Source organism: Oryza sativa, chromosome 11 (genome assembly GCF_034140825.1).
Source record: "Oryza sativa Japonica Group chromosome 11, ASM3414082v1".
Lineage (NCBI taxonomy): Eukaryota > Viridiplantae > Streptophyta > Magnoliopsida > Poales > Poaceae > Oryza > Oryza sativa.
The window spans coordinates 8351945-8490000 of NC_089045.1; the positions used below are offsets into that span (position 1 = coordinate 8351945).

General features: G+C 40.0%; 9 protein-coding genes and 2 long non-coding RNA genes across 11 annotated transcripts; 5 read left to right on the forward strand and 6 right to left on the reverse strand.

Annotated features, from left to right (window-relative positions):
- Nucleotides 1-12587: 12587 nt before the first annotated feature.
- Nucleotides 12588-16669, forward strand: LOC4350194 (ankyrin repeat protein SKIP35). Its single transcript, XM_015761845.3, has 4 exons — nucleotides 12588-12925; nucleotides 13177-13779; nucleotides 13928-14360; nucleotides 15440-16669. Exons 2-4 carry the CDS (start codon nucleotides 13178-13180, stop codon nucleotides 16232-16234), a joined length of 1830 nt encoding a protein of 609 aa, XP_015617331.1. The 5' UTR covers nucleotides 12588-12925; nucleotide 13177; the 3' UTR covers nucleotides 16235-16669.
- A 2740-nt stretch (nucleotides 16670-19409) lies between these two features.
- LOC4350195 (uncharacterized) lies at nucleotides 19410-20631 on the reverse strand. The gene is made up of 2 exons (XR_001541035.3): nucleotides 20235-20631; nucleotides 19410-20037 (listed from the first exon to the last, which is right to left on the reverse strand). It is a non-coding gene; the product is annotated as an uncharacterized lncRNA (long non-coding RNA).
- Nucleotides 20632-41492: 20861 nt separating this feature from the next.
- LOC4350197 (tubulin alpha-2 chain-like) lies at nucleotides 41493-44353 on the forward strand. The gene is made up of 4 exons (NM_001404459.1): nucleotides 41493-41689; nucleotides 42582-42816; nucleotides 42903-43273; nucleotides 43386-44353. Exons 1-4 carry the CDS (start codon nucleotides 41597-41599, stop codon nucleotides 44040-44042), a joined length of 1356 nt encoding a protein of 451 aa, NP_001391388.1. The 5' UTR covers nucleotides 41493-41596; the 3' UTR covers nucleotides 44043-44353.
- A 1130-nt stretch (nucleotides 44354-45483) lies between these two features.
- On the reverse strand, nucleotides 45484-50078 carry LOC4350198 (uncharacterized). The gene is made up of 9 exons (XM_015760016.3): nucleotides 49810-50078; nucleotides 49356-49443; nucleotides 48762-48841; nucleotides 47986-48088; nucleotides 47733-47889; nucleotides 47484-47612; nucleotides 46367-46453; nucleotides 46161-46205; nucleotides 45484-45879 (listed from the first exon to the last, which is right to left on the reverse strand). Exons 1-9 carry the CDS (start codon nucleotides 49844-49846, stop codon nucleotides 45718-45720), a joined length of 888 nt encoding a protein of 295 aa, XP_015615502.1. The 5' UTR covers nucleotides 49847-50078; the 3' UTR covers nucleotides 45484-45717.
- Nucleotides 50079-51494: 1416 nt separating this feature from the next.
- LOC4350199 (uncharacterized) lies at nucleotides 51495-53754 on the reverse strand. Its single transcript, XM_015760690.3, has one exon. The coding sequence runs from the start codon at nucleotides 53588-53590 to the stop codon at nucleotides 51782-51784; it is 1809 nt and encodes a 602-aa protein (XP_015616176.1). The 5' UTR covers nucleotides 53591-53754; the 3' UTR covers nucleotides 51495-51781.
- Nucleotides 53755-65830: 12076 nt separating this feature from the next.
- Nucleotides 65831-68490, forward strand: LOC112936113 (ankyrin repeat-containing protein At5g02620). The gene is made up of 3 exons (XM_066305222.1): nucleotides 65831-66564; nucleotides 66675-67210; nucleotides 67328-68490. The coding sequence occupies exons 1-3, from the start codon at nucleotides 66000-66002 to the stop codon at nucleotides 67400-67402; spliced, it is 1176 nt and encodes a 391-aa protein (XP_066161319.1). The 5' UTR covers nucleotides 65831-65999; the 3' UTR covers nucleotides 67403-68490.
- Nucleotides 68491-70788: 2298 nt separating this feature from the next.
- Nucleotides 70789-73888, reverse strand: LOC4350200 (uncharacterized). The gene is made up of 2 exons (XM_066305221.1): nucleotides 71249-73888; nucleotides 70789-71153 (listed from the first exon to the last, which is right to left on the reverse strand). The coding sequence occupies exons 1-2, from the start codon at nucleotides 72741-72743 to the stop codon at nucleotides 71083-71085; spliced, it is 1566 nt and encodes a 521-aa protein (XP_066161318.1). The 5' UTR covers nucleotides 72744-73888; the 3' UTR covers nucleotides 70789-71082.
- A 1479-nt stretch (nucleotides 73889-75367) lies between these two features.
- LOC107276958 (uncharacterized) lies at nucleotides 75368-84309 on the forward strand. Its single transcript, XM_066305220.1, has 5 exons — nucleotides 75368-77639; nucleotides 77777-78875; nucleotides 78965-80430; nucleotides 80526-80600; nucleotides 83548-84309. Exons 2-4 carry the CDS (start codon nucleotides 77821-77823, stop codon nucleotides 80594-80596), a joined length of 2592 nt encoding a protein of 863 aa, XP_066161317.1. The 5' UTR covers nucleotides 75368-77639; nucleotides 77777-77820; the 3' UTR covers nucleotides 80597-80600; nucleotides 83548-84309.
- Nucleotides 84310-86207: 1898 nt separating this feature from the next.
- LOC112936840 (uncharacterized) lies at nucleotides 86208-89237 on the forward strand. Its single transcript, XR_003239245.2, has 5 exons — nucleotides 86208-86571; nucleotides 87153-87206; nucleotides 87680-88570; nucleotides 88702-88763; nucleotides 88842-89237. It is a non-coding gene; the product is annotated as an uncharacterized lncRNA (long non-coding RNA).
- A 10149-nt stretch (nucleotides 89238-99386) lies between these two features.
- Nucleotides 99387-107964, reverse strand: LOC4350201 (la-related protein 6B). The gene is made up of 10 exons (XM_015762236.3): nucleotides 107397-107964; nucleotides 105643-105724; nucleotides 103996-104090; nucleotides 103581-103652; nucleotides 103428-103507; nucleotides 103228-103324; nucleotides 102502-102549; nucleotides 102337-102405; nucleotides 101032-101175; nucleotides 99387-100133 (listed from the first exon to the last, which is right to left on the reverse strand). The coding sequence occupies exons 1-10, from the start codon at nucleotides 107796-107798 to the stop codon at nucleotides 99747-99749; spliced, it is 1476 nt and encodes a 491-aa protein (XP_015617722.1). The 5' UTR covers nucleotides 107799-107964; the 3' UTR covers nucleotides 99387-99746.
- Nucleotides 107965-121038: 13074 nt separating this feature from the next.
- Nucleotides 121039-126781, reverse strand: LOC136354136 (uncharacterized). The gene is made up of 9 exons (XM_066305817.1): nucleotides 126700-126781; nucleotides 124557-124863; nucleotides 123355-124418; nucleotides 123163-123252; nucleotides 122975-123084; nucleotides 122598-122810; nucleotides 121689-122096; nucleotides 121171-121274; nucleotides 121039-121072 (listed from the first exon to the last, which is right to left on the reverse strand). Exons 1-9 carry the CDS (start codon nucleotides 126779-126781, stop codon nucleotides 121039-121041), a joined length of 2412 nt encoding a protein of 803 aa, XP_066161914.1.
- Between the last annotated feature and the right edge of the window lie 11275 nt (nucleotides 126782-138056).

The following is a 138056-nucleotide window of genomic DNA, read 5'->3' on the forward strand; positions in this document are numbered from 1 at the left end:
GAGCTGTTCAAAACAATAGTTCTTTTGGAACGCAGCAATTTTACAAAAACTTGTTTAATTTCTGCAAAATTCCTTGTTCCAAACTCCAAAGGAGACGGTCGATACATCATGGGACTATTACATTCTATTGCGCAAGCCAAAAGAAAAATGGGCATGTAGGATCAAATGTAATCATTCGAATCAAATAGCTCATATATCTTCTGTTTGTTAATCATATTGATCCAAAAAAATTCCTGGATCGATCACCAAAACTTCACCCTGATCTGATCTGGAATAACAGGGATTAGGTGTGCAGCATGCATAACTACAGGAATGGTAAAAACCTTCAGGCCCCTTTTGATTCAAAGGAAATTCATAGGAATTTTAGAAGATTTCATTTCTATAGGAATTTTTCCTACAAATCCCTTTGAATCAAAGGAATGAACCCTATGGAATCCTATGAAATTCCTATAGAATGCCTCTTCATATATAAGTTTTGGAGGAATTTTAACAAGAGGTAGAACCTCGTGGAAGAAATCCTTTAAGTCTTTATCTCTCCTCAAATTCTTGTGTTTTTCCTGTGGTCCAATCAAACGGTCATTCCTATGTTTTTCCTGTGTTTTGTAATCCTCTATTTTACATTTACATTCCTGTCAGAATCCTATATTTTTCCTATTCCTCCGTTTTCTTATTCCTGTGATTCAAAGGGACCCTCAGATTTAATTGTAAAGCTGAAAGGGGGCATGCGGTTAACTTGAGCTGTCACGATCTCTGCTGCTGTTATGATGCACAACAAGGTTGCACACATGTACTTGTGACATCTATTAAAGGCCCAATAATTCCAAATTATGTCAAGGTCAACGACAAGTACCACCCTAGCTACCCTGGATTTTTCACATTTTGGTTCTTTTGAAAAACTTATTTCGTAACTAGACCCCTAGAAAAACTTATCCCAAAAATTATCCTTTTTAGGGCGCCAGAGTGGCTGGCGCCGTCGTTCAACAGGACAGCGCCAGCCTCTTTGGCGCCGTCCCCCTGCCGACGTGGCGGGGCGATGCTGAGGTGGCTAGGGGGAGTGCGCCAGAGTGGCTGGCGCCCCCCCCCCCCCCAAAATTTTTTATTTTTGTTTTATTTGTTTGATATTTTTTTCACGCTTAGGGACACACAAGAACCAACCATAGAAAAATTGAACTCAAATAGACGTAACATGTGACATGTAGAATTTTTCCTCTCCTCTCCTCTCTCCGAACTAGTGCAGAGGAGAGAGATGTGCAACTTTTTTATTTTTATTTTATTTTTTTGATACTTTTTCACACTTAGGAACTCATAGGAACCAACCATGTAAAAAATAAACTCAAACGGACGAAATATGTGGCATATGGAATTTTCCAAAGCTCCACCGAAAAACTTCTCTCCTCGAAAACACAATCTTGCAAGCGGAATTTGGAGGTTTTAATATCGCCGAACCCAGCAAAGCTGGGGAGAATCGGATGTAACTTTTTCTGTAGATGTCCATGCATATATTATTTGCCTAATTCCGAGTCCGTATGAGAAAGTTACGCCTATTTTAATAGATGACATATTTTGTCCATTTCGGTAGAGTTTTGGAAAATTCTACATGTCACATATTTTGTCCGTTTGAGTTTATTTTTTATACGGTTGGTTCCTATGTTCTCCTAAGTGTGAAAAAAATATCAAAAAAATGAAATAAAAATAAAAAAATTGCATCTCTATGTACTGTTTAACTTATATATGTCATTTCATGTGGTTATATTTTGAATTAGATTAAGTAATTTCATATAGTGGTAGAGTGCATTATGTTTAACATGCTGATCAAAGAGTTTTACTAAAGGAGTTATGGTCTAATTTTAGTGAAGGTGCAAAGTAGACTAAGTGGTATACTAGATATTTTCAGACTTAGCTAAGTGGTAGTTCGAGTTTAAATTTTTTTTATGGTTGGTTGTATCGTGATCCTGAGTGTGTAAAAACATCAAAAAAATAAAATAAAAATGACACCGTTGCAACTCCACACAGAGAAACAGGAATAGAGGCGGCGGCGCCAGCCATGCTGGCGCCCTCCTCCCTGGGGCGGCGCCAGCCACTGGCGCCGCCCTCCTCCTGCCACGTCGGTTCGCGTGCGCCACGGTGGCAGGAGGACGGCGCCAGAGAGGCTGGCGCCGTCCCGTTGGATGACGGCGCCAGCCACTCTGGCGCCCCAAAAAGGACCATTTCTGGGATAAGTTTTTTCAGGGGTCTATTTGCGAAATAAGTTTTTCAAAAGGACCAAAATGTGAAAAATCCAGCCTAGCTACCTGCTGCGAGATTGTTGTCAAGGCTCACCAAGTGACATGTTGTTGCACCATTCTCTCTTGACGAAGTCTAAAATAAAATTGTAGAAAATCATTTTTTTTTCTAGTGACAACAATCGCTCATCATAGGTCTCACAAGGCATGAATGAATTTAATAGGGCGTAAATGAGAAGTTTGGAGTCCAATGACTTGAGTAACCAAATTTCATAAGTAATCATGAGTGTGGAATGTTGTTACTTGAATGATCACTGGATCTAACCAAGCCTACCTTCAGCTTAAAACAAAGCTATGCATATCAGAAATTAAACCACCTTTTACACATATATCTAGTACCGTGATATATATTTCTCATACCCCATATATATATATATATATATATATATATATATATATATATATATATATATATATATATATATAGACACACACTATATATATATACACACACACCGCTCGTTGTCTTACTTATCTTACATCCTGTAAGTAACGCTGTGTTTGTCTGTGCGATTGGAAAGAGTTATTCTCTCGTTTATCGTCAGGGGCGGTACCACCCATTAGGCGGGGTTAGGCGGCCGGCCCAGCTACGGCCCGTGCCGCCCCGACCCTCCATATCCTTCTTGGACCGTCTACCACCACATCCAATTCACAATTGGCCCATAAATAAGCAGCCCAAGTGTCCAATTTTAATCCTGCGTATGTGATGGTTTCCTCGGTCAATTCCTCAACATCGTTCACCCCCGTCCCTTACTATAGTAAGTGCCTACTGTTTTTCTTTCTCTCCCTTCTAAGCAAAATAATAATCATTTTATTCTGGTATGCGATATCTTCTTATATATTTATTTTTTAAAAGATATCTATCAACCATGCTTTATGAATGGACTCATATTTGTAAATTGATATGTTTACTGGTATCTTTTTATGTATGACGAATTATGTACGGCGCAAAAATTATTACTTTATTTTAATATCATTTTTGTTTTTTGTTTGCCTTAATTTATTGATTATACTATATGTTAATATGATTACAACATAAATATGGTATTTTTTGCGTTTAGTTGTTCTTATTGAGACGAGCATCTTCGCCTCATCTTTATTTTAATCCTGCGTCCGCCACTGTTTATCGTGATCATGCTTTTCAAGCTACTAAACGATTTTTTTTCAAAAAACTGTTTTGCAAAAATAAAAATATATATATTTCAAGTTTATAATAGTTAATACTTAATTAACCATGTGCTAATCAGCCAATCAACAGCATCGAATTTAGCCTATGTTACAGTCTATTAAACCATGGTGTTCTCCAAAACTTTGAATCATATACTAATATATTTTTTAAGCAATCCTGTTACCTGGGCCGGTATTTTACATTCGAGAAATTGATCAGCTGAGCAGATTAAGAGAAACAAAGATCAAGAACAAGAGAATAAACATTTGGCACACGCGTGCGCCACACAAGAACAAAAGGCCGGCAATCGTTTTGCCGTTGGAGAGGCAGCCAAGTGCACGGTTTCATGACAAACCAACGCAGACGCAGCACAAAAGGCATAGAATGGGATCGGAAGGAACAAACAGCAACAACGAAAAGGAGGAGAAAAAAGAAGAAGAAACGGGAGGGGGTGACATCAGTGACGCCGACGCGTGCTGAAACTGCGTTGCAGCAACCCACAGAGAAGAGAAGAGGAGAAGAGCAGAGAAAATAAAATTTTGCAGGAGCAGAATCTAATCTCACATCACACGCACCACCTGCAGCAACCTCCCCTCTCTCTTTCTTTTCTTTTCTTTTCTTTTGTTTTCCTTTTTGTTCTTTTCTCTCCTCTCAACCTTTCTCTTTTCTTTCCTTGTAGTTGTCAACCTTATTCTATATGTGAATTGCGTAATGTTTTTCAGTTGAGGAAAGAACGGTAGAGGAGTCTTTGCGCGGAGTCATGGGTGCCAACAAAAAAAAACATTGAAATATCTCGTCGGCGCACTAGCGAGTTAGGCTGAATTGTTTTGTTAGCTTTCCCAACTTATCTCCCTCAATTTTTGCACGCACACTTCTTAAACTACTAGATTGTGTGTTTTTTCACATAAAATTCTATATGAAAGTTGATTTAAAAAAAATCATATCGATCTATTTTTCAAAAAAAAATGCTAATACTTAATTAATCATACCCTAATGGATCGTTCTGTTTTGCATGTTTGGCGGAGAGTTCCTAACTCCCACTAATGTGTGGTTCGAGCTGCATGATTGAAACAAGAGAGCCTGCGAAGCTTGTACCATGGATTATTAATGTTACATCATTTTTTTCTTTTTTTACTTTTATTTGGGAACACGCAGGAGATCCGTGCATCATTTTATTAAGCAATTTCTCTTTTTATTTGTTGTCATTTAGTATGAATAAGATGTGCAACATATATAGTTATGTTTATTTTTGTTCATCTGTTACTCAGCTTACACCAATGCCTTTTATGACAAATCCACAAATGCTATTTCTCCGCAACGAAGTATTATGTTGCAAAGCGTAATTAAAGGAGTGCACTTAGAACATCAGTTTTGAAAAGATGTGGCTATACATTAAGCTCCAACATCATACATGAATATGTGTACATGAAGATCATAGGACCAGACACTTTCTCTAGAAGAATTGAATCTATATCTCACATCACACAACCTGTACGCAACCTGCACAGCTAGCTAGCCCCCATCTCGCTCTCTTCCCTTCTTTTTGTTCTTTTCTCATTTATCTCATTCTATTATCTTTAGTTTTCTTTTACCAGTTGTCGACCTTGTTTTTTAAACTGCATAGCATTTCCAGATGAGGAAAGAACGGTACAGAAGTTTTTGGGCATTTTAGGCCCAAACTAATGAGAAACATTGAGGTATATCTAAGCTTTGTTTGGGGGCTCGAGATTCCGAAAAATAGAGAAACTGGAAAAGCTGGTCTTCATGAACTATATCTGACCTATATCTTCTAATTAATTTTTTATTCTATAACTACACGAATTCTTATATTTTAGTTTTTTATTTAAATTCTCATAATTTAGTTGAGAATCTGAATTGTTTATGAAAGTTAGAGCATTCGACAAAAACTTAGCTGATAGAAACTCCACCAAACAAAGATGCTACTGGTAACAATATAACAGTACCACAATGCTATTTTTAGAATCTGATTGGCTGACATTTTTTTTTCTGCGGTTTATAAGTGTTTGAAGTAACAGAAAATAATTTTAGGACAATACTTTACTCATCTACAATTTAACGGTTTAAAATCCAAAGTTATGTTGGAAAAAAAACAATTACAAACATATAGATTAATTTTCAAATTAAGATTTTGTTAGTGATATACCCTAGAGGCAATCATAGAGATGATTGTATCACATACTATGTTTACATATTTATCCGACTTTGTTCCTTGAAATAGATAATTAATGAATATGTGATTCTTTCATGAGACTCTTTATGTTGTGTGTTGCTATTTCTAAAGGATCCCTGATCAAATATCATATGTAGAACAAATATATTTAGATGATCAGCACATGTATTAATTGATGATCATGTCTCATGGATCATGGTATAGAGATACCAAATTAATAATGTGGACACATGTTAGTGAACATGTTATTGGATAGACCCAACATAATGAGACACTGCAAGAGCCATATGTGTTGTGTCATCAGTGATCTCATTTAGTATTGGTGTTGAATCCTTAGACCTGAGATTATCATGGTTCCTAACATGTGTAGTAGCTTACTTAGGGACTGCTAAACGCTACTCCGTAGTTGAGTAGTTATAAAAGTAGTTTTCGGGTATGCTATGAAACATGTAGTGGGATATGAATAATCAAGATGGGATTTGCCCCTCCTATGGAGATATATCTCTGGGCCCCTCGATGTTGTAGATTATGGAAGTGCATAGCCATGCCAAAGGTGATTGAGGAGTCAATCACAAGTTATATAATCTATTAACAGGTTCGAGTGAACGGTTGAGCTGTTAGAGGATGGCACATATCTAGCCTTGAGCTTAATCGATATCGTGAGGCAAAGGGGTTCATACAAGTATACACTAAAGGTTCAGCCGATATGATCTTTATGTATGCCCCGTGGGTCAATACACTCTGCTAGGGGCCGCTGTTGACGCGTGAACCGAAAAGGAGTTTTTGGGTTACAGCCGAGTGTACATGAACCTACAGAGTCGCACGCTTAATGGGCTAGAATAAGGGGATTGGATGGAGATCCAATATGAGCTTGATTCGGATAAGGATCCGAATAGGAGTCCTACGGGCCTTGGAGGCCCAAGTGATGGATCCTATATATTCGTGAGAGGTGTGACCGGCGGAGGTATTGCATCATGTGAGAAACCCTAGCCGTCACTATCCTCCCTAAGCAAAACCCTAGCCGCGCGCGAGTGCTAGCACATTTACGCGTGGCGTTCCGTCCCTATACGTGTGGATACCGGTAGAGGCGCCGCTGGTTTGCGGTACTGATCAGCATGTGAATACGGCGAGGAGAACGCACGAGGAGAAGAAGATCGAGCTGGTGCGATCGACTACTTCCTCTACATCGACCCGCTACTTCGCGAGAATTCCTTCGACTTCTTAGCGCCTTCTTTCGCTGCGCAGCGCGTCGAGTGGTAACGATCTATGATCTAATACTTGTATGGTTCCTGGTTTACGCGATAGAAAATTTTAATTTATACTATCGTAGCCTACGTGTATCCTAACAGATTTAGCCTATTACTGAGAAGGTCATCACCGATGGTTCCTATATAGTAATGCCTTAACGGGGTTTACCTAGATGGTTTTGAATTATCTGATAAAATATATGCTACTTATGGTTGAAACAAGACTCATTTGTTTACATCACGCTACTATTAGAAGGTCACCAATTAGAGAAGTTTCGTGAACCGTCTATGGAAAAAGAATAAACTATAATATAGGATTTTCTTAAATGGTATTTGAATGATTGGGAATCAGAAAGCTTTTGTGATTAAGAGGGATTCAGATGTGGGTAGTTTTGTGAAACCTTACCACCAAAATTCCAATTATATATGATATGTCATATATATATAGAAGTGTTCTTCTAAAACAACGGGCAAATTTTATAAACACTTTTCATTGGCAAATTTTACTACATAACACTTTAAGTAATTTGATGTTGGACAATAAAAGTGTACGATGAAGAAAGGACACATTCAAATATGTAATTTATTGGATAGTACAGGCACCGTAGCTATTATTTTATTTAGGTTCAATTGGAGAGAGAGTTTTTTTTTCAAAAATACAAGAATGACTTTTGAGCCACAAGTTTCTAACCTGATGCAAAGAAGAAATTTGATATATGGCAGCAATATACTTGGGGCGATAGTAGATTGCAAATTGCATAATGTGTAGTTTGAAAATTTGGAAAAATAAGAAAAGAATAAACAATTGATTTTTTCTAAACATTTGAAAAAGTAAACAAATTGGAAAGTTGTAAAATGTACTCGTGGAGTCGTGGTCGCCATTCTAGATTTTTGAAGGGGGTCGGGCGGAAAAGATGGCATTGTTCGGTTCGATCAAACCAAAGCCGAGTAACATACATGTGCTAGCTCGAGGGACAAATTCATCATTTCATTACGGTTTCTCTCTCGAATTAGATAAAAATAATAAAGCAATAGTTTTGGTGTCCCCTCAAATATTTTTATGATGTTTGTAATGTTTATTGTTTTTCATTTCCCATCCATCTAGAGTAAGCTTGTATACCTTGTAAAGGACACGTGTGTCATGCAATACTAACGAGTTTTTAATACCGGCAGAAAACTAAAAAGAGCTGAAAAAAATTCATGTCATGTCCCTACACAAAAGGTGGTCCCACATGATTAACCGCTTTGTCAGAGACGCTTAATAATAATGTGTTGGCATCAAGTGGTGCTGGCCCACCCACGCACACAGAGAATCAGGGGAGGGAGAGCAGTGAGCGCGAGGGTTTCTGGGCTCAGGAATCTAAATAAAAAAACCAATAATAAATATACTAGTGGAGTAGTAGTACAATAATAAATACATGTAAATTTATATTTACAGCTAATTGTATTTAAATTTACAGTTAAACTTTTTAGCAGGTGATATACTCATCGATAAGGAATGGTCCGTTAATCTTAAGATATATCAGTATATTCTAGAGGTGATTATAGAAATAGGGTACGTGCGTATACGTTTATATGGGTGAGTGAAACGTACATTACGAGCTCTTAGTTTCTCAAAATAAATAAATGAATAATATAAATAACTTTTCTTTTGATTTGGCTGTAGCAATTGCTTAGTAATTTGCAACCTGCAGATCCGTGGTGCAGACCAAAAGCTGGAATTCTCTGTGGCGCCCGTGTGCTGCTGCCCCCCATCTCCTGCCTGCATTCTCCTTCTCTCTCTGTGGTCCCTTGTGTGGCCCAACTTGCTGCATATATTATACAAAATTATTTATGTACAAGAGAAAATATTAGTACAATAGTAAGTTGTTGTGTATAATGGAAAATGGCATGTGTAAATTGTTAATATGGTAGTAACATTTCATGGGTTCCTATGTCTACCCATTACTGAAGGCTAAACACAAGGTGACTAATATTATCTTCCGTCATAAAAATGTTTCATTTTTTCTGAAAAAATCTATACATATTAATGTTAGTACCGTCTTCTAGACGCAACTTCGATTACTAATTTGTATTGTAGGTACTATAATATTATGAACCATTTTTTTTGGACTAGCCTGCAGATATGGTTTTTATGCATCCGATCTAAATATTCAAAAGATATTGATATCGATGCACAAAGGTTTTAAAGTTAGACTTAGAACATGACTAGAGTAACATGCTTCCATGACTTGGGGGAGTGTAACAAGTACATGCACAGTGTATACCTGTGTTGTTTTGTACATGAGGAGACGTATATGTATTCTCTCCCCAACATATTAGCAAACATCCAACGTGTCACTCACCAGACTGTATAATTATTGTTGTTGTACATGTCGGAAGGTCTAACCCAATTATTGCTTTCAGGGTATTTTGTGAGACAAGTTTCTAAATAACATTATTTAGAATTAGATCTTGTGTAAACATAATGCAAATTATTTGCACGGAACGATGCATGAGACCACAATTATAAAAAGGATCAATGAGACCTTGACAAATTGTATTTATAACTCATGTGCATGAATTTCACATTAAATTATTTACTCATGGATTATTTTCCAGTTACAATTTCATCACTATAAATCACAATGCATACTATGGCGCCCTTATTTCAAAACTCGGGACTCTAAGAAGCATCTATTGAATAAAAAGGAAGTCATCTGATAATAATTAAAAAAACTAGGTTATTTCTAGTTCATTTTTCTGAATTGCATGGGTCTGTTTGGCTGCTATATGCAGCTGCTGGGCTATCACAGCTACAAATACAAAACAATGTTCCTATTGGCTGCAGTACAGTAATAAAAATTGCAGCCGAACAGAGCCCATAGCTATAGATTCTTATACATAATTTGAATAAAAATCTATAGATTGGAAACTGGAGATGCTGAAAGAAACTACTGAGTGCTAGTAATATTTTTCCTTAAAGCCACATGAGATGCCACCCTATGCTTGAGCACAGAAGATGAGAGCTGTGAAGGGCATTGTAATTATTGGGGTGGGCCCGCAGGGAACCTAAATAAAGGAGGGCCCCACATGGGAGAGGGACGTGTGTTTGGTGGTGGCCTGTGATGGGAGGCGACTCTCACTTTCATGAGCTGACGAGAGTGAAATAAAGCATGAAAACGCCATCTTTATTTATTTACTTATTTATTTTTGCACCGTATTTATTTATTTGCCACCTCCAAAGTCCTTCCATTGCACACTTAATTGCCAAAGAAAACCAAACACAAATTGATGGGAACATCAGATCACATGATCACCACAACATTTTATGCCATACGATGGATTGGTCGATGATACTTTATGAGATTCGTATATTTAACCACAATATCAAAGTAGTGCACAATAGATTTGTTGATTTGATGTCCCTACTTTCCAGAGAAAATGTTGTGTGCTGCTGTGATTTTGAGCAAGCTTGAAGTAAAATAACTATAATTTTTAATGTTAATGGTTCATGGCAACCAAAATATCTTTATTTTACATTTTTGGCATACAAAATATGATGTTTTTTTATTTATGAAACACATATAATCATAATTCCTTTTGAAATTAGTTACAGTATAGTTGAAGCTTGAGCATTATATCACCAAGCTTAAGAATCAATTGACATAGTTTAAAATTTTAAATACCTTTTTTTTTGCATGCTTCTGCAAAAACATATTTTCAGCATGACATGCCTAACAATCAACTTAAAACATTGATCGTGTTAGTTCTATAATAAACGATGTAAGCATAAAACTTAACCAAAATGCATGTAAAAGTAATATCTATTGTATGGTTTAAATTGGATAATATCATATAGTATTAACAAAATAATATATATGGAATACATAAATAAAATCATGCATATACTTTATTGCAAAGCGATATTATAGTAAATAGGAATATAGCTTAGATGACATTCTCTTATCATATAGCATGCAGCAACGAAAAGCACGCATCAAGAAATTTAAAAAAAAACTGATATGTGTATAGCAAACTTGATGAAGCAAGATGAAAGTGCATATAGGACCCCTAATTATTTTGGTGTTAATGACAATAAAAAAGAGGGTTACTAATGAAGTTTGTTGAGATGTTGCAAGGTTCAAAGTGATCAGTTGTTGATTCAAATGAAACATATAGTCTCCATTTAGCATCGGCATTTTATTTTAAATTGCCTTTTCAATCCCCTCTAGTCTCTGAAGACCCTTTCACAATAAAAGGAAAAAAAAACTATTTAAACCCTCCCTCCACCCCCCCCCCCCCCCCAAAAAAAACCATTACATATGAGTTCCAAAGTAACAAGTCAATTTTAAATGGAAAAAAACAAATTACCTCTTGAACTATTGCCATAAAAGTGCCACGTGGCAGCTTAGGAGCGATTTTAGGAGGCTCACGTGGCGGCTTGAGAGTGTTTATAGGGAGTTTAATGGACTTTTAATATATAATAGATTTCGGAGTCTCTGTATCATCGGATACTCTGATCACATCGGATAGTCTGATCTGAAAATCACTCAAGAGAAATAAAAAGCAATTCAAGACAGAGAGTGAAGTTCTGAGAAAGTTCAGACAATCCGATGTATCGGACAATCCAACCTTATATCGGATAGTCCGATATTTTTTAGCCAATACTCAGACCAAAGACACAGAGCAAAGTTCTGTGAAATATCGGATAGTCTGATCAAGATCGGATAGTCCGACAGGAGAAAAAAGGAACACTTCAAATACAGGATTTTGAGCACTAGTGTTCTACCAATTATATGCATGTGGTATCCCTCTTAATAGTACGGCATCCTAATACTCAAGAACACAATATATACATGGATTAGAAGACAATTACCACAAAAGATGCCGCAATGCTTTTAAACTCAAGTTCCACTCCTTTTTATCCTTGCATCCATCTCAACAAAGAGCATTAGTGAACCTCTAATTGTGTTGATATTAACACCAAAATAAATGAGGGGTCCTAGATGCACTTTCAGGTTTTATGTTTTTAATTGGATTCATTTAATTCTTTTTTGATTCATTGTGTAATTCCCCTTAGTTGAATTTGTTTATGTGATTGGTTTTCTCTTAGGTTAGATCGAAAGAGGCTAGAGATAAGAGGGTGAATGGAAGAATTTAGAGGTGAGTACTGATTTAGCCTATAAAAAGTCTAGGCTTTTTCTCTTTTCTTTTCTTAATAAACTCTCTCTTCACCATTAATTTGGCTAAAATTTACACCGTTACAATTACTTCATCTTAGGTAGATATTTCACTAAATAAACTACTACAACAACGTGCAATTCTATAAAAAAAACTCAAATATTATCCGTCTCTCCCGTCATATACTTATATTGATTTAGAATCCACGGATGGAAGCACGTATTTCACAAGCTCAGTTACCGATAAAGTTATAGCCAAGAGAATCATCATGTAATATATTATATAAATCTTTCTAAAACATCTACTTCAATGCTAAATCAAAAACCATAGTTTTCACCAAAACATATAAAACATCTTCCCAAAAATTTACTTACATTTTAATTCGAAAACCAAAATTTTAAAAATGAAGGGAAAAAAATAGAATAGAAATGACTTGAAATTGCTGGCACATGTCCCCCTCCTCCTTCCCTCCATCCTTCTCTCTCCTCCTCTCCACCTCTCCTCTTTTTACCTACACACCCTCTTCTCTCCACCCCCTCTCTCTCTCTCCTCTCCTCTCCCCTCCCCTCTCTCTCCTCGCGCTGCGCTCCCCGGCCGAGGCGCGGCGAGCCAGCGAGCCAGCCAGCCACCTCCTCCGCGCGCGCGCGCCTCGCCGGCGTGCAAGGCCCGAGCTCGAGCGCCCCCTCTCCCGCGGCCTGGCCCTCCTCGTCGCGCGACACGCGCGCGCGCGCTCTCTCACGGCCGGCGAGCAGTGTCGGAGCCAGCGCCATCCAGCCAGCGCGTGGGTGGGTTGGGGGCGCGTCGCGGTGTGCTCGCCGGCCGGCCTCGTTCCCGCCGCCCGTCCATCCGTCTCGGGGTCGAATCGAATTTGAAGGTGACTCTCGCTTCTTTCTTCCGGTTCTTGATTTCTTTCTTTCTTGGTTTCTTTGATTTCTTGAATTGGAGGGAGATCCATTGGGGGTCTCGGGTTGATTCCTTCTCCCGCACCGATTAACGGAGATTAGCCCATCCGGGTTTGATTTGATGCGTGTGGGGGTGGTGCTGTTCTAATCGGAGTTTGTTGGCGAACCAAAAATGATTTCTCCCTTTTTTTTTTCTTCTTTTAATTTTTTTTGGGGGGTTCAGGATGCCCCACGTTAGGTCCGCCGCCGTGAAGCTGATGGAGGAGCAGCTGGATTCATCGGAGATGGACATGGACGAGCCCGGCGGCGCCGCGGCGGCGGCGGCGGATGCCAATAATGGCGCCGGGTCCAAGGACTGCCCCTTGCCGCCGCCGCCGCCCAAGACCGCCAAGGCTTGCGCCGCCGCCAAGAAGCCGAGATCGGTGAGCTCCGACTTCGGCGAGGAGCTGGACCTGGAGCAGCTCGGTGCCAAGCAGCAGCAGCAGCAGCAGGAGAGGAAGCTGTCGAGGCAGGACCGCGTCGAGCTGAGCCGCTCGTTCCAGCACGCGGTGAGCTCCCACGACTGGGATGGCGCGGAGGCGCTGGTGCGGAGGGCCGACGCGCAGGGGCTCAACGACGTGCTCTGCGTCGCCGTCGACGCCATCTGGTTCCTCAGCGACAAGGAGGAGCTCGCCGCCGTCGTGGCCCTGATCCGGAGGATCGTGTCGGAGGGCGCCAACGACTTCACCCGCGCCGCGCTCCGGACGTCGTTCCTCGCGTCGTGCGTGTCGGCGTGCAGGGGGAGAACGACCAGCCTCGCCGACGCTGTGAGCTTCATGGGGCAAAAGTAAGCCTGTCCAAAACATGAATTGCATGTTTTGCGACCGCGAAACTTCGAATCGAATTCGGGAATTCGATTCGCCTTTATGCTTTGTATTTGAAACTAGCCTGATACAATTGTGGTGATTGTAATGATTTGTTTATGTATTTATCAGGTTGAACGAGCGCCTTCAAGAATCCCATGGCGACGAGGTATTGAAGGCAGAAGCAAGCGCAAAGGTGCACAAGTTCACAGAGTGGGCTCTAAAGTGTATCGGGCTGCATTCGCGTGTGCGGGAGAACAAGGGCAGAGGAAACCATGGCACGATCATTGAGGTCCAACTTCAGCTGTCTGCTTTCAAGACATTTCTGGATCTTGCCGATAATGATCTTACTGGGAAGGATTTCACGGAGGCCTTTGACGCGGCATGTTTTCCTCTTACACTCTTCTCAAACACCTTTGACCAAGGTTGGGCATCAGGTATCTCGGCAGCTGCAATACAAGGACTCTTAGAGTTGTTAGTAGAGGGTGGTGCCGATAATGTGAACCAGTGCTTTCTTGAGGCTGCTCGCTATGGAAGCACTGAACTCGTGCGCATCTTACTTCAGGTAATAATAAAAACAATAATTCACATGTGAATCTTATTTCAGTTAATAATAAATATTAGTTGTACTATTTAGGTTAATGACTCCTACTGAGCAAACAATATAAATGCAGCACAACTAAGTGGTTCTTAATAGCCTGCACCACACATTGGTCCCCATGATAACCAGGTCATGAATATATGAATATGGAAACTATGTAGAGCTACCACCTTTGCTATTAATTCAGAACTTTGTTCCTTTTGACTGGAAATTGATCTTTTTTTTTTCTCTATGGAGCTTTACTGCTCATGTTTGAATTATACTTGGTGTAACCGTCTTCAACCTTCATGCCTTCGAACCTACCTTAACCTATTACTATACTTTCCAAATTTCTGGAGATCCATATAATCTGTTACATAGAGTAGCTGGGGGACTGTTTTCTGCTGACTTGCTTCATCCAGATTCATTACGACATAACTATAGTATACATGAAAAATCTGGTGAATTGTATAATTCTCCCCTTAGAGAAGCTCATAAATTTTGGGGTGGTCATTAATCTCACTGGAGATACATAGAGAATCCCCAATCAAAGGGAAAAAATGGTGTGATCAATCTATTCGTGATGGAAGACTTTCCTGAACTGCGCTGATTGATCAGGTCCTAAAATAGGTTAATATATTGGAGTTGTTTTGACTTTAGACAGCTGGTGCACAGATGGGTTTCCTTTGTAATTCATCTCTACTTTGGGCAGCAATTGGACCAATTCCATTGTAGGTGCACTATGCATGTATTTAGTCATGCAAAAAAAAAAAGAACAATGTTTTGCCATGCACCTTTTCATGGTTAGACCATCACTCAAATATGGCAGTTCTCGAATTTAATTGAGTTAGATAACAATTGATTATTTGATATATTTACAAATGTTTTCCTGTCTGAAAAATGTACAGGCATTATAGGTCTTGTGAAATAGAAGCTACTCAGGCTGTTTGAGGAATTTTTTTCCTTTTTATTTCATACTTTCTGATATTTTGTCTGTTGGTGCAAATATATCATGAAACATTAGCAGCGTTCTAACATATCTGTTGTTTGTATCTTTTTTTTAGATTGCTCGAAGGAATAGCTTGGACATCGATGTGGATCTAGCCCTTGGCTTTGCTGCTCACTATGGGAAACTGGATACCATGGGGTGCTTAGTTGAGGAGGGTAATGCGGTTGCCTTTCTTGGCCCTTTAATGCGGGCAGCTGAACGGGGATGCCTTCAAGTTGTTGAATGGTTCGTCAACCTTGGTTGTCGGGATATGGAGCTTTGCTTAGCCCTTACTGCTGCAACCTCTAGTAGCCAGGTTGCAGTTGCAGCCTATCTTCTCCCTCTAGTCCCAAAGCATGTTCTTGCACCCCTCAGCGTCGAAATTCTCAAGGCTGCTGGTGAGAGGAGCACCGGTTCCCTGCATGGTGTGGACTTCCTTCTCCGCTCAAACTTCCTCAATGACCCAGCTGCCACATATGCTGTAGCAGACAACATTGCAAAATCTGCCGATGAGGCAGTGGATGCAAAGCTTAGATCTTTCATGCTCGAGCATTGGTCAGAGGCAGCTTTTTCTGAGGGATTCGCGTCTGCGCAAGAGCACTTCGTTAACTTCATGAGGATAATGGAAAAGGGTGAGTCGCCGATCTGCCTGAGGGACCTCCCACTTGAGCTGGTGATTGCCATGGCCTACCTACCACTGTACAGGGAATGCGTGGAGTCAGGTGGGCGGCTATTGCCGCAGAAGCTGAGAGGGCAGCTTGTTGAGGCGGCTGGTAGACTCGAGGGCCGGCAACTCGACAGGGCTAGCCAAGGCACAGAGCTCCTGGCCATCTTGGAGCACCACCTCCCGTGTTTCATGATCCAGACTTGAAAGGTCAGCTTCCACATGATCTGCATTGGTCGCTGCAAGAAGCAAAGTAACAAGGGCAATGCACCATCTTCAGTGTTTTCCAGTGCTGTCATGTTCCTGCTTGGGGACAATCATCTGAAACGATGGCACCTTGAGGTCTCTGAGAGCATAGTGACTGAAGAACTCTCCTGCTGGCGCTGTTCGGAGAGTATATAATTTTGGGGAGAAAATGGTGTGTACCTTCTTGTCGAGCCAAGTGTTGAGTAGATCTTATTGGGATCATAATCTTGATGAAAATGATATAAGCATTGAGCAAAGTGTTCTCCAGTTTTTTCTGAGTGCTAGCCATGGGCGTCATGTTTTTGTTTTGGACTAATGAGTTTTTGAACATGGACTAGTCTCATCTTTCTTGGCTTCACAAACATAAAAATGAATGGACAGTAAGTATATGCTTTATATGCGTTGATGATGCCTTGATTGAGACGCGAGACAGGAAGTATAGTTTTATACTAGTATATTGATCTTGCTGCTGTTTCTTGTCAATTGATTTTTCCTTTTGTTTGAATGCTTCCAAACATCGGATTATCAAGCATCATCCATGGCTACGCGGCCATACCATGAGCTGTGACATGCCAGCTCAAAATGTTCAATCTGCCAAATGTCACCCCTGGTGATCTCTGATTGAAAAAAACCCTGAAAATTGTTTATTTTCCAACTAGAAAATTCTCTGGTGATTCCTAAATTGTTCTGCATGAACATGATTGCAGCCTGTTTGTGTCTGGTGATTTACCACAGGGCAGGCACTGTGTCGTTCTGATGGTTTCAGGGCATCATCAATTTGGATGTTGCAACCATGAAAACCAGCAAGTTAATACTCCTATGTCAGGCATCAGACCTGGACCCTAGATTGGTCAGGCATAAATGTTCTTGTTTAGTACTAGTAACTACTCCTATGTCAGGTATCATAATTCCAAGGGCCAATTGAACAAAAAATAATAGACTTGATGAATTTACATTTGAGTAGCAAAGTCCAACTTTTGCCATAGGGGAAAGCAAGCAGTGCATCTCATCATTTTTTTAGTGTATTGAATGAATATGAATGGTGTTCTAGAGGAATATCCCTTAAAAATGAGAAATGAAGTTAACAAATACTTAGAAAAGCAGGGAAGAAAATGGTGGTTCTTGTCAAACTTCAGAGATTTTTTTTCTTTATATTGGTTCAAGCCTTTTAGTTCACAAACAAAAGGAGAAAAAATATTTTTGAAGGTGCATATGATGTGACATGATATTCCTTTTTCAGTGCACAAGGGGGTGCGCACACCACTAATCATGGTGTTATTCTGTAGTTCTACTGCTAACGAATCAAGCATGTGCCACATGTCCCATGATCTGGCAATTTTTTAGTGTCAAGGGGGATAAGAATATGTTCTCTGGTTCTATTTCACAGAGAGATATTATAATTTAATAAGAATAATGAGTGTAAAGGAAAACATAAAGTTATATAAGTTCTCCTAATTGACCTTAATAATAGTGGATTGGCGAAAGCTCATTTTAGGTCTCTGATCTATGGTTAAGTTTAAATCGCTTACCAGGTTTTGCAGTTGAGGGACGTGGTTTAAACTCGATCCTTGGTGAGGGACCCAAAGTAAACTTTTTTCTATGGGATTGATGTTATGATTTCGGCCCATAGGGTATTGAGGCCCAACAGGTGATAGTCTGTAACCGGAATTTTGGCCCATTAGGCACAGCATAAAATTGTCAGCTGCTCTAGACATGACCAACACACAGTCTGCCCTTACTCCCTAATTCTCTGGTTCCCTGATGATTTTCAGAACACTGAAGCCAATTAGGTGTGGCTTGACTGGAGAAATATTGCTTTGTCGATTTGAGATCTGAAGTTCAGTGTCCAGTCTCCATGTGAAGACATGCTGAAAATGAGTTATTCGTCCATTCTTCAGTTAAAGTTTATAAGTTACTCCTTCCGTTTCAAAATGTTTGACACCGTTGACTTTTAAGCACATGTTTGACCGTTCGTCTTATTAAAATAATTTGTGAAATATGTAAAACTATATGTGTACATGAAAGTATATTTAACAATGAATCAAATGATATGAAAAAAATAAATAATTACTTAAATTTTTTGAATAAGACGAATGGTCAAACACATACTAAAAAGTCAACGGTGTGAAACATTTTGAAACGGAGGGAGTATAAGTATTCTTGTCAACTGATATTCAGTTATTCCAATGATAGAGGGTAGAACCTCGAAGTAAAACCGCATTATTGCAATGTATTGGGGGTGAAAGTTATATTCATGAACTGTCAGTATCAGGGCATAATTTTGAGTGTTGATATTGGCACGGTAGAACGGGATTTGCAACTGAAATTATCCAATTCTCTTTGTGATTTTATCGGTGAAAGTCTAAACTATCATGGACTTCACTCTGCATAATACCCTACTTAAAATTGTCTTATCTCAAAAAAGATACTTCAGTTGCTTAGTAGTGATCAATTGCCTCTGATAGCGTTCATCGACCGAATCTGCAGCTACATGTTTTTTTAGGACAGAAGTTTCTTCTAAAATGTGTGCTTTCTTAGGCTTCAATTTTCACATGGATTGTATTTCAGACTACTTATATGATAATGACAGGAAGGAAATGGAAGACAACCATGCAAGCTTGGGTAACAATGCTCCTACATGGGCTTATTTGTTATTGGAAAAAAATATTTAGTGATTTACACTTCAATATCTGATCATCTGAAAGCTAAATTAGTAATGAATAAAAGGTATTTGACTAGGTAAGCGAACCTATTCTGTTCAAACATTAGTAAAAACATGGACACAAACATTGTTAACTGATGACCTATAGACTGCCATTCTAATGCAGCATGGGCATAAACATTGTTTACTGATGACTTAGTCTGCCATTCTACTTCACATATAACTTAGGAAACTTACATCGCCGCCCTATCCGGATTATTTTGTATGCATTTCTAGGGTCAACCGAAGAATACCGTCGCTTGCGAAGAACTCAAAACAATGCCCATTCTCAGGTGGAGACTTTCCAGTACAGCTGGAGAATTTGATCACTTAAAAGATTGATCCTTTGACAGAAAAAAAAAACCTGCAAATTTTTTTTGTCAGGTAAGGTAATCACACCAGAATTCCCAAATTCAGAGTTTCAGACCAGTAACATATGTAACCTCTAAACTTCAGCATTCAAAATCTGTCTGGAAAGTGATGTTTTACAGCTTGCTTCGTCGCGCTCATCTTATGTCGAATACAAAACCAAAACCAAAATAACAAAAACAAAAATAAATTCCCCTAGGAGATGTATTTACAAGTAAGAGGAAGCCATGCTCCGCACATCCGTTGGCATGAAGGCCAGCACAACCAGCAGGATGAGCAGGCAGACTGGCAGCAGCAGCAGCAGCGATGGCGGCGGAGGCAATGGGGGAAGCACCAATGGAAGTATGAGCAATGACATGGTGAGGAAGACGAGCACGAGGAACGCCTCGATACTGAAGTAATTCGATGTCGCGGCGGTCTTCTTCTCGGCAGCATTTGGCTGATGCTGATGCTGCAGATGCCTCTTTGAACCGTTTGGTCTGGGTATCAGAGGGTTCCTCCTCTGCCTAGCACCTACACCTTCCATTGCAACAAACCCCAAATTCGGCTAGATGTTTTGATCTGTGATTTTGTCTAGATCAGTTGGCAATCCAAGAACTGAGATGTGTATGAGAGTTCTTGTGATTTCTGATCAGATCTGAAGTCTCTGTTGCAGACTTGCCCATCATCTGAACTGCAGGCAAAGTGACAACATCTGAAGAAAAAAAGAAAAGAAAAACCCTTTTTAGAGTTAACAATCATCATCCTAATACCAAATACACCCATCTGAAATTATCAAGAAAGGCAAGTAAAAAGTTCATGCCTTTCCCCCCAACAATTCAAAGAAACTGACTAACCCTAACAAAGACTAAATTAGGCTGCAAAACAAAAAAAACATCAAGAAACCGATACCTTCGATCCTGAACTTGGCATTGCTCCCATGTCCGGACTTCGCGTCTCTCCCAAGAACGCCCTTTCTCGCTCCACCCAACAAGCCAAGAACTCCTCTCCTCCCTCAAAACCCACAACACCCCCAACCAAGAAGCAAATCAAGAACTGCACAGCCCAAGAACTCCAAGCGGCAGGGTCGCAAAGATGTCGTCGCAGGAGGAGGAAGAAGAAGAAGAAGAGGACGAAGAGGTGGATCCTCCCCTGATGGCGAAGCAGAAGATATCCTCGACCCTTTCGGTGATGTTGCGGTGATGAGGAGGAGGAAAGATTAGCATGGTGACAGGGAAGGTGGAGCCGATTTTATGAGTGGGGTGGGGTTTGGCTTGGCTTCAAATCATGGGAGGTGGAGGAAGAACACAAGAGAGGGGAAGGGGGGCTGGATGCAATGCATCAAGGACCAACTTGTGGGGGGCAACCCCATGCCATGCTTACAAGTGGAGGACGACGAGTAGGGCCCCCCAATAGTCCCTACTCCTGCAATTGGAACTAATAGTACTTTATATGCTATCTGTTTTACTCCCTCCGTCCCATAATATAAGGGCCCCTTTGAATCAAAGGGTTTATATAGGAATTTCATAGGATTTAAATCCTATAGGATTTTTTTATATTTGGTCCTTTGATTCAAAGGATTGAAGCTTTCCAAATCCTATGAAATTCCTATGGAATGGCACATTGCATGTGAATTTTAGAGGAAATTTAGCAAGAGATCCAACCTCTTGGAAAATTTCCTTTGAGTCTATCTCTCTCATCCGATTCCTGCGTTTTTCCTACGCTCCAATCAAACGACCATTCCTGTGTTTTTCCTGTGTTTTGCAATTCTCTGTTTTACACTTCAATTCCTGTCAAAATCCTGTGTTTTTCCTATTCATCTATTTTTTTCTACCCTGCGATTCAAAGGGGCCCTAAGGTATTTTGAGTTTTTGTTTGCAACGTTTGACCACTCGTCTTATTCAAAAAATTTTGAAATTATTATTTATTTTATTTGTGACTTACTTTATTATCTACAGTACTTTAAACACAACTTTTTGTTTTTTATATTTGCAAAAAAAAAATAAGACAAGTGGTCAAACGTTGCAATCAAAAACTCAAAATCCCTTATATTGTGGGACGGAGGGAGTATATCATAAGTCGTTTGATTTTTTTTCTTAGTTAAATTTGTTTAATTTTGATTAAGTTTGTAGAAAAATATACTAAAATTTTCAATACAAAATAAATATATTATCAAATTATATTCAATGTTAAAATTAATGAAACTAAATGTTATAAATGCCGCTAATTTTTTCTATGAACTTGGTCGATCCTAAAGAACATTAACTAAGAAAAATGTCAAATGGCTCATAATATGAAATGGATGGAGTAATTGATTATTTAGGGTTCTTTGTTGGGGTTTGATTTACCCTAATTGCCATTATCATTTGTCTCTCCTTGTTTTTTTTTTGGCCTCTTTGCTAATGTGGATTTCTTTTTGAGGTTCTGCGTTGTTCGGCTGAACTCCAGATCCCCAGATGCACATTGATCTAGAGTGTGTGTTGGTTAAATTATAATAGTATAAAATTTTATATTTTCTCTATGAATAAAATAAATTATCCAAATGTTATGAATATAATCAAAATTTTGGACCTATAGATTTGTACAGCTTGAAATGCATATCTTAAAGAAAATACTAGATTAAATAGACGTTAGATGTGTAGTAAAGTGCTGTGGTGTTCATTTGAGGTGTATGGTAAAGGTTCTTTTTACTAGTTTTTTTTAATTCGTCTTTTTACTAGCTTCTCGTTTAAAGTGGTTTATGGGGTCTTGAATGCAGACCTTTTACTGTTATCTTTTTAAAAAAGTGTGTTACTAAAAGTTATTGGAGGTATCATGATGTGAGCTCTTTTCTTTTACCGAGAAATCTGGTAATATCATTTTGAACATGACAAACCCGAATAATTGGATGGGTATGTATGGACGGCACATATTCTAAAACGTCACTAGCAAAAAAATAAAATAAAATAAAATAAATAAAAACTTGTCGACTGCCTTAAGTCTTGTTTAGAATAATTATGCTCTTTCCAAAGGCTAGCCTTTGGTGGATATCGATTAGAAAAAAACAGACGGTTTAGGAATATCTATACATTTTCTGATATTTGGTATGTTAGGATTGACCTGGTATTTGGTTCATAGTTAAATACAGTGACAATGTATGTAAACTACTTTTAGTATCTCCTCTTCTAGAAAGTATTATAATATGCTTGTTGTAATGATCCATTTTGGCAGTTGATGATTAAGAATCAAAGCTCTCTCCAAGAGACAAACTTTGACAAAGAGGACTGGTTGGTAAGATTGGCTCGACTGTTCTTCAACTAGATATACAGAAGTCTGTATACATTGTCACTGTATTTAACTAGTATTAATTATCCTGACGAGGATCCGTCAGGCAAATTAAAATTTCGCTGACAAGCCAGTCTTGACGGGATTTCCCTGACGGTACAAAGTCAGGACGTATTTTCCTAACGTGATAATGGATTTTCTCGACGGTTTTTGGCTGTCAGAAGTAATCTGGTTTTTGGTAGTGACTACATAAATCTACAACCATTGTTTATTTTCTAAAACTATTTTATGATAATGCTGCATTTTTTCCTGGATAATATTTTTGTGCTAAAATAGCTAGTCAATATTAGATTTTAAATAACAAATAGTCTAGTCCTCTGCACTTGTATATGTACATGCAGTAAAGTAATTCATATTTCCTAATAAAGTAAAATCAAATTAATCAAGCCCTTTAGTTTGCATTTTGGTCACAAGTATTGGGTCCCTTATTAGAGTGTGGTGGTGATATTCTTCCAAGCACTTTTGAAAAGGGAGAGGTGTTGCTGTTCAAGGGTTCTTCTCCCCTAGCCACCTTTTTTGTGTCCATATATGTGAAAATCAATCACCCACTTGCTCTGCAAAGTCCTTATCAAACTCCTAACAACATAGACATTATGAGCAAATCACAAATTCACAGTCAATATTGCTATCAAAGAAATTTTGTTCTAGAATTGCAGGTTTGTACTACTTTCATATACATTTTTTCCTTCAGGATGTTTAGTCACCATTATCAAGGGAAAAATAGCAGAATTTAGCATTGTTATGTCAAAGAATTTCAGATTGAATCAGGGGAAAGCTGTCTTGGATTAGTGATAAAGACACACTTTCATCTCTGCTCAAAGGGTCACCAGTGTTGCAGCCATTTCAGCTCCTGCTTTGTTTCTTTTAATTTTGTTGTAGTGGTCTAGTCAGCATGCAAACGTGGCAAAACCGTCGAGTCAGTATGCCACATAAGCAAAATCATTTTGCGAAACAATTAAGGGTTATTTGGATCAGACAAAAGAATTACAGGGACTCAGTATCTTGCTTAATATTGATTTGAGATGCTAGAGGAACTCTCGGCCTCAGTTTAGGGTTGCATTTGGACTTTTCGCTATTGCATTTAATTGAAATAATCTTGCAAATAAATAGGAGCAGATACGTCGTCAGAGGTACATATTTATTTTGTTCACCCCATGCATGTTTGAGTTCAACATGTGCCTCTATCTATTTTCTCATAGATGCATTCAGCAAAGCCGACTAGTCATTTTCACAAAGATCGACTGCACTTATAATATAGGCAGAAAATTAGAGTTTAATATATTGGACCACCAAAAATATATTTTTTAAAAAATGTCAGCTTGCGTTGTGCATTGGCCAAAATTAATGAACAATTGGCCACATGGAGTTGTGCAAATTGGAAGGGAGCAGAATACGACAGGGCAGGCAAGGCTCAAAGACCAGGGATTCCTTACTGTAGGTTGCTGTGCGGCTTGTCGTCGGGGTGCAGTACCGTTAAGGGCCCATTAACCTCACAAAATTCCAAAGAAATTTAAACAAAAAAATAATTTTATAGTAAATTTTGTCTGATTTTCCACTAACCATTGCGGTAGGCGGTAGCTACGCCATTACCGTGCCTTTTGAGCTTATCGTCGGAGAGTGATAAGAGCATCTCCAAGGGTGTGTTCGCTCCCTAGTACGTAAAACGAAACAACATTTAGTACCTAATTAATTAATTATTAGCTAAAATAAATTTTAAAAAGATTAATATGATTTTTTAAAGTAACTTTCATATAGAAAGTTTTCGTTAAAAAAAACACTGTTTAGTAGTTTGAAATACATGTACACAGAAAACGAGGGAGGTGAGTTGGGAAAGTAGAGATAAAAACTCGGTCCAAGAGTCTTTTCAAATCTTACTCTCCATTTGCTTCCTAAAAAAAATCCTTTTTTTTTTTACTCCAACAATCCCTTCATATCCCACTCTCCAAATTATATAGGCTCTACTCCCTCCGTCCAAAAATAAACCAATCTTGTACGGGATATGACACATTCTAGTACAACGACTCTAGACATAAGGGCATCTAAATTTATCGTACTAGGATGCACCATATCTGAGGTTAATTTATTTTAGGATAGAGGAGTACATGTCAGTGTCTTCCTCCTTTTTCTCTCTCTTTAGGCCCATGTATAATAGTTACAAGCAAGAGAGATGGGAGAAAGATAGACAGAGGATGCGGGACCCACGTTTGACAAGTGGAGGAGGCGGGCTATATTCGGAAATATCGGAAAACCAGAAATAGGCTATACAGACATAAACATATTGGTATTGATCGAAAGCCGATAATAAATATCGGAAACATTGGATTGTAAAATCGCACAATTAATTTTGCATAACTATAATATAACAAATTCAAGGTTACACTATGTATAAGTTATAAGTTGTCTTCTTTTAACCTTGAACTATAGTTAGGGATTTGGTTGAGAAGTTGATGGGCTCTAAACTATGAATCAAATAAAGAAATAGGCCATAAATATTAGTGTATTTAGAAATACGATAATTATCATAATATAAAAAAGGTAAAATCATTTCCATTTCCATGTGTTTTTTTACCATTTTCATTTCTGTTTTCATCGGTAATCATTTCCATGTTGCTCGGCTGGTAAAAATCGGAAATGAAGCATCGGTCGATCAAGAATTTTCATTACCATTTTTACCCCTAAGCGTGGCTACGTGGGGATTGGTTTGGCTAGCCGAATGGCTTGGCCATCTGGATAGCAAGTCCTTTAGTGGTTTTTTTTTTGGGGTCAAATTTTAACATGGAGAGCTAAATAGTCACTCTTTTGGAGTTGCTCTAACCCCTGAACTCCGTTAGTAAGGTAAAATCCTACTCACAACCTTAATTCATGTTGGCTCGTCATGCCCTTGCAGTTTGATCTTCATCAGATCATCGTGCCACATGCATCACTTGAGGTCTGTATCGGACGTGGAAATTTTCCTGATTTATGTAAGAAATTTTCCTGAAACTCTTACGCAAATTTCTGTAAAATTCTTGCATTTAAAATGGGATCCAAGTCCTGTTAACAAAGCATCAATCATGTACAAAGTACCAAGTATTTTTACACAACAATTGGTCCAATTCAATTAGGAAATTACCGGCCTCGGAGAAGGCCTATTGCTGTGTGGTATACTTTACAAGTCGTGTTATTCAATACTACTAGTTATCTTTCGTGCTAGCTAGCTTTATCGATGTTGCCCACGTTTTATTCAGGCTGTCTAATTCTGTAGAAAGGCATAGTTGAAATCTCATAAAAAAGATCTCCGTTTATTAAAAACGAAGAATTCATATTCCTTTTTCTGATGTAAAGAAAGAACCAGGCAATCGGAGGATGAACCGTTTTCACGTCTCCCAAAAGACATGGATAGTGGATTTGGAACAGACCTATTCTGTATTCCCTCCATCTTTTGTTACTTCCATTATTTATTTCAGAATAAGTTTGTTTATAGAGTAATTATTGCATCGAAGTTTATAAAAGTAGAGAATGATTATTTTGGGAGCAGATAAAGTGAGAATAATTGTATTGGAATTTAATAAATTAGAGGTATTTTAATCTTTTAAGTTTCGTATTGGTACGTGTGGGATGGGTTAAAGATAAACTTATTTTAGGACAGAGCCGTGTTATCTTGTTGGTCCCTTCTAGATTCTACTAACCATCATATACAACCTATTATTACAATAACCTTGTCAGCTAGGGTTGAGTTTGAATCAACTTTTACGTTTGGTTACCACCCTACTTTTCGTAAATACACATTTTGAATTGTTGAAAGGTGTGTTTTTTTTTAAAAAAAGTTTATACATATATTTTAAAAATCAAATAAATCAAAATTTGAAAATTATAATAGTTAACTAATAATTCGATAATACCTCTTCTTTCATGTGCCGTGGAAAAACCCGGTAGTTATGCTGTATCCAACTCAGCCTTAAACTCGAGTAGAGTTAGCAGTAGTAATAATGAAAAAGGGAAGCAACTCATTTCGATTCAGCAAAGCGAGGATTCTACGCAAACTCATTAAACTCAACGAGAAAGCAAGAGGGAGAAGAAGAAAAAGGAAGAAGGAGCGAATCATCCATGGGCCATGGCGCATCGCACCCAAGCAAGAAGGCAGCAGGTTCAGTGCATGCACGCGCCTGACCTCTGGCGGCAGACAGACAGGTAGAGGCAGGCGGTTTGGGGGCGTGTGGTGTAGGAAAATCGATGGCGCTGTACCCCTTGCACGCCACACCTTTGCCACTCATTCCTTTATCTTTTCTCCTTTCCAAGTTTAGATTCAAATAAGCCAAAATGCAATACTCTTATATAGTACTCCCTCCGTCCCGTAATATAAGGAATTTTGGATAGGAAAAAGTACAAATTACCCCCCGAATTATCGTGGTTGACCGAATTACCCCCTGAACATGAAACTAGGTATTGCTCACCTAAACTTTTAATACCAGACGAATTACCCCTGGATCCAATCTAGAGCGGTTTTGTCCTACGTGACGTACGCGTGGCAATCCAGTCAGCATTTTCCTTTTAAAAATTGTGGGACCCACCTGTCATACATCCTCTTCACCTCTTCCTATTCTCTCTCTGTGTGGCAGGTGCAGGTCCGCACAGCCGGCAACGGTGTGTGCGATTGGGTGGGTGAGGCGAGCATGGCGGGCAGCCGGGAGGCTGCGGCGGGGAGGAAGGCGGCAGTCGCAGGCGTCCTGAGCTCTGCTGCCCCCTCCACCGCCCAAAGGGTTGGCGAAGCGTGGCGCTGCGCCAAGAGGAAGGCGGCGGTTGCGGGCATCCCAAGCTCCGCCGCTCCCTCCACCGCCCCAAGCGCCGGTGACTGTGAGTGCCCCCTTCGCCGTCCTAAGCTCTGCCGCCCCTGCACTGCCTCAAGCGCCAGCAGAGCGCGGCGCTGCACCGAGAGAGAGGCGGCGGCCGCAGCAGCCGTTGCGGGCGTCCCGAGCTCCGCCGCCCCCTCCACCGCCCCAAGCGCCGGCGACTGTGAGTGGCCCCTTTGCCGTCCCGAGCTCTGCTGCCCCCTCCACCACCTTAAGCGCCGGCGGAGCGCGGCGTTGCACCAAGAGAGAGGCGGCGGCCGCAGCAGCGGCTGCGGGCGTCCCGAGCTCCGCCGCTCCATCCACCGCCCCAAGCGCCAGCGACTGTGAGTGCCCCCTTCGCCGCCCCGAGATTCGCTCGCCGCCGTCTTCAGCTCACCTCGCAGCCCCCTCCATCCACTCAAGCTCCGGCGGCTGCGGGCATCCCCTCTGTTGCCTCAACGAGCCGTGCGCCAGCAATTACATGCGTCCCGAGCTTCACCGCCCTGAGCACCAGTAGCTGCGGGCTCCTGCTTCGCCGCCCGAGCTCTGCCCATCGCCGTTCTCGGCTCCCTCTCCGCCGTTGCCTCTCGATGACAGAGAGAGATGGAGGTCCGCCACCCGGCACTCGTCATTGGCGAAAAGAGAGAGAAGAGGGGACAAGCTAACATGTGGGGCCCATGGACTTTTTTAATAAAAATTAGTTGACCGCCACATGTACGCCACGTAGGATAAAACGACTTCGAATTGAGTTAAGGGGGTAATATGTTCGGTTTACATAGTTTAGGGTGTAAAATATCTGGTTTTCGAGTTTAGGGGGGGTAAATCAGACTGACGCAATAGTTCAAGGGCGGTAATTCGTACGTTTTCCTTTTGGATGAATATGACACTTCCTAGTACAATGAATTTGGACATACGGTCACATCCACCCAAAATCCCTTATATTATAGGACGAAGGGAATATCAGACGTTCGCTTCCACTCCTAAAACCCTGCCCGCACCTCACACCATCTTCATGGTGTCTGAGTTGCACCCTGCTCGCCACTCTCCCAACCGTAGTATGTACGCATTGCGTTCCAATCTCTTGAGCCACGGCTTCCACATATTAATGCCACGATGGTCTCTTCCATCTGTTCAATATGTGATCTGAATTTTAGACTTACAATATATTTGAAATAGTTTTTTAATAGAACTCTATATGTCTTTCCATATCATGAGTCTTTTCTTATATCTCCTCTGTATACTCTTGTAAGATATACGAGAAGGGGGTGACGTTCATATTGTTATTACCCTATGTTCGTAATCAATTCCTAAATTATGATCATTGTTGATTGGTGCTCGTGATTTTTTTCCCGTTACAGGTTTTCCACGTAAAAATCCATATCTCCTTTCTGCATCTACTTTCATAGCACCATCACCGTTGCTACTGCGTCTTCTGCATCGATGCCGTGCACGATGCCCTTGCTCCGCTATTTGCTCGGCTTTCTTCTCATGATGCCGGCTTCGTCTTACGTAATCATCCTTTCTAGTTACCCCTTCACAAGAAGTATATGTTGGTTTCTCCCTTCGTCTGTTTTGTATTGCTATGTTTTAAACAATAATAGCACATAGTTCTTAAACTTGGCCACCACAAGTCCAAAGAATGAGTTATAAATCGCTGCCTCATCCGTCTCAAAATAAGTGCAGCCATATAATTCAAATTTAAAATATACGGTTATATTAATTTTGAGACAGATGGAGTACTACAGAGTATGTTCACTACTAGAGAAATGATCGAAACTGGGACTAAAAATATCTTTAGTCCCGGTTTGAAAACCCACGGGTATTTTTTTAATCTTTAGTCCTGGTTGGTAACACACCAACCGGGGCTAAATATTATTTTTAATCCCGGTTCAAAAACATGTCAGACCCCTATTATTTTTAGTGCCGGTTGTTTATAACAACCGAGACCAAAATTAAAAAAAATTGCTAAAATCCCTACCCCGAACCGCGCGCACTGCCTCGTCCTTATCCCCTCCTCTTCTCCTCCCCCCTTTCATTTTCTCTCCTCTACCTCCTCCCCTTCCCCTCTCCCCTCCTCCTCCGATAGTGATAGCGAGCAGCGGCCCGGCGGAAGCCGCCGCGGTGGCGCACGAGGCACAAGCGGGCGGCGGCCTCCCCTCCGCCAGATCCAACGGGAGGGGAGGCCGGGCAGCGGAGGCGGCGCACAGCCGAGCGGTTGGCGGCGGCGTGTTTTGTGAATTTTTTTTGGGAATGATTTGTAAATTTTGTTGTAGATTATTTTAGATTTGTGGATGATTTTGTGAATGATTTGTGTATTGTGGGCGATTTTATGGATGGGCTTATGAATCGTGGATGATTTGTTATGCATGATTTGTGGGGATTCGAGGGTGGCAATAAATGCAAGCAAAAAAAAAAGAAAAAAAAAGCCTAACCGATGATGTTACCATCTTTTGTTCCGGTTAGTGTTATCAACCGGAATTAAAGATCCATTTTACTTCTGGTTATTTTAACCGAGACTAAAGATTGACATATTTAGTCTCGAATTGGACGTCCTGGTTTGCAACCAGGGAAGGGGTTGCAAACCGGATTAAAGAGCCCTTCCCAGTAGTGGTTACATGTAAGAGTAGCCGTAGCCATCACAATTTGGCTATAAATCGTGTCATCAAATCAATGGAATATTAATGGCATTGTCAGTTTGTCACTTCAGGTGGCAGGCATTCTGAGTCATTTTCGCATAAAGGTGCTTTCTTCTAAAAGAACTCCCTGCTTGTGTGTAAGTAATTTGGGCTCATTTCTTCCGCACAAAGATGGAACAAAAAATTTATTTAACATGATGATTTACTTATTAATCAGGAGAGAGTGAGTTTTCGGTCCATCCTTCCTCTGCTTATTTGCAGGCGAGCGTTCTACAAAACTCCTGGTTGGAATAAAAATTTTGCCCCAAATTAATTCCACATTTGTTCTGAATACCGAAGGTTGTTCAGTTTAGCTTAATGATTGGAAAAGCCAAACCTTAACCAAACTGGCTGGATCTTACGTATCTGGAGTACATTTCTTTAAAAAAAGAATCGCAAAATTTCACATAGATTATATATATACTTCTGTGTGTTCTTAAGCCACTTACTTATTTTGTAAATAAAATGAATAAATAATTATTTCCGCATTCGATCATAACTTAATTTCCCTGTCGTGCCCACGTCACCTGAAACCATTTAGATCTGGTCCAAAGTTAAAAATAATTAAACAATTTTAATAGTTTAAGTTTAAGGGTAAATACTGTTAGTTTTAATGTTTAAGGTCGTTCTTTGAACTTTCATTAGCAATTTATTGAGGACAAACCTGAAACAAAATGCAGTCCTGTATAAGCCGTATAATCAAACATAATCATCAGTTAGCTTAGGCTGTGTTTGGGAGGAGGGGTTCCGGGTTGGGAACCCCTCCTTCCCGGCACGCAAAAAGAAACACCTATTATTGTATAATTAATTAAGTATTTGCTATTTTTTTAAAAAAAATGTATTAATATGATTTTTTAAAGCAACTTTCGTATAGAAATTTTTGCAAAAAAACATACCGTTTAGCAGTTTGAAAAGCGTGCGTGCAAAAAAACGAGGGAGAGGGGTTGGGAAAAGGGGCATCCGAACACAGTCTATAATGTTGATTATAGACCGTACGATTTATTTGAAGAAAAGTTGTACTTAAAACTCCTAAGCGATTTAAGAAAATGTAATATTAAAAAAAATAAGTTACGATGAATTTTTTAAAATCAACTAAATATTAAGTTTTAAATTTTTTTTAACTCTGGCTGGTGCTTATAACCTGAGCCTTGCATTTAGGGCTTTAGAACCATTTTGGTTTGAAGTTAAAATATTCCCTACCAAATTGTTTGGCATCTTGAATAGTATTTTGTTACTGTTTGGTTTGTTACCAAAATATACCAATAGCACACAAAAAGTTACCAAAATTTTGGTATTACCAAAACTTGCCTAGGTTTTAGTAGTACCAATATTTTAGCATGGTACCAAACCAAACACACCCTTGTTCTAAACAACCCGCTCCAACTCACCAATAAATAAATAAATAAATAACCTACATAAACGAGTGATCCAGATTGCTCCAACGATGCCTAAGCACCGCATTCTAGAAGCTTAATTAGACAATGGTGGTCCATATATGTCAACACCATTGCCATAGGTCTTGAAAACATGCATGCTTGTTCGTTGATTGCACATTGGAAAGCTAGCAGACAACCAAAAGTTAATTACAATTAGTTGGTCTCTGATTTCATGGCAATTACACATGGCTACAGTTTAGCGATTTTCGTATGTATGCAAAACACACATTTTCAGTAAAGTGATTGATCACAAGTGCACTGAATGTTTTCTCTCCCTTTAAATTCTCCTGGTCCCTAGTAAAGCCACACTCTATGCATGAACCCAATTCAAAGAATCTTCAGCGTCAGCACAGAGAAAACATAGTACAATTAGTGTATCACAGGTGCACTCTTGCTTGTTTATCGTCGACAGTTTTTAGGACAAGGAAGCAAGCGAGTTAGTTAAGCAGTTAGTTTGCAAAATATCGACATCAGATTTTTTCATGATATATCTCTACTATTATATGAAAGCAGAGTCATCCTCCTATTCGATGATAGTTCCCCATGTAAAATAACCACCCTGCCTAGAAATCCATCCCACACACAAATATGTGCTTATTTCCACACAAAAATCATCAAAAAAAAACCACCCCAGCCCATGCATAAACCAGTGTTTCCACGCGTAAATCAACAAAAACAAATAGACAAAACCGAAACCTATAAAACCATCCGTACATATTCCTTATAATCCTGTTGCAACACACAGACATGACACAATATCTATGAAAATATGGGCTGCTGTGAATTACAAAGCAGAAAATTTAATTCTGCAATAAGAAATGTGAACATTTGGTCTATGGGGAGTCAATCAAGTTTTGGATGTGCACATCTTAGATGCAGAGAGTGGATATACATATGTAGTAATTTTCTTTCTAAAAAAAGAAGAAAAAAATCATGTTTGTACTGTGTTCTGAAAAAAGAGAGAAGAAAAGCAGCACCAGCAAAGTAAGCAAGCAAATATTACTTCCAATTTGATCGTTTTTCCGCCACTTTTCATTGGATGGATGATTCTTATTTTAGCCTTTGACTTGACCATGGAGAAAAATCGTGATATCAAACTTATCTTGATTTTAATTTTTTCAAAGTCCTGTTTGTTCGATTTAATTATATTCGCTTGTCAATGCCAATGAAACTGCTGCAGTGCTACTAATTTAATGGAAGTCAATTAGCATGGCCATATGACTTGCAGCCTTTCAGCTCTTTTTTTTTTGAAACGCTTTATAGTATCGTAAACTACTAACTCCAATACCCCGAAAAAGAAACCCTACTAACTCCAAAATAAATTACAGAGTCATTATGCTATTGGTATCATAATCCTAGTCCAACATATTCTTAATTCTCATTTCAAGAACAGATAGTTAGGCAATGTCTGCAGAAGTAGGGATTTATCAAAGAAAGAGAAAAAAAAGATTAGTTAACAACTTAGCTATATCTGAAAAAAAATATGTTAAACCTGATCGATATGATGTTGTGTATGCAAATTACAACCACGAAGATGCCACTAGGTTCATAACTTCAGCTAGGATCTAATTAAAGTGCACATCTGGCTGCTTATCAACTTGTAAGCATGCCAAGGAAGCTTCTGAGAGCTAGATTTCCAGGGTTGATCATGTGGATTTGTCGGCGGAAAACTCTTTGAGTTTTGTATGCACCGACGGGCCATCAGATTCTTGTTCTGGAAGAATGGAGTATTTTCTTGCAATTTGTGTCCACTTTGGTCCTTAATCGCAATCTACTGCCAGTAAAGTACAGCAGGTGTTGAGCTTATATTAATCCATTCATTTTGATGGTCATTCCAGCAATGACCTTACTTGATACACTCTGTCAGCACGTACACCAAGAACAAAAATAACCTCAGGTTGTATGAGCATGCAGTTGTAGCTTTGCAATAACCTCATGTTGGACAGGTTGCTGTTTTCTGAAGTGACTGGTGGTAGACTGGTAGCATGCATCCGCCCAAAAAAAAAAGTTCATTAACCGTCTGTTTTATTTGAAATATTTGTGGGTTTATGTTTTAATATTTGATCATCCATCTCATTTAAAAATCTATTATCTATTATCTATCTATCTATCTATCTATCTTCTATCTATCTATCTATCTATCTTCTATTATATACTTAAAAGTCCATTAAACTTTCTACAAACGCTCTCAAGCCGACACGTGGACTCCTAAAATCACTCTTAGATTGCCACGTGGCACTTTAATAGTAAAAAAATCTCTAACTACCAATTTTTCTTTAAATAAGTGGACCCACCAAATCTATCCTAAAAACAAGTACGTAAGTACTATCCGCCTCACGTTAGCTGAACGATGACCACCCCCCAAATTCTTTCCCTCTCCTATTTTCAAGTTATATATTAGATAGAAATTAGAAACATATACAATCGACCTCCACTCCAACTAAAAGATCTAAATCATATAGCTTATTTGTTATCCATGTAAATTATTAGATTATTTACAACAAATTCATTTTTTTTGCCCAGAACAAATTTAAAATTTAAGACCCAAATTATTTAACAAGTAAAAGAAATGCATTATTTTGGACCGTCACTCACGACACATTTTTAGGGGAAAATCATATGACTAACAAAATGTAGCATACATTGAAACAATATGACGCCCATAAAATTAATTAATAACATTAGCATAATAAGTAGTTTAATTAGAAAATACATATTTAGCAAGTAAAAAAATGCCCTATTTTGGATCTCTAATATTGGATAAAAATACGAATAACTCAAACCAGTAAACACATTTGTTAAAAGAAAATCTCCTCCCCTCACCACCACCGGTGGTAAGAACATGCGCACGTCTCATGTCAACGACCAACGAAAATAGAGGGGTAAGGATTGATAGTTGTCTTTTCCAATTGTAGATACTACAAACAAACTTATTTTTTTCCCTGTGAATAGTCTATGGATATTATGTATGTTTTTTTTAATCGATTTTGCTATATCTCACTCGAAAGATTTTTTCTTATCTCTCACTCGATTTTCTCACTCAAATTTACAGTTCATTTTCTTGTAAGTTACAGTGTAATTTATGAAACTTACACTGTAACTTTTGTAAGTTACACTGTAATTTTTGAATCTTCGCATGTAAATTTTAAATTTTGTATTGGATTTGGTCTTTTTCTTGAGGATATGGTAATTTATTGTCTATTATGGTGTTTCTTAATTGCTTTTTGCCTTTTATTATATATATCGGATTTTAATCCAAAGATTAAAAATCTGTGTGATACAATTATAAAAATCTTTCGAAAGATGTATAGGTACTCCCTTTTTTAATACTGCATAGCTATTTTTCATTAAGTGCGTATGTACGTGCATGGGCTTGGCCCAGTGAGGAAGAGGATAGGGAGGTGGAAAAAGTGCATTAAATTTCCTAAGAAGCGCTTCTAGGCCACCGCACTCTAATAGGCCACCGCACTCGTATAAATTCTAAAAAAAAATATCTAGCCGTTGATTTGCACTTAAATTAGTAAACCCCGTTATTTTGGTCATTGGATTAGTTCTATCAAGAACCCCTCCCTCCCTCCTAATATCTCCCTCTCAAGTACATAATAAGAGACAAAAACGAAGCACAGCTAAACAATGCGTAGGAGATAAAATACGTCATACTGTTTACCAGAAAAAAAACAACACCAAAGAAAAATAAAAGTACATAATAGGATCCGAATAAAATAAACTGTCTTTAAATTATGAATTTTTATAATATAAAAATATATATTACCTCAAGCATACGCACACGTAAAGCAGATTGTAAAGTTCGTAAATTTTAAATTTATATATACTATTTATCCAAATATATTTCTTAAATTAAATATACCATTAATAACATATGATGGATATATTGCAGTGCTAAGTACATCGTGATACATGATGCCAACATGTAATAAATAATTTTATAATAATTTATAATAATTTCATATCTTAAATAGTATCTAATTTTACTAATTTCATATCTTAAATAGTATCAAATTTTACTAATTTCATATCTTAAATAGTAGTACCAAATTTTACTTGACAAATATACTACACAATTTAATTGCGTTTTTACAACTAGATTCAAAGTTTTTGGAATATTTTAATATTTTTTAGTGTTATTTGAGGAGTAATAAGCATACATTATAATAGACGCGAAAACAAATTAAATTAAATTTCTGCAGCCAGTGACCATGTTATAAGACAACCCCTTAATCTACCATAACAATTATGGTCATGCGTGTAGGTTTTTTCTCTATCAAATAGTTTTGGCAGCAAATGGATAATTCACTTAGATAAACATTAAATTGCTCATGTTATAATTTTTTATAATCGATAGAAATTCTAATATACTCATAATTGACAGACGTATGACACATACACCCCACTGAACCAACTTTAAGTGTACCACAACAAATTAGATATTGTAAATATGTCTGTGAAAATAAATACATTCTTATTGTTTAGTAAATGTATCTCATGTGATTATAAACACAACAGATGTTGGAAACAAATCAAACGCTGTACTATATATATTTGTCAAAATATAAACAATGATATGATGCTTTGGAGATTGTCAAGATGGTAACTCTCTTCAGCTATAGTTTTAATGCTAATAATCAACCCCTCTTATATTTAAAAGAGAATATTGTATCTATATCATTAAAATTGAGTAGTATTTATTAACACTACAAATAAATTATGTGTACTCTATACCACAATTGGACTCAAAACTTTAAAAATAACTATTTTCAACCATATATCCTCCTTCTCAACAAGATGTCTACCATGTACAATAGAGCTTGCTATGATATCGTAAGTATTGGACAACATACATATGACTGAGTTGAGGTGGTGTACCATTATTTGAATTATAGCTCATCTGGTCTACCCACCAATACAATCATATATGAGTGTGCTAAATCTTATATAAGTGTGTTGATGGTGATGTAGGCGTTAAAATTGTGCTCAAGATGGTCGATGAAAGACCCATGCTTTAAGGCATTAGAGAAGAAAGGCTTGGTGGCTACGGTCGGCTTTACCCATTAGAAGGGTATTCATGTATAATTTTAACGGTGTTATCTTATTACCTGAGGGTAGAAGCAATATTCTCAGACATAAATAGATTTACAAATAAGTGAGACATGAACACTTAAATCTGTAGCGAGGATGATTTGGAAATAAGTAAGACACGGACACTTAGATACGTAGTGATGGTGACTTGGAAACGCTCTTAAGCCGCCACGTGGCAATCCTACAAACGCTCCTGAATCGCCACATGGCACTATCTAATCTCACCGTTGATTTTCACTTAAATTGGTGGTCCCGATATTTTAGACTATTAGATTGCATCTGTTATTAAAAAATAATACCTTCCTTCCACAGGAGAAATATATAACTGTTGCCTAAAAGATAAATACCTTCCCCACGTATGTACGACTAAAAGAAAAAAAAAGTTGAAACATTTGCCGCCGTACGTACGACTAAAAGAAAAAAAAAAAGCTAAACCATTAATTGTTTGCCGTGAGAAAAAGAAGACCATGTGCATATACTTATAAGATAGAGAAAAATAAAGAAAAAAAGAACGTAGTACCGTTCCTAAGAAAAATCGATGTTATTTAATACAATTTACAAATTCACGCAAATATGCGTAGTTAAATTACACCTATAATATATAAATATAAAATATCCAATCAACGCTCTTTAAACATTCCATCTTTTAAATTGTTTTAAATTTATATCCAATTTGTGATACTATTCTATTCCTTTACTTAAAGATGTCTATGATCCAAAATACATCACAACACATGGGACCGACATGCATATAATTGATGTTATGTTATCTATCTATTATCTATTTATTATATAATAAAATTCTATTAAACTTACTACAAATACTCCTAAGCCGCCACATAGCAACCCTGCAAATGCTCCTAAGCCTCCACGTGGCGCTATAATTATTTCTAAAAAAATCAAAAGAAGGCAAAACATCTAACCATCGATTTTTTTTTTAATTTATTCCCGGACCCATTGTTGCCAACCATTAGATCTATTTTTAAAAACGATCAATTAAATTTATCTCCATCAATCCCACGTACACGTGCATATATACAAGCAAAGCACATACGTATGTACGGAACCAGCTGGCCTCATGTCCCTCTTTTTCTTTTCTTTTTCTTTCTAAAATAAAAAAAATAAATACACCGTTAAAAACCATTAGATCTATCATGAAAACCTAACAGTTAATTTTATCGCTAAAAATCACTAAATACACGTGCACATAAGCACCGTATATAAGTACGTAAGCACGTTGGCCTCACAACCCTCTGTCTGTTTTTTTTTTGTCATTCTGAAATCCAAAAAAAATAAATCAAAGCTACATTTAGGGTTTAAAATTAAAAATCAAGCTATAAGCTTCGGATTATAGGATAGAAAAAACAGTATGCAATTTGAATTCCTTATTGATAAATCATTGTATTATCCTTAGGTTTCCACAAATATGTCATAGCAATTCGGAAGGAAAAAAAATCATTTTCTACCTATACCATGCAAGAAACACACACAAAAAATTTAAGTCCATTAAACATCATGCAGAATGCTCCTAAACCACTACATGGAACTTTAATAATTTAGAAAAATCATATAAAAATTATAAGAAAAAAGAAAAATACTTAGTTATCCGTTCTAACTTAAATGTGTTTGTGTTTCTTTCGTACTCCCCCCGTCCCATTTTAAGTGCAACCATAAAATTTCATGCCCAATTTTGATCGTTCATATTATTTGGATTTTTTATAATTAGTATTTTTATTATTATGGGATAATAAGACATGAATAGTTACTTTATATGTAACTTATGTTTTTAATTTTTTTTTAAGTTTTTTAAAAGACGGACAGTCAGAGTTGATCACGGAAAATCATGGCTGCACTTAAAAATGGGACATAGGGAGTAGTAAGTAGATTTTTAAGGAATAAGTTTACATTAATCACTGCCTTTCTTATAAATAATGGAAGTACAGTTTCAACCTTTTAATATAAATAAATGGTTATGTTGCTCAAATGTGCTTTATTGCGCACTCATATCAAAATATACAAATTATCAGTTTGAAGTATATATTTTTTATATCTTTATAAATAAAAAAATACTTAGAACATGTGACGAGTTATAATGCACGCATAATGTTATGATGCCGGACTCAGTCATCATAAGAATATAATTATGATTTTAATCTTTTACTGCCTAATTAAATATGTCAATGATTGTTAGGATAACTAACGCTCAACATTTAATTTTGAAAATATCAAACACTCATATTCAAAAGAAAAAGATATAGTTGTATAATTTTGAACGATATTAACAAAGTGCCCATAGAGTGAGCTATAAATATTAATCTTGGTGGTTTATAAATCTATACAATCTAGAAAGTATCATAACTACTTAAAAACATTTTTAGGACAAATATCATGTATTTAAACTATTATGAAATAACATCTTAAGTAAAAGTCGTCGTATATCCCTATGGCAATAAAATAAAAACAAAATGTCCGTGCATGTTTTATTCCTTCACGTAGCATCTAGGCAATCAAGCTGCTAATGGAAAGTTTGTTTGGTTATGATTTACGCATTGATAGATGATATTTTGATCTAGGTGGGTTAATAAATTTTCAATTCCGTGATTTTCTACACTCCATTAAAACATCCGTTCTTTTCAATACTCTATTTTACACATGCATTCCTATCATATTTTTTTACCTTTTCTATTCTTTTTTTTTCAATCATGTGTTACGAAGGAACCTTTAATTTTTTTTTCACCGAGAGGCAAAGTCATAACATTTCACAATCTTAATAACACAAATTATGATGGTTTAAATAACATGCCCGCGCAGACGCGCGGGCTACCTTCCTAGTTTATAAAAAAAATATAAGTTATGCATATTCATATTTTATCATCTAATAACAATAAAATATTAATCACAAAAAAAATCACATGATAAATCTACATCTCACATGAAATTTATTACTCCTATTTTATACATCCAATCCAGTACCTAAACATGAACCAATTCCTGAGTGCTTGCCTAAGTTGGCAACTTGTGACTAGAGAGGCTGATGATACCTGCATGCATCCTAGTAGTATCTTGCAAGTTACAACCAAGCATGCAAACATAGTAGGATTTGAAGACTGCAAATCAAGTATGTTTACCATTTTGTTAGGGCATGGCTTCTTTTGGTAGGTTTGTTTGGTTTTGGTCGATTCTATAAGTTTAACGGTTTCACTTTTCACAACAGTATCTTTTTTTTTACCTATAGAAGTTTACTTAGAGCATCTCCCAACATGCTGAAATCTAACTCTCCAAATTTCTATTTGGCTAGCTTGTCAAAAAAAAAAAATCAGAGAGTCAAATTTATCTTTCACTTCTATAACTTTTCAATTACCCTCTTCAATATGACAATGGATTCACTTGTCAATCTCTGCGATTCTTCTTCTTCTCTCCCTCAACATCTTTCCTTACCCCACCCATAGTGCCCCAGACGATGGCATTGGGTGGACGCAGTGCAAAGGGCCCAGTGGGGTCCGGCAGCAGCGGAGATGCAAAGGAGATAATGGATGAGGAAGTTGGTGTGGCGAAGGCTGAGGTCGATCAGTGGTGGGAATGCTACCTCCAGTAATGGCTTATAGCACATGTTGATTTGAATGTCTACGACAGGGTACGACAAGGTAGCCTCGAGACAACAACATGCTTCTCATCAACATGGAGGGAAGAGGGAGGGAGAAAGTGTCGCCTGGTCACCTCCATTGTCACACTAGCCACTGGCCAGCTCTCCCACACCACCAATGCCAGGGGCGAGCTTTAGCACAGCCACCGCTTCACCTCCACCACCGCACTACCCTAGCTTCGCCCAACAGCCACCGTCAACGCCTCCTCTCCGTCAACATAAGAGAGAGAGAGAAGAGGAGAGTAGCCATGTGGGGAGGAGGAATAGTACATGGGGCCTACCGTTTGGCAAGTTATTTTGGGTTGCCAAGTTAGGCCAATAAGGGGAGGGATTTGGCCATCCGGTTGGAAAGGTTATTGGGGTAGTATCTTTTTACTAGAATTGTCAAAAAAAAATAGTTTGAGAGCCATTTGGAGAGGATGTTGCCTGTTAGAGATGCTCTTAGGACATCAAATTCCATAAAAACATCAGAAAAATTCTCTCGATGAAGATTTATAACCACTAAAACTGCCCTCAATTCGAAGGGAGTTCAAAACAATTAAAATCATGTTCGAATTGAGTTTCAATTTCACTTTAACCCCTTTGAAATCTCAATGGTAAAACATCAACCCGTCAGGTAGCATGGTTCTTTTTATTCCTTTCAAAAAGAGTTAATTACAAACAGAATCAAAACTAACAGTTAGGCCCAAGGCCCATCCGAGCAAACAATAGATCATGGGCCAGGCCTGCCACCACCCTCCCCCTCCTGGCTCCCGCTCTTGAATTTCAAAATCCAAAAATATCGGCACGACTGGCCGCCGACGGAGCGGGCGGAAAATGACGGAACAACCCCTCGAATTCTACCCCAACTACGCCCACCAACCCACACGCCACTGACAATCCGGTCCCACCCTTGTGGGCCCACCTACAAGCGAGACGTCAGTCGCTCGCAGCAACCAGTGGGCCCACCTCCCAGTGAGCGGCGGGTAGATCTGGACTCTTACCCACCCACACTAAACAAAACGGCATGAATATTTTGCACTAAAACCCTCAGAAAAATTCCGATATTCCAAACCAGTACAGTTCCTGACCGTTGGAGGAGCCAAAGTGGAGCGGAGTGTAAAATTGGGAAACTTAATCGAGGGGGTTAAACGCAAAAACGCCGAGGCGCCTCCCGCTCTATAGAAAGGGGAGGAGTGGGAGGTGGAAACCCTACCACACCGCAGAGAAAGGCGTCTTCGTACTCGCCTCTCTCCGCGCCCTCCTCCGCCGCCGCTCGCCGCCGTTCGTCTCCGCCGCCACCGCCGCCGCCATGAGGGAGTGCATCTCGATCCACATCGGGCAGGCCGGTATCCAGGTCGGGAACGCGTGCTGGGAGCTCTATTGCCTCGAGCATGGCATCCAGGTAAAACAAACAAAAACGGATCTGATGCTTCCATTCCTCCGTTTCTCGTAGTAGCGCGCTTCGATCTGTGGGTGGATCTGGGTGATCCTGGGGTGTGGTTCGTTCTGTTTGATAGATCTGTCGGTGGATCTGGCCTTCTGTGGTTGTCGATGTCCGGATCTGCGTTTTGATCAGTGGTAGTTCGTGGATCTGGCGAAATGTTTTGGATCTGGCAGTGAGACGCTAAGAATCGGGAAATGATGCAATATTAGGGGGGTTTCGGATGGGGATCCACTGAATTAGTCTGTCTCCCTGCTGATAATCTGTTCCTTTTTGGTAGATCTGGTTAGTGTATGTTTGTTTCGGATAGATCTGATCAATGCTTGTTTGTTTTTTCAAATTTTCTACCTAGGTTGTATAGGAATGGCATGCGGATCTGGTTGGATTGCCATGATCCGTGCTGAAATGCCCCTTTGGTTGATGGATCTTGATATTTTACTGCTGTTCACCTAGATTTGTACTCCCGTTTATACTTAATTTGTTGCTTATTATGAATAGATCTGTAACTTAGGCACATGTATGGACGGAGTATGTGGATCTGTAGTATGTACATTGCTGCGAGCTAAGAACTATTTCAGAGCAAGCACAGAAAAAAATATTTAGACAGATTGGGCAACTATTTGATGGTCTTTGGTATCATGCTTTGTAGTGCTCGTTTCTGCGTAGTAATCTTTTGATCTGATCTGAAGATAGGTGCTATTATATTCTTAAAGGTCATTAGAACGCTATCTGAAAGGCTGTATTATGTGGATTGGTTCACCTGTGACTCCCTGTTCGTCTTGTCTTGATAAATCCTGTGATAAAAAAAATTCTTAAGGCGTAATTTGTTGAAATCTTGTTTTGTCCTATGCAGCCTGATGGACAGATGCCCGGTGACAAGACCGTTGGGGGAGGTGATGATGCTTTTAACACCTTCTTCAGTGAGACTGGTGCTGGGAAGCATGTCCCCCGTGCTGTCTTCGTCGATCTTGAGCCTACCGTGATTGATGAGGTGAGGACTGGTGACTACCGCCAGCTCTTCCACCCTGAGCAGCTCATCAGTGGCAAGGAGGATGCAGCCAACAACTTTGCCCGTGGTCACTACACCAGTAAGTTCCATCTTTACTACTATCTGTTCACAATTTCTGGAAATGTGATTGTTTGGATGTCTAACATGTGGTGCCGTTCGTTTCAGTTGGCAAGGAGATTGTTGATCTGTGCCTTGACCGCATCAGGAAGCTTGCCGACAACTGCACTGGTCTCCAGGGCTTCCTTGTGTTCAACGCTGTTGGAGGAGGAACGGGCTCCGGTCTCGGTTCCCTTCTCCTTGAGCGTCTCTCTGTGGACTATGGCAAGAAGTCCAAGCTCGGGTTCACCGTGTACCCGTCCCCTCAGGTCTCCACCTCTGTGGTTGAGCCATACAACAGTGTCCTCTCCACCCACTCCCTCCTTGAGCACACCGATGTCGCTGTCCTGCTCGACAATGAGGCCATCTATGACATCTGCCGCCGCTCCCTCGACATTGAGCGCCCAACCTACACCAACCTCAACAGGCTTGTGTCCCAGGTACTGCCCTGCATCTTTCCTTGCAGCGCTATGTACTCCAGTTATTTGCTGTAAGATCAATGTAATGTGCAATTTGTCTTGACATCATGTGGCTAATGCTAATGTGCTGCAGGTCATCTCCTCACTGACTGCCTCCCTGAGGTTCGATGGTGCTCTGAATGTGGATGTCAACGAGTTCCAAACCAACCTGGTGCCCTACCCGAGGATCCACTTCATGCTTTCCTCCTACGCCCCGGTGATCTCGGCCGAGAAGGCCTACCACGAGCAGCTCTCCGTGGCGGAGATCACCAACAGCGCCTTCGAGCCGTCCTCCATGATGGCCAAGTGCGACCCGCGCCACGGCAAGTACATGGCGTGCTGCCTGATGTACCGCGGCGACGTGGTCCCCAAGGACGTGAACGCCGCGGTGGCCACCATCAAGACGAAGCGCACCATCCAGTTCGTGGACTGGTGCCCCACGGGGTTCAAGTGCGGCATCAACTACCAGCCGCCCAGCGTCGTCCCGGGGGGAGACCTGGCCAAGGTGCAGAGGGCCGTGTGCATGATCTCCAACTCCACCAGCGTCGTCGAGGTGTTCTCCCGCATCGACATCAAGTTCGACCTCATGTACTCCAAGCGCGCCTTCGTCCACTGGTACGTCGGCGAGGGCATGGAGGAGGGGGAGTTCTCCGAGGCCCGCGAGGACCTCGCCGCGCTGGAGAAGGACTACGAGGAGGTCGGCTCCGAGTTCGACGATGGTGACGAGGGTGATGAGGGTGACGAGTACTAGAGAGGTTCAGGGTTCTTGCCTGGTGCCTTGGCAATGCTTGATTACTGCTGCTATCCTATGATCTGTCCGTGTGGGCTTCTATCTATCAGTTTGTGTGTCTGGTTTTGAAAAACATTTGCTTTTCGATTATGCAGGGTTTGCTTGTAGCTTTCGCTGCTGTGACCTGTGTTGTTTATGTGAACCTTCTTTGTGGCATCTTTAATATCCAAGTTCGTGGTTTGTCGTAAAACGAAGCCTCTACTTCGTAAAGTTGTGTCTATAGCATTGAAATCGTTTTTTTGCTCGAGAATAATTGTGACCTTTAGTTGGCGTGAAACTAGTTTTGGATATCTGATTCTCTGGTTCGCAATCTTGAGATCGTCGCTGCTTAGGTGAGCTAAGTGATGTTCCTAAGTAAATGCTCCTCACCAGAATACGTAGCTGTGTGAAAAGAGAACGCGTGAATACGTAGCTGTGTAAAGATTGTGTCCCAAGTAAACCTCAGTGATTTTTGTTTGGATTTTTAATTTAGAAACATTCGACTGGGAGCGGCTAGAGCCACACCCAAGTTCCTAACTATGATAAAGTTGCTCTGTAACAGAAAACACCATGGCAAAGTGCACATAAACTTTCCCGTATTAACACCAACTAGTAAATTTCAACAAAAATTCTAGAAAAATTACTAATTATGTTATCTTCAAATTCATTATATTTAGGGAGCAACAAAAAAAAAGACAAAATGTTCCCGTGAGAGTAAGGCTATGTTTAGTTCTAAGGGTGAAAATTTTTGCCATGTCATATCGTATATACGGACATACATTTAAAGTATTAAATGTTGTCTAATAATAAAACAAATTACAACATTCGACTGTAAACTGCAAGACGAATTTATTAAGACTAATTAATCCATCGTTAGAAAATGTTTAATGTAATACCACATTATCAAATCATGGAGCAATTAGGCTTAAAAGATTCGTCGCAAATTAGTCGCAATCTGTGCAATTAGTTATTTTTTAGCTAATATTTAATACTTCATATAGATGTTCAAACGTTCGATGTGACGGGATGAAAAAACTTGCCAGAGGATCTAATCAGGCCCTAAAATTACTACTATATATTGGAGGCCAAGTTTAATTCCAAACTTTTTCTTCAAACTTCAAACTTTTCCATCACATCAAAACTTTCCTACACACATAAACTTCCAACTTTTCACATCACATCCTTCCAATTTCAACCAAATTTTCAATTTTGACGTTAACTAAGGCTGTGTTTAGTTGGATCCAAAGTTTGGATTTTGGTTTAAATTAGAGATGATGTGACTGAAAAGTTGTGTCTATATGACAGGTTGATGTGATAGAAAATGACTGAAGTTTGGATCTAGACACAGCTTAAACATATGTTGAATTTACCACTGAGAATCTCACTGTCATGTCCAGACAAAATTTTCAGTCTCGCCAAACAATTAAACAAAAATACCTGTAGTGTACTCCTACGTAAATAAATATCCGAGTTAGTTGGAAGTGCACAAAAAGCTTGGTTTTTCTGTTTCTGTTACAGATATAGGAATTAGGAAAGCATTGCAAAAGGGATTCTCACATCACATTATGCCAATTTGAAGTAACATCCTTGGTAAAAAGATCAGAAAGTATTCTCCAGCTATTCTATGTGAACTAGATATGGCATTAGGTACAAATAATCATGTTGACTTTGCTTCCTCCGGCTGCAATTCTTGCACTGGGATCCTATGGAAGCAAGCAAGAAACTCTTTGTTCCCTTCCGCGCCCTTTATCGGAGATTCAATCCAGCCCTTGTTGCAGAATCCAAACTGCTCTACGCCTGAAATTATCCTATCTAGCACCTGTGACCAATCAATGGAATATGTTGGTACTCCGATCAGAACTCAAGGGAAGAATCGTGAAGTAAAATGAGGCAACAATCAGACACTGCTGAAATGGGATCTTTTCAGGATATAATCAAAGGATTTGTTTGGGGGGTCTTTTCTTGCTTACAAGTGAAACTATTTGTCTGGTGGAATTTCAGGAATAAACAGCAACCTTATTTTAAGGAAGTAGCTCATTCCTATATTCAATGTGAAGCTTTATGATGGGGACGCACAAAAAAGGCAGCAAATCATATTACCTCTTTATGAACCAGAGGGTCCCGAACAATCCCACCACCTCCTACCTGAACAGGATAAAAAGGATTTGCTGTTAGTGGCTTGCTTATTTCTATCACTGTGCATGTATGAAGAGATCTGAAGGCTATGAAAGTGATTATACATTCTTTTCCAATTGATATTCAATCAAAACGTTCGAAAAGAAAAACTAAGACCATTTGTTTGATACCTGAGATCGACGAGCTTCAAATTGAGGTTTGATAAGTGTAATCAATGTCGAGTCTGTCTTCATTACTTTGACTACAGCAGGCATAACCTTGATTTCACAGGTAACGTCAGTGAACAATGGATAGCATGTGCTTTAATAATTTATCGAAGCTGCTGATCTTATCATCTTATATTTGGAAAAGATTGCAGAACATCAAAAACATCATGAACTTGAACTACATAGGTCAGTAGGAGCATCGGCAGCCATGGACGCCAAAAGCACACTATTTTTTCCCAATGCACTATTACTTCAGCAAGATGAGCTAATTGACTATACAAGAACTCTATTGCAATGATACTTTTTTTTTGCTGGGTCGGCCAAAGATTGGCCGGCCAATTTCATTAAGATTGAGGGAAAAAAAGTTTTAAATACAACGATATGAAGGATGTCGCGCCGGTCTCAAGCAATGATACTTAGATCATTATGCGCTAAATACTAAACATTGCTGGGAGGACAATCAAGCAGCGTCGGTTTTCTAAGGAGACCTTGGAAGAGAAACTACAAACTAGACTAAATCATCTTCATTGCTTAATGAGAAAACAATGCCATCGTTATACAGGCTAGACGTCACAAATTAATCTAAACCTTCAACTGCTGCAAATAACATTCTAAACCAGATAAGACAATATCTATAAGATTACTAGATAGAAACTGTAACTACATATAAGATAACAGCCATCTAGTCAAGCAACCATAGTTAAGATAACAGGGCACATGAATATACATTCCTGCATATGATATATGCAGCATACAATATATAGATGCATTTAAGTACTGGAAGTCTATGTAGTTGATTGGGTCAATTTTACTGTATATACCAGACAACTTTACAAGAACACACAGATCATGATCCTAAGTATATCATACTAACCATACAAATGAATAGTACAAGGAATGTTTTGTGCAGAAACACCAACTAAAGAACAGAACGATGTAAAATAACCCAGTGTATTTTTCAATAACATAGGGAAATGGTATTCTCAGTTAAGAAACAGTGACATATTATAAGAGCTCTGCTAAAAGGACTTGTGCAAGTGGACAATCATGCAGACATTAAAAAGGCAGCACCAAATCATACCAAGAGAATTGAGATGAATGACAGATCCAGGGTCACCAAGTCAACCAGCTGTGGCAGTTCAGTAAGATATCTTAAATTTGTACGTTCAATTACTGAAACACGTTCATGCACTCGAATTTTTTCAGCCACCTGAAATGAAGTGGAGCATATTATAGTTCTGCTGCTGTAATCTTGTAACAACTACCTGCAGCTTACAAATAATGTGATAGCGGTTAGATTAAAAATAAACTTTTAAGGGAGTAGCGCAACCTGTCCATAGCCAACATCAACACCATATACATGTGATGCCCCATGTTGGAGTAAACAGTCAGTAAAACCGCCAGTGGATAACCCTGAATCAAGGGCTACCTTTTCATCACAGTCAATACCAAATTCTTTGATAGCCGCCTCAAGCTTATGACCAGCTCTGAATTTGATCAGGACAGATGACACAATTATAAACTGGACAAACTGGAGTTACTTTTGTTTGATAGCAAAGTAAGCCAATCAGTTCGAGCATCACCTACATACATATTTTGGAATTTCAGCCTTGATTTCTATGATCGACTTGTCAGATACTTGTGTTCCAGCTTTATTCACAACCCTTCCATCCACAAGGACCTTACCTGAAATTTGACATAACAGAGAATGCTTTATTAGGTTTGCTTTACATACAAAATATACTTATGTACATGGTTAAAAAGTCATAGCTGAAAGGTGAAGTGTGCAATTTCCTGGTAGATGTCATATGTGGCAATAGCATGAGAAACACATTTGAGTACGCATATCATACAATCTGTTGCAGTAGGGAGAACTTCTATAAGCTTTTCACTGATGAAATTCAAAGGGGGGAAGGGGCAAATTTATGGTGCTAATATTTTCTTTGTTCCAAACTCAGTTACTTTGATATATTTGAATATGATGTAAAGTTATATTGTAAAAGTGCCATGAAACATGAGGGCAGATAATTGTTGTTAAATAATGATACATTAAGCTTAAGGTGGCATAAGTGTGCCTCTAATATAGCTTCCCCTTAGAAGTGAACAGTTCATTTCGATGTCCACTGATCTTAGGACAAAATATATATGATCAAGTGTCACAGACCATTCTCATATGTCAGGAAAGTTGAATAATCATGACATGATTAAGGCATGCATTGAGTTTTGCATTATTTGGCATGACATGATAGCTGAGATTGCCTTTTGAAGCAGTGTTATTACCATATGAAGTATAAAGTGCCAAACCAATTCATAGCTGTAAAGATCTAAATGCATAAAATCAATGAAGTAAAGGACTAACCCTGAAGAATCCATGATTGGATGTACGTCCTGCTATACTGTTGAAATCTCTCAAGGCACACTTCATCCAATCGTCTTTTCCTGAGTAAGAAGACCAAAAGTGACAACGTTGGTTGAACAAACTAATTGCACGATACAAAATACCATCACAATAATGATATTGAGCCATTGCCGCTACTTTCTTTACGGTAATTGAGTCTCTGATTTAACAAAACTAGGATATTGACCATTTAACTTTAAGAAACAAATTGTTAGATTTAAAGAGAATTTCTTACACTTCACACTTCTAAATAAAAACACTGGAGTATAACCTCTCAATGTGGCCACACCATGACAGAGCAGGCACCGCACGACTGTTGTATGCACAATATCAACAACTAGTTTGCGAATGAAGAAACACACAGAAAATAGGGAATCTGGAACCAAAGCCTACATAAGCAGAGCCACATAACATTTTGCTATATGAACCAAAGCTTAAGTTACTCGGCACTAGATATGAACTACCCGGCATTACCTAACACAAGCACATAAAAGCAGATTTGAACAAAGTAAAACAACAGTGCAGTGAAAAAATAAATAAATTCAGAGGCCTTACTTCTTGGCGAGCTGAAGCTTTTGGGTTCTCACCGCCGCGAAATCCCGGGACGGAGAGCAGCAGGTCGGCCTGACCCCAATCAGCCTAACTGAGAAAGCAAAAGCCACACCTTAATTAACCATTTGAAAGCTCTCTTCCAGAAATCAAGAAATTGGAGGCAGCACATGCTACCTAGCTCCCCTCTCAACATCTTCCCAACTACGCAAAACAAACACACCACAGGTTCAGGGATGAAAAGGGATAAACCGGTTAACTAGTACTCCTATTCACCACTTGATTCCCCAACCAATACACCCTGCCTGCCCTGTTCTTTGTTTCCGATTTCTGTAAGAGCCAGGCTATCCACAGATAACAAGAAGAAAGATTTGGTCTCGCAACTACTAGAACAGAGGAGGCTAGCGAGAGAGGAGGAGGAGGAGAAGAAAAGCAGGAGAGAGATGGGAAGAGCTCTTACGCTGGTGGAATCGGAGCCTGGAAGCCACCATCATCATCGCCTCGCCTCCTCCTCCTCCTCCCGCTCCACTCCCCCTCCGAGCCAAAACCCTAATCTCAGTTACCCTATCTCAGTTCGCCGACGAGATATATATATGCTGTAGGAGAAGGAGAAGCGGCGCGGATGGCGGGCGGCGGCGGCGGCGGCGGCGCCCCTTCTCTCCTCTCGCTCGGTCCTGAGAAGCGAGAGAGAGAGAGAGAGAGTTAGAAGATGTGGTTTGGTTCAACCACAGCCAGGGGCAAAAACGTCCGAGGAAAAAAATGGATGAAAAATGTTTTGCAAACGTATGGAGAAAAATGATACTAATATGTTAACTTCAAAAGCAGGTTTCGGTCAAATGCTATTATGAGAGTGAGCTTTGTTAAACTGTCACTCTCAACCAAGGGCTACATGCCAGAATGCTACTTTGGACAAATTGCCCCTGTCTCCTCCATCCACCTCCTCCAACGCCGTGGATGAAGTGTACGACCTCCTTCCGCTGGCCTTCTTCATCTCAATGGTTTGGAGGACGATGACGACGAACACACGGATCCGGTTGAGGATGTCGATGAGGTCGCAGATCTGGCGTCGCCACTGATGAGCGCATGGATCTGTCGTCGGCATAGATGAGCACATAGGTCTACTGTTTGCCGACAAGAGCGTAGTTCTGTCGGCCGCCACCGACGAGCGTGTGGATCCATCGCCACAGTTGATGAGCGCGCGGATGTAATGGCTGATAACGATAAGCGGGTAGGTCCACCGGCCACCGTCGGTCCGTCGCCGATGAGCGCACGAGTTTGCTGGTCGTCGCTGCCGAGGGCACGGATCAAACGACCATTGCCAACGACCGCGTGGGTCAGCGCCTCGCCGTCGCTGTGTCCTCGTCACGATGGAGGTGGAGTATATTCGGACAATATAGCGTGTAGCCTTCGGTTGGGAGTGGTATTTTAACGAAGCCCACTCCCAAAATTGTATTTGAGTGAAACTCATTTTTGAAGATGACATAATATCAATTTTCTTAAATGGAAGAAACAATGAAAATGACAATGTAGCGAATGCCAGCAGGTTGAGAGTGGCATTCAAGCGAATCTCAACGATAACATTCTAGCGAAACCGGTTTTTAAGGATGTCACATGTGAATTTCTCGCTGTAGGATGGCTGCATCCCGATAGGTGGGACCCACATGGCATTGGCGCTGCGCCATTCGCCAATCAAGCCAAACAGCAAGAAGATTCATCAACTTTAGATAGATGCACTTTACATTCAGACATTCATAGTCAACCATAGAAGATTCATCAAATGTCAGCAGTTGACAGCATCACTTAACCAGCGCTACATACACTTTACATTCTCTGAATTCCAAATTAATGCCTTTGGAGAAAGAAATTATTTAGACAATCAATGGAGACAAAATGATTATATTATTATTATTATTTCTAATGTTGCTTTGAATTGCCATCATGAACAGAAATTTTAAGCGAAGGAGCTAAACAGTTGTTTGTTACAGAATATCATCGACTGAGTTCGCCTTGATTGATAGAGTCAGCATAGCAGATTCATGTCTTCAGTTGACAGGATCCTTAACCATCATGACAGATGACAACCACATACTCTGAATTCCAAATCGACGCCTTTCGGCGAAGAAAATTGCTCAGACATTAATCAAATGAAAGGTAGAAAAATATGGTATATTACTCATGTTGCTCTGAATTGCAACCACTGGATTAAAAATGAACAAGAAGTTATTCAAAAAACAAATCTATCTACCAGCGTAATTTACATGAACAGGTGCTCAAGGTTTAAAAACAGAAAACTCCATATGTTGGTAAAAGAAAATTAAAAGTACAAGGCCGGGAGGCAAACACAAACTCCTGTGTTCGCAGTGGTTCTTCTCATGCTACAATTAGTACACAACATCTCTGGACAGGGAAACCCCACTCCAATTCAGACAAACTCATGACTCAAACAAGCCATTCTTGTAGAAGAGAGTCCAATCCGAGTCGTCGGACGACACGAGCTCGAATCCTTCTGCTCTCATTGACTCTGCAACTGAAACTGGGTTTGAAGAAGGCTTACTGTCATTACACATTTCACCACCACCACCACTACAACTGAACTCAACCGATCCAAAGCCACATGCTGCAGCCGTTTGGTCGCCACATTCCTGCAGGCAAGAAGGGATGACTGACTGAAGCTCGGTATCGCGCAAAGCCTCTTCATTGCCTTGAAAAACTGGCCCATCCTCATCATCAGACCACCACTTGCAGCAGTCCAGATCACCCATGTCAAACATCCTGCTAACCAGCCCTTCTCGCCAAGAGATCCGGGGGTCCGCAAGGACCGGTTTCTGAAAACTTGCACTCTTCTCCCCCTTCAATTCTATGCCACAAGGTGATCTCTTAAAAGAGGTCAAGTCTATGGATTCCAGAGACATTGGAGCACCTGCAAACTGGAAGCTAAGGTCAGGCAATGGTGCAGGCAAGGCACCATTTCCGCAATAATCGGCATCCCCGGGCCTTGGGGACAGAGCCATCATCTCGAGACATTCGACCACCGGATCCATTTTCGTCAAAGGGCGACTGCAAGTCCTCGTCAGCCCTGAGCACTTGCTGCTCCATGACTCACCGGAGATCGCTGTCGGATCAGCTGCCGAGCCATAGCTGCAGCTGCCTGGTCCTTGCTGGGAACACAAGGACTTCAGTCCTCTAGAGGACAGTGATTGTGATGCCCTCTTCACAATGAGTGAGAAGGGACTAAGGCTGTCACCGGTGCTTGGCGTCTTCTGCAGGGGAAGAAATCCTGATGACGGTGTCGTCTCGGACAATTCCGATGCCGGCGTGCCAAGGTCCAATAGACCATTGAGCACAGGTGAGCTCAACAGCCCCGTGGATTTGGGGGAGATTTGCCAGAACGCATCCTCCAAAGAGCACCTCGGGACAAAGATCTCATCGCCGAGAAGATCCACGCCGCGCTCCTCGCGCGGCGACGGTAGCCAGTTGACGGATGCCTCGTTGGTGCATTTCGTCGAGCACGTTCCGGGCACCTCCCCCGACGGTGAGGACAGCCAGTGGATCGACGCCCTGGACGGGTCGGGGTCGAGCTCCTCGCTCGCCCCTTCCCCGGCGATGGCCAGGATGCCCCTGGGCCGGCACTTGCGGCGGTCGGCGACCCCAGGCACGACGTGGTGCCCCGCCGCGAAGCACGCCGGCGTGGCGGACCCGCACGCCAGCACCTCGGGCGAGATCGACGCGTGGATCGGCGGCGTCGCCCCGGACACCGCCGGCGTGGCCCCCGCGTCCGCCTTCCTCTGCGGCGTCAGGGCCTCGCCAAGAAGCGGCAGCCCCCTCGGCGGCGGCGCATGCTTCCTCGCCGTCTCCGTCTCCGCCCTCCCCCTCGTCATCATCTTCTCCACCACCCGGGTCCTCGACTCCTGATCCGCGGCCGCCACCACCCGGCCTCGCCGCCCGATCTCCGGGCGGGGCTTCTTCACCTTGGGGGACGCCACGGGGGTCCTCGACCTGGACCCGGACGACGCGGACGACACGAGGAACCTGAAGCACCCGCCCCGCGCGGCGGAGGCGTCACCGGAGTTGAGATCGGTGAGCGGGCTACGGCGACGCTGGCCGCCACCACCAGCACCAGCGACAGCATTCTTGGCGGTCTTGGGCGCCGTCCCGGGGGAGGGGGACGGGGAAGGGGAGGCCCTCCTCCTCGGCTTGGACGCGGAGGAGGCGGGCGCTGGCTTGGACATCCTCGGCATCATGGCGGCGGTGGGTCAGGGGGTTGGTGGCGGCGGTGGCGGCGGCGGCGGCGAGGGCATTGGGGGGATTTGGTTTGGTTTGGAGAGGAGAGGAGAGAATCGAGGAGATAGCCGTTGGAGGAGGAGGGTTAAGTGTCAACCGTCGTCAGATGGAGGCATTCAAAGTTGGTGTAACGGTAAAAGGGGAGAGGATTCCTCGCCGAATTTAACTACGCTAGCACGGTTTACTCGTGAGTCGTGACACACAAGATTTACGGCCCAAGCGAATAAATCAAACAGTATATTTGTAAATAAAAAATATTTTTTTACTAAAACTTTTATATATATTTTTAGTAATATAAAAGTAAAGGCTGAAAAAATAAGCATCGATGAAAAAAAAAACCTCAAAATCAACCTCAAAAAATTTAAATTTTAGCTAATAAGTATAAGTATAAGCGAAAAGATGAACCCTTTAATTATTATAAATTACGGAGTAGAGTCCGGTTTATTTGGTTGATAATGTAATAATCTTTGATCGGGATGAATTACTCTGTGTCTCTGTGTTAAACAGGTCTCCACAGTATTTTCGGAGTAAAATTTATTCGTGAAATCTCAGGTTTTTGGAGTACGATAATACAAAAGTTGTAGGCTAAAATGTTTCATGAAACCAAGATTAATGAATGTATCGTATACCTCGTATAATATTTTTTAAAAAAAACAAATTACCATTATAAAAGTACTCCGTATTTGTTATTTTTCTAAAATACATAGCCTGTGTTTAGTTCACACCAAAATTAAAAGTTTAGTTAAAATTGGAATGATGTGACGAAAAAGTTGAAAGTTTATATTTATAGGAAAGTTTTGATGTGGGCGAACTGGCCAGCTCAATAAGTACGGTAATTCGAAAATTTTTAAGTGAGCCTATTACTCAATTTAGTGTTTACGTGATATGTCACGTCAACGTCACGCATTATTCACATCAACACCATGTAGGATTTTTCTTGCTAATTTGAAAACAGAATTAAATGATATTATTTAATAAGTTTTGGGACCTATATCTATATTTTATTTTAGAGTACAACGATATAAATGACACGGATGAATAAGTTTAGGACCGACTGTATAATTTACCATAACAAACTCAGGTTATGCATTAATCATAACTATTATTAGAGGATTTGTGTAATTTACTTGATATTTTTTTATTGAATTTCGGTTTTCTGAAAGATCAGCAAGAATTGTTACTGACAACCGACGCACCGTGCTAAAGAAAGAGGAAAACCATTATCCTCGAGTGTTGTGAACGGATCGTGACTTTACTCGTCTATCAATGACAAGGTCAAATTGTACGGTACGCCATTGTTAAATTGTTTTATTCCTTAATTATATGTCTCCATTAGATTGGTAAATGAGTAATTTGTCTCTACTCTCTAGGATCTATGTGCACTAACGTACGAAGCTAAGGTTGACATGATCCCATTATCACGTTTATAAAGCATTTTTTTAATGATATTATTGATCTGGAATTCATGTTATTTCAGAAAGATGTGGCGGCCGAGATCCACCAACTTCACTGAAAATTATCGAACCACCTACAATTTCTTTTACCCTAAAAAACTTTGATTTTTATATTAATTGAAAAAAGTGCCAAAGAAATAATGAACAGAACTTCAATTTCAGTCAAAATTCCCCCCCAAAAGTTCTGAACCAAATTTATTTTCTTAGTGTTAAATTATGTGGCCATTTTGACAACAAAAGATTATTTTTGGTTTAACTATCTTAATTAACAAAGTGTAATTATCCTTAAAAAAGACAGCGTAATTCTACGAACATTGAACTCCGTATAATTTTTTGCATCCTTTTTCACCGGGCTCGGCGAAGCGGCAGCCAATTATTTTTAAGGATCAATACATTAACAAGTAAGACTCTTCACAGTGCTCCTAGCTGGAGGGTTACCTCGTTTGTCAGTGCTCCTAGCTAGAGGGTTACCTCGTTTGTCAGCTAGTTCAAAATCTGATGTGGATGAAAAAAAGGTGGCGGGACCCATATCTTTGCTAAGGAATGCATCCCTAGCTAGGGTACGGTTTCCTCATGCCAAAAGGGAAACTGTGAGTGGTCCCCTCACATGCTTGCGTGCATGGGAGGGAGAGATGGAAGTGAAAAGAGAGATGAGTGGGGCCTACTAATATATATAGGTGGGACCCACTAACATAGATATTGTCTAAGACACATGCATTGTGAGGTGTGGTTCTCTAACCGGTTTCTAGTCTAGCTGGAGGCCTTGGGCTCCTCAAGTGCGCTACCGCACTTCTACTGCCCTAACAACAAACATGGTTGTGAAGTAGTATGAACTACTCCCAAGAAAAAAAGGTAAGTGTGTGCTGGTGGAATTATGGCCCACCAGATTTTAAATTTACATATACGGGTACTCTTTCAATATATATTTTGTAAGATCAGACACATGCTACGAATCTCCAACTTTGTAAGTGTGATAAGAGGCGGTCTTCATTAAGTGGTATATATACTCCTACATTTTGTGCAACCGAAGAAAAAAAAACTGGGTCCCCTCGATAAAAAAAGGGGAAAATATACTGCTCCCTCCATCCCAAAATATAAGAAGTTTTAGAGTTAGACACGGTTATTAAGAAAGTTTGTAGAAGTGAGTGGTGGAGGGTTGTGATTGGATGAGTAGAGGAGGTATGTAGGAAAAATGAATGGTGGAGAGCTGTGATTGGTTGGGAATAGAATGTTGGTGGAGAAGTTGTTATATTTTAGGACAAATCCTGAGGGCTAAAAGTTGTTATATTTTAGGACATGGGAGTACTAAGTTGCAGGGCTCGTTGCAGTCTCAAATTCAACAACAAAATTTTCAAAACAGACTAATTTTTAAAAATTGAATCTTCAGGCAGACCCCTCCCCACACACTACCAACCCCTACTATATGCGGAATTACTATTGGGCGAGTGATCGCCCAGGGCGATCGGATCCGGATCCCTCTCCCTCCACCTGGTTTCCTTTTTTTGGCACCGTATTACTTTACTATTTTAGTAATTTTATGCACCTAAAGTTTGTAAACCTCAAGTTTACACATCTAAAGTTTAGAAACCTAAAGTTTATAAGTCAAAAGTTTATATATCCGATTCAAATTTGAATTTGAATTCAAATATTTTTATATATAGTATTTCTATACATCTAAAGTTTATATACCCAAAGTTTATAAGTCAAAAGTTTACATACTTGTTTCAAATTTGAATTTGAATTCAAATATTAGTTTATAGACCCAAAGTTTATAAGTCAAAAGTTTACATAATCATTTCAAATTTGAATTTAAATTCAATTTTTTTAATATATAGTAGTTGTATTTCTATACATAAAATTTTTCCAACTTTATTTTTTTATTTTTTAAATTTGTATGGTGTACTGTATTAGGAAGAGAAGAATTGGGGGGGGGGGGGAGAGAAAAGGGGAGAGAAGGTAGCGTATAGGGAGAGGGGTGGGCCGGTGATCGCTAGGAGCGATCACCCCCCCATTAGCCGTCCCTTACTATATGTGCTGAGTTCTTTTCTTTGGGTTCCCATTGCTTAACGGTGTGTTTTTTTAAAAAGGTTTTCTATACGGAAGTTGCCTTAGAAAATCATATTGATCTATATTTTTTAAAAGCTAATACTTAATTAATCACGTGCTAATGAACCATTCCGTTTTCCGTGCAGAGTAACTCCACCTCCCGAACACAGCTTAATCGGGCTTCTTACAAAAGTTTACTTTTTATAAAACAATTGCAAGAAATGTGTTTGCACAAATGAAATGATGAATGTAATTTAGCTTCACAAATGAAATTGCAAGAAGTGTGCCTCCGCATGTACTGTGTTTAAAAGTAATAATCAACGAAGTGAGCGTAGCTTAACTGGCAAGGTTTCTCGTGGTGGAACCATTTTTCTCGCGTTCAAGTTCTACATTTGAAACATGGGTACTCGCATGTAGATGAGCGATATATGCCCGTCGACATCGAGACGCCTATGGTGATTTCGTGAATCTCTACATATCTCGTCCCAGTATTTTGGAGATGCTTATAGAGATAGGATCTGCATGTGTGCGTGCGTTTATAGGGGTGATTATCCAAGAACGTTCGTGTAATTGTCCGCTCACGAACACGTAATTATCATGGTAGTTATTGTGATTAAATTTTTTTATGCGAAGGATAGTGTGATTATCATTCCCTTTTTTGAGCAGATTTTATTTTGCATGGATTTTTGGAAGTGATTAATATTTCTTTCATCGAAAGTGGATTAGCGTTTCTGTTTCACATCTTATGTTTAACATTTTTAGACATGATTTTCTTAACATATTAGCAGCTCTATATTCACAAAGCCGGACCAAATTTAACGAAACTTTATGTTAAAATTATTACTATCTACTTAAATTGCCAAACTTTATACTCAAAAACTTTCGACAGCAACGAAAAAGACTTTACGCACGTAAACTTTATGTTAAAAAGTCATATTAAACTTTCTACTCATAGACTTTACACATATATAAACTTTGCACGTACGATTAAACATTCGGTATGGGTAGTTTATACATAGAAATATGAATTATAGGAACTCTATATATAAATTTTTAGTATAGAAAATTTAAACATAGAAATCATTCAAATTGGAAAAAACAAAGTTTTTGTTTGGATATGATGGACATTATTATAATTTAGTATTTCAAAATTATGGTTTATTTCTTATAGTGAATATGGTGAGATAATGCTTTTTTAGGTTTTTTAAATAATAAATAATCTGCCCGCGCAACTGCGCGGGCTTTCTTCCTAGTTCATTTAAAAAATATTGTGTAATCAGCATCTTTATTATCGGTAAATCTAATTGGAGAGGCCTCTCCAATTATATGAAGTATAGGAACGGGACCACCTATACATTTGTCGACAAATTTTCTTCTAAAAATTTGACAGATGTAATTATAGTACAATCATAGTGTAATTACACTGTAACTTATATGTAATTACACCGTAATTTGCATGTAACTACAGTGTAACTTATATGTAAGTTTCACATAATCTTGAATCGTTAGATCTATTACAAGATTTGTTTTGGTGAGGAAGAAAACAAATCATAGCACACACATATGTGAAAAAATTTGTTCCCACGACCTCCATTTTACCGAAATAACATGTTACGGAGAGATTTTTGAAAGTTACATACAAGTTACACTATAGTTACAATGTAATTACATGCAAGTTACAGTGTAATTACACTACGATTGTACTGTAATTATATCTGTCAAATTTTTGGGGAAAAAATTATCGACAGATATATAGCTAAATCGTAGATGAAAGATTAGAAGTTGGGCTTAGAAAATTCAAAAGGGGAGTACCTATACATCTTTCGAAAGATTTTTATAATCGTATCACACAGATTTTTAATCTTTGTATTAAAATCCGATAGATATAATAAAAAGCAAAAAGCAATTAAGAAACACCATAATGAACATTAAATTACCATATCCTCAAGAAAAAGACCAAATCCAATACAAAATTTAAAATTTACATGTGAAGATTCAAAAATTACAGTGTAACTTACAAAAGTTACAGTGTAAGTTTCATAAATTACACTGTAACTTACAAGAAAATACACTGTAAATTTAAGTGAGAAAATCGAGTGAGAGATAAGAAAAAATCTTTCGAGTGAGATATAGCAAAATCGATTCAAAAGAGAACGTCATCCATCTGACCCATCAAGCCCATATGAATCAGACCCATGTTTTTTACGCAGTGCAGGGGGCGCCGTCTCTGGCTAATCCTGGCCTTCCTTGTCCGATTCGGATTTTCGGACGCGTAAACGGCAGCATCTCGGATCCGATTCCATCCCATCAAAATTCCCTTGTCCGATTTCTATTCCGCGCGACGCTTTCCCGCCATATAAGGGTGCCATCCATCACGCCTCCAGCAAATTACAGCAGCCAGAGTTGAGAAGCGCAACCTAATTGCGAGCAGCTAGCGAGCGAGCTCGATCGCCTCGATCTCCTCGCCTTCTCGGCATGGCGATCGAGTTCTTGCCGAAGCTGGCGTCCTGCTTCCGGCCGCCGTCGTCGTCGTCGTCGTCGTTGTCGGCGGCGGCGGCGAGGCGAGGACGGCGCCAGGAGGCGGCGGCTCGCCGTCGCCCAGACAAGGCGGAGAAGAGGCGGTGGGTGGACGAGCAGGTGGGGCTTCACCTGGCGGCGAGGGTTTGGGACGGCTACGGCTACGGCGCCGGCTACGGCAAGGGCGGCGCCGTCGACGTGAGCCGCTACGGCGACATCGGCCTGGAGGCGGCGCTGGGCTACGAGTTCGAGCGGAGGTGGTGGTTCGCCGAGATGGCGCGCCTGCTCGCCTTGGTCGACGAGGACGACGCGGCGGCGGCGGCGGCAGGCAACAGCGGCGACAACACGCCGGCGGCGAAGGGTGTGTCTGGAAGTAGTAGTAATTAATTAGTTGGTTCGTCCAGCTATTGGGTGTCTCTCTCTGGAGGCCTAATATGTTGTTGTTAATAGTGTTCATCTTTTAGGTTTCTGTCAGTATATATTTTGCAGTGTTCAATTGTTCATAGTTCTGTAAAAAAATAAAAGTTGTACGAGACTACGAGTACACTTTTCCAAAGCGGAACTGCTATCCGACTGTCGACAGTTTTTACGAGCGAAAACTGTCAAATTTTTTAGCCATTGATTCCGCTCTAAGATTTGTGCTAAGATATTTTGCTATCGGATCTAAACCCTCTTTTCACAAGCTAGTCCCATCATCACATGTTTATGGCAGATTTGTTCTAGTTATATCTAAGTTACATGCTAGTTCAATTGTAGTTACATTGTAACTATAGTGTAACTACACTCTAACTACATTGTTATCTCTATATAAATTAGATATAAAGTTGCATATATTATTTTAATACATATATACAAGTTATTATTATTATAGTATAGTTCTAGGAAAATTATATACTATATAGTTAGATTTGAAGGTTTTTTTAAAAAAAAAACACTCGACGGTTTTTCAGCTAATCCCTTTCCAAAGTACGTATACTATGAACAGTCCCTTGTTAACTATAAAAACTGGAATAACAGAAAACGAATTTAACAACCACACACACATATATATATCGATGACTAATACTCAATTATAGTGGAAAAACTAAACATACGAGCTAGAACTTACAAAAAACTGAAGATGCGATCGGGTCCGTGTCGCTCGGAGCCTCAGGAGTTTAACTTCATAATGTAATTGGGGTGATATGGCTTAGTGAGAGAAGTGAAAAATAACATTAAATGTTTTCACTGAGGTTGAGCTTAGCCTAGAAACAAGTAATAAGTTCACTATTCCCAGAAACAATTTTCACATAGCCCTTAGCCCCTATTCTAAACTACACTTGCATGAAAACAATTTGATTTAGTTCATCGGGCGAGGGGGGATCAAGAACCACACGTGATAATCATGTATAGGATAGTTGCCCATGTAACACATGATTTTTATAGCTAGGTGACTTTCTTAAGAGGCCGCTCATGATAATGCAACTCTTTTCATGGCCCATTGTTTGCTGGGTGGTGGCTCATAGTTCATTGGGCCATGGTCCACCACACAATGGTCGTGGCCTATAGTCTATTTATTGGGCCTTAGCTCACCATATGCTAGGTCGTGGCGCACAGTCATCGAGTAAGGTATTTGCCATAAGCTAGGCCATGGCATACAATTATGCTTGGCCTCGGCCCACTAAATGTTAGGTCATGTTGTTCTGTTCCTCGGACCATACCCTATTATATGTTGAGCCTCCAGTTATTTGTGACAAAATAAGTAGTTGGTAATGGTTTACCACCTTAGTGTGTGAGAAACCACAAATTACTTCACGTCGTACCCACACCATCAGGTTGTCCACATAGCGGCACTGAAGTAGCCGATTCTTGATGGTTTTGGTTTGATGAGTGATAGTCTAGAGCATCACTAATTTATGGCAATGGAAAAATTGTCTACCATTTATTATGATGGAGGCAGCCTTTTGTCAGATAAGGTGATCCTAGATGGAGCTTTTGCACTGGAAATCTTTCATCACAAGATAGTCACATAATACGATTTGTGACGGAATTTCGCTATTTCTAGCTTGATGCAAGTACCTTGTTAAGGAAGACTAGAACCAGTGTAGTGTTATATCAATCCTCTCTTCATATACAATCCCTTTTAAGTGTTTTCTTCTCCATGCTTTCTCCAAATCCCTTATGTTCCCATACGGTACTTTCATGATTTGTATCATTTGTTTGCACCTTTTTTCTCTTATAGCAGAGTTCTTCACACCCATTTTATTTTTGTTCCTTGTCTTCATCCTAACCCTTCTTTATAACTCCTCTTCTTCCACATCTGATCCCTTTTCTACTACCTCTACTTATTATTTTGCTTTTGCAAGCCACTGCATTATTGTTGCTGTTTCCTCTCCTTCCCCCTTGGCATGCTTAGTTCTCATCTCAGTCTCAAAAAGTGCAGATTGTGCATGTTCTCTTGCTACATCTTCCTCACCCTCTCCCAGAGAAATATTACTCGCTACATCTGTTGCAGCTAAATACTATTACCTCCATATTTTAATGTATGACGCCGTTGACTTTTTATCCAATGTTTGACCATTCGTCCTATTCAAAAAATTTATGCAATTGCCATTTATTTTATTGTGACTAGATTCATCATCAAATGTTTTTTAAACATGATATAAATATTTTCATATTTGCACAAAAATTTTGAATAAAACGAATGGTCAAACGTTAATCGAAAAGTCAACGGCGTCATATATTAAAATACGGAGGGAGTACATGATTTATCTACTGATTGAAAAAAATGAGGGTACAATGACAATCAGTCCTCTGCGTCCTGTTCCCTATCATCCTTGCCATTCACGAACATAGCTCTACACAACGTGGACGTGTTTCCTTCATCGATGAATCCCCTCCAATCTGAAAGCATCTCGCCAATGATTTGCCTCATGGCGCGTTAATTAGTTTGCCCGGGATCATGTCGGTAAAATAGATGTTTGGTGTCTGCAAAATCATGCTGGAATTCAGACCGACATAGAAAAGCTTTCCATTCCCTACTTACGATGGTCTGCTGGCTTATTTGTGATAAAGAAACACAAGAATTAATGTAATTTGTAATTGATCACTAGTGCGGAATAGGTCATCTATGTCGAACGGGAACTCTCATATGTGTTGGTGAGCGACTTATTCACGGATTATTAGTCAGTGATGCGAAAATTCATCTGTGTCGGGCCAACAGGAGTTATCGATAGCTGTCATCTTAATTTGTCGAATCTAAATAAAAGACTGTCATCGACTAGATTTGACCAGTCAAACAAGCCATCCTATAAACCATCACGGACATGATACTTTGGCCTTTCCATAAGATTGGTTGGACTCATCATAAGATTTAGTTGGGCTTCACAGACATGATGCGCTTCCCATAAGATTTGGACCATTTGGTTGGCCTCCTCTTCGATCAACCCGGCTAAAATAACTGGATAAAAATAAGGAGGAGAAGAAGATTCTAGGGGCTAGCTACAGCTGGGCTCAGAAGATACTGTTCTTTTCTCTCTGAGCATGCAATCCCTTTTCTCCTTTGAACATGATACGTTTAGTTCCATTTAAGGCTTCTCTTCTTGAACTCCCAGCAAACGGTGATGCTGTTTAAATTTATATATAAAGGCTGTGCTAGCTGTTTAGTTTGTTTACAACTACCAAGTTATAGTCTGGTGGTCATATTTCCTTCCATCCATACAAAACGGATTCAACTACCAGGTAATTAAGCAGGTAGTAGCTAGTCAATATTGAATCCCTGTTTCACATTATAACATATTTTAGGTTTTGAATAGATTCATGTATATAAATCCATATATGTGCTCTTTATATATATATATATATATATATATATATATATATATATATATATATATATATATATATATATCCAAATTCATATGGATACTAGTGGATCTAGATGATGGAAAGACCAAAACATCAAGGGATTAGTATGTACTAGTCATTAATTAAAACTCATACATCGTTGGCGTATATTTTATTTCTTCATACTTAATGTAATCTAGTATACAGTGACAAACGCTCCTAAGCTGGTACTCTAATAAATTAGAGACATATCTAAGAAATTCTAAGAAAAAACAAAACGTCTAGCCCTGATTTTCACTTAATATAATAAACCTATTATTTTACACCATTAGATTTATTTTAAATGAAAAAAATACTATCTCCCTAAAATCCTCTCCGGCTCCCCTGCCTCATGGGCATGAGGGTATCCTCTCCTCCTCACTACAAGTACTTACATATATGTACGTCCCTTCCTCTCACATCCTCTCTCTTACTCGTCACTTCTATCATCCAATTTTCTAGATAACAAATAATAATGATTAGATAACTAAATAATTATATTTTTTACAACATATTCTATATATCTATATTGGCCATGTTTTGATATATAAGAAATACATCATTTGATACAAACTCCTATAAATAGCAAAAAATTAATAACATATACTATCATGTCATCCAAATAATTTCATGTTCCCTCTCTCCTTGCTCACTTTGGCCTCCTTATTTTCTAGCTAGCAAATACTACATCCGTCCTAAAATATACTCCATCTATCCTATAATATAAGTAATTTTGGATGGATATGACACGTCCTAGTATAATGAATATGTCCAGATTCATTGTACTAGGATGTGTCACATCCATCTAAAATCCCTTATATTATGGGACGGATGGAGTAGCAACTCAGAACTGGATGAGACGTATCTTAGTCCAACGAATCTAGACAGTCCCTTATCTAGATTCATTGGACTAGGATATGTCCCATCCAGTCCCAAATTGCTATATTTTGGGACGGAGGGAGTAATAAATATCCATTAAATATTGTGTATATAATAAAAGTCCATTAAACATTATCTTCCATGCTCTTAACCCACCACATGGTACATATAATAAATTAGAAAATTGTATTAGAAATTCTGAGAACAAAAACGAAAATCAACTTAGCATACTCTCACTTAAATCGGTGAACTCATTACTTTTAACCACCCATGCCCCTCCCACTCGCATGCGCATGAGGTGCACACGGCCCCTGCTTCTCCCTCTACCTCATGCTCTCTCCTCCTTCCTTAATTTTATATACTAAAACGATCACAATTTTCAAGCTATAAAATCTCATTCCTAATCTAGAAATAAAATATTGAAAAAAATGACATCATATATTGAGTCATCATATATTATTCTACAAACATACATACCCAAATTAAATCTACATTATCCAAATAAAATTACAAATTCAAATATTAAATAATATTTTATTGAGGGACAACATCTCAACCCTTTCATATGTCATGCGATTTAACATAAAAGTATAAAACAATTTAATAACACAGGTTGCCCCATCATACATAGTTTTCAAACATTTATTACTAATTAGATATAGAATTAATAAGTATGAATAATCCAAGTCCCAATACAATTATTCCTATATTTTTATCTACTCCCAGTATATTTATCCTCTACTTTCACAAATCCCGATGAAATGATTACTAAAAATAAACTTATTTAGAAACAAATGGGGATGTGCCAAAATAAAGTTATTATACGATAGAGGGAGTAATTGCTCTAAAATATATTCTATGTTACTATCTAATCGACTTTAGAATTAAGCTATTTAGTGTAGCTTCAGAATAATTATGTAAACAATGTTGTTGAGCAGTATTTTGGAAAAATCCTACCTTTTAATCATTGGATAAATAATTTGGTTGATTATCTACCCGTATAAACGTAGCGTAAAATACATGCCCGTGTATTCGCACGGGCTACCTTTCTACTCCCTCCGGGTTAATAATACTTGTTGTTTTGGACAAGGATATGTTCTCTAAAAAATAACTTTGACCATTATTTTTCATTATAATATGTATAAAAATATTAACAAATATATGATCTTATTAAAGTACTTTTTAAGACTAATATATATATATATATATATATATATATATATATGTAGTCACCATATTTGATAGACAAATATTTTAAAAATAATTCATAATTAAATATTTTAAAGTTTGACCTCACCTTTTTCTAAAACGAGTATTATCAGCCCTGAAGGAGTAGTTGTTTGCTTAAAGTATGGATAGAAATGCGCTCAGACAATTCTCTGCATATATAAAATGTTCAGTGTAAGTATATATATATATATATGTGTGTGTGTGTATCCTTCTCCCAATATTTGCTATCAAGAACCTACAAAAAGATATATAGTCCAACGAGCTACATGATGACAAACAGTACATATGTAGTATATATCACTAGTAATTCCAGTGCATCTGTACCAACATTAATTAATTCAGCAGAAGGAGCAGTACATAACAGACACAAGCTGTAAAAATGGACGGACGGCTCTTTGAAGCCGCAAAGTCAGGCGATTGCAGGTTGATGAAGGAGCTGGTGGCTGCCATGGATCCAAGCATATTGCTCCGCACAACTCCTCAGGGGAACACCTGCCTCCACATATCCACTATCAATGGTCATGAGGAATTCTGCCAGGAGGTGTTGATGTTAGACAATTCTCTTCTCACCGTTGCAAACTCACACGGCGAGACGCCGCTGCTCACCGCGGTAACCAACGGCCGCACCGCCTTGGCCTCCGTTTTGCTCAGACGGTGCTGCGAAGCGGGGCTCAGAGAAGCTATCTTGAAACAAGATGAGAATGGATGTAATGCCCTGCACCATGCCATTCGCAACGGCCACAGGGACCTTGCGTTGGAACTGATAGCAGCAGAAGCAGGCCTGTCACAAGGTGTAAACAAGTACAGGGAATCACCCATGTACATCGCTGTGATGAGAGATTTCACTGATATCTTCCGGAAACTGTTGGGGATTCCTGGTTCTGCTCACGTGGGTTGTCATGGCCGCAATGCTCTCCATGCCGCCGTGAGAAACGGGAATCCAGGTAAGAATTGCATACTAGGCTGTCTGACGAGTCATTAATAATTACTCCATTATTCGTTAAAATGACCACAGGCAGGTGATTCTTGCATATATCATTAAATTTGTTTTCAGTTATTGCTAAAGAGTTAGTGGAGAAGCGTCCAGGGCTGGCTAGAGAATTCGACGATGAAATGGATACTCCAATGCATCATGCCGCAATGTGGGGTAAAACCCATGTTCTCGGAGCATTGCTGCAGTATGATTGGTCCTTGGGGTATGTCCTAAGTAATAATAAGGACAGTGTCCCGCTCCTTAATTCCGCCGCATACCGTGGCTATGTTAGTGTTGCTAGAGAGCTTGTGCATCATTGTCCAGATGCTCCGTATTACGACGCTAATGGTTGCACATGTCTCCATCAAGCCGCATTCAAAGGTCATCTGGAGTTCGTGGAATTTATCCTAGAGTCGCCGTATCTTCGGAAACTCGTCAACATGCGAGATAACGGCGGGAACACTGCTCTGCATTACGCGGTGCAGGATTGCAACCCAAGAATTGTTGCCGCTCTTTTGTCCCATGGAGACACGGACGTCACGGTACTTAACTACACGGGAAACGAAGCAGTTTGGCAATTAGGGGGAGCCGCCGATTATGCCAAGACATTAAATTGGGTACGTCCTTAATTACTCATACCGTGCTCCTCTACTTAATTTACTTGATGAAGCATGAACATATATAGGCCGTGTTTAGTTCACCCCCAACTATCCTAAACTTCTAACTTTTTTCAGGAACTAAACACAGCCATATTGCGCTCTTACACAACTTACCATGCATTACATGGACTGTTACTATTGTTACTATAAGTATTAAAAAATAATCACATGATAAATTTACATATCATTCATATCTATCTATTATCTATTATATACTAAAAGTCTATTAAACTTCCTACAAAGGCTCTTAAACCACCACGTGGCACTCCTAAAAATGCTCTCAAGCCGCCACATGGCACAGTCTAATCTTACCGTCGAATTTCAATTAAATTGGTGGAACCCATTATTTTACAGACTAGATTAGATTTATATCTTAACTAATTAAAAGATTAGTATTTTTCCGTTCGTCATCCCCTCTATTCGTCCGAATTTTCGCCCATCCCTCAAATCCCAATCCGATTTCGATTTTGTTTCTGTCGTCCATCTGTGAAAAAAGTGTGAAAAAAAAATCAAGTCTTTCCGATTCCACAAAAGAAGGAAACAAACTCAAGCGAAGTTTTCGTCCGCAACATCTGAGTTGAGAGTCCAACACAAAGAAAAATAAATCATCCAGAGTGCGCATCAACAACCTAATGCCCGAGCGATCCAACGAAACTTCATTGCAAATGTAGATACAAAATCCAATAGGACAATCTAGTAAAAGAGAAAACAAAATAAAAACTTCACCGAAAGCCGATGACGCCGACGTTGCCGCCGGATTCGCTGCCGCTGTCGTAGCCATCGGATTTCCGGCGCGGGAAGCCGCCATCGCCGCCGGATCGGCCCGCGAACCGGATCTAGACGCGGGTAGCCGCCGGCGCCGTCGGTACCACCGGATCTGCCGTGGGAAGCAGCCGCCGCCGTCGTTGCCATCTGATCTGCCGCGGGACGCCGCCGCTGCTAGATTGGGCTACGAGAAGCTGCCGCCGTCGTCGGCGCTGTCGACTCCACTGCGGAAAGCCGCCGCCACAGCCGGATCGGGCCGAGGGAAGCAGTCGGTTCCGTCGGTGCCGCCGGATCTAGCCGGCGGTACCCGCCGCACTCGACCCCTCTCTCTCCTTATCCACTCAAATGGAGTTGTGCCGTCATTGTCTTTGCGTCATGCCGGCGAGACAGGAGGGAGAGGAGGAGACGGACTGGCGACACCGGTGGGGAGGGGGAGTGGGAGCAGCGGAGAGAGGGCGGTGGAGAAGGAGCAACGCCGTCGGTCGGGAGAGGGGACGGGAGGGGTAGATGCGCCGCTGGGAGGGGAGGGGAGGGGAGGTGAGGAGGAGCTCGCGGTGGGGGGATGGGAGTGGCACCGCCGGTAGGGAGAGGCGCCGTTGGTGGGGGTAGGGGGAGGGGAAGCGGCGGAGAGGGATCGACAAAAGGGGAGAAGCGGCCAACGGTGGGGGTATGGGAGGGCAAAAAAGGAATTAGGTTTAGGTTTCTTTGTCTGGGAGTTTTGATGGATTCGGAACCAATCTGAGTCGTCCATCAAAATGAACGGCTCAGATCAGTCCCGCTTCGGGCCGGCATCCATCGACGGGCCGCGCGGGCTTGATAGGCCGAATCGTGGTTAAACTTTCGGTTAGGGCCCACCACACAAAGAGAGGAGGAGCAAGGGGAGCGTACTTAGACTTCTTTGGGCCGACGGGTGCTTTTGGGCTGAGGCGGAGAGAAGTGGAATGGGAGGAAAGCGGGCCGGCTCGGTTGCGGGCTGAAGAGGAAAATGGGCCGAAAATGGCCTATAGAGAAATAAGGATTTTTTATATAGATTTTTATTTAAATAAATGCTGAAATGATGATTGTATTATCAAAATTAGCAACTAAGCTCTGTAATTTTCAAGAAAGTTTCAAAGAGTGTAATTAATATGGAGAATTTAATAAAAATTAAATCCAACCGTATCATTTTATTTCTAGCACTTACTTTACTTATAAATTAATTTAACTATAAACCTACCTACTTAAAAAACCCAAATATTCCAAAAAAATATATTTACTATGTTTTAAGTCAATTTTCTTTTTTTCTTCCCGTTGCAATGCACGGGCATTCATGCTAGTATTATAAAAAAACTAATAACTTCCTCATGTATAAATGATACAATCGGAACTACTGCTCCCGTACGTTCGTACGAGTACGTATACTATTGATAACAAAACAATAGCTTTACATACTGTTGCCGCCTTGCCAGAAGGAAAGCACGTCCATAAAAAAAAAAAGACAAAGTAAAAAAATAAATCATGCGTCTGTGGTACCGTCGGGAAAAGATGACGGTTTTTACAATATGATTTTTCTACAATATATAAAGATCTTACCTACTGTTACCGGAAGGAAAACACCTAAAAGACAAAGCCAAAAAAAACATAAATTAAAAACGGTCTTTAAAAAAGGATTTTTCTACAATATAAAGATAAAAATATATTACTTCACAAATATAAATATGTATAAATATGCATTAAAACTAATTTCTATAATAAAAATATATAATATCCAATCAACGCTCTTTAAACTATTTTTTAAATTATTTCTAGATTAAGAAAATATTTGTTTGTGGTACCGTCGGGAAAAAAATTGACGGTCTTTAAAATATGATTTTTCTACAATATAACTATCTTAACTACCGTTGATGGAAGCGAAGGAAAGCATATAGATAAAAAGACAAAGCAAAAAAAAACATACGTATGTAGTACCTTCGGGAAAGAATTAACGGTCTTTAAAATAGGATAAAAAATATATTACTACACAAATATAAATATGTCGTTAAACTAAGATCTACAATAAAAATATAAAATATCCAACCAACCTTTTCTAAACCATATTTTAAATTATTTTTAGATTATATATCTAATTTGTGATTCATTGTATTCTTTAAACTAAATTATAAAAGTTATATTGTGGTCTTAAATATAATAGTTAGCTATATGATAATTTTTTTTTAAAAAAATTCACATCATATTTTAGGGTGTGAAATATCGCTTCACAAATATACTATATTAATTTAAATCTACATATGTAAAAAAAAAGAGAACATCACAAATTCAGAGTTTTGTTATGTTTTTTTTCAAGTATGTCTGATATTTAATTGTAACTAGATGATACCCCGCGTGTTGCTGCGGAAATTGCTAGATAAAAATATAAGTTTATAGCAATTAGCATGCTAAAAATATTTATGACTAACGACTTAAAAATTTTGAACATACAACTCCAATGCAGTAAATTTTTAACTCACGAATTGAATAAACCATACTGAAAATATATGTAATTATATTTGTAGTAAAATGAAAAAATAAAATTGATTAAAAATAATAAATACCAAAAAGGCAATGGAGCTTAAAGCTTCACTGAGCCATAGGCCCATAGCTATGCAGGATCTCTTGGATTTGATGCATCAACAGCTAGTGCCATGTGTGTTCCTACAAAGAAGTTTTTTCCAGGAGAAATTGTGTTCCTACAGAGAAGCTTTTTCGAGGAGAAATTCGGCCTCAATTGCGCAATCCAAAGGATGTATGTACAGAAGTAATAACTGTTAGCAGTAAAAGCAAAGATAAATTATGCCGAATCTTTATTTGATATAACATATCTCTTTTCGTGTCTGGCATATGTAGCTGTATATATGGACAGAGACGCCAGTGGCGGACCCAGGATTTTGCTAAGCCCGGGGCCAAATCTTATTGCCACCGCACACAATGATACAATAATAGATGCTACATTGCTAGTTTGCTACTAATACTAATGCACGATCAAAATGTATGGTACAAATTTAGTTGCGGTGCGAAAAAGAAGTACAAATACATTTTCAAATACCTTGCTACGTGTTATCTTCCTCGGAGTCTATATCATCCTCATTGAATTCTTCAATTGTAGCTCCAGATCTTGATCCTATTGGAAAAAGAATCACATATTACATCCATGGATTGAGAAAATGAGAATCAAAGTTAACAGTACACAAATTTCAGAACAAGAATAAGACATACCACTAGGGAGAGGTAGCTTCATCTTTCTGGTTCTCAATTCTTGAAAATGAGTTAATATCTTATCATTATCAATGCTTGCAAATATGTCTCTCTCAATATAGCAGACCACGCGATGATTGAGCCATTCATCAGCCATTTTATTCCGCAACTCAGTTTTGATGATATTCATAGCTGAAAAAGCCCTTTCAACTGTTGCTGTTGCCACCGGCAAAATCAAAGCCAATTCAATGAGCCGATAAACCAAAGGAAAAACTGTATGTCTATCACTCTGAACCATCTTCATTGCAAGATTACCAAGGTCACTGCAACTTAGGAAATGTGGGTCTGCTCTCACATCAGCTATAAATGTCTCAAGTTGGTCCTTTAGGACTATGCAATCATATGGAGAGAAGTCGGCAGCATACATTCTAGCAAGCTCAATTAACTTATCTTCATCAAAATTGGCAAAAGAATTCCTAGGATCAAGACAAGCAATGCATCTCAATAACTGGGTAGATCTCTCAGCAAACCGATTGTTTAACTCCACAATAAGCTGGTCATGTACCACATTAAAGATTTCATTATTGAAATGATGTTGGTAAGTTATCAATTGACCTCCACGACCCCTTGAACGACCCCTAGTAGTAGTTGTATCTGACATATCTGGCACAATGATGTTATACTTGAGACAAAATGTCTTTGTCTCTTCAAAGAGTTCTTGCCAACCATGCTGCCTTATGTGGTTAATTTTTTGCAATGTGGTCCCAATCAATCCTATAGCACGAATAATATTTTGGTCTTTCTTTTGCAAGCATTGTGACAGATCATTAGTTTTACCCAATAGTCTAATCATTAGGTGCATGATAAGCACAAATTCAAAGCTCTCCATCTGTTTTAGCAAACCTGTAGCAGTTATTTTTGTAGTGGGGTTATCCTCACATATATTTTCTAATACCTCTAGGACTGCTTTCCACATGTGCTGCAAACGACACAAGGTTTTGTGATGTGAACCCCACCGAGTATCCCCAGGTCTTGCAAGGTTAGTTGCTTGGTTTTTCCCTCTTCCTGAAAATATCTCCCCAGTCTCTAAACTACTCACAAGATTATCATGGTGTTCTTGGGCCAGCTGATCATGTCTCTTACAAGAACCATTGACAGTGTTAACAATCATGGGGGTATAGTTAAAGAAATCTGAGACAGGAGAACAACATTTTGCAACAGACACAACCACTAGCTGCAACTGATGGGCAAAACAATGAATATAAAAGGCATAGGGGTTTTCATCCAATACCCGTCTTTGCAGCCCATGAAATTCACCTCTCATGTTTGATGCGCCATCATATCCTTGCCCTCTCACTTTATGCATAGATAAACCATGACTAACAATCATGGCATCCAAAGCTATTTTCAGTGCAACTGATGTTGTATCAGGAACATGTTCAACCCCAAGAAATCTCTCAATCACCTGCCCTTTGCTGTTGATGTACCTATGTGACATAACATAGAATAATACCATTGTTAATATGGTCAGTTTCAAAATATAAGAACAAGGAAAATGCAAAAGACAGCAACTAACCTCAAAATAACAGCCATTTGCTCTTTAATAGATGCATCTCGAGACTCATCAACAAGAATGGCGAAATTTCTCTCACCAACATCCTTTAGAATGGCTTTAGTTGTCTTATTTGCACAAGCCTTGCACAAATGCTTTTGTATTTTTGGTGAAGTCAATAGATGATTCCCAGGAGAATTTCCAAGTAATTTTTGGGCATCTTTATCCTTCTCCTTGTACCATTCTATCATCTCTAGAAAGTTCCCCTTATTGCTAGATCCATGAGATTCATCATGACCACGAAAAGCAAGTGCTTGCAATAAAAGAAATCTCACAACACCCAATATCATAGTTATACGACCATAATATTGTTGCTCTAACTTCTTAGATCCACTATCCATCTTATATGATACACTTTGCCTTTGATTTTTGAAATCCTCACAATGTTTTCTAGCTCTATTATGAAAACTATCTACTTTACCAACATGTTCATTAAAAGATCCAGTTGCATGTTTCCAATTAGTAAAGCCCTTACTTGTGAAAGCATCAACACCAAAATTATCAGGTCTTGGTTGCTTGAAAAGATAACAATAAAAACAGAATGCTGCATCTTTGGCAATACTATACTCCAACCAATTATGCATTTTGAACCACGAGTCATGAAAGCTTCTTTGTCGATTTCCCATTAACTTCTGTGGATATTTATGACCAATTGGTTGGCATGGACCTCTTGACAAGTATTCCCTTCTAACAGCATCTCTAATGTCTATATGAAATTGCTCAATTGGTTTTCTAAGCCCAGGATCAGCAACTATGTCAGCCGGATTAAGCTCAACTGTCTCTGAATTGTGAGGTTCTTGTTCTGGTTGTGGAATATTACTCCCCACTGTCTCAACAATACTAGGGGCTGCCTCACAAGTACTAGGGGCATGTTGAACTTGAATGTTACTAGCTCTAGCTCCAGTTTCTCCTATGGCTGCCTCAACAACAGCTGCTGCTTGCTGAGTATTACTACCTCCGGTTCCCGCTGTTTGTGGAGGATTTGGGTCTAAATTGGATTGGGGTGTTGCTGGGGCATAAAAAGATTTCAATGTAGTCCTAGGCCTCTTCATCTTCTGATCTCTATTGCAAGTTAAATAAATTGATTGGAATCAATAGATCTATAGACACTGCAGTATTTTAGGCACTTAGCCACTTAGGCATTTGAGAAAAGAAGTAAAGAACAAATTGACAGAAGAAAATAGAGATGGAAAACTTACCCCCGTACTTGCTGCTCCGCTCATGAGCACAAAGCCGCGCCTTGGCCCTTGGCCCTTGGGGGTTGTCGGCTCGTTGCCGACCGCCGGTCCCAGTGATGGCGCACTGGTGCTGTCCGCCTGTCCGCCAGGGAGCCGGATGAGGAGAGGAGTTGAGGCTGAGGAGTGAGGAGGCAGCAAGGCAGAGGCAGGTAGGGAGCGACCGAGCGAGCCGAGGAGACGGCGTGCCAGGCGGGCGGCGGCGCCGGCGTGCTGTCGTGCTGGGTAGGACCGTAGGAGCGAGCCTCGAGCAAGAAGGCGTCGCGCCACGCCGCCGCTCTCCCGTCTCTGTCTCTCGCTTCTAAGGAACTGAGGAGGGGAGTTAGGGTTAGGTTGATTTAGTGGGCCTTGGGCCAAAATTTCAGAGGTATATCTAGGTGGGGGGTCCATTACTACACGGCCCACGACCTGGTTCGCGGCCCAGGTTGCCCCAGGCCTGGGTCCGCCCCTGCAATTAGTGATGGTGGCATATACCGTGGCCACCTTAACTTAGTCATATGTTCCCTTGATGCCCTTTAGAATAGGACAAGAGAAGATGGAGTATATCAAGATAGTTTTTTTTTATGTTTTTAAGTACATTTGTGGTACAGTGTACACACAGTTTGTTTTTGGTGTTCATCATTACTACTCAAATTTTATCATTTAGATAAAATACTCTCTTTTGAAAATGAGTGAGGTTAATCATTTCATGATACTTAAAAAAATTATAGCTAAAGATACATAGCACCTTGATAATATCGAGAACACCATATTATTGTTTATATTTTGACAAATATATATAATTTAGCGTTTAGTTTGTTTTCCACTCCTATTGTTCATAGTGACATGAGGCAATTTTACTAATTTGAAGAATGCATTTATTTTTCCCAAATTTATATATACTAACTAATCCATTGGAGTACACTTATAGTCACGTCAATCAAGTTTATGGCATATATCTATCAATTATGCCTGACATAGTGAAATTCCTTAAGTATAAGAAAATATGACATGAGTAGTTTATTAGCATGTTACTTCATTGTTCAAAATCATGGCAAAGACAAAAATATGTGACCATAAATCTATTGATGGATTGTAGCAAAATCATTGGCTGGAAATATTGTTGATATTTTTTTTCATATCTATGTATCATGTATGCTGCCTACTTCTTAAATACCAATCAAATAGTTCTGAAAATATCCAAAAAATGCTTTGAGAATCTTAATCTCAAACAAATCCTATATACCTATACAAATCATCCCCACTACTACAATTCTCTGCTTCCTGGTGCTTCCACGTCACCCCTTTTTGTCCCCACCGTTAGATTCGCATCGAGCCCTTCCTCCGCATCGCTCCTCTCCTCTCCCCTCCCGCATCTCGCTGCGGCGCCGGCCCCACGCGCATCCCGCATCGCTCCCCTCCCCTCCCCGCATCGCTCCCCTCCTCTCCTCTCCCGCATCTCGGCTTCGCCGGCCCCACGCGCGCATCGCTCCTCTCCCGCATCTCGCGCCGCCGCCCCTCCACCGCATCCACGCCGCGTCCCGCTTCGCCTCCTCCATCGCGCGCTGCTTCCTCTCCCCATCGCGCGTGTGCCAGACGCGGCCCTCCGCCGACACCCTCGCTTCCTCTCCTGGTCTCCCCCATCACGCGCGCCAGCGTGGGCCCGCTAGCCGGCCACGATCGCGTCTCCTCTCATTCCTAGCGCGAGCCAGCCGCGGGCCCAGCATCGTCGCCGCGTCGCGCTTCCCCCATCCCTCCCCCTGACCCACCCCCCCTCCCCACCCACCCACCCTCCCCCTGACCGTCAGGGCTGTTTCCCTTCCTCGCTTCCACCCAATCTTTCGCTAATTCGTTTCACCTTCCCCATTCCATCTCCCTCGCGTGAAACTGATGGCGCATGCCCTGCCTCCTCCACTTCTACAAATGGAAGGAGCATTCAACTCGACGCTCCTGCACTTTATCTTCTTTTAACCCCCCTCACTCGATGCCACTCTTCTCTGACCTCTATCATCAGATTTATTGCCAAGACATGATAATGGAGTACTTCAAGGACCTTGAGTCCTTACCTCTCTCTCTCCAATGTTCGTCTGCGGCATCACCATGCACCATGGATCCCAATCTTGCCTTTTTCTTCTTGCTCATCGGTGGCCAATGCAAGATCAATGATATTATTTTGTAAAGTACTGCACCATGTAGTCACCAGGCCTGGCCTATGGCATATCTGATCTTAGATGTGGACCAAATGTTTCAGTTATCCGGTAAGAAAGTGGTAAGAAGAACAATATTTTTGGTTGATGATATGATGCGATTTGCTGGTACGTTCTTATGGGTGGTATTTGCTGCTTTTAGCACAATTTTATACTTCTGCATACACAATTGTTTTTCTCCTAATATCTGAAGGTATTTATTTAATTTAAGTGGGCAAATGTCTTTATAGTATGCAGATTTCTGACCAGATTGTACCCAAGGTATGATAGAGATCTAACATTCTTATATTCATGTCCTTGAGACAAATTGTTGCAACGAGTGAATCATTTTCTGCTCTATGGAAATTTGCTCAAATCCTTCTTAATTGTCTCTCTGCTGTGCATATATAGCTCATGTTACTGCCTTGCTTCCAAGATATTGGGTTCAAATGTAAGATAACACTAATAGGTATCTGTTGTTCCAACCATAATCTCGATCTGTTTAACTAATGCAGACTCTGTTTGCTTTTATAATGCTCATTTTATACATCATATGTTTACGGACCATTAATTAGGTTCACATAAGTATGTGTCTCACTAGACGCTACCTTCCATTGAAATATTATTTGTTCATATCTTATCTGACATTTCCATCTTATACCATTTTCCTTTAGTTTGTCACATTTTAAACTTGCTGCTGTAAGTTTGCTAACTAACCATGTGAAACAGGTCAACATTCCTTAGTCTCAATACTTCAATAGTGCAGGTTGCAATTCACTACCTGAAATGCTCATTTCAGCTCAAAGTTTTCTAGGCTATCGTCTGCTACATAAAATCCAACTGATATGTGAGAGTCCTGCTCCTTTAGGTGTGTCACGTTCTGAATTCAGATCAGTAAAGTTTTAGCGTCTCTCAGGGGTGGACCCAGGCCTGGGGCAACCTGGGCCGCGGACCAGGTCGTGGGCCGTGTAGTAATGGACCCCCCACCTAGATATACCTCTGAAATTTTGGCCCAAGGCCCACTAAATCAACCTAACCCTAACTCCCCTCCTCAGTTCCTTAGAAGCGAGAGACAGAGATGGGAGAGCGGCGGCGTGGCGCGACGCCTTCTTGCTCGAGGCTCGCTCCTACGGTCCTACCCAGCACGACAGCACGCCGGCGCCGCCGCCCGCCTGGCACGCCGTCTCCTCGGCTCGCTCGGTCGCTCCCTACCTGCCTCTGCCTTGCTGCCTCCTTACTCCTCAGCCTCAACTCCTCTCCTCATCCGGCTCCCTGGCGGACAGGCGGACAGCACCAGTGCGCCATCACTGGGACCGGCGGTCGGCAACGAGCCGACAACCCCCAAGGGCCAAGGGCCAAGGCGCGGCTTTGTGCTCATGAGCAGAGCAGCAAGTACGGGGGTAAGTTTTCCATCTCTATTTTCTTCTGTTAATTTGTTCTTTACTTCTTTTCTCAAATGCCTAAGTGGCTAAGTGCCTAAAATACTGCAGTGTCTATAGATCTATTGATTCCAATCAATTTATTTAACTTGCAATAGAGATCAGAAGATGAAGAGGCCTAGGACTACATTGAAATCTTTTTATGCCCCAGCAACACCCCAATCCAATTCAGACCCAAATCCCTCCACAAACAGCGGGAACCGGAGGTAGTAATACTCAGCAAGCAGCAGCTGTTGTTGAGGCAGCCATAGGAGAAACTGGAGCTAGAGCTAGTAACATTCAAGTTCAACATGCCCCTAGTACTTGTGAGGCAGCCCCTAGTATTGTTGAGACAGTGGGGAGTAATATTCCACAACCAGAACAAGAACCTCACAATTCAGAGACAGTTGAGCTTAATCCGGCTGACATAGTTGCTGATCCTGGGCTTAGAAAACCAATTGAGCAATTTCATATAGACATTAGAGATGCTGTTAGAAGGGAATACTTGTCAAGAGGTCCATGCCAACCAATTGGTCATAAATATCCACAGAAGTTAATGGGAAATCGACAAAGAAGCTTTCATGACTCGTGGTTCAAAATGCATAATTGGTTGGAGTATAGTATTGCCAAAGATGCAGCATTCTGTTTTTATTGTTATCTTTTCAAGCAACCAAGACCTGATAATTTTGGTGTTGATGCTTTCACAAGTAAGGGCTTTACTAATTGGAAACATGCAACTGGATCTTTTAATGAACATGTTGGTAAAGTAGATAGTTTTCATAATAGAGCTAGAAAACATTGTGAGGATTTCAAAAATCAAAGGCAAAGTGTATCATATAAGATGGATAGTGGATCTAAGAAGTTAGAGCAACAATATTATGGTCGTATAACTATGATATTGGGTGTTGTGAGATTTCTTTTATTGCAAGCACTTGCTTTTCGTGGTCATGATGAATCTCATGGATCTAGCAATAAGGGGAACTTTCTAGAGATGATAGAATGGTACAAGGAGAAGGATAAAGATGCCCAAAAATTACTTGGAAATTCTCCTGGGAATCATCTATTGACTTCACCAAAAATACAAAAGCATTTGTGCAAGGCTTGTGCAAATAAGACAACTAAAGCCATTCTAAAGGATATTGGTGAGAGAAATTTCGCCATTCTTGTTGATGAGTCTCGAGATGCATCTATTAAAGAGCAAATGGCTGTTATTTTGAGGTTAGTTGCTGTCTTTTGCATTTTCCTTGTTCTTATATTTTGAAACTGACCATATTAACAATGGTATTATTCTATGTTATGTCACATAGGTACATCAACAGCAAAGGGCAGGTGATTGAGAGATTTCTTGGGGTTGAACATGTTCCTGATACAACATCAGTTGCACTGAAAATAGCTTTGGATGCCATGATTGTTAGTCATGGTTTATCTATGCATAAAGTGAGAGGGCAAGGATATGATGGCGCATCAAACATGAGAGGTGAATTTCATGGGCTGCAAAGACGGGTATTGGATGAAAACCCCTATGCCTTTTATATTCATTGTTTTGCCCATCAGTTGCAGCTAGTGGTTGTGTCTGTTGCAAAATGTTGTTCTCCTGTCTCAGATTTCTTTAACTATACCCCCATGATTGTTAACACTGTCAATGGTTCTTGTAAGAGACATGATCAGCTGGCCCAAGAACACCATGATAATCTTGTGAGTAGTTTAGAGACTGGGGAGATATTTTCAGGAAGAGGGAAAAACCAAGCAACTAACCTTGCAAGACCTGGGGATACTCGGTGGGGTTCACATCACAAAACCTTGTGTCGTTTGCAGCACATGTGGAAAGCAGTCCTAGAGGTATTAGAAAATATATGTGAGGATAACCCCACTACAAAAACAACTGCTACAGGTTTGCTAAAACAGATGGAGAGCTTTGAATTTGTGCTTATCATGCACCTAATGATTAGACTATTGGGTAAAACTAATGATCTGTCACAATGCTTGCAAAAGAAAGACCAAAATATTATTCGTGCTATAGGATTGATTGGGACCACATTGCAAAAAATTAACCACATAAGGCAGCATGGTTGGCAAGAACTCTTTGAAGAGACAAAGACATTTTGTCTCAAGTATAACATCATTGTGCCAGATATGTCAGATACAACTACTACTAGGGGTCGTTCAAGGGGTCGTGGAGGTCAATTGATAACTTACCAACATCATTTCAATAATGAAATCTTTAATGTGGTACATGACCAGCTTATTGTGGAGTTAAACAATCGGTTTGCTGAGAGATCTACCCAGTTATTGAGATGCATTGCTTGTCTTGATCCTAGGAATTCTTTTGCCAATTTTGATGAAGATAAGTTAATTGAGCTTGCTAGAATGTATGCTGCCGACTTCTCTCCATATGATTGCATAGTCCTAAAGGACCAACTTGAGACATTTATAGCTGATGTGAGAGCAGACCCACATTTCCTAAGTTGCAGTGACCTTGGTAATCTTGCAATGAAGATGGTTCAGAGTGATAGACATACAGTTTTTCCTTTGGTTTATCGGCTCATTGAATTGGCTTTGATTTTGCCGGTGGCAACAGCAACAGTTGAAAGGGCTTTTTCAGCTATGAATATCATCAAAACTGAGTTGCGGAATAAAATGGCTGATGAATGGCTCAATCATCGCGTGGTCTGCTATATTGAGAGAGACATATTTGCAAGCATTGATAATGATAAGATATTAACTCATTTTCAAGAATTGAGAACCAGAAAGATGAAGCTACCTCTCCCTAGTGGTATGTCTTATTCTTGTTCTGAAATTTGTGTACTGTTAACTTTGATTCTCATTTTCTCAATCCATGGATGTAATATGTGATTCTTTTTCCAATAGGATCAAGATCTGGAGCTACAATTGAAGAATTCAATGAGGATGATATAGACTCCGAGGAAGATAACACGTAGCAAGGTATTTGAAAATGTATTTGTACTTCTTTTTCGCACCGCAACTAAATTTGTACCATACATTTTGATCGTGCATTAGTATTAGTAGCAAACTAGCAATGTAGCATCTATTATTGTATCATTGTGTGCGGTGGCAATAAGATTTGGCCCCGGGCTTAGCAAAATCCTGGGTCCGCCACTGACTAATTGTACTCAACTTCGTACTTTTCCATGCAATACTTCATGAGCATGCGATCATGAATTAGAGATTAAAATTGTGCTCCAAGCTGATCTTGAGGAACACGGCTATATCAATGCATGACCCATATTTCAAGGCAACGGAGAAAGAAAGTCTTAGCAGCTACGATTGGTTTTATCCATTAGAGTAGCATTTATGTTTAATTTTAATTGCGCTATCCCATTAATGGATAGAAGTAACGGTATTTTTACCATATTTATATGTGAATTTAGAAATAAGTGAGACATGAAACCCAGGTAGTAGATATTATAGTGTATTAATGATGTATTATGCTTATTTTATTGGTGCATATGCAGTTTCATCTATATTAGCTTTTAAAACATAATTAGTAGTAGTGATCTATATGTTACTTGGTGAAAGTGTTTTTATTTAAATTTGAGAAATGTTCCAATCATTTAAGTAGAAATGGTAACGGTGACTTTTTTCATATTCTTTTTACAAAAACAATTAACAAGATTCCCGCGCATCTGCGCGGGCTTTCTTCCTAGTTAATATAATCCACCACCCCTTTTTGCGTACTAAATTTTGTTTTTCCTTGTTGATGAGTGCATAGTTAGTAGAGACATTTTCGTATGCTTCTCTTCTCCTGTCGAGTTCTTACATAAAATTCGTTTTATGCCCTCGAGTTTGCCATATCCACTGTATGTACCACCGAATTTTTATCTCTTCTACACCTATTCCATTAATTTACCATATATAACCTATAACTTAGACCATCATGTTTTTATCGCCGCAAGTGCTAGCTTCCTACAAACTCCTAATTATATATGAAATTGAAATTTTCACTTATAAAAAATTTTAAGGGACAAAATTGTTTGACTAATTTTGAAGACCAAAATATAAAATTTTCAAATAATTGCAACCAAATTTGCTCAAGTTTCATAGAGAGAGATTATACAAATCACCATTTTTTTCTATTTTCCTCCCTTATAAACCAAAATATATTTTTTATCAACTTGAAGCAAATTTAAAGAGATATCCATCGGAGAGGAAAAAAAAAGAAATTACCCTTTAAATTTGTTCCGAATATAATCAAAATTCAATTTTCTGTTTCTAAATTTGTTATCAATTATTCTTTTTAGCTGGCACTTATGTACAAGTAAAAAGATCTAATGGTCGACTTGGCGTATACAAGGAATTCTCAGTAAGCATAACTGCACATGTGCGTGTATGTATGCATATAAGTCACCATTTGTACATGTGCGTGTATGTATGCATACAAGTCACTATTTGTTTTGGCTTGTAAGCTGAACTACTTTACCATTTTCAATAAACACATTTTGCTGAACTGCTACTGATTTTTAAAAGGCTTTCTTTATAGAAGTTTTTTTTTTCAAAAAACACTAAATCTTTTTTTCAGATTTGTAATACTTAATTAATTAATCATGCATTAATAACCTGCCTTGTTTCACTAGCTGATTAGCTCAGCTCATAACCTCTACCGAACATTGGCTAATAGAATCTGCACATCTCACACCCAAAACCACATCCAACAGCACGGGGCTAAGATAAAACTCTAGTTTTCCTTTGTTCTTTTTTCACGTTCCTGGATTCTGTTGACCATCCTGGATTTTGATGAGATGTAGATTGACTACTTTTGTACTAAACAAGCTATGGAACAGTGCATATTATACAAGCTTAATTTTAAGAGAGATTATATTGTTCTGCAAATCTATTATTTGAAATGATTTTGAAACTGCTATATGTGTACGTGCTCTGTCAACTTTTCATATCGACATATTCTAAGTTGTATTGCAACAACTCACGTATTAACCTAAGTCGTATTTAGAGTCATTTGTTCGTTGTTACGCTTCTAGATCCTACTAGAATTCCCCGCAAAAAAAAAAAAAGATCCTACTAGAATTACTGGCTCCCAGTCTCCCAGAGCTGCATCAGTTTAACATGCTCCAAAAGTCCACCACCGTCAGGCATGGCAACACAACATTTCCATCAGGAAGCCCATCTATGGTGCCCACAGATATGTCAAGTTGCACGTACATGTATTTGACTATCAAGTTATCGATCTAAGCCATAAGCTATTTCTATAAATATTACCTAACACATAACTTTTCAAAACCTTTGCAAACAAGACTATGCATCACAGGAGGAACCACCTTACTTTCATGCATGACCATGGGCGATGGTTGTTTGGTTAAATTAGATAACCCCTATAGAGGATATGGGATGTACCCCATGACACTAACTTATTTCAATCATGTAACCCGTGTTTGCAAGATATACGACAATAAAGAGACGTTCGTGACAAGGTCTTCTAAAGCCAATACAGGGGTTACCCATGACACCTGAAAAGTCCTCCGACCAAGCCATTGGACGGGCATTGGCCAAGCCATGCTAACAGCATCCCAATAAGCCCAATCCCATCACCCAAAGATTCATGATTTTCGGCTCTCGAGGCTTTACTAAGAGCCAAAGGTGTCCCATAATACCTATGGTCGCAAAGGTGTCCCATAATACCTATGGTCGCAAATTAGCTATGCATAGTGCGCTATTTGTAGGTGCATATAAATAGGTTTTTCTTTGCACCACGTGTTGAGTTCTAAACGACTTTACAAGCTCACTTTTCCCAAAGAAAAATTACAAAGGTGTTTCATGTTTTGCTAATACTTATACCCGAAAGGTAGGATATCAAGGCTTTTTATTATGTTATACCAATCACATTTAGTCATTTGTACCTCTCTTTTAATCAATGCAGAATGAAGTGTCAATGCTTATGTTGGAAGCTGATCCCCAAAACGCAACATCCATTTATAATCTTCATAAGGATGCCAAGGACAAATTAAATAAATCATCAATGAAAGATGCTAAGTCACTAACTCAGACATATACAAGCAACACTTCTTTAGTTGCAATACTGATTGCTACAATTACATTTGCTGCTGCATTCACCTTACCTGGAGGGTATAGCAGCGATGCTGGAAACTTGGGATTTCCCATCATGGCAAGAAAATTCGTATTTCAGTCATTCTTGATTGCAGACACATTGGCAATGTGTTCCTCACTTGTTGTCGCCTTCATTTGCATCATAGCAAGGTGGGAGGATCTTCAGTTCTTGCTTCATTATAGGTCCTTCACTAAGAAGCTCATGTGGTTTGCATACATGGCAACTACTGTGGCATTTGCAACTGGTTTATACACCGTATTAGCCCCACGATTGCTATGGCTGGCTATTGGAATTTGTTTGCTATCAGTTTTATTGCCGGCAATAACTAAGGTTATTGGTGAATGGCCAGTCTTGAAGCTCAGATTTCGGTTGGGTAAAACTTATAACTCTGATCTCCTTGATATGGTCTGATTGTCAGACCATACCACTAGTGTGGCATCCTGTTATATTTGTGATGTGTTGTGGATGTAAGGTCCAATGGTCCGAAGACTTAATATTTGTAATTAGGGGCTTGTTGTTGATGACTTTACAACTCAATTATATATGCTACGTACATGTGTATTGAACTTATAATGCTTGCAGACTTCTTTTTTCAACATTGTCTCACTACTTGTGGTGGCTGGTAAACAGGCATGCCCGTGGGCACACCGAGGGAGGTAGGCATGGGTAGATATTGGCATTCCTAGCTAGTTTGACATGTTTGGTGCTGGATATTTTCTGTTCTCTTTAGTTCTCAAAGCAATATGCACATGTAACGTGTTGTGATGCTTAGATGTTGATATTATGTTCCTAATTTTGGGATTATGAGTGAAACATAAACTGCGTTCATCCAAACTAAACCTTGCTTGTACGTACATCAAGTCCATTTTAATGAACTATTGTTTACCTTCCTGTTAGAGAAAATTTCCTGTGTACTCTTGAAACTTCACCCAATCCCTTCTATGCCCCTGAGATTTGCTTATTCCCTTTCATACCTCTAAATTTCAAATTGGATCCCTTCTATACCCCTTCATTAGTTGACCGTTAAATTTCTATCATAAAGTCCATTTTGCCCTTTACTATCAAGAAAATATAAATTTATGAAGTATATTGATGAAGTGTATAAATTTATTGTATGCGACTATTATATGTATGAGTTTATTTTGTGAGATATTATCTAACAAATGTAATATTTTAGTTTTGCCTCGCGAAGAGAAAACAAAAATAATTTTTATCTATGACAACCCTTTGGTATAAAAAAAATATAAATTTATGAAGTATATTGATGGGGTGTGTAAATTTATTGTATGCGACTATTACATTTATGAGTTTATTTTGTGAGATATTTTTAACAAAAGTAATATTTTAGTTTTACCTCGTGAAGGGAAAACAAAAATAATTTTTATCTATGACAAAATTTATTTTAGATAAAACAAAAAAAATTACCATTAAAAACTGTATATATAGCATATTTTGTTATAGTAGTACAAAATTTTTTATAAGATAAATCTTGTTATGCGAGATAAAAATTATTTTTGTTAAGTAATATCTCACAAAATAAACTTATACAATAAATTTATAAACTCCATCAATATAATTCATAAATTTATATTTTTTTATACCAAATGTTAAAATGGACTTTATGATATGAATTTAACGGTCAACTGATGGAAGGGGTATAGAAAAGATCCAAACTGAAATTTAGGGGTATGGAAGGGAATGAGAAAATCTCAGGGGTATAGAAGGGATTGAGCGAACTTTCAGGGGTACACATGGAATTTTCTCTTCTTGTTATTGTTAACGTGTTTGGCTGATAGGAACATATATTTGGTTTTATATAGTTGAAAGGAGGTTTAGTGAAAGACATGATGGAAAATGCAATTACTTCAGCTATAGCAAGCCTCGTAAGAGTTTTAGCAAAGTTTCAAAAGGAAATTTTAGAAGAAAATCTGTTTCGTTAAAATTTCCTAGTCATTAGTTAAATTATCATTAATCAACCTTTTGGAACCACCAAGGCTTAGATACCACCCTATTTCGTCAGTTAATTCGTTAGACCCATTCGAGAAATACTAGCCATGTAGTCGTGCTTTGCACTACTATGATACCCATTTAAGAACTCCCTATATTGACCATTAAACGAAATTTTCTGGTAATTTTTCAATTCCAGTATCTGATATTCAAGCTAATAAATTATGGAGGCTCGTGACTTCATGGGGTAGCTGTAATACCCCGAATTTCGAATTAGTATATTTCGGAGAATATTAGAACAAACGCGCAAAATTTTAACTTTTAAACTGTTATTCGAATAGGCAATCAGGAACCGTGAATGCGTAGAGCTCGCCGAGTAGTGCAAAATAGACTATAAATTTATTGTAATCGGAGTCCGAACGAAATCCAGGTGATCAAATTAATATGGGTCGTTCGATATTGATTAGGCTCTCGGCTCTCTATTTAACCAACGAAAAAAAAAACAAGAAGAAAAGGACACCAGCAGCTAGCCCTAGCCCGTCGTCCTCCCCAACCCTGCCTCTGCACCGCCGCTGCTGGTGACGGCGTCGCCACAGCCGTCGTCGTCCGCCGCCGCCAATCGATTCCCTGCTCGGCTGCCTCTTGCTGAGCTACTGCTGCCAAATTCCTGTTGTTGCTGCTGCCGATCCGATCTTTTAATTGCCGCTGCTGCTAATGCATGGCTTGATGCCTTGATGTGCTGCGATCTGGTCTCTTCATATCGCTGCTGGTGCTGACTGCTTCTGCTGATGACGACTGCTGCTGACTGCTGCTGTTAGGGAGGAGAAGGGCGCAGGAGAGCAGGAGGAAGAAGGAATTTGGGGATTTCGGTGATTTTGCAACTAGCAGGTTTGTTCTCAGATTCTAGTATCCACACTGCAGCGGTACTTTTGGCTACTCTCTAGAAGTATTTGATTCAAATAGAAATTTATTCGATAGTCGTTTGTGCAATTTTCGAGGTTATTGATTATAGGCTGAAACCGTATTTTCAAATCTGATATTAAACCGTCGGGATTCAGGTTAGTTGTTCTAAATAAAGTTTGTAGCCATTGTCGATATCTTTCTAACGCCGCTGGTTTCCCTTGATTCCGATAAATGGTTTAGGAGAAACAACAGAAACAGTACTGCTGACCGGATCCGGAAATCAGGACAGCAATTCGTTTTCCTTAATCTGGGATTTGCAGAGGCATAATCGGAATTTTCGCCCAACATGAAAGTTGTAGACAATTTTGTATAGATGTCCGAAGTTATATTATTTGATAGATTTCGTTAGACGGTTTGTGAGTTACGCATAAAACAGTAAGGGAACAGCTATAGGTTATTTAATATAAATCGGTAAAATTTTTTATATATTCTAGGTTTCGATTTTAGTAAATGTCCCTTGTAACTATCATTAGATATAGTGGTTTATGCGTAGTTTTTCTCCACAGGTGTGGAGGGTTCCAACGTTGGAGGAGTTGAGTTGGATTATCGAAGAAGTTAAGGCAAGTACAAGATGGACTTGTGTGATGGATAAACCGTGTTGCTTTGTTGGTTTCATTTACCCAATTATTATTCGAAGCTTCGTATTATCAATTATGTGGTTTTGGTATTATGCTACATATTCATATTTCACTTCATGTTCAAGTTCACGACGTTATTCATGTTTCATTCTTCCGGAAATTTTTGTTTACATTATTCAAGTACCATGCGTAGTCATGGGAGTGCAATTTGGATCTTTATTCATGATCCTTGAGAAGCGATGATCACGCTTGCTCGGCTTACCGGTAATGCTAAGAGGATATTCACACCTGCCCGGAGAGAACTACTACTTTTTGCCTCTTTCGTTTTAAATTAAAGGAAGTCAAATGTTTCATATTGGTTTTCTTATTGCATTAAACCTGTGTATGTTTTACTAGTTCAATATTGTACTCGCTGAGTATTCTTTACTCACTCTTGTGTTTAATTTGGTTTTTAGGTACCTAATGATATTGATCGGCATGGGACAGGAGTAGCACTCTTGAACTACACATTATTATTGCACACTATTGAAATTTAGTTTTAGACTATGTTTCTGTTTAGCATAAGTTTTGCGTAGAACTTGTAACGGTCATTTAAAGTTCTAGTCTTTATTTTCACGTGGAATTTATGGAGCTAGGATGGTTAGCAATGGTTGGTTAATTCTTTATTGATCTATCTTATAACTACGTGTCGTGGATGTCCGTATTTTTAGGAGAGACTCTGCCGAAATTTCTAATAATTTCGGGAGTTAGTGGTTTTGAATGTTTTTTTAGTGTGGCACTCTAGGTACGTGGCTACCTGGGGCGTTACAGTAGCAATAGGTCATTTCAACCTGCAAATAAAATTTTAAAATGGTCGTACATCACAAATTTGAGTAGATTGTTTTGCAGTATTCTCTGTTCTTAAATTTGCTTAAAATCAAGTTGTCATGGTTAAATAATAGCAATTTGGAGTAGGATTTATAACTTCCCACATCATTTATATATGAGTAAATTTCAAAAAAACCCATGTTTTGAGGCCAATGTAACACATAACCACAGGTTCTATTTATTTTCTCACATAACCCAGTGCAATCAATCCAATTAACACAATACCACAGGTTTAAGTGTGGGAAAGTGCAACAATGGCAAGTGACATGGCAGACCTGCTCCATATCAGCTAGCCCCACCCGCCAGATCAATGCGTGGGCTATTTAGGGCGGGATCACGCGGGAGAACGGAAGCACCCATCCTCTGTTCCCACGCACGCGACGATGCACCCCTCGTCTTCCTCATGCTCACTGCGGCAGTGTTCCACCAAATCGTCCTCTTACAAGTTCAGAGGGGCAGGTCGTCGTGCACAGGCAAAGGCAAGCATCTCCAACTCTGCTTTTCTGCAATTTTAATCAATTTATGTTTGTAGGGTTTCAGTAACTTGGGAATTTGCGATTTTTGTCAATGCAAAATAAAATTGCATGATATTTCAATTATGTTGAGCCAGTGAGAAGGATGGCCTGGGAAGGTTCAGATGCTGGGAGACAATCCATTGGGTGCCCCATATGAGTTGGATTGCTGACTCAATTTCTTTCTCACTAGTTTTTCTTATTTATGTTTCAGTTGGCATTTTTTTTCTTGTTGCAGGATGACGATGAATGTGATTTTGTGGGCAGTGGCTGCAAGAGATCTCAACACAATTGAGATTGAACGACACGCTGTTGACTGTGCAAGAAATCGAAATGAAGCTTAAGTGAATCAATGGTATGAACTGCACAAGGAGAGGATGATAGCTGACGGAGAGAGGAACAAGGACATCACCATGTTGCAGGCTCTGGAGAGTGGAGACGAAAAGGAGCGATCAATTTGAAAGGATGGCGCTATCACTACAGATAAAACAACAAATTTTGTTGGTGTCCAATGTTATGATACTTGTACTGTTGATCGTTCTTGCTTAAGTGACTGCTTGGGAAAAATAGGATGGTCGCTTTGTGAGAATGCACCTGTATGCCAGAGAATGGTATATAAAACCTGAGTTCTTCACATGTTCTTCACATTTTATTAGCCCTAATTTCTTGACAAGACAAACATGATCAAAAAGCTAGATTTAATTCCTCATCAACTATGAAGCAGTGTGTCCTTGCGAATCACCAACCAGCATACTTTGGAGTCGATTCAGATGATCATCTTAAGAAAATGGATGGATGTTAACTGCTAGGAATATTGTTGATTCTATCCATCTCCCTAATCTTGGTAGCCAACGAGTTCTCTTCCTCTACTCTTCCTCCAGCTAGGTCAATAGCACGATCATCACCGGAGGCCATCATGCGAGAGATGGTTGGGGAATGCCGTCGCCGGCCGTGTGTGCGTGGCAACAGGGAACGTGCAGTTCTGTTCTTCCGCATGATCCCGCCCTAAATAGCCCACGCATTGATCTGGCAGGTGGGGCCAGCTGATGTGGAGTAGGTCTGCCATGTCACTTGCCATTGTAACACTTTCCCACACTTAAACCTATGGTACTGTGTTAATTGGATTGAATGCACTGGGTTATATGAGAAAATAAATAGAACATGTAGTTATGTGTTACATTGGCCTCAAAACATGGGGTTTTCTGAAATTCACTCTTTATATATATTTGTTGAAACTACTGTCAGTTTGGAACCCACACCGAAGATTTTTCTTTAAAGGTAACTAGGAAGCAAGCCCGCGCATATGCGCGAGCATTTTATTTAATGTTGCTTGAAAAATATGAGTCATTTTTTCTAAAACATTTGTATTCCGTTATCAACCTTTTTCCCAATAAATCATTTGTGACTATTTTGAATGTTGGTTATGATTTTCTTCTAATTACCCTCGCAACATATAAATTCTAAACTAAAATTACTTAAAACCGTGAAATCTTGAATTATAGGAAAATATTGTGCCACAACAATAGAGTTAACTCCTATGAACTAATATTTTTACAATATGTGTTTTTATTGGAATACTTAGCAAATCTTCGTTTTGGACATCTATACTTTAAGAAATCCACATAGTTCTTTTAGAAGAGTTGTTGAAATTTAACCAAAAATATTTGAAATACAATATTTTGTAAGATTTTCTTTACAAAAATCACATATTCCAATTACATTGTTCCTGCAGAAGTGTTTTTTTCTATTTCTGCAATTTATATCGGCCTTTGGATTCAACAAAATTTGTTTAAGTTTAGCCCAATTTTTATTGAAATTCCAGTTTTCCTTTCCATCTCGTATGGAATATTGGAGATTTATGTTATATCAATCATCCTTGAAATGCTTTTGATCTCTAAAATTTGGGAAGAAAACAAAATTGTGTTGAGTGTACAACTCAGTAGAGGCTAAAGACGTCCTAACCCTACCACCAAAATTGAGCCAAAAATATTATATGAACTGTCTTTTACTTTCTCTGTTCTCTGTTTTGGACAACAATAGTCTCCAATATACATGTTCCATTATTAATTACATCATTTATTTTTTAGCTATATATTTCAAAAACAATAAAAATATAACTGTATAAAAGCATTTTTCATAAAAAAATTATCAATATTATTTTTCCATATAAGCATAATATATTTTTATTAATGAAGATTTTGATATTTTACTGCACGCTTTCTAGGATAACACATATATGAGAACGGAGGTAGTAACATTCTGTTAATATCATTTTTTCCATATCAAACCCTATTTTTTATTTGCTAATGATTTAATATTCCGAGGTTTAGCTGCATCTGTTTGAGAACTGAGGTAGTAATAAATTAAAACCAAACCGGAATCTCCTATCACATATTCATATTCTGAAGTATCGTATGGTATATACAAAAATTTAAGTGATCACTAATGGCACCACATAGCTGTTTCACTACCATAATCCCTTCTTGAAACACACGTGCTTCCTACGACCCATCATGATGCCAAATGTCCATAATTGTATTTTAAATTTGTTGTCTATGAAAAATAGGCTCCTGATAAGGAACACGTTATGATGTAAAAAAAATGAGATCATTCTAAGATTTTTCCCCTCTAATTATTAGAGACTTCACGTATTGTATTAGATGCTATGATCATTTTATGATTGCTTATTTATAAAAGCATGATGATCCATGCGTATAGGTTATAGTTTCCCCCACACATTTAGAGATAAAATAATTATGTTCGTAAAAAACCTATTAGATGTCTAACCGTAAGTGACAAAAATAATTAAGGTTTGGCATTTGATTTCAATGAGATTTTTAAGATTTCCTTTAACTCGGTTGAGGCCTCAAGATGATAGGTGGTTCCAACATGTAATAAATTTTTAGCATTGAAAATAGTCAATATGAATGAATCATAAATTATTAATTTGCTTAAAATATACAATGGTTTAAACCGATCATATATTGGGTATATAATTTATAATCATTTAAACTTTGCTTATTTGTTTATAAAACCCACGAAGAACAATTTGTGTGTGAGACATCAATATGGAACATGCAGAAATTCTTTTACCATAAATAAAAGTGCAGTAAATATTTTTTAACTGCAATAGAAAAAAAAAAGCAGGGAAGAAAAGGCATGCATGCGTACATGCATGCGGGAGCCCATGGAAAGGATTTCGGTTTTTTTTTTGTTAGATCAAAACTTTGTTACCAAATAGGGGTATCTTTTAATTACCGTAGGAAAAAAAAGCTGGAGAATAAAAGCGGCGTCCGTATGTCGCAATGTCGCATGTGTATGTGTGGGGTCTCGGAGGGGATTTCAGAATTTCTTTTGTTTTGGGAATTTGTTTAGATCTAATGGTAGAGATCGATCTGTTTTATCCACAGATACATGCGCTGCAGATGTGGGTCCTCGCCTTCTTTTGTTGCGCCACGTGGCAGCTTAGGAGCAATTATAGAAATTCCACGTGGCGGTTTGAGAGCGTTTGTAGGAAGTTTAATAGACTTTTAGTATATAATTAAAATTAATTAATAGATAGATAGATAGATAGATAGATGTGTAGTTAATGACAAGAACCTAGATTCATGGTTGTTGACTTGTTTCCTCCATCAAGATTTATGTATACACCAGCAGTTCAGCGATCACTTTTATACATCAATTCACTGCAAAGATAATATTTGGGAGATTGTTGGAGAAAATGAACATATATACAACAGCTGAAATTAAGCCAAAGGAACTGAATCACATGTGACAGATATTGTAACTAAGTGATACGTTTGATCACATTTTGAAAAGGCTAACAACATCATAAAACAACAGACCTCATTTTCCACTTGCTCATTCATTCCCTCATTGCAATTCTTCAAGCTATGAGAATTCTGGAAAAAAAATTGAATTTTCACTTATACTTAGCTTATCAACCAAAATTTAAATTTTCAACCTTAAAGTTGGAGCTGATTTTAGGGTTTTATTATCGAAGTTTAGTTTTTATCCTTTATTTTTAGATCGCTAGTAACACATATATAAAAATTTTATTCGCAAATTATTTTTCGTTTGCAAATATACCATTTGGCTTATTCCACAAATAATCGAAACGATGGGACCAATAATGTTGCTCTCTCAAACCTTGTCCTCTCATGTAGCATTTTTTCTTGTCTTCCTGCAAGCTCCCTTGTCTTCTATAGCTTTTGCCCGGATAATCGGCTCTTACTCTTGCTGCTGCAGTTGCTTGCATGTGTAATAACTAATAAGGGAACAAAAGTAGAGGACAGATTAGTTTAACCAAGAAGAAAAGCGTAGTGTCAGGTGAGAACTGAACAGACAATGTGATTAGAATTAGCAAGTGCTCCCAGTCTGATATTTGGATTGATCTCAAAAGTTCCTAAACAAAAGAACCAGTTTAATCTGAACTATTCAAAGAACTGTACTTAGCGATATTTCTTATTTTATTAGCTCAAAATGTCAGAATCATCGAGAAAACATAATAGAGATGCTGGACAATGATATTTAGAACAGATTTTCAGTAACCACCGAATGTAACTATAGTGCCACTAACAACTCAATAATAGGAGTGTTATTATCTACACATCACAAACAGAAACACATAAAACAAGATGATCTATTTGAACTCACTTTCTTTTTTTCTGAAATCAAAGTTTAGTAATATAAACTTCATGCATATGAATTTTCGAACCAAATAAAGATGTATCTTGTATTTCTAACAGGAATTTTGGAACAAAAAAAAGTGTTTTAAAATCAGACCACCTAGGGACTTGTGGTAGAAATTAACTTTAAGGTATAGCCAATTAGTACCAATAACTAAAATTCAGCATTATAATTTAATTAAAATATAGGATCACAGTCGCATATAGAGACGCAAGAGGCATTTTAAACATATTCATCTCATGCATGATACGAAGAAAATATAAGTTTTTGGGTCCTAATTACATCATGACAAAATTGCAGTTTTTTTAGGTTTTTTTTTATCGTACACACGTACGTTCTTTGTTTGTTTTTTTAATTTACAGTACCTAAATATTCATATACGTATGTAAGTACTTTCATACGTACACATATGTAAGTATTTCCATAGTACGTAATTATTTTGATGTATATAGTATTTCCGGTAAATTGCTCGGATATAGAAAGCATAAACTTTTTAAATAGATCTAATCCGACGGTGTAAAATAATGGGTCCACCAATTTAAATGAAAATAGATGGTGGGATTGTAGAATGCCACATGGCGGTCTAGGAACGCTTGTAGAAGCGCCACGTGGCGGCTTCGGAACGTTTATAGGATGCTTAATGGACTTTTAGTATATAATAGATAGATAGATATTACCTAATACCTAACACATAACTTTTCGAAACCTTTGCAAACAAGACTATGCGTCACCGGAGGAACCACCTTACTTTGATGCATGACCATGGACAATGCTTTTTTTTTTGGACAAATTAGATAACCCCTATAGAAGATGTGGGATTTACCCCATGAGCCCATGACACAAACTTATTTCAATCATCTAGCCTGTGTTTGCAAGATATATGACAATAAAGAGATGTTCGTGACAAGGTCTTCCAAAGCCAATACAGGGTTACCCATGACACCTGAAAAGTCCTCGAACCAAGCCATTGGATGGGCATTTGCCAAGCCATGCAATTATCAGCATCTCAATAAGCCCAATCCCATCACCCAAAGATCCATGATTTCCTGCTCTCGAGGCTTCACTGAGAGCCAAGGGTGTCCCATAATACCTATGGTCACAAATTAGCTATGCATGGCACTCTATTTGTAGGTGCATACAAATAGGTTTTTCTTTGCACCACGTGTTGAGTTCTAAATGACTTTACAAGCCCACTTTTCCCATAGAAAAATTACAAAGGTGTTTCATGTTTTGCTGATACTTATACTCGAAAGGCACAGATATCAAGGCTTTCCTATTATGTTACACCAATCACATTTAGTCATTTGTTCCTCTCTTTTAATATATGCAGAATGAAGTGTTGATGCTTTTATTCAAAGTTGATCCCCAAAGTGCAATGTCCGTTTATATTCTTCATAAGATGGCCAAGGACAAATTAAATAAATTATCAATGAAAGATGCTAAGTCACTGACTCAGACATATACGAGCAACACTTCTTTAGTTGCAATAATCATTGCTACAATTACATTTGTTGCTGCTTTCACCTTACCTGGAGGGTATAGCAGCGATGCTGGAAACTTGGGATTTCCCATTGGCAAGAAAATTTGCATTTGTCATTCTTGATCGCAAACACATTGGCAATGTTTTCCTCACTTGCTATCGCCTTCATTTGCATCATAGCAAGGTGGGAGGATCTTCATTTCTTGCTTCATTATAGGTCCTTCACTAAGAAGCTCATGTGGTTTGCATACATGGCAACTAATGTGGCATTTGCAACTGGTTTATACACCGTATTAGCCCCACGATTACTATGGCTAGCTATTGGAATTTGTTTGCTATCAGTTTTATTGCCGGCAATAACTAAGTTGCTTGGTGAATGGCCAGTCTTGGAGCTCAGATTTTGGTTGGGTAAAACTTTTAACTCTGATCTCCTCAATATGGTCTGATTGTCAGACCATACTACTAGTACGTGTGGCATGTATCCTGTTATTTTTGTGATTGTGCTGTGGACATAAGGTCCAATGGTCCGAAGACTTAATATTTGTAATAAGGGGCTTGTTGTTGATGACTTTACAACTCAATTATATGTGCTACGTACCATGTGTATTGAACTTATAATACTTGCAGACTTCTTTTTTCAACATTGTATCATCACTACTTGTGGTGGCTGGTAAACAGGCACTAGATTACGGGGCGCGGCATTGGCGTGCCTCATGAGTGTGGTTACATCAATACTAAAATTTTCCATTATTGATATAAAAAATGCTGCGAGTTATTACATTTGTATGGAGTATGTTGTAACGCTGCTGTTGAATAAACAGAACAGTTAAGCACAAGTACTGTAACACCTTAATAAAAATTGCACATGTAATACACATCTTAAAGGAGAAAAACGAACGAAACAATTTCAGCTTGAAAGTTTTCACTCGATGAACATACAATTTCAACTAGGTAGCATAATTATTTGGATCCACAAATAAGGATAGAAGCTTATACTCTGGAAGAATGTCTCCCTGCTTATGCAATAATGTTCATGCTTTATAGGAGCTTAAATGGCCAGAGTACAAATTTCTTCCTATAAGGGCAGATTACTCAATAAAAAATTATTGGAATAATTCATTAAGAAAAAGGTTAGGTGGCTATAATGCCACAAATATTCTTCCAGTTCAACTACACGTTTCTAAATATTTCCAATGGTTATCGAATCTATCACCTGTTGCGAAGTTAAAAAAAAAAAAGAGCTGATCATCTATTGTACAGATCACTTGGAGTAGTAGACAATCCTGATCCTAACCCTCAGTGACGAGCTTCCAATTTAAAAGAATCTCAATTCATGTTTTGGATGCAAATTTGTGAGCCACAATGACTTTATGTGAGGCATCTATAGGTGACGATTGTACTATTGATGTAGCAACATGCTCAAAACAGTTTCTTCGCGCGCGTCTTAAAGGCACTGCAAACAATTTTGCTTATAGACACTGGAAAAGGTTAGGGAATCATTTTGGTAGTTTCTTCTCTTCTTAAAGGCATTACAAACAATTTTGCTTGTGGAGGTTAGGGAATCATTTTGCTTGATGAGAAGAACTTTGATATTAACCAGGAATCAGAAAAATGGGCCATTATATACCAGCAAAGACAAGGTGAAGCAGGCATACTTCATTATAGGCTTCTCGCCTTCACCATACCTCCCCATACGAAATGATGAAAGAGAATGAGAGTAAAAATACCCAGCAGTGAACATATTTTGCCAGGTAAGTGCATTTCAAGTCGATTGAATGATCTACCTCTGGACACTCGTCGTAAGAATCACAAAACACAAAATGAAAGATGCATGTACTCCCTCCGTTTCACAATATAAGTCATTCTAGCATTTCCCACATTCATATTGATGTTAATGAATCTATACATATTAACATTAATATGAATGTGGGAAATGCTAGAATGACTTACATTGTGAAACGGAGGAAGTACATCGTAGTGTGTTATAAAACACGTTGGATATCACTGCTTTCTTTTTCTGAAAAGTTCTAATTATCTGGAAACTACGGCAAGAACAATGACTGATGAGAGAAAGCACACATGAAAAGAACCAATCAGCAGTGACTGCAAAGTCGCAAGCTTATCGGGTGACTAAATCACATATCTAAGAGCTTTTCAAATAGATAAACTGAAAGCACTATCAAAATGGTGCATAATCTGGAATTAGAAATGTCTCATTTCAGCCATATCGCTATTTATGTAGAACCGCAAGCATATTTTTTTTTTTGCTATCAAAACTTATTTCATCGAATATATAGAAAAGGTACATAGGCACAATTTCTTCTATTTAGACGCTCAATTTGAAAAGGCAGAACACAGTAGTGCCCTAAAGAGATAATATGTCTATTCTAAAGAGATAACTGAGTATTTTTTAGTAAGTCTCAGAATTTAGAATCCAAGACCAAATTGTAGAACAAACTAACAGAGGTATTAATAGTTACCAGCATGAAAGCTGGTTTATATTGAATTGTTTTCCATGGTTGCAGTGTTGCAAATCGTAAAAATCAGGCAAACCAAGTCATGATGTTTCAATGCTTGTGCCAAAGAATGCAATGACAACTAAATTATGTTGGATAAAAGAAACTGATCCATACGAACAGAGGTGAAATAAATCAACTTACATGCGTTGGTTGCATACTCATCAAGATGAGGTTAATGATCCACAATCTAAACATTCCACATACAGGACACATACAGGAGTATGATATTATGAACAGAGAAACTAGCATTCCTCGTTAGGACCCCATGCATTGTAGCTTATTTCGATCATCCATATTCCATATACAGGAGTAGGATATTACGCACACATGCGGTCCAAATCTATATAATCCTTCGTGTTCATTGCTTGCTTACGTTTTGCAGGATTATACAAGTTCAGGTTGCGTGAATTATACAGCTGACATGACTAAATGAACATGAAGGATTATACAGCTACTACTATTTCATTCTCCGTGATCACCCATCTCAAATTACAAAACGATGTGTTTCGTGTAAAATTTTTCTATACAATAGTTCTTTTAGAAGAAAATCAAATAAGTCCATTTTCAAATTTTATAATAATTAATACTCAATTAATCGTGGATTATCTCAGTTTCACGCACCGGCAGCGCTGAACATTTGAGCATAACCGTTGAAACGAACTCAGCCTAGGTTACTCCCTGTGGCTCTCAAAGAAGATATCAAACCAAATCCGAGTACTTCTTAGTGTTGATCAAAGCGAACAATGGGAAAATCGAGAAAAAAAAAAGCAAAGTTGTGTATTTCTGTATGACATTCACTTATATTGTGGATTCAACTTGTACTTAGCCTTCGTTGCTCAATTCGGAGTCGACGACGCGGGAAAGAAAATCTCCGACTCCGATTTCAAATCGTCACGTACTACCTCTCCGACTCGGATTGCGAGCCCGCGCGCGCGCGCTACATATAGAGGGATCGACACGGCGCCATTGCCAATCGATCGATCAGTCTAGCTCGCTCTTGCGCCTCGCCTCGATCGCATGGCGATCTTGTCCAAGCTGGCCTGCTGCTTCCGGCCACCGTCGTCGTCGTCGGCGCCGGCGCCGGCGGCGGCTCGCCGCCGCCCAGACAAGGCGGAGAAGAGGCGGTGGGTGGACGAGCAGGTGGGGCTTCACCTGGCGGCGAGGGTTTGGGACGGCTACAGCTACGGCGCCGGCTACGGCAAGGGCGGCGCCGTCGACGTGAGCCGCTACGGCGACATCGGCCTGGAGGCGGCGCTGGGCTACGAGTTCGAGCGGAGGTGGTGGTTCGCCGAGATGACGCGCCTGCTCACCTTGGTCGACGAGGACGACGCGGCGGCGGCGCCGGACGCCGGCAAGAGCGGCGGCGTCGTCAAGGTCCACCCGCTCGCCGCGGCGGCGGCGGCGGCGGCGAAGCCGTAGTTTTTTAGTCTTTGTAACGTGTGCACTTTGTGCACGTACTCTTGGCTTTGTAATTTCACATGATTGATCTTGTGTGTTCTGGTATATGTAAAATTCTTCGTGCATTGAAATTTCTAGTGTGATATAGTAACATCAATAATTAATTTTGTTTTTCTGATCATGGAATCTAGAAAGGGCGATCTTAAGGGGGTGTGTTTTGTTTGGTTGTCTACGTAATTCTAAGGACACACCACAAGGCTTTAGGCGTGACACAATTTGTTACAAGGATGCTTTGCTTCATTGGTAGTCTTTCCTACATATCATGTACCACCGTCCCAAAATATAGTAACCCTGTACAAGATTATAGACACAGCCTAGTAATATGAATTTGGAGAAATGTTGTACTATCTAATTCAATACTAAATTGTTATATTGCCAGGTCATGATCATATGCCTGTTCAGTAACCAACCAAACATGCTCTGAATAACATACTTCCAAAATTTCTAGCATTTGCTTCTCAACATTCCTATAATTTGTTCTTGCACATTCTATTTCACAATTTAATCAAACCATATTAAGGTGATACTACGTCGTTATTTACGGGAACTTCAATTATATCGCTTTCAAAGTAAGGTACAAGCATGATACACCAAAACATCCAGTTGAGCAACAAAAACAGAGGACAACACAACACAGTACAAGAAACATCATCACATTTTACTATGTTCTCCTCCCCTATCTTTCTGGAATCAACTTTTACTACTACAATCTTACAGTCAGGGCGGCAAAAATGGTAAAAAAAAAAAAACAGAGCTGCAAAGTGACAGGGAGCACACTCAGGTCACTCACTCACACCGAGTCACACAAACGGTGTGTGCTCTACCTGTTTCAGAAGTAGTACTACACAACAACAGCACACGGCAGAAAAACGTGTATATATAGAACAAACAACAAAAGGAGGCACGCTTCCAAGGACAGACTTGTAAAAAAGACAAGTCTCTCAACCGCATCTCTTTCTATCAACATGACCAACAGCAACATTGCGTGTTTCGAGTTTCAAGGTTCGCTACCGGATGATGCGCTGGGTGTCGTCGTAGATGTTTGCGGCTTCCCTCTGCCCATGGCGAACCCGCGTGTTCCGTCAGGCATGCGTGGCCCTGGAGGCTGCTTGTTTGCTCCTGCTGGTGGCTGTGGCTGTGGCTGTGGCTGTGGCTGTGGCTGTGCCTGCTGTTGCTGCTCGTTCTTGGCAGGATGGTTGGATGGCGGCGTTCCAACTGGATGGGCGGCGTTCCGGTTGTTGCTATTCTGATGATTATGCTGCTGATGGTTGTGGTAGCTCTGTTGATTGTTGTTGTGGTAGTGGTAGCCACGCCCTCGGCCTCTACCTCCACGGCCACGGCCTTTGCCACGCCCTCGTCCCATATCCCCAGCGCTCTCATCAGGCTGTACAGAAACAAATTGGTTTCAGATCTTTGGGAGTATAGTTTCTTTAACAAGCTTAGATGCACAACCCAACTATTAGGTAAAATTTTTACAACCAATCATGAACCTTCAAATGAGAGAGAGAGAACCATTCATTGTGATGTAACTAGTTATGTTTTTGGCATGAGCTGCTTAAAGAAAACACTATATGTTCAAAGGTAGAGCCCATATAGACACTTAGATAACGCATGCTTATTTAGAGACTATACCTTTACAATGGTGTGAGACAACAAATGCTCTAAACCATATTGATCCAGAAAAAAAATATATTACTATTCTTTCCTTCTTCACACCCTCATACAACAAAGTTTCCATTTTATATAGGTTAAGAGTCGTTGCTAAGCAGTTGTTAACAGTAGCAACGATGTTTGCCTCTCCTCGCTTCTCTCTTCCATGTCAGCGAACATTCCTAACTAGTAGAGAACAGTATGGTCTCTACGTTAATTAGAGGCTATCACGTTACAATAGTTAAGACAATACGGTCTTTAACCATTAATGTACCAAAATACTTTCTTACTAGTCATCTTTCCTTTATTAGACTCAATACAACGAAAAATTTCCTAATAAATGCTAAGAGTCGACTCTATGCCGTTGTCATGCGTAGCAACCATCTTTCTCTTTCCTTCTTCCTCTCTCTTCCACGTCACCAAATATGCTTGCATAACAATAAAGAGAGACCGCTAATAAAGACCATGGTACATGCCCTAAGAAACCCTTATTAACACCAGTGCCACAAATTGTGCTCATATTTGGAAATAAGTTTACGCACACTTGGAAACTCTACAGCAGTAAAGCACTGTTTTGTTTCTTTTTTGTGTTTCCAAATAAGGGATTATACAAAGTAAAATGGAGAGCTTACCAATTGCTCTCCCTGTGCATCTGGTGTTTGCAGTGCTTCTTCTCCATGTTTCTCATTTGATTGGTTAGAAGTGGAGACATCATCCTCTACACCATGTCCATCATTGATATCATGGCCACCCTTTTTCCCTTTGCCTCCCTTTGTCTATACCACAAAAAAGGAACATTATATAAAGGTAAAGAGAATTCCTTTCTTTTGCATTGTGCAAACAAATTAAAGAAGCATTTATGGCATGCATTAAACTACATAATCATTTTGAGCTATGCAACCAATTTAAGGATAGCACTGCGCAAATAAATTAAGATAGCACTGCGCAAATTGATTACACTATATAATTGTTGCAGTGAACACAAACAAAAGAAAGGAAGGATTGATGGCATACACTAAACTGATGATGATGATTATGCCAATTGTTGTATACATATTACTGATAGAAAATAACCCAAATAGAAGGGGGATACTTGTTACTTGAAGTTCGAATTAAGTCTGAACATGGCATAAATTGCGCTCACAGAAAATTAACATGAATTGTCCACGCTGAGAACATAAAAACATGCTTATTTTGGCACTGAACTGCTTGTGATCTTTTAGTCAAATGGCTATTTAGATAAATATGACTTCTCTGTTGATCTGCTGCCATGTTTATAATTTCTTGAGTAACTGGTTATGTTCACACATATTAGCAACAAGTTAAGATTATGACGTTGAAAGTTGAAACACGTCAACCTATATACCACGGTACCAAACTTTCCCTATATTCTTGCAAATGCATTCTCTAGACCTGTCTATAATATATTGGACAATATATGAGGTACAGGGTCACCAACTCCCCATATTTGATCTGTTATTAATATTCGTGGAGAGTTGGGATCAAAGTGGGGTCACCTGCAAATTGGGGGCATAACAACTGAAGTGTATTTCTTTTCAAGGTTACTTGTGCCATACTTGAGAGCAAATCTGAAATGTAACGCTATTATGAGTGCACTAGTGCAATCCCCTAAATCTTGCGTATTTAAAGCTGGATAGATTAATGGACCTCATACTCTTATTAGATGTTCCAATGGATGTTAAGTGCCATACGATTGAATCCGTCCACATGGTTTGATCCATTCTAATAAGGATTAGATTTAAAATCATGGTCTCTTGCCATTAAAGCAGATTCATACACGGCAAAACCAACTAAAGTTCTCTCAGACAGGTAAAGCAACACATACATAACAAGTGCGCATTAACATGACATTTGCATATGCACTTAAGCACCAAAGTACTGAACTCTCATGTGCAATTGACTAATCCAATGGTTACCATGCAAGTATTCAATAATCGAACTCTCAGCCCATTTCTCCAGTTCCTCTCATCATTAAGTTCCACGATCTGCATAGGATGAAGAAAATATCAGAGATGATGCATGTGCAACAGTGATTACCATGTTCATGAAAATATTACAATGCATCATGTAATGGTCCATACCGCTTTCTCAGCATCCTCTACAGTATCGTACTCAACAAAAGCATGCAGCTGCCAACAAGGGGAAAATATATTAATCCAACAAGAAATCAATGACAAAAAGTGTAGCACATATGTCGGCCACAACAAAAATGGAACAAAGAAATAACCTTGTTAACAAGGAATATTATTCATTTGAGCCAAGTTAATTAATATCTTATTATTACTTCCTATGTTTATCCATCATTTCATCTGGACCTACATCGAAAAAATAATGAAATATTTCCCCCCTAAAAATACTGAAATGAAATAATGAATATGCATGCACATATATATAGAATATAAAGTTTTTTTTTTCCTCAAAACACATCAGATAAAGCAAAATATCGACCGTGTCATGATTTTATTCATGCAATCTAGTGCAAACAGAATAACCATAGGTCAAGATGGCAATTGGGTTTCCAGAATTTCCTGCACCATATAATCAGACTCTGAACCCCCAATCAAGGAACTGAGATGTCTCACATGTAAGGACCAGTGTGTTGTAATGGAGTTAACCCACTAGGTTTTTTTCTAAATCCTCATTAGACTCTTAATTTCCATAAATCTTTTGGTAGTTGTATTATGCTCAATAATTATTGCTACTGTGCAAGAATACATTGTTCAGGGAAGATTACTACAGGAATTACTAGAACTCAGTGATCAGTAACAAAGTGGTGTTTGAGTAATGGAAATATTAAAAGTAATTACCTTGTTAGCAAAAAGCATATCTAGCTTGGCAGATCTATTAGTAACTGGACCAGTGCCATTTGGGGTTTGAGGATAGCATGTTCGAATTGTCTTGACACTGGAACATAACAAAACATCAATCTAAATAGAAATATATAGATCAATTATTTTATGATCGAAAGGAAGAGGAGCATATTACATTGACCTAGATAAATCTTTACCTGCCAACAGTTGAAAAAAGCTTCATGAGATTCTGGTAACAATGATCATCTGGAAGATTTTCTGCAACAACGATTCGGGCCTACAAGACAGGTGAAGTGTTCACCTTACTGTCTAGCATTTTTTTCATAAAAAGCAATCTAGGATATGGTTACCTGGAGCTCTTCTAAATCTGACTCTGTAAACGGTTGCTCACGTTTTACTCTTGTTCCATCATTACTAACAACCTACATGTATCGCCAAATAGTTATAAATTTATTGCAGGCATAAGCAACATGCATTTTGCAGAGGAAAGACATAAGCAGCTGTAGTTGTATGTTGTCACTATTCTGATGCCTATGACTTACGAAGAATTGCAACCCATTGGTAAACAAAACAACTTCAGAATAATACGTACTCCCTCCGTCCAGCAAAAACCAACACCTGGCAATGAATCTGGACATAGGCTTGTCCAGATTTGTTGCCGGGAGTTGATTTATTTTCTAGGGCGGAGGGAGTACATTACAAGATCAAGCATTAAAGCCACAGGATATAGGTATAAGTGTATAACACAATTGTAATGAAACTTACGAGTTTTGATGATGTCCGAAGAGCTGAAGCAAGCATTGCATTACTTTGTATCAAAGCCTTAATCTTCTTAAAGCCAGCAACAACTGATATCGGAACTGCATTAAGTGAGATGACACGTCAGTTTTCCCTATAAAAAACAGATTTATATTGGCTTGCCCTAGACCAGTAGTTTTATTTCATAACTTCTTCTGCTTATGTGAGTAACTGCCTTTGGTTTTTCAAACTCATTTTTTCCTAGATCCACTTTATTAATTATATCATTTTTATAAACTTGCTTAGATACCAAACATAACTTGTTCCCCACATATTAAATGTACAAACAAACTTCGCAAAAAGAAAATGAAGAAGTACTGAAATAAACATAATTAGAAAACTGAAATGTTGGAGTTGTCATCTGCACTGAGACTAGTTAGTTGAATAATAAAGAGGTAGATTATAGTTAGCAACACAATACTATTGTTCTACTAATAGCTACTACCTCCGTCCCAAAATTTAGCTATTTCTAGCACAGTACCTTGTCCCAAAATAAAGCTATTTATCCACCTACCTATTCCTCTCAACAAATCACAACTATTCTCTTTCATCTACTTTCTCTTCTCAACCAATCACACACTTCTTCCAATCATTTCCACCTACTTTCTTAATACCCGTGCCAACCTAAAAAATGCTTACATTTTGGCACGGAGGAAGTATGAGCTTAATTTGGAAATATAAGAAATAAATTACAAGGACTCATAGAAACCAGTCTATTGCACACATATGAAATATGATAAGATATATAAAGATTTATGTTTTAATTTTGAACTAAAAACACTGTACCAGTTGGTTCCTTTACTACAAATTAAAATATAATGAATCAATCTTATCCTGATTATTTAACAAAAAAAATATCCTGTTAAGACACATACTCCCACCTGTAATTACATGTCGTTTCGAACATCAACTCAGTCTCCCACTCCCAAACGCAACTTTGGCCACTAATTTCTATTGTAGTATATCCATAAAATCTACAGAAGTTACAATATTATGGAAGTACATTCAGGGACAACTTTACATATATGATTATCATGTATCCGGTCTATATTTGTTCAAAGATATTCATACTAAGTTTTGAAAGCTTGGCCTAATGCTTCTTCAAAACAACAAGTATTTGTGAGCAGAGTGCATGAGAAAATGCATCTACCACATGAGCAATGCAAGATATTTAATAAAACATAGAAATTCTAGCATATGAGAATATAGTTTGTAAAGTTGATTAAATTATCTTCATTGTCTTTGATGGTAAACATAATGTTGTTTCTAATGATGGAACAAAGGCTCTAAATGTTAGTCCCTCCTAATAATATTTGTATCATCTGATCACTTTAGATTAAAAATTGTCACCTTACATTTACATATGCGTGCATTCCAACTTTCCCTGTACTTATTCCTCTAGCACTACACATTTGGTCAGACAACGGCCTGTTGACTTAGTTTTCTAAGGCAGATCGGTCGCATTGGATAAAACCAAATGATTGTCTAGGTTAGCCTGTGTTGTCAAGTGTTACTGGTATTTGTGAAGAGAGGGGGTGCTATAAAAGGAATAAAAAGAAACACGTATAATTTCATTCTGGAAGAGAAGGCTTCAGATTGAAAAATTCAACTCACCATATCCTTCTGGATCCTTGGTAATGAATCTCATCAAATGTTCCGTAGTGGCTAGATTTATATCACTGAAATAGTACTCCACCTACAATATTTCAATTTGTGAAATAAGACATTGTAGGAACTAAAAAGGTAAAAGCAACAGCATTCCTATTTATCAGGGTTTAACAATGATCGCTAGAGGACTATAAGCATGCAATTCTCATACTGGCTATTGGCACCCATATCAAACTAATTAGAAAATCAACACTATCCGAACTAAAAATGTAAGGTAAGAAGCACCAAGGGATAGGTAAGTAGAGATTTTCAAAACATAATTAATAATCTAAATGGAAGTGCTCCATCTGGTTGTTGTTAACACTTGGCATTTAGGGCAGGAGGTAGAAAAACAAGGAATGGGTTCTAGATCCTTTAATCACTATTCATGTTCATCTATCCATTAATTCCTAATTCTCTTTTTATTTTTTTACTGTGTGGGCCTCTATTTACTCCACTCCATGTTTTTTGCTGCTGCTGCCTCTCTCTCCCTTGTGTGCAGACCAAGCATGCATGCACAAAAAAGGTACAAGCCTACCACTAACTTTTGCCAATAAAATTGCATGCGTGCAGAGCTAATTATAGGACCTTCAGTGGAAGAAGCCTGAGAGAACCAGAATATCTGGTTTTCTTGAACCTCTGGAATCAACCCAGAACTACAGCTATTCTCCGAATGGATGTAGTAGTAAGCTGAGTCATACACACAAATCAACACATGAAACTATTTAAGTTGGCAAGATCACACCAAAGAAACTGGATAAATTTTCAATCAGACAATACACAACCAAACAATTGGGCACTTTAGTGGCAAGAAATAGGATCACAAATTGTCAAAAAATAAAAACAGACAGTTGGTTAAAACTGACAGAAATAACCACCATGCATGTCTACAAAATAAAATAAGCATGGTGCCTGGTAAAATAAAGGAAAGTATTGGCGGTAAAAAAAAAAGGTTCACGATAACATCACACCATGAGCTTAGACTAGAGTAGTTGAGCATTGAAGAATGAAGATACACCACACACACACCCCTAAATGTTCACCATAAGTAAATAACTGAAAAATTGCCACCGTAACTGATTATAAATAGCATGAAGTACATTAGGTTCGGAGAGCAGAAGATAAAAGAATAGATTATAAAAACATAAAAACGATAGATACTTAGGACCTTAAGTCATAAGTCGAAACACTACACAGAACAAAAATTAAGGAGCAACCTGAATTTTGGCTGAGTCACTACCTTAGGGACAACAGCATGAACCAAGAGACATCCCCTACAGACATTACCACCAAGCAAACAACACGGGAATACCTAATACCTTGCAAGCTGCAACTACCAGCAAGCAAACATCACAACAATAATTAATACATAGTAAGCTGCGAACAATTCCAACATAACGGGAATACTTGATCCCTAGCAACTGCAACTACATCCATATACTGATATACACCTCTGACTGAGTGCAATCAGAAGTATAGCTCACTTCCCACCCACCACCCACCAAAGCAACCAGAATGACTTTTCCTGTTTATATTTGATCCAATCCTAGTAGTATCCTAGTGCATCGAACAATCTGAAGTTACTAATTTTCTGATTTACTAAGGCATCACTAAGCTTCCAACATATTAGTGCGGTAGTTTGACTAAAAGATGACCCAATCTCCTCCCTGATCTAATCGCACCAATCGAATAGGGACAACGCAGCAAGACGGAGAATCCACCTGCTTCGTGATCTTGTGCACCACGTCGTCGGAGATCCCGTCCCTCCCCGACTGCTGCCCCGGTGGCGGCTGCTGCTCGGCCTCCGCCTCGAGCTCCACCGGCGCACCGAACCCGCCACCCCCACCGACCGCGGGGTAGTACTCGAACGGCGGCGGGGGCGGAGGGGGCACCGCGGCGAAGAACGCCGCGGGGGGAGGGGGCGGCGCCGCGGCGAACACCCGGATCACCTGCGGCGGCGGCGGCGGCGCTGCCACCGCCGCCTGAGGCGGTGCCGCCGCGGCGCGCGGCACGAACTCCGGCGCCTGCGCGTTGAGCCTGCTGGAGGAGCCGCTCCGCGGCAGCTCCCCCGGCCCCTCCTCCTCCGCCGCCTGCGCCGGATCCGCCACCTCCTGCTGCGACATTCTAGGGTTACGCTCCCCGCGCCAGCTACTACCTGCTGCTGCGGCTACTACTAGCTCAGTGGCAGCAGCGGCAGTAGTAGTAGTGGGCGTGATTAGTAGTAGTGGTAGGGGTAGCGACAAGAAGAGCGCGCCGTCGCCGCCGCCGTGGAGAAGGGGGGAATTTCTCACGGTGTCGCCGGCGAGGTCTGATATTTATAGCGCGTGGGGGGAATCCGGCGCCGCGGCCACCACCCGCTGCGTCCGATCGGAGAGGGGGAGGGGGAGTCAGTGGACCCGGCGCACGGTGGAATAGGGGCATGGAACGTACGATCAGCCTCGGGATGCGTGGGGGAGGAGGGTTGGCTGGTGTATGGACGGGGCGTAGGAAGCGGTGGCGGTGGGGGGATCGGAGGGGAGTGACTGAGGGGTGGGGCCCAGGAGGGTAGGAGGAGGATTGGATCGAAGCGAGGCGAGGCGGACCGACCGCACCCGCGGATCGTGTCCCGGTGTCCGTGGAGTTTGGTTGCTCGTGCTGTCGTGCGATGCGATCGTGCGCGCAGGCAGGACACGCAGTTGGATCGTGCTGTGTTCTCTCTTGGTCACCCAGGTTGCTCTCCCTTCGTTCCAAAATAGGTCCATTTTTCTCTAATAATAGTTGAATGAAAATTAAGATTTCTGTGCACGTCTTTCAAACTGCTAAATGATATGTTTCGTGTGAAAACTTTCTATATGAAAGTTGCTTTAAAATATCATACTACATCCGTCCTAGAATACTTGTCGCTTTGAGTTTTTTTTTAACTTTTGATCTTTCGTCTTATTCAAAAAATATGAAATTATTATTATTATTATTATTATTATTATTTGCTTTATTATCAAAAGTATTTTAAGTATGACTTCTCCATTTTTATATTTGCACTAATTTTTCAAAAAAGACGAATGGTCAAACGTTACAAGAAAAAAAGTCAAAACGGCTACTAATTTAGGACGGATGTAGTATTAATCTATTTTTTAAGTTTGTAATAATTAAAACTCAATCAGTTATACTTTAATACCACCTCGTTTTGTGTAAAAAGTTTAATCTTCATCTTTAGGAGAAAAGAACAATACCAATCTAATTAAAATACTGACTAGCATCCTATTATATTCTAAATTTAGCATCCTGTTATATTCTAAATTAATTTATTTAGGATGAAAGGAGAGTGGACAACTATAAAAGATGGTACATCTATGCGAGTTGAACTGAACCAGAGGGGTAAAGGCTGTTGTCGGTACTTCTGAAGTTATTTTCATGGATAGCCTAGATGGTGCGGAGATTTTTTTTTTAAGAAAAAGAAAAGTTAATGTGTAAAACCACTATATGACTCGACTGTTTATTCTTAGAAATAAATTTATTTTTACACATAAATTATCAGGAGTGTATGATTTAACCATTTCTATTATGTTATCACACAAATTCACCCATCGTAATTTCTTCTTACACGTCGTACGATAGACTGATTTTTACATTGTCATGGTCGGAATCACATATCATAGTAGGCGGAAGAAGGTGCAACACGGGGCAAAACAGACGCGTGTGCGACACATCTCACGCGGCAGTGACATGAGCAGCGTGTGCCAGACGCGCTACAGTGGATAGAGGATTTTGATTAAGATAGAAGTTGTTAAGTTAGTTTGAGCTTATTAGGATTTGGATTTATCTCTTCAGCTGTAAGCTTATAAAAGCACAGGTTATATCAATAAGAAATCAAGCCAGATTCAATCTACTCTCTCATCTCTCTTTCTCTGTTTTCTCTCCTCGTCTCTTCTCGGCGTCGCCATCACGGGGCGACCCTCGTCCCGTCAGCCGCGCCCTCGTCTGCCCACATTCCACACATATCCTATACGCGCTCTTCCTGGAGCTCGTGACAACTTAGTATCAGAGACTATGGTTCAAGGTGACTCCTCAGTCGATAAGCAGCCGCTGCTGGAACCAACGAATGCCGTCGCCCAACCTCCAGGACATGTCCGACGTCCTTTCCGGGCTTTCACTCTTGGCATCCAAGTGCGATCTCGCAGCCCTTCGTTGTTCGGTGGCCGTGGTCACACCCCGGCTGACGTCTCTGCAGCAGCACCAAGGGTCGTTGTAACACCCTGAAAATATTGGTTTTTAAATACGAAATTAAAAATTCAGAATAACCAAAAAAAATCTTTTCAAACTTCCTTGCATACTGGAATTTATTTGATTTTATCTTCTGTGTTTTTCATGCTATGCATAGGCTAAAGGACAGACGTCTGAGAATATGCGTGTATGTTGATTTCAAACATTATTTATTCAAAGAACCATGATTATGTAATATATTAATATTTGAAAATACCAATTATTTTCCTAAAAACCCTTCTCTGTATACTTCTCTGTATATTAGAATCCCTCTAATATATTTGTTCTATACCTAAAGTTATATATATTACAATTTTGGATAAAAACCCCCTGAAGGATAGTATGAAACAAATACTATTTTACAAGGGAAATATAACTTTGACTATTTTCCAAGAATCCTTGAAAAAGGAATAAGTCCTTTGGAAAAACTTGCAAATAATACCTAGTAGTAAAGTATATTTACTAAAAACTCTATTTGCGAAATATAATTCCTAAAAGGCTATTTTAAAAGAAAAGGCTTTCTCAGATGAAGTCTGATCTCCCTCTTTGAAAGGCCTAGCCCAGCCTGCATAGTAGAATTTCTGTTATTTGTGTGTGTTTAGGTTTGTGCCAAAGATCTCGATTAAATCCTAAACTCTAAAAGGTTGTCCTCTGTTTGACACCCTCTCCTTTCCTTATTCTCTCTGTCTGTTTGGTTAAGCGCCCCGGTGCTAAACTAATCACAGACCCGAAGCTCTCTCCTCCTATCGCAATATTATCGCTCTCTCTCAAACTTTTATCTACGGTTAATTTAGAACCACTATGTGAATTGAAACTCGATGATTCCCTCGAACACCTATAATCGATCGACGTATTTATTTATTGTACGTTGGTTTGAATATCCTCGATTCTATTCCTGCTGCGACGATTGGATTTGTATGCCACCCGTCGTCCCTAAAACCCCTTTGTGTTACCGTCGTTTGTTCGTGCAAGCGGCCAAGCGCTCACAGAGAAATCCTAAGACAATCGATGAATTCGTTTATTGGGCGTTAATCCTAAATCCCTATTTGACAACGCAGTGTATCCATCCAAGCAAATTCAGGGAAATTGCTAAGATTTATCCTCGCACGTCTAAATGTCGAATTTAATTCAAAAGTCCATATTTGACAATCCGAGTGCAATCCAACTATACAGCACCGTGTACAATCCAAACTATAAATATACAGTCCATTATGCAGTCCAATTATACAGTACCTTGCACAGTCCAAATTATAAAAAAGAAAACGAGCACAAAACGATGGAGGAAGGGAGCGAGTACTGTGTTCATGAGTGCTTGGAACGTCGCCGGCGCGTTCGTGAGCCCGCACGGCTTCACCAAGAATTCAAAATGCCCTTATGCGTGCGGAATATCGTCTTGTGTACATCGGCGGTGTGCATCCTGACTTGGTAGTACCCGGAGTGTTGTAGGTCGAGCTTGGAGAAGTAGCGTGCACCGCGCAAATCATCGAGCAACTCGTCAATGTGGGAATGGGGAACTTATCCTTAGCCGTGCCACGCCCAGAAATTCACAAGTAATTTCCGAACTAATTTATGCATTAAAACCCTCATCCAGGAATCAGCCGATGTATACAAACTGACAATTTAATATACAGATTCATCGAAATAACTAAAACGATAAATACTTACATAAGAGGCACTTAGTCCTCACCATGAAGAAAACTGCAGCGGAAAATAAAATCTAGCGAAGCTTCAGCTCCACTCCCACAGGCAGCTCAACTGGGGTAAAAGCCAAATGTCTTCTCCTGGATCCTTTTTCTTCAACTGAGGTTGATTGATTATTGCAAGGTGAGTACATGGAATACTCCGCAAGCCACACAGCAAGTATGCAAGTGCACATGGATACCAAAGGATGGCATAATATAGGGTTCATTTGCGAAAGCAGCATTTAGCAAAGAGTTGAGAATTTATAAAACAGTAGAGTAATTAATCATCCATATTAATCAACACTGAACAGCACACCCATGCTGCACAGGCCCAACCAAACCTGAACAACCAACCCCGGTCGTACAGATCAAACCTCCAAACCAGGAATTATCCATTCCAAAATCAGGAGTCAAATTAATTATCACATTATTATCATTAATGAGTAGCGTGAGACTAATCACGAAAAACATTGTTAGACCCGCCCATAACCGCGGACACGGCTATTCGAATAGTTTTACTCTGGCCAAAGATGTACCACTGTACCCACAAGACACGATTCCGCACATGTTGCCATGCCCCGAAGTACCACCACGGCACTGCAAAGGGGGAAATCGTGACAATACCCTTCACACAACACAACTCACCACAGTGCACAATTCCTGGATCATAATCTCCCCCTCAAAACCAGAGGCAATGGACTCCCCAGCGACCCCCACGGACTTCTCGCCGCTTCATAGTCTGGCACCCCGTAATGAACTATGCTATACAAAAGGTAAAGCCGTTGCCCACGCTGGCTTGTGGTTGGCACGGTTAATGTTTCACAACAGTAGCTCGCGAACTGGTCCTTAATTGCCATGAGCACGACCTTCAAAACCATGTGCTCACAACCCTCCCTTAATCATATTTTAATTATCAATTAATTATCATAACACGATTGACCATCGTGAGCTACCATTAAATATAACCATAAGTAATAGTGAAGCATAATTTATCCCATTAATGAGCTAATGTTTCTAAGCACGCCTAAGCAACTATAAATAACGTCTAGCTGAACCAATCCAATATATAAGGTCCATGCTAGTCAAATTATAACCCATAGGAAAATAAAGTCATCTTCGGCCATAATTAAATGGGAAAGGCTCACCACCCGATGACATTCTAAAATAATGCATAAGTTGAAATAAAACATTAGCTTTAAACGGGTTCAACATGCTCAAAGGGTTGTTTGGGATCTGTGTGACTTGCCTTACAAACAAGCGTCTTAAATTCATCTTCAGGAACTTCTCCAACGAACAAACGATCCTCCGAAACAACGGGAAAACTAAACCTAGAACGCAAAATGAGAAAAAAAACTAATAAAAACCAAATAAATAGTACAATTAATCTTCATAAATGGGTAGAGCTTGAATTTAGATGAATTATGAGACTTGAACGACCTCATTCCGAGTTCGTACGAATTAGATATGAATTTTACAAGATTTAATTCCAATTAAACCTATTAAAGAACTATTCGAAATTAATTAAATCATTTACAAATGATTTATAATGGAGATAAAAGATTAAAGCAACCTCCGGAAATAGATTAGATCATACTTGGTAGATGACATATATTAAAAAGGAATAATATGTCATTGAAAAGAGATGACAAATTTATATTAATTTTGCAATGGCTTGAGATGATGCGGATGTCAGCGATGACATCATCACCGGCGGATGGCTAGGTTTAAGCGGCACACGGCTACGATACGGAACAGCAGTGACGGCACAGCACGACAGCAAGGCGCAGCAGCGGCAGCGACTCAACAACGACTTAGCGAGACGGCTAAGCGGCAAGCAGTAGCACACGGCTAGGGTTAGGGCAGCGGCTAGCAGCGGACAACAGCGGGTGCGGTGCACGGCAATGACCGGCTCGACGCTAGGGCCAAACAAGATTAGATTAAATTGGATTAAGTCCCTAGGGATAAACTACACCGGTAAACGACATGGGAGAGAGGAGAGCTCACCGGAGAAGACGACGGCGACGACCAAGACGACGACGGCGAGGGGTGACAGCTAGCGGCAACGGCGGCTAGGGTGCTGGAGGAGGCGGCTAAACAAGAGGAGGAGGAGGCTAGGGGCGGCTGCAACACAAAAAAAAACAGAAATAGGAGGGGAGAGGACGGCTTATATAGGGGAAGATTGAATAGGATTAAGTGGGGCCAATGGAGGCACGGCAGAGGGGGAAGGGCAGGGGAGGCGTGCGCGGCTGGGAGAGGGGAGAGGCGCATGACTGGGAGGAGGCCGAGAGGAGGAAGGGAAAAAGATACAGGAGGAGAAGGTTGCCTAGAAAGGAAAGGTGGGGGAAACAGATGCGGTGCCGTTTTGGGAAAGGAAGAGGAAACGGAACCAGAAAGAGAATAGAACTTGGCTCGTCATACAAAACGAAACCGCGGTGGCAAACGGGGTCGGTGGATACAACCAACTGTGGACAGGGAGAGTGAACCAGGAAGGATTGACAACCAAAGGAAGGAAAGGAAAGAATTATTAATTACTGAAATGATGTTTCATTTATTAAAAATACTTCCAATGCTCAAATAAATCCAAGAAAAATCCTGAAAATACTTGGGCACACAAAGTATTTAATAAAATTTTATCTAGCTCAAGTTTATGTTCAAAATTTTCATAGATTTTATTCACACACTTGATTTAATTATTAAATAAATTCTAAAAATTCCTTTTTCACAACAATTTATAATTTAGCGATTTTCAGGGTGTGACAGCCGTCACCATGTTGAGCGCTTGGTAGTCCACACAAAGACACCAGGTTGCGTCGCTCTTGCAGACTAGGAGCACCGGGGAGGAGAATGGCGATGTGGTCAGCCGGATGATCCCTTGTTGGAGCATGGCAGCACATTGCCTCTCCAATTCATCCTTCTGCAGCTAGGGGTAGTGGTATGGTTGGACTGCGACTGGCACCGAATCGGATTTGAGATGAATTCGGTGATCAATGGCTCGGGCAGGTGGCATCTATTGACGGTCGTTAGAAACCAATTTCAACCGTTAATATAACTAAAATAAACGAGAACTAGCTATGTTTGCAATGCATATTTATTTTAGAATAACATAGTTCCACTTGTATTTGGAGTATTAATTGTTTGCAGGGATTAACATATAAATTGAGAAAAATGAGTAAAACTCACTCCTAAGCAAGCTTAAGGATAAGATGGGCCCACATGTCAGGTATAACCATCCCGAAAACCGCCATAACTGCCACAACCATCATAGGGACCCACCTGTCAGTGACCCTGGAAAGTTTGGAGGCCTGCTAGGCCGGCCCAGGTTCGGTCGAACCCTGGTTACACCGGCTCCAGCTGGCCTTACACGTGGATGCTCCTGATGGCTTGCTGATGGCGGTTGCAGGGCATTTTGGACATTTCGCGTAGGCTACAACTGTCATACCTGCCTATTTAAGGAGGAGTTCAATTCATTCTCAACACACTCAAGCAAGACTTGATCTCTCTCTCTCTCAACTTTAATTTAGTGCTCTAGTGCTAAGTAGAGTAGTATAGAATAGTTCTTGGAGTCCTTGAGTCTTCAGAGGAATTCAGGTATGGCTCTAGTAGTTTTTCTTTCCTCTTTATATATTCTCGGTACTTAACTTTGTCTGAGTATCGGTTTTACTTTATATCTATGTCGTTATAATTGTGTGGTTAGCCTACCAGAGAGGTACAATGGTGTAGATTTAATGTCCGATTATACGGTTACTCTATGTCATTCATGGGGATATAGAGTAGTATTTAATAATGTGGGCATGGTGTTTAGATTATTAAATATCATTATTTGGGCATATATGCTGCGGGACAATAAAGGTGGACCGTTGATGGTGATAACTCAGTATGGGTATTCCTCCACGTTAGTATATATTCCTAAGAAAATTCCTTAGGGAGGATACTCTTCCATATTTAGCCCCGGTTGGATGGCCATGACAGTTTGTCGTAAGAAACTCAGCAAACTGGGGTGGTTTCTCGAACACCAGGAGGGCACTGTTAGGGGGTATTGGCCGCACAGTTGTATACTAGTAGATGTGGACTAGAATTAAGTGTATATTAGAAGTACAGAAATTGATTGCTTTTGTATTTCTTCCACATAGCCTAGGATTTATTAATGAGAGAATCAACGTTCTTCTACTTCGTGTCGCTTTACCCATATATATGATTTAACCCTGCTTAGACTTTGATTATACAAGTGAAGTATATAAATTGTTAGCATAGTTCTCTCTTATAAATCTTCTCTTGGGATTAAATAAATACGATACCTTGGAATATTTCCGGGTGAAATGTTACAATGGTATATTTCTAGTAATGTCGTTAAGAAATACTAACAAGCATTTCTGACGCCGTTGCCGGGGAAGATTAATAAACATATTACTATAAGCTAATAATTTTATATGCATTACCTCTATATGGATCACTATCCTTTGCAGGCTAACCTTGATTGTTTTCACTTGTATTGTGAAAACATTTTAGTGTATGACTGGTTTCAACTTACTGAAAAACTTCAAGGAAAACCCAAAAGTTTTCTTCCGGAGTGTGAAGCCGCGAGTCGTCCCACCAAAGAAACTCTTCCGACCAAGAAACTAGCCATCCCCGTGCCACTAAACTTTAAGACTATGACAGAGAAGACCCTCCGTGAGTTTGTTGCTCCCACCGTTGACAACGTGCTGCAAGTCAACCTGGGGGATGACGACTTTGACTTGAAGACCAGCCTCATAACAATAGCGTAGGCTAGCCCGTTCTGTGGCAAGCCAAACGACGATGCAAGTGCACACCTGCAGCAGTTCCTGAAAATCTGCAGTACATACACCATGAAGGGTGTTAGCCCGGACACTGGCAGGTTGCGACTGTTTCCGTTTTCCCTTATAGGGAAGGCAAAACAGTGGCTTTAGGCCAATCGTGCTACAGTACATACATGGGACAAATGCTCAACTGCATTTCTCTCGAAGTTCTTCCCGATGGATAAGACAAATGCCCTTCGCAGAAGAATCTCAATGTAATACCCCCGAGTTTCGAATTAGTGTATTTTGGGAAATATTATAACAAACACGCAAAAATTCAACTTTAAACCGTTGTTCCAATAGGCGATTAAGAACCGTGGATGTGTAGGGCTCGCCGAGCAGTATGAAATAGACTATAAGTTTGTAGTAATCGGAGTCCGATCGAAGTCCCGGCAACTGAATTGATGTGGGCTGTTGGATCTCGTTTGTAATCTCTTTATATAACCAACAAAATTAAAACAAAAAGAAAAGGGAAAAAGGAGAGATCGAGGGCCTGAAACCCTAGCAGCCACTGCTCCTGCGCCCCTGCCGCTGCTGCTGCTGTTCCTGTCACCGCCGGCACTGCCTCTGCGTCGCCGCCGCTGGTTCAGCCGTCGACATCCTTCGCCGCCAAGTGAATCCATCTGCTCGTATCCTTGGTCAGTTGCTGCTGCTGTTTTCCTTGCTGCTGCCGCCTGTGCTGGTGTTCCTTGCTGCTGCTGCTGCTGCTGGTCTTCAACGAACAGAGAGGAGGAGGTTTAAAAGCAGAGAAAACAGGAGGGGAAATAAGATAGAAGAAAGGGAAATTTGAGGAATTTGGTGGATAATTCCAAATTCATTGTTTTTCTTATAAATTAGTACTGCTAGGTATTCCGTTTTACTCCCTAGTTGTTTCTAATTTATATATAAGACGGTCCACTTCCGGTAGCTCGAATTTATTTTATCGGCCGCTAGGCTAAAACCGTATTTTCTAGATTCAAGTTTGGTGACCTAAATAAGATTTGTAGGTTTCATTGTTATCTTTCCAACACCACTGGTTCCCTATAAACGGTTTAGAAGAAACACTAGAAACAGCGCTGCTGACGTGTCCGAAACCGGTACAATTTATCGTTTTGCTTGATCGGGATTGACATATGCAAAATCAGTTATTCCGCTCAACATGAAAGTAGTAGATTATTTTCTGTAGATGCCTGAAGTGCTATTATTTGCTATTTTTCATTGCGCGACTTATGAGTTATGTCTATAATCTCTACTACTTAAAAAATCCATAGTGGTGATGGTGAAGCCAACGTAGACACGCGATCCAACGTATAAACGTAGACACGTAACCGTGGATCAGAAAATCATACGCTGCAGAGCAATCCGTGCCACCTTCGCGCGACTCCTTCGGATCTCGATCATTACTCACGGAGAAAATAACGGCGCCCCCAAATCACCCATCGCTGCACTCCCTTCCTTCGCATCCAACCTCACGCCGCCCCCATCGCCGCGCCCCATCCTTCTTGCCGCACCATGACTCCACCGCCGGCGCCCCCATCACCGTCATCTCCTCCACGTCCTCCTCCGCTGTCTCGGGCCGCGGCGAACGCCACCCACCCCTCGGACGCGAACACGAATCACACGACCCCCTCTCTCGTCCTCTCACGCACGTCGAATCCTACAACCGCATCTCCTTCGCCCCATTGACTCCCCTCAAATCTGTCGGCCTGTCGCCCACGACTCGACGCCGCTGCCTACGATTCCTCCCCGCGCCGCCGCCTTCTCCCCATTACCTCCCCTCACTGTTGCCGCCGCCCATGATTGGATGCCGCCACCCATGATTGGACGCCGCCACCCAGGAGTAACCGCCGCCAATCCTCCACGCCGCCCTCAAGACACACTGCCAAGTTGCCGTCTGTTAACGGTTGTTATCGATCAGTTTTGACCGTCAATATTACTAAAATAGGAGAGAACTAGTGATGCTTGCAATACATAAGTATGATAGAATAATAATATTCCACTAGTATTAGATTTACTAACCTTTTGCAGAGAATGATCATAAAGTAGAGGAGAATCGACATCAACTCAGACGATAAATTAATCGGACGATGTCGAGAACCAGACTTGTGTGTGAATAGGCCAAGAACTCAGAATTGACATGATGAATTGGGCCAAAATTCACAAATCTACGGAATGGAGCAATAGAGGAGGCCACCAGCCGAAATTGGGCTGGATTGGGCCAGCCCCAGGTTCAGCCGAACCACCAGGTTCGGCCGAACCAATCCTGGCGCCGTTGGATCCAGGTTTTGGCATGGACGTCCAGGATTGCATCCCAATGACAGTTGGAGGGCACTTCAGACAATTCTCCTTCCATAACCGTCATAACTACCTCTATATAAGGAGTTTACTCTCTTCACTTCAACACACACCTCAAGCAATAGCTCTCTCATTTCTCTCAAGTTTAGTTTAGTAGTATCTACCTGGTAGAATAGAATTAGAATAGGAGTCAGGAGTCCGGAAGCCTTCGGAAGAGTTCGGGTATGGCTCTAGTAGCTTTTCTCTTCTCTTTTGTAAGCTTTGTACTTTTATTAGAATACTCTTCTATATACATTTATGGTATTGAAATACTTTCCGAGTATATGAGTACCTACTTTACATTATGTTCATGTTATACTGAATATACAGCTAGCTTATCTAGGAGATGCTTTGGTGCGAGTATAATGTTTGCTTATGCAATTACTCTATGTCATGACGATGATATTAGAGTAGTATCTGGTAGTTTAGATGTGGTGTCTAGATTACGGGATATCATTATTTAGGGTTATATATTGCGGATGAGAGGTGGGCCGCTGGTGGTGACAACTCAGTACGGGTATTCCTCCGCGCCTATATATAATCCTAAGTTAATTTCCTGGGGAGGGTATTCCTCTGTATTTAGCCCCGGTTGTTTGGTCATGACGGACTGTTGTAAGGAACTCGGCAGTCAGCGGTGGCTTCTCGAAGTACCAGGAGGGCATCAGATAGAGGGTATTAGCTAGTATATCAGATAACTAGAATGTATGTATACTAGCGGGTATTAGCTAGTATTGCCAATCGAAGAACACAAACAAGAACGAGATAGAAAAACAACCAAAATTGCAGATGAATGATTAAGTTCACGAGTTGGGGTCTTACAAACCGATCTAGCGGCGAAACTGTTCTTGACAGATTAATCTAAGCAAAACCCAAAAACATAAAAACGGCGGCGGGTACTGATATATAGAGTTTAGGGTCGTGCAAACCCCTCTCGACACAACCCTAATGGGTTCCAACACGATACACGGGCCAAAAGCCCAAATACGGTGACGCAGCACCGGAACAGATTCTGGATGTCAACTTGTTTGGTCAATTCCCGTTGACTCGGAAAGAATTTGGACGTGGGACCAAAACCATTGGAAAGGTTATCTTCTTAGCTTTCCATCCATATAAAGAACGCCCCAATCCAAGCACGTATGTGATCTGGGCGCCCATTTTAGTGCAGACTGGTCCTGGACTCCGAATTACACCCTACATCGACTTGGTTTAGGCCTCCACCTTGACTTGGACGTCCCCGATGATCCTCCATGGCTCTAAGTCCTTCTCCAAGTGTCTCCTTGTCCCCTCCATTGTTCCTAATCACAATATAATTATTAGGTAGGAATCTATTCTCGAATTCATACAAAGAAGAACACAGGAACGAGCTCACCTCTAAATTTAATTGTCGCGCACGAGCTCTTGTTATCGGTCCTTGAATGACCGTTGGAGGATTGTTGTGTGTATCCGAGGCAGTGATGTCCGCATCATCCTCCCCTTCTTGAATTGAAGTCGTCCTCGACTCAAGCTCATCCTCTTCTCCCAAGTATGGCTTCAAGTCTGAAATGTTAAACGTGGGACTAACCCCAAACTTGGGAGGCAACTCAAGTTTATATGCATTATCATTAATCTTCTCAACAATTTTAAAAGGACCATCAGCACGAGGCATCAACTTAGACTTTCTCAATTCCGGAAATCTATCCTTTCGTAAGTGCAACCAAACTAAATCACCCGGTTCAAGCTTAACCTCTTGCTTACCTTTACTACCAGCAATTCTATACTTTTCAGTCATCTTTTCAATATTGAACTTGGTTGACTCATGCATTTTCAAAATAAATTCAGCGCGTGCCTTAGCATCATTATGAACCCTCTCACTAGTAGGTAAAGGCAAAATATCAATGGGAGCACGAGGGCTGAAACCATACACTACCTGAAAAGGACTTACCTTGGTAGTAGAATGTGTTGCCCGATTGTATGCAAACTCCACATGAGGCAAACATTCTTCCCATATCTTCAAATTTTTCTTCAAAATAGCCCTCAACATGGTACCCAAAGTGCGGTTGACTACCTCCGTTTGTCCATCTGTTTGTGGGTGACATGTTGTAGAAAACAATAGCTTTGTACCCAACTTGTTCCATAGCGTGCGCCAGAAATGACTTAAGAATTTTGCATCACGATCTGAAACAATAGTAGAAGGCATACCATGCAAGCGAACAATCTCATGGAAAAATAGATCAGCAATATGAACAGCATCATCACTTTTATGACATGGTATGAAATGTGCCATCTTAGAAAAATGATCCACCACCACAAAAATACTATCCCTCCCCCTCTTAGTTCTAGGCAATCCCAAAACAAAGTCCATAGAAATATCTGCCCAAGGAATAGAAGGTACAGGAAGAGGCATATACAAACCATGTGGATTCAAACGAGACTTAGCTTTCTGACAAGTGGTGCAACGTGCCACGAACCTCTCAACATCCTTTCTCATCCTTGACCAAAAGAAATGCATGGCCAAAACATCTTCCGTCTTCTTAGCTCCAAAATGTCCCATCAACCCTCCTCCATGCGCTTCCTGTATCAACAAAAGACGAACGGACCCAACTGGAATGCATAGACGGTTAGCTCTATAAACAAATCTACCATTGATCACAAATTTGTTCCAAGTACGTTCCTCTTTGCAATTTATCATCACGTCATTAAAATCAGGATCAAGCGCATATTGTTTTTTAATTGATTCAAGTCCAAAAATCCGACAATCAAGTTGGGACAAGAAAGTATAGCGCCTAGACAAAGCACCTGCAATAACATTATCTTTCCCTTTCTTGTGTTTGATAACATAAGGAAAAGATTCAATAAATTCAACCCATTTTGCATGTCTACGATTCAAATTATTTTGAGAGCGAAGATATTTAAGCGATTCGTGATCGGAGTGAATAACAAATTCTTTAGGCCACAAATAATGACGCCACGTCTCTAAGGAACGTACAAGAGCATATAATTCCTTATCATACGTGGAATAATTCAAAACAGGACCATGCAACTTCTCACTAAAGTATGCAACAGGCTTACCATCTTGCATCAACACACCTCCAATGCCAACTCCACTAGCATCACATTCTAACTCAAAAGTCTTACCAAAGTTTGGAAGTTGTAGCAAAGGTGCATGTGTAAGCTTGTCCTTCAAAGTGTCAAAGGACTTCTCATGTGTCTTTCCCCAATGGAAGACCACCCCTTTCTTCGTCAACTCGTTCAATGGTGCAGCAAAAGTACTGAAATCTTTGACGAAACGGCGGTAGAATCCTGCAAGACCAAGAAAACTCCTCACCTGTGTGATGGTTTGGGGAACCGGCCAACTCCTTATAGCTTCAATTTTCGACTCATCCACCTCAATTCCCTGTGGAGTAACAACATATCCAAGAAAAGAGACTCGTTCCGTACAAAAGATGCACTTTTCAAGGTTAGCAAACAAACGTGCATCGCGTAGAGCATTAAAAACAGCACGTAAATGATCCATGTGTTCATCCAAAGACTTGCTGTAAATCAATATGTCATCAAAGTACACTACCACAAATCATCCAATAAAAGGCCTTAAAACCTCATTCATTAAGCGCATGAAAGTACTAGGTGCATTAGTCAAACCAAAAGGCATTACTAACCACTCATACAAACCAAATTTAGTTTTAAAAGCTGTTTTCCATTCATCTCCAAGTTTTATTCTAATTTGGTGATAGCCACTACGCAAGTCAATCTTTGTGAAAATAATAGAACCACACAACTCATCAAGCATGTCGTCTAACCTAAGAATAGGATGTCGATATCGGATAGTAATATTATTAATGGCTCTACAATCAACACACATTCGCCAAGAACCATCTTTCTTAGGAACCAAAATTACAGGAACTGCATAGGGGCTAAGGCTTTGACGTACATACCCGCGGTCCAAAAGATCTTGAACTTGCCGCTGAATTTCCTTAGTCTCATCTGGGTTGGTTCGATAAGCAGCACGGTTTGGCAATGATGCTCCTGGAATCAAATCAATTTGATGCTCTATCCCTCTCATGGGTGGCAATCCTGGGGGTATCTCAGCTGGAAAGACATCCTCATACTCCTGCAAGAGGTTAGTAACAACAGGAGGTATCGAACTAGCAATATCATCTAAAGAAACCAGGCTTGTTTGCATATCAAAAAATAGCACATATCATCATTTGAAATATCAGCAATGTCACATTTCGTTGCAAGCATAACACCACCCTTCAACTTAATCCCCTCAACCTTAGAACTAGGTGAAAGCTTATCCTTTTTAGGTGGAAAAACAGATTTAGCCACTTGCTGATTTTCAGATTCATCAAGTTTCAAACTAGCAGCTCGTTCTTTATCAGCTTCTATAATTTCAGGAGGGGTCAAAGGTAGCAAAGTAATTTTCTTCCCATTATGCACAAAAGTGTATTTATTACTCCTACCATGGTGTGTAGCATCATTATCATGTTCCCAAGGACGCCCCAGCAAAAGTGAACAAGCTTGCATAGGAACCACATTGCAATCAACAGAATCTGCATATGAGCCAATGGAAAACGAAACCCTACAAACCTGTGTTACCTTTGCTCTTCCAGAATCGTTTAACCACTGAATATGGTAAGGATGTGGATGTGTACGTGTAGTCAAGCCAAGCTTCTTGACCAAATCAGAACTCACCAAGTTGTTGCAGCTACCTCCATCAATGATCACAAGTGCACGACGGTTGTTGATGACGAAAAAAATCTGAAACAAATTATGGCGTTGCAACCTGTCATACTGCTGTACCTGCGTGCTGAGCACCCGCTGCACAATGATGGTTCTGTAGTCCGTTGTGTCATCACGACCAAAGACTTCGCCATCCTCATCCTCAACTTCTTCTTCCTCCTCTTCCTCTTCCACATCGGAGGTGGTGATGTAGCCATCTTCCGTAGCAACATAGGCCCGTTGACTAGGGCAATCTTTCTGCACATGCCCAAATCCTTGGCAACGGTGGCACTGAATGCATCCCGTCAAGGCGACAGATGAGGCACTCTTGGCGGGTACCTGCGAGGAACCTTTACCTGACTCTGCTGGTCGTGGTGGTGGAGATGGTTTTGGTGCCGCAGAAGCTCCGGATGCAGCTGGTCGCTTGCCCGCTGGCTGGGAGGACGTCCGAAAAGAGACGGCCTTGGGCAGTCCCGCAGATGGCGTCGTGCGCGGAGTGTATGTACTTGCCTTGCTCTTGCCCTGATGGTCACGCCCCTGCAATTCCTTCTCTGCAAGCATAGCAAATCGAAACAACTGGTTGACAGAGTTAAATTCCTTATAATCAACAATGTTCTGAATTTCCTCCCTCAAACCAGAATAGAAACGACAAATAGCATCCTCGACCCCCTCCACTATGCCACAGCGTCTCACACCCTTTTGTAGCTCACCATAGTAATCCTGTATAGATTTATCCCCTTGCTCCAAACGCATCAGTTTCTTGCGTAAATCTCTATAATAAGATGGAGGAACAAACCTATCGCGCATAGCTACCTTAAGTTCTTCCCAAGTAGTAGGTAGTACCCCCTCATCGGATAACCCAGTCCACCACATAATAGCAAAATCCTTGAACTCACTACTGGCTTGTCTAACTCTATGTTGCTCGGGTATAAGGTGGGCATTAAACTTTTGTTCTACTGTCATCTCCCAATCAAGGTATTTTTCAGCATCATAATATCTAGAAAAAGATGGTATTTTAAACTTAACCTTAGCATAAGAATCATCGGCCACACGATTATTATTACTACCTTGTTGGTGGCGAGTGCCACCCATACCTGTGCGGTTTGTGCGTAGACGACGTCATAGTCGTGCTTGCCTTGTAGCCGGTGCGTCAATATAGCCACTGGAATCATACACCGTATCTTCAGGATGAGCATCGTCATCACCACTCACCACTTCCTCATTGGAGGGTGTCTCCAACGCGGCGACCCGATCAGTTAGCGTGGATATCCGCTTGTCCAACCTCTCCATGTGGTTCAGGAAACCGATTTTAGTGAAGGCATCTTGGACAGACTTTGCAACGGCCTCCGTGATGTCCTTTTGAGTATTTTGTTGGAGAGTTCGTAGTTGCTCTTGGCTGACACAGTCAGCAAAATCCTGGGGACTCTTCTCACCTTCGTTACCTGACATTGAAACACCAAAACAGAAACAAAACGGTGAAGGTTATCCCTAATAATCTACTACTCAGGTGTAGTGGTGCCTCTCAACGATTCTCAGCAATATGGAGTTCCTAACCAAGCTCTTATAAGGTTCTTACTAGCAAAGCAAAGGATACCTGGAAGGCGTAGTCAGCGATTGCAGGGATCAAGAACCTGTGCTGTCCAGAAGTAATATGTGGAGCTAGGAAGGCCAAATATATGTATATGAGTGGTACACAATCCAATGACAGATAGTAATGCTGAATAAAAATCCCAAGTCACTTGCCCTTAGTTGCTGGTCTACTCGTGTCCTAGACAGTAGTGATAACAAAAATAGCTCAAAGAAAAAGACACTAGTAAACAGCAAAGAATGACTGGCAGGCAAGCTTCGGCGAGTTTCAACAAAAACTACAAAATCGAACTGGCAGATAAGCTCAACGGAGCGCGTCGTGAGCTCAATGCACTAGTGGAAATCAACTTTTCTTTTTTTTTTCTTTTATTTTTTTGATATTTTTTTCTTATTTCAGAACATGAAAATAGGCACACCTCCAAGTTATAGCTCAATCGGAGTAGGTATGTGGCCTATGGATTTTTTTTGAAACCACTATAAACAAGGTGTAGGAACTTGTGAGCTCGAACAGACAATTTTGCAAGCCAAATTTCGGATGTAAAATTTTTTTCTCTTATCCGAAAAGTTAAAATTTGCCTGATTCCGAGTCCGTATGCAAAAGTTATGGCTGTTTGAAGTTTCGGCTTTCGGCTAGGTTTTCCAGAGGGGATATAACCTAGTCTATTTTGCGGTGGAATTGGGATATGGTGGCAGCGGAGTTGTAGGGTGTTCTGGTGATGCGTGGTGATCTGGATGGGTGTTTATGAAGGCAGAAACGGCTCTCAAAGGATGAACCCTAACACACGGTGAAAGGTAGCGGCTAGGGTTACAAAGGACCAACACACGACTAGACTAAAACACGCACTAGACCAGCAACAGGAACTTAAACTAGGACTCAAACTCAACACTACGGACTCTGAAAAAGAGTCATGCAAAGGCTAAACACGGTCTAGGTTAAGGTAAGTAACAACTAAATTTTTTTTTAGCTTTTCTGTAGACTCTAGGATAATTGCGAAAAACAAAAAACTAATCTAGGGCAAAGAAACTGAGCGAACCTGACGGTGAACCTAGAGCTCTGATACCACTTGATGTGCACTAGGGTTCCCGATCTTCCGAAAGGTTCTGATAAACAACGATTTGGGCGGAGTCGCGACACAAATCGATCTGGCTTCTTGAACGCGCACGCTCTTGAGCCCCGTAATCGCAGCACCACGTCTCCTCTGGTTATCATCCGTGTCGAAACGCGGATGACCTCGCCGAGAAGGCTAATCCATGTTTGCCAATCGAAGAACACAAACAAGAACGAGATAGAAAAACAACCAAAATTGCAGATGAATGATTAAGTTCACGAGTTGGGGTCTTACAAACCGATCTAGCGGCGAAACTGTTCTTGACAGATTAATCTAAGCAAAACCCAAAAACCTAAAAATAGCGGCGGGTACTGATATATAGAGTTTAGGGTCGTGCAAACCCCTCTTGACGCAACCCTAATGGGTTCCAACACTATACACAGGCCAAAAGCCCAAATATGGTGACGCAGCACCGGAACAGATTCTGGACGTCAACTTGTTCGGTCAATTCCCGTTGACTCGGAAAGAATTTGGACGTGGGACCAAAAACATTGGAAAGGTTATCTTCTTAGCTTTCCATCCATATAAAGAATGCCCTAATCCGAGCACGTATGCGTCCTGGGCGCCCGTTTTAGTACAGACTGGTCCTGGACTCCGAATTACACCCGACGTCGACTTGGTTTAGGCCTCCACCTTGACTTGGACGTCCCCGATGATCCTCCATGGCTCTAAGTCCTTCTCCAAGTGTCTCCTTGTCCCCTCCATTGTTCCTAATCACAATATAATCATTAGGTAGGAATCTATTCTCGAATTCATACAAAGAAGAACATAGGAACGAGCTCACCTCTAAATTTAATTGTCGCACACGAGCTCTTGTTATCGGTCCTTGAATGACCGTTGGAGGATTGTTGTGTATATCCGAGGTAGTGATGTCTGCATCAGATACCGTGAGAGGTGAGTAGTTGAGCACAAAACTTATCATGCAGTCCTTGTCGCTCTTCCACAGAGTACAACGAACGTGGGGTGCTCGGCGAGCTGCCATGCCCGTCTCCACACCAGTAATGCAGAGGTCATGTGTTCTAGAGAGTGCGTATGAATTCTGGATTTTAGATCCCCACGACTTGTACATTAATTAGTAATATGAAGGTGTGTATTCATCGAACTATTATGCATACGATCTTTAGGTGATAAAATATTGATTGAATTGTCTACTGTTATCTTTCAGAATCCATACTCCAGCAGTCTTACATATACACATTTGTTGCATCAAACCTAAGAATGCTTTTCATACATCCCTGAACAATTCAACCTCGCAACTGCTCTTGACATATCTTATTCAGAATATTTTTTTTCTCAAATTAGTTGGACTGATAGCAAAATATTGCTTTCCAAGACTGTAAAACAACCAACTAGCAGGGATATTCATAAAATTTCCCCTTCTGTTTGGTGTTTTTTTATAGACATATATATAATGAAGGTGTAGGCGTATATAACAAAGGGAGAAGCTGTTTGAGGGTCTTAAGGACAATAGCTCAATTGACTAGGAAATTGATGTCATATGTTGGAAGCAATAAATATGCTAAAATGTTACTAGAGGTGCATCCAACTTTTGTCTTTTGTACCCAGTGAACTACAATTCTACAAATCTCTACCTTGTTTTTTGATCTATAGTTTCTTTGGTTTCAAAGTAAAGTAGCTCTTGACATGGGAACTTTACTAGCAGAGAAATGGGCTTATATATTCTTGGAAAAATAATTTTCTCTATCGATACTTGCTGCCTTGATTGTGTTGCCTGTGCCAGCCCTGTAGGTGGCAAATCATTGGAGAATCAGATGCAACTTTTGGATGGTCGGTCTGATTAATATGTACATCTTTCAGGCACAAAGCTCTTGAGAAAAAAAAAACAGGTATCAAAATTTCAACTTCTTAGTACTCAGTACTAAGGACATCTGTTAGGAGTAGAGCTCAGAAAAACCCTGGTTTTAGATCCTGTAATCAGTGGCAGAACTTCATGGAGGATATCAACTGGGTTATGGCTCCTCTAGCTTCATGCAAATACACTATATTGAGTATATGTTTATCTTCATAGACATTGATTAGCCATCTTTAACAGGTTAGTTTATGTAGAAATCATGTTAATGAGTGCCCCTTCTTGTTAGTCTATGAAGCTCCGTCACTGTCTGTAATGTTGTTTCTGTTAATGGAAATGGGAGTCCTCTTCAAAAAAAAGTATACTGTCTGTAATGTTAGTTTTGCAAAAAAGTAACATTTCCAAAATAAAAAGTTTTTTTAAAAAATAAATCCTACATTATATTTTCATTGTAAAATATACTGATTTAGTGAGAAAGCAAATTGCCTTGGCCTATTTCAATGGACAATACACATTGTCTCTTAATTTTGAGAAAACTAAGTAACTGTTTTCTTGATTATATCTCTGAATCTGAAAAAAATCTCATAGGTTCCTGTTTCCTTTATAATGCTATACAATGGAATGGCAATCTTACTTATTGGATATTGGATTCCTTGCCTCACTGAAATTCAAAGAACCATTGTTGCTACTCGTGAGTGTGGTCAAACTTTGTTTTTTAGAATATTGACAAAGGATTTGAAGGTATATTTTCAGAACATTATTTACTTGCATGATTTTTCATGTAGAGATCAACTGTGATCCACTGCTGTAGAAACAACATGTGTTGATTACCAGTCTATTAACTCTGGGTATATTTGGTGTTATTATCCTGGACATGGACAACTAGGTTAGTACAATCAAACAATAATTTTGTCATGTATATTTCTATGCTAAAAAGGCTGAAATTATATTATATTCGCTCTTTGTTCATGTCTATCTGTTATATATTATACAGCGCCACCTACCAAACAACAACTTTTCTATTAGCTACTATTTCAAATCCAATAATTGTACTATATAGAACTCTATTAGCTACTATATAAAACTCTCTGGACTTTGTGCCATGGTTGCTTCCTATTTCAAATTCATATGTTATCTACGCATATGACCGATATACTTGTCAAGCATAAATAGGCCATTTTATAACATGAGATGTGTTATTTCAGGGATTACTTACCAATGTGCTAGCAGAACCAGCTGAAGCATTCTTAGATTTAGCCAATGAAAAAACCTGGCCAGCAATTACAAAGCTTCTTCAGTGTGAGAGAATACAATGTTGTTTCAGGTCTTGAGTGTACCCTGGCATATCTTGAGGGGGAGATAGCAGCTAAAAAGGAACTGCTTTGGAAGCTGGAGTGTCATCGTAGAAGTGTTCTTGAATCGAAGGCAAAAGAGGAAGTTGCAAGGGTCTTGATTTGGATGAGGGATATCTGAGATACCACTGGTGGAGAAACCATCTTTCGTCGGTCGGCCGATTTCCACAATAGTCCCGGATGCAATAAAAACCGGGGCTAAAGATGATCTTTAGTCCCGGTTCAAAAGGGTAACGGGCATATTTGATCTTTAGTACCAACCGGGACTAAAGATTTTAGTCCCGGTTCGAATGCTGTCAGGGCATGTCAGGCCCCCCCGGGATCTAAAGATCGTAACTTTACCAACCGGGACTAAAGATCCCGGTGATCTTTAGCCCCGGTTGGTGCTACCAACCGGGACTAAAGTCCCACCCCTATATATATATGTCTTCTTCCTCCTCCAGCTGCCCGAGCAAGCTTCAAAATTTCTTCAAAAAAGAGGGGAGGTCATGCCAAAATTTCTATTGAATTTATTTTGGTGATTACATACAAATCGGAGGTGACTAAAAGGTTTACAACTTCATCCTCCAATGTTTTTTTTGTCATATTACATTTGCACCTATGTTTTGCACACTTTTTTGTCTCCAAAATTTAGTTGTAAGTTGATGAGAGAGAAAATTTGTATGGGGAAGAAAGAATATATAGAAATTTAGTTCATTTGCTAAACAAGGTTTTATAAAATAGTTGAGAAGGAAAACTCTAGTGAAAGTTAATCTTAAATAATAGAAAACAAACTAAAATGAAAATTAAAAGAAGTAAAACACATTAAAATTAGTTTAAAACTTTACAAATAGTTTTTAAGAATTATTTGGTGTAATATTTTATGATTTTTGTATGAATAAAGATATCTTATAATTATTGTATGACTGTCATTATTGTAAGAATAATTATTTGTGTACAGTTTTTTTTTGACTCATGTAGATGGATCGGCAATGGATGTACGCTGACCGGCGGTCCAAAGAGTTTATTGACGGCGTGCACTATTTTTTGAGAGTGGCCGAAGCTAACAGGCAAAGGGGTTTTATTTGTTGTCCATGCAATAAGTGTAAGAATCAGAAGGAGTATTCTGCATCCAGGACTATTCATTTCCACTTGTTTGAGTCGGGGTTCATGCCAAGCTATAATTGTTGGACATCCCACGGAGAGCAAGGTGTTGAAATGGAAGAAGATGAAGTGGAAGACGACAATATTCCGGACTTTTCTCAGTATGTTGGATTTGAAGGAAATCAAACGGGCGAGGAGGAAATAGCTGCTGATGGTAACGACGTTGCGGATGATCTTGGTCAGATGTTGCAGGACGCTAGGGAGGACTGCGAAAGTGAAAAGGAGGCCCATAAATTGGACAAGATGTTGGAGGACCACAGAACTTCGTTGTACCCAGGTTGCGAGCAGGGGCACAAAAAGTTGGATACCACTCTGGAGTTCTTGCAATGGAAGGCAAAAAATGGAGTTAGTGACAAGGCATTTGGCGATTTATTGAAACTCGTCAAGAACATTCTTCCGAGGGAAACAAATTGCCCGAGACAACGTACGAGGCTAAGAACATAGTCTGCCCGCTAGGACTGGAAGTTCATAAGATTCACGCATGTCCGAACGATTGTATCCTATATCGCGGTGAGGAGTATGAGAACCTAGAAGCATGCCCTGTTTGTAAAGCACTATGATACAAGATTAGACGAGACGATCCAGGAGAAGTTGACGGGCAGCTCTCAAAGAAGAGAATTCATGCTAAGGTGATGTGGTATTTCCCTATAATACCATGGCTAAGGCGTTTGTTCAGGAACAAGGGGAATGCTAGAATGTTGCGATGGCACGCTGAAGAGCGTCAACAGGACGGGATGCTGAGACACCCCGCCGATGGTTCGCAGTGGCGAAACATCGACAGAAAATTTAAAGAATTTGGAAAGGACGCACGAAACATACGGTTTGGTTTGAGTACGGATAGCATGAATCCTTTTGGAGAGATGAGCAACGGCCATAGCACTTGGCCCGTTACGATGTGTATCTACAACCTCCCCCCGGCTATGCATGAAGAGGAAGTATGTAATGATGCCGATTATTATTCAAGGCCCAAGCAACCTGGTAACGACATCGATGTGTACCTAAGACCACTGGTCAAAGATCTTAAACAGTTGTGGAAGAAAGAAGGTGTCCCCGTGTGGGACGAGGACAAACAGGAGGAGTTTAACCTACGAGCGCTGCTGTTCGTAACCATCAACGATTGGCCTGCACTTAGCAACCTATCCGGACAGTCCAACAAGGGGTACAAGGCTTGCACTCACTGTATGGATGAAACAGAAAGTACGTATCTTAAGCACTATAGGAAGGTTGTATACATGGGTCATCGTCGATTCCTTGCAGCAAACCACCCAGTACGGAAGAAAGGCAAGCACTTCGAACATAAGGCCGACCACCGTACGAAGCCTAAACATCGCAGCGGGAAAACAATGTTTGATATGGTTAAAGATCTTAAAGTAGTGTTCGAAAAGGGGCCTGGAAGCCAGCCTATAGAGAGCGAATATGGTCACGCGGCGATGTGGAAAAAGAACTCTATATTTTGGGAGTTACCATATTGGGAATTCTTGGACGTACGCCACGCAATCGACGTGATGCACCTCACTAAGAACCTTTGCGTAAACTTTCTTGGCTTCCTAGGTGTATACGGAAAGTCGAAAGATACACTGGAAGCCGACTCTCGCGGTTTCACGGGCGCGTGTGTCGCAGTTGCGCAGGCATGGTGCGCATGGCTGGTGTAGACCGGGAGTGGTTACACAGCATGGCACATGCGCTGGCACTGGACACATGGACGTGGCCAAGACGTGGCCAAGAGAGGACGTTCCTGGCCTAGAGTTGATCGACAGGGGCGTCGATCTCTCTTAAGGGGGTGAGGGTGTAACATCCCGGCCTAGGGCTTAATAGGATTAATAGAATACTCATATCAACAAGTTGCAACTTCTTTTCCGGAAGTCAATCTCCAAAGAACTCCAGGGTTAAGCGTGCTTGGCCTGGAGCAATTTGGGATGGGTGACCGACCAGGAAATTCTTCCCGGGTGCGCACGAGTGAGGACAAAGTGTGCAGAAAAGACATGTGTTGGTCTGTGAGGGCAGTCTATGACCTATGAAATCTATCAGATGTAAGCGGGCCCGGCCTGGGGGAAGGCGGGACGTTACAAGTTGGTATCAGAGCCAAGTTGACTGTAGGATAAGCCAAATGGTCAAACCTTAAGGACTAATTTTCCGAAAACATGATTTGTGAAAATTTTTCCTTTCTTCCTTCTCCAGAATTCTTTGCAAATCATTTTATCATCCTCTCCCCTCCTGCTTTCAACTTGAGTAGTTCTAAAACTAGTTGTTGAAACTAGAAGATGCTGAAGAGGTCTACTTATGGAGGTCAGTCAAGTGGATCAAGGAAGAACTGAAGTGCCAAGTGGTCAAGATGGAATGAAGTTTGGATCCTACCTTAGAACCTATGCCGCCAAACTATCTTTGAAGAATAGTTAGTAGGGTAGAACGTTTGTTGTTTGCTTTGTGTGTAGGTATGGTTGCATTCCCATCATTGGAGTAGTTCATTGATGAGTGTGTAACTGTACTAGGTTGCTTGCTTAATCAACTTGAACAATATAATGGTTTACACACACCAGATCAGTGATAACCTGGTTAAGGTCTTGTCTTTAGTGTAACCCCTCTCCTCCTATCTTCTTTAATATGCAATAGATGGTGAACACTCGCGCCAGTGGAAGTGGAAATAATAACAATGAAGGGAACCCAACTCTTGCTCAAGTTCTGGCTCAACAGACTCAGTTAATGAACATGATGATACAGCAGATGCAGAACCAGCTCAACCAAGGGAACAACAATGCTCCACCGCCGTAGAACAAGTTAGCTGATTTTCTTCGTGTGAGGCCACCTACCTTTTCTAGCACTACCAACCCAGTGGAAGCAGGTGATTGGCTGCACGCTATCGAGAAGAAGTTGGAATTGCTTCAGTGCACGGATCAGGAGAAAGTTGTGTTCGCTTCACATCAGTTGCAAGGACCTGCATTGGAATGGTGGGATCATTTCCGGATGAACAGAGCAGAAGGGCAACCAATCACTTGGGAAGAGTTTACCGAAGGATTCAGAAGGAGAAGACGTTTGGCTTATACCCCAGTTGAGCTGCCTGTGGGAGTGGAGCCGGAGCTTCGCTAGATTTTATTTTCCGCTGCAGTTTTCTTCTTGGTGAGGACTAAGTGCCTCTTAAGTAAGTATTTATCGTTTTAGTTAATTTGATGAATCTGTATATTAAATTGTCAGTTTGTGTACCTCGGCTGATTCCTGGACGAGGATTTTATGCACAAATAAGTTCGGAAATTACTAGTGAATTTCCGGGCGTGACAGTAATGATCTGAAGCATATGGAACAACGCGGCGACCTTCACCCAGAACCAAAGGAGAAAGGAAGCCATTACTTGAGTCCAGCCAGCTACACTCTTAGCAAGGCAGAGAAGGAAAGTATGTTTGAATGCTTGGAGAGCATAAAGGTACCGTCTGGATACTCCACGAATATCAAGCGAATAATAAGCACGAAGGAGAAGAAGTTCACAAACCTAAAGTCTCATGACTGTCACGTGTTGATGACACAACTGCTACCAGTTGTAATAAGGGGTATCCTTTCAGACAATGTCCGGGCAACAATAACAAAGCTATGTGCATTCTTGAACGCAATTTCGCAGAAGGTCATCGATCCGGATAGATTAGAAGCCCTTCAGAATGAAGTGGTGCAATGTCTCGTCAGTTTTGAGTTGATATTTCCACCTTCATTTTTCAATATAATGACGCATCTGCTTTGTCACCTTGTGAAAGAGATCAGTATTCTCGAGCCTGTGTACCTACACAACATGTTTCCTTTCGAGAGATACATGGGCGTTCTGAAGAAGTATGTTTGTAACCGTGCTCGTCCAGAGGCAAGCATCGCCAAGGGTTATGGAACAGAGAAGGTTATCGAATTTTACGTAGAATTTATCGAAGACCTTCGCCCAATCGGGGTACCTGAATCACGCCATGAAGGGAGACTACGGGGAAAGGGAACTCTCGGAAGGAAAGCAATAATGACGGTAGACAACAATTTATTCCGTAAAGCCCATTTCACTGTTCTGCATCACTCTTCATTGGTAGCTCCTTACATCGAGGAGCACTTGGCTCTAGTTCGCGCCAGGAACATCGGTAAGTCCGATGCATGGATTACACGGCATCACATTGATACTTTCCCCACGTGGCTACGAAAACATCTCATGGGTAACGAGTCGATCAACCAACAACTTGCCTTCCAGGAGAGGGGACCGTCTGGGTCGATCGCGACATTCCAGGGATATGAGATCAATGGGTACACATTCTACATGAGAGCCCAAGACATGAAGAGCACGAACCAAAACAGCGCTGTTCGTGTCAATGCCATGGGACACGATGGAACAACTGCCACGTATTACGGTGCCATCGAGGACATATGGGAACTTGACTATGGTCCTCTCAAGGTTCCTCTGTTCCGGTGCCAATGGGTTAGGTTGACTGGTGGAGGCGTAATGATTGATGACAGTGGGATAACAACTGTTGACCTTAACAAGGTTGGATACTCGGACGAACCTTTTGTCCTTACCAATGATGTAACGCAAGTCTTTTTCGTGAAGGACATGTCTAGCAAAGGAAAGAAGGGCAGAGGGCCTGACGAGCCTAAGCGTCAAGTGGTTCTCCCAGGCAAAAGAAAAATCGTCGGAGTTAAGGACAAGACAGACGAGGATTACGATCAATTGGATGGGCAACCCCCTTTCACGGTGACGATTGACCCTAGCATCCTCCTATCAAATGAAGACACCCCTTACTCACGCAGCGATCACAAGGAGGGAACAATAGTGAGGAGAAAGTACATGCGGTCAACCGTCACCGCCGATGTAATGCCGTAATTATTGTGTACACGATGTAAACTATTTTGGATGTATTGATTATCCATATAAATCAATTGATGTATGGCATATGTTAATTACGCACGATTATTAGAGGTTTCAACAAGTTTAAATCATGTATATGCTAGTTATATGTGATACTTACAATTTTTAAAAGTTTTAAATCACGCAGGTGGCAATTTCATATATATGTTAATTAGAGTTTTTAACATTTAATTTACTATCATTCATATGCTAATTATAATTGACTAGAGAATTTTTAAAAGTTTTTGACTAGAGAATTTTTAAAAGTATTAAATCATTCATGTGGCATTTACAGATGTTAATTAGAGTTTTTCACAATTTAATTTACTATCTTTCATATGCTACTTATATATGACTATTCGAATTTTTAAAAGGTTTAAATCATGCATGTGGCATTTACATATGTTAATTAGAGTTTTTAACATTTAATTTAATATAATTCCTACGCTAAGTATATATGATGATTACATTTTTTATTAATTTTAAATCATGCAGTATGTACATACATATCTTAATTAGAGTTTTTACCAATTTAATAATATCATTCATATGCTAAGTATATATGATTATTGGAATTTTTATTAATTTTAAGTCATATATTTGCTTATTGCGATTTATCCACTTAATTTATTACAGACAAAAATAATTTTTCGAAGTAATTTTCATTAATCTTTGTACTTTAAATAATGTTAATGCATTAACTTTTATTTTAGAAACACATATGTAAGCGAAAATAATATGCAGTGCTATAATCTTTAGTCCCGGTTCTTAACCTTAACCGGGTTTAAAAAGAATTCGGAAATAGCGGGAAAAGATCTTTAGTCCCGGTTGTTCTCGGAAATAGCGGGAAAAGATCTTTAGTCCCGGTTGTTGAGAACAACCGGGACTAAAGAAAAGATCTTTACTCCCGGTTGTTCTCAACAACCGGGACTAAAGATATCTTTAGTCCCGGTTGTTCTCATCAACCGGGACTAAAGATCCGGGGGTATATATATTCCCGGTGCGCCCTCGTCTTCTCTACCAACACTTAGACGTTTTCGGCCAATCGATCTCTCTCGGCCTCTCTCCTTCGCCGCCACTGCCTAGGGCAAATCCCCACGCCGACGCCGCCGTATCTCGCCGTCGTCTCGAGCTCGTCGTCCTCGCCGCCGCCTCCGCCTCCTCCACCGCCGCCACATCTCTGGGGTGAGACCCGCCGCCGCCTCCCTTCATCGATCTCGATCTCTCCGATCTCGATCTCTTTCCGTCGCGCCGCCAGCCACGAGACGCCACGCCACGACGACGCCGCGCCACGCCGACGCCGCGCCACGCTGCCGCCGGCACGCCACGCCGCCACCTTCGCCGCCGCGCGCGCAACGCCGCCGCCGCCACGCCACGCCGCCGCCTTCGCCGCTGCATGCAACGCCACGCCGCCGCCGCCGCCGCCGCCACGCCACGCGCCAGCCCGATGCCGCCACACCGCCGTTAACGAACACGTGAACGAGAACAAACACGTCAACGTTACCGAGAACGTGAACGAGAACGAGAACGATCGAATGAACGAGAGCGAGAACAAGAACGATCGAACGAATTAACGTGAACGAGAACGAGAACGAACGTGAACAAGAACGAACGTGAACGAGAACGTGAACGAGTGAACGAACTTGAACGCGAACGAGCGAACGAGAACGAGGGAACGAACGTGAACGTGAACCAGAACGAGGGAACGAATGTGAATGAGAACGATCGAATGAAGACAAACGAGAACGAGGGAACGAACGTGAATGAGAACAAGCGAACGAACGTGAATGAGAACGAGCGAACAAACGTGAACGAGCTAGGGAACGTGAACGAGCGAACGAACATGAACGAACGTGAACGTGAAATGGAATATATATATGTTACTTCGCATTTATCCTAATACATCTTTTTGTATCTTGCAGAAAAGACGTGTTGACGGAGTCGTCCCTCAAGCCGGAGTGGAAGAGCTAGCCCTAGAAGGAATTCGTGCAGGCAAGTGACGTAATAATATAAATGATTGTTATATTTGTAATGCAATTAAGATTATTAGACTTGTAATTAGACTTAGCATATAAGATTGTGTAGTGTTCTAATATTATTTGAGTTTTAATATAAGATTATTTTATTTGTAATTAGACTTAGTATGTAATTATTGACTACGGAATTGGTGCGACTCCTAGCAATTGACAATTTTAGTCTTAATTAGACTTAGCATATACGATAGTTACACTTAGCATACATGACTAGCTCTTTCAGTCTTAGCATGTAATATTATTTGAGTTTTAATATAAGATTATTTTATTTGTAATTAGACTTAGTATATAATTATTGACTACGGAATTGGTGCGACTTCTAGCAATTGACAATTTTAGTCTTAATTAGACTTAGCATATACGACAGTTACACTTAGCATACATGACTCTTTCAGTCTTAGCATGTAATATTATTTGAGTTTTAATATAAGATTACTTTATTTGTAATTAGACTTAGTATGTAATTATTGACTACAGAATTGGTGCGACTCCTAGCAATTGACTATTGTAGTCTTAATTAGACTTAGCATATACGCACGAAACACTTAGCATACATGACTATTTTAGTCTTAGCATGTAATATTATTTGAGTTTTAATATAAGATTATTTTATTTGTAATTAGACTTAGTATATAATTATTGACTAGCTAGGGTTGTATAATATACGTCACCTAGACTTAGCATATATCATGATTTGTAATTAGACTTAGTACGTAAGGTTGTGTAGGGTTCTAATATACGACAGT

What these genes read in the sequence shown, in the direction of transcription:
- LOC4350194 (XM_015761845.3), top strand. Translation starts at nt 13,178, where the DNA reads ATGCCCCACGTTAGGTCCGCCGCCGTGAAGCTGATGGAGGAGCAGCTG. An exon ending in GTGAGCTTCATGGGGCAAAA is followed by an intron (nt 13,780 to 13,927) that starts GTAAGCCTGTCC and finishes TGTATTTATCAG; the next exon opens with GTTGAACGAGCGCCTTCAAG. An exon ending in TCGTGCGCATCTTACTTCAG is followed by an intron (nt 14,361 to 15,439) that starts GTAATAATAAAA and finishes TCTTTTTTTTAG; the next exon opens with ATTGCTCGAAGGAATAGCTT.
- LOC4350197 (NM_001404459.1), top strand. Translation starts at nt 41,597, where the DNA reads ATGAGGGAGTGCATCTCGATCCACATCGGGCAGGCCGGTATCCAGGTC. An exon ending in GCCTCGAGCATGGCATCCAG is followed by an intron (nt 41,690 to 42,581) that starts GTAAAACAAACA and finishes TGTCCTATGCAG; the next exon opens with CCTGATGGACAGATGCCCGG. An exon ending in TCAACAGGCTTGTGTCCCAG is followed by an intron (nt 43,274 to 43,385) that starts GTACTGCCCTGC and finishes AATGTGCTGCAG; the next exon opens with GTCATCTCCTCACTGACTGC.
- LOC4350198 (XM_015760016.3), bottom strand. Translation starts at nt 49,846, where the DNA reads ATGATGATGGTGGCTTCCAGGCTCCGATTCCACCAGC. An exon ending in TTGATGTTGGCTATGGACAG is followed by an intron (nt 47,613 to 47,732) that starts GTTGCGCTACTC and finishes ACTTCATTTCAG; the next exon opens with GTGGCTGAAAAAATTCGAGT. An exon ending in CATTCATCTCAATTCTCTTG is followed by an intron (nt 46,454 to 47,483) that starts GTATGATTTGGT and finishes TGTGAAATCAAG; the next exon opens with GTTATGCCTGCTGTAGTCAA.
- LOC4350199 (XM_015760690.3), bottom strand. Translation starts at nt 53,590, where the DNA reads ATGATGCCGAGGATGTCCAAGCCAGCGCCCGCCTCCTCCGCGTCCAAG.
- LOC112936113 (XM_066305222.1), top strand. Translation starts at nt 66,000, where the DNA reads ATGGACGGACGGCTCTTTGAAGCCGCAAAGTCAGGCGATTGCAGGTTG. An exon ending in CGTGAGAAACGGGAATCCAG is followed by an intron (nt 66,565 to 66,674) that starts GTAAGAATTGCA and finishes ATTTGTTTTCAG; the next exon opens with TTATTGCTAAAGAGTTAGTG. An exon ending in ATGCCAAGACATTAAATTGG is followed by an intron (nt 67,211 to 67,327) that starts GTACGTCCTTAA and finishes AACTTTTTTCAG; the next exon opens with GAACTAAACACAGCCATATT.
- LOC4350200 (XM_066305221.1), bottom strand. Translation starts at nt 72,743, where the DNA reads ATGGTATTATTCTATGTTATGTCACATAGGTACATCAACAGCAAAGGG. An exon ending in GAAGCTACCTCTCCCTAGTG is followed by an intron (nt 71,154 to 71,248) that starts GTATGTCTTATT and finishes TTTTTCCAATAG; the next exon opens with GATCAAGATCTGGAGCTACA.
- LOC107276958 (XM_066305220.1), top strand. Translation starts at nt 77,821, where the DNA reads ATGCCCCAGCAACACCCCAATCCAATTCAGACCCAAATCCCTCCACAA. An exon ending in CAAATGGCTGTTATTTTGAG is followed by an intron (nt 78,876 to 78,964) that starts GTTAGTTGCTGT and finishes TATGTCACATAG; the next exon opens with GTACATCAACAGCAAAGGGC. An exon ending in GAAGCTACCTCTCCCTAGTG is followed by an intron (nt 80,431 to 80,525) that starts GTATGTCTTATT and finishes TTTTTCCAATAG; the next exon opens with GATCAAGATCTGGAGCTACA.
- LOC4350201 (XM_015762236.3), bottom strand. Translation starts at nt 107,798, where the DNA reads ATGTCGCAGCAGGAGGTGGCGGATCCGGCGCAGGCGGCGGAGGAGGAG. An exon ending in TGCACAAGATCACGAAGCAG is followed by an intron (nt 105,725 to 107,396) that starts GTGGATTCTCCG and finishes GAAATATTGTAG; the next exon opens with GTGGAGTACTATTTCAGTGA. An exon ending in ATATGCTTTTTGCTAACAAG is followed by an intron (nt 102,550 to 103,227) that starts GTAATTACTTTT and finishes CCTTGTTGGCAG; the next exon opens with CTGCATGCTTTTGTTGAGTA.
- LOC136354136 (XM_066305817.1), bottom strand. Translation starts at nt 126,781, where the DNA reads ATGGAGGATCATCGGGGACGTCCAAGTCAAGGTGGAGGCCTAAACCAA. An exon ending in ATTGACGCACCGGCTACAAG is followed by an intron (nt 124,419 to 124,556) that starts GCAAGCACGACT and finishes ATCTTTTTCTAG; the next exon opens with ATATTATGATGCTGAAAAAT. An exon ending in ATAAGGAATTATATGCTCTT is followed by an intron (nt 121,275 to 121,688) that starts GTACGTTCCTTA and finishes TTGTTGATACAG; the next exon opens with GAAGCGCATGGAGGAGGGTT.